The sequence below is a fragment of the Halichoeres trimaculatus genome, unplaced genomic scaffold, assembly GCF_033239565.1.
Source record: "Halichoeres trimaculatus isolate MK-OKI-2021-1 unplaced genomic scaffold, fHalTri1.1 fHalTri1_scaffold_11, whole genome shotgun sequence".
Classification (NCBI taxonomy): Eukaryota; Metazoa; Chordata; class Actinopteri; order Labriformes; family Labridae; genus Halichoeres; species Halichoeres trimaculatus.
Window position 1 is genome coordinate 35,593,962 of NW_027437189.1, and position 128,534 is coordinate 35,722,495.

General features: G+C 43.7%; 2 protein-coding genes across 2 annotated transcripts; both read right to left on the reverse strand.

Annotated features, from left to right (window-relative positions):
• Window positions 1-25,713: 25,713 nt before the first annotated feature.
• On the reverse strand, window positions 25,714-39,687 carry lrrc38a (leucine rich repeat containing 38a). The gene is made up of 2 exons (XM_074681908.1): window positions 38,635-39,687; window positions 25,714-27,214 (listed from the first exon to the last, which is right to left on the reverse strand). Exons 1-2 carry the CDS (start codon window positions 39,260-39,262, stop codon window positions 26,967-26,969), a joined length of 876 nt encoding a protein of 291 aa, XP_074538009.1. The 5' UTR covers window positions 39,263-39,687; the 3' UTR covers window positions 25,714-26,966.
• A 16,131-nt stretch (window positions 39,688-55,818) lies between these two features.
• LOC141799081 (ephrin type-B receptor 2-like) lies at window positions 55,819-116,892 on the reverse strand. The gene is made up of 16 exons (XM_074681161.1): window positions 116,452-116,892; window positions 82,507-82,571; window positions 77,730-78,414; window positions 62,391-62,546; window positions 60,205-60,540; window positions 59,955-60,079; window positions 59,524-59,686; window positions 59,326-59,434; window positions 59,166-59,236; window positions 58,790-58,912; window positions 58,430-58,677; window positions 57,662-57,877; window positions 57,371-57,520; window positions 56,691-56,884; window positions 56,460-56,615; window positions 55,819-56,372 (listed from the first exon to the last, which is right to left on the reverse strand). Exons 1-16 carry the CDS (start codon window positions 116,537-116,539, stop codon window positions 56,264-56,266), a joined length of 2,994 nt encoding a protein of 997 aa, XP_074537262.1. The 5' UTR covers window positions 116,540-116,892; the 3' UTR covers window positions 55,819-56,263.
• Between the last annotated feature and the right edge of the window lie 11,642 nt (window positions 116,893-128,534).

Genomic DNA, 128,534 nt, shown 5'->3' on the forward strand with positions numbered 1-128,534 from the left:
TTTTTTGTACCATCCAACAGAGGACAGGAAAAAAAGGGATCACAAACACATCATAAACAGAAGGAAGAGCAAGTCTTTCCTCCATAAGGTGGTGCTGTTTACCCAGTCTTAATTAAATCAACAGCGCTGTAAAGGTTCTTTGGGATAAATATATAAAGGTAAAATATCCATACAGAAGATTTCTCCCCATCTCGCGGACTCAAGACTTGACCATAGGATGGATAGCTGAGAGGTATCCCAAATGTATAGTGGTTCATTTTATTTATTCTCATATTCCCATCATAACCTACAAAGGTGCAGGGATCACACGGAAAATCAGATCCAAAGTTGTGTTTAATATTTAAAGATAAAATAACCTTTCATGAGCAAACAGAGTATAGGAATGCTTTGTTCACACTGGGACACTCAGTGCTTCATGTGACGTTAGCTGCTGTGGACTGTTGATGAGTGTCAAAGGTGTCTGCAGCTACTGACAAGTCGGAGTGGCTGCAGAAGTTTTATAAATATACAAGCTCTTGTTTTATGTCCTATTTATGGACATGTTTCTGAAAACATTGAAGAACACAAAGACAGAGAAAATCACAGTCCACTGAACAAGAACTGAACAGCCCCTTTTTTTAGCTCAGTATCTCTGTGTACAGGTGTTCGATCTGTTGATCAGGGCTGTCAGCAGTGATGGACAGGGCTCATCAGAGGAAAGGGTATCTGTGATGAAAACACAAGCTCAGGTTTATTCAGGCTAGAGTTTGAATAAGTGTTGAGACAATCTGCCAAAGAAGTGGTGTTGTTTCCTCCCTTTTTGTGTAGGATGGGAGAGAAAAAAGATCAGTAAGAGCAGCAGGAGAGGCAGCTCTGAGAGCTTCCCACACTGCAAATAAAGAGAAAACACACACAAGACCAGTCAGAAGATGACTTTAAAACAGAATACTTTCATTTTCTGCATCACTAAGAAATTACAAAAAAATAAAGAAATAAATCCCTCAGTGGAAGCATTTCAGTAAATCAGCTCTGTGTGAAGTATTTTCTAATATTAGCCTATCTACATGACAGCCTAATGGCTCCTTCCCAGGATCCATTAGTCCTCTGCAGTGCTTACATCTGTTCCCTAAAAACACTGTTCCAAAGCTGAATTTATAACAAATGACTCTGCAGTATTTCAGTGTTCCCAAAAGCAGGAACAACATTAATCCTTGTCGGGCACAAAGAGTAATCTCCCTGCTGCTGTACATTACCTTAGCCTCTCTACCATCATTAGAAAAGTATTGAGTGAATATCAGTCATAAGCTTTCTTTATTAAGCTGTTTAATGTATTAAATGTTTCTCATTAATTGCTGTTTATCAGTATATTAAAATGGATATGTGCACTGAGGCAGGAGGCGTTTATTGGAGCTCTCTGACTGCTGAATGAACAAAACCCCCTTATATCCATAACCCATTTATGCCCACTTTTTTTTCAGAGTTGTAGGGCATACTGTTTTATCAGTTGAGTCCCTCTGAATCATGTTATGTAGGTTTTTTTTGTTTTGTTTTTTTTTGTTTTTTTTCATTTTGTACTTTGTTTTGAGGAAAATAGGATTTTTATGACTGGTAACAACTGTTACCAGTGGTCACACAGCTTGTCACTATGTCACCTAATAATTATACAGAAATAAAACAATTATATAGTTTTCCATTTTTCCTTAAGTTCTCAACGAGCCATGTGCCCACCGGCAACTTTTGTTGCCACTCACAGAAATAAGCCTATGAACAAAAAAAAATCATCTTTTTTATGAACCAAAATCCTTGTCTAAGTTGTCTACTAGCATATAATGGGAAAAAGTTACATTAGTAACGTTGAGATTTTTTATTGTGAGTAGAAAATGACAGTGATACACTTCGGCAACAGTTGTTGCTGGTGGGGCAAAATGGGATAATGTTGGCTTCTTATGCTAGTGTCAAAGTCCTTTAAGCAGTTTTATGTACTTTACTTTATGACGTCAGTTGGAGAGTGCGCTTGGTCGGTGATCAGAAGGTTGCAGGTTCAAGCCCAGCTCTGGGTGATGCATGGCAATGTGTCCTTTGGCAAGACACTAACCCCAAGTTGCTCCCACTGCTGCGTCAGTGGTGTGTGGATGGGCATGAAAGGGTGTGAATGTGTTAGACATACCAATGGACATACTGATAGTAAAACTATCAGTCACTATGTCATCAGTGAGTGAATGTGGGCGTGAATGGATGTGGATGGGTGCGTGTGACCTGCGGTGTAAAGCAGCCTTGAGTAATCCATGTCTAGAAAAGCGCTATATAAGCTCAAGTCCATTTACCATTTACGTCTTAAGTAAAGAAAATACTTAACTTAGTTTATTTACACTCCACAAAAATATAAACACAACGCTTTTATTTTTGCTCCCATTTTTCATGAGATGGACTTAAAGATCTAAAATTAATTTCAGATACACAATATTACTATTTCTCTCAAACATTTTTCACAAATCAGTCTAAATGTGTGATAGTGAGCACTTCTGCTTTGCTGAGATAATCCATCCCACCTCACAGGTGTGCCACATCAAGATGCTGATCTGACATCATGATTAGTGCACAGGTGTGCCTTAGACTGTTCACAACAATAGGCCACTCTGAAATGTGCAGGGTTTTTTTGCTTTACTGGGGGTCTGGGGACTCAGACCCAGTCAGTATCTGGTGTGACCACCATTTGCCTCATGCAGTGCAACATATCTTCTTCGCATAGAGTTTATCAGATTGTCAATTGTGGCCTGTGGAATGTTGGTCCACTCCTCTTCAATGGCCGTGCAAAGTTCTGGATATTAGTGAGAACTGGTACACGCTGTCGTATACGCCGGTCAAGCACATCCCAAACATGCTCAATGGGTGACATGTCCGGTGAGTATGCTGGCCATGCAAGAACTGGGACATTTTCAGCTTCCAAGACTTGTGTACAGATCCTTGCAACATGGGGCCATGCATTATCTTGCTGAAACATGAGGTGATGTTCATGGATGTATGGCACAACAATGGGCCCCAGGATCTCATCACGGTGTCTCTGTGCATTCAAAATGCCATCAATAAAATGCACCTGTGTTCTTCGTCCATAACAGATGCCTGCCCATGCCATAACCCCACCACCACCATGGGCCACTTGATCCACAACATTGACATCAGCAAAGTGCTCACCCACACAACGCCACACACACTGTCTGCCATCTGCCCTGAACAATGTAAACTGAGATTCATTCATGAAGAGAAGGCCTCTCCAACGTGCCAGACGCCATCGAATATGAGCATTTTCCCACTCGAGTCTGTTAGGGAGACGATCTGGAGTCAGGTTAAGACCCCGATGAGGACGACGAGCATGCAGTTGAGCTTCCCTGAGACAGTTTCTGACAGCTTGGGCAGAAATTCTGTGGTTATGCAAACCAATTGTTTCAGCAGCTGTCTGAGTGGCTGGTCTCAGATGATCTTGGAGGTGAACCTGCTGGATGTGGAGGTCCTGGGCTGGTGTGGTAACACGTGGTCTGCAGTTGTGAGGCCGGTTGGATGCACTGCCATATTCTCTGAAATGCCTTTGGAGGCGGCTTCTGGTGGAGAAATGAACATTCAATACACGAGCAACAGATCTGGTTGACACTCCTGCTGTCAGCATGCCAATTGCACGCTCCCTCAATGCTTGCGACATCTGTGGCATTTTGCTGTGAGACAAAACTGCACATTTCAGGGTGGCCTTTTATTGTGGACAGTCTAAGACACACCTGTGCACTAATCATGGTGTCTGATCAGCATCTTGATGTGGCACACCTGTGAGGTGGGATGGATTATCTCAGCAAAGCAGAAGTGCTCACTATCACTATTTAGACAGATTTGTGAGCAATGTTTGAGAGAAATGGTAATATTGTTTATCAGGAATGAATTTTAGATCTTCGAGTCCATCTCATGAAAAATGGGAGCAAAAACAAAAGTGTTGCGTTTAGATTTTTGTTGGTGGAAGGAGCACCAGGCTGCTTTTCCCTTGCTAACTAACTTAGCCAGAAATATCCTTTGCATCCCAGGTACAGGTGTAGCTGCAGAGAGGGTGTTCTCCACTGCTGGAGATATAGTAACCGCTCAGAGAAGTGCCCTGAAACCTGAGCACGTTGACCAGCTGCTGTTTCTGCACAAAAATCTGTAAACATGCTGAGCCCAATCTACCAGCACAAGCATTTGAAGTTTGTCGAAGCTGTCTTATGATAACTATTGTCATTATTTTAAACCTGATGGACACTCACAAAAAATAGATCTGGACCTAAGGTCAAGTGAAACCAGGATAGTATTTTTGCAGTAAAAACTTAAAAGCAAAGGGACAGCAGAATGGGCTCATTTAAGTTTAGAAATAGCTCTTGGACATATTTTTATTTTGTTTCAAGGAATTTCTAGGCTTTTGTTGTTTGGTTATATTGTTGCATCTACACAAAGAAGTTTGGAATGCAAGCTGCCATAAAGGCTACTAATTTATTTGTAGTTTATAACTATTTTGTACATTGTGATATATTTTATTTTTAAAACAGAGCTGATAAGTCAAATGTGCAGTGTTGCATTTCAAGTAAAAACTTTTTTTTTTTTCATAAAAAAGCAGGAGAGAAACATAGGTTATTTTTAAGTTTTAAAATGATACCTTATTTTATTTGCATCTAAAAGCTCTGTGAGAATATTATAGTTTACTTCTATGATCATAGAAAGCCTGAATGGAAGTGTTTTAGGTTGTAGATTTCTTTACACTATGTCTTTGCTGTTTGCTGTTTTTAATAATAAAGAACAGCAGTTGAAGTGAATTCTTTCTAAGAGATGGTCCTTATCCAAATCCAACATATATCACAATACGTATCATATCGTATTGTGGCCTCTGTATCGTGATACTTATCGTATAGTGGGGGTGAGGGAAATACCCAGCACTAGTTTAAGTATCTCAACATGCTACCTTCAGATTTTAAGTAAATCAGTTCTCAGTACTTCAGACAGAATTTGGTGGGTACCTACAAAAGTACCCAATTCAGTGCCCATCCCTGACCTCTTGTAGTTTACTTGCATGCATGTTCATGTGTCATCTTGTCATTGGCGACTCAAGGACTCAGGATTTGAGGACTCAGCTGCAACCCTTTCTTTAAACGACACTGTGTTCTTTGCAGTGGAACTGGATGTGAGCCACTGATGTTACTCAGTGGATGATGTCCACATGATCCACTCCTTCCTCCCTGGTAGTTAGCACTCTTCATGCATCTGAGTTTCTAACCTTGCCCACAGCCGACACAAAGAAAGAGCTCAATAGGAACACCACCCACGCACACCCAGCAGTAGTCCTGGCAGATGTGAGGCGTGCTCCACACTACTGCTGACACTGATAAACCCCAGAGCCCATTGGCTGGCTCTCGTGTCGCCTCCCTTAATCCAGGGCAGCCAGGCCCACAGTGGAGTGGGGCCATCTGTTCCACCTCACAGATCCACTATCAGGCTTCTGCATCTGCATGAGGAGTCACATCATCACACACACACACACACACACACACACACACACACACACACACACACACACACACACACACACACACACACACACACACACACACACACACACACACACACACACACACAGATCAGTATTTGGACTGATTCCAGTGACTCTAATGTTGAATCATGGACATATTTGGTCAGTGGCGTGCACAAACTTTTAAAGGGCAGGGGAAGAAAGTAAAAGAAAAGCACCTTCAGCATGCATTAAAAAAAACAAGGGGTCGCTTTATCACATTTTAACCAGCCAAGGGGGCTGTGAGTGTTTTTCCAACCAAAGAGGGCAGTGTTTTTTTGCCAAACAGGAGGGCACTTTAGCGCTCCGTTTAGCTTCCAAGAGGGCACCATAGCAAACAACTGGGCCACAAGGGGGCGACAGCCCCTTCTGTCCTACCTCTGCACACCTCTGCACTTGGTGATACACAGTCTTGTACTGATGAATAATTTGTGCAGGGTCTCAAATCAAATGTACTCTTTCTTACACATTCTTCAGGAAAATGTGTCAGTGATTTATTTATTTCAGCTACAAGAGGAGACTCATCTCCTAAAGAGACCCCACAGGTTTGTACTCAAAGCAATGACATTTTACAAAAAGTGTTTGAAAACTATTCATCAGTTGTTTTACAGCAGCTGGTGAAACTGTTGCCTCACTAAGTGAGTGTGGTTGCTTCCTCCTCTGAGTGGACCTCTCCCATTAATTAGTGACCATGTTGATCCCACAAGTCCCACCCCTTCTTGGTTTTGATTAGTTGTAATAATAATAATAATAATACATTTTATTTAGAAAGTGTGTTTCAAGATCTCAAAGACACTTTACAACTGTTAAAATCAATACAAGCAAGGCACAAAAGTCAAACAGAACAAACAAAACAAAACAAAACAAAACAAAACAACAGAGCAATCACAAATTAAAAGCTAATTTAAAAAGGTGAGTTTTTAACAGAGATTTGAATGAAGAGAAGTCAGAGCAGTTTTGGATATGCGTGGGGAGTGACTTCCAGAGAGTGGGGGCAGCTATGGAAAATGCTCTGTCCCCCCAAGTACAGTGCTTGGATCTGTGAGGGGGAGACAGGAGGTTGGTGTGTGAGGAGCGGAGGTTATGGGAGGGAATGTGATGGTGGAGGTCAGTGAGGTAGGAAGGGGCCTGGTGGTGGAGGGCTGTATGGGCGAGGAGGAGAATTTTAAACTTTATTCGGAAAGGGACGGGAAGCCAATGGAGATGTTGGAGGACGAGGGTGATGTGGTCACGGGAGCGGGTGCAGGTGAGGAGGCGTGCAGCAGAGTTTTGAATGTACTGCAGTTTAGGGAGGACTTTGGATGTTGTACCATAAAGGATGCCGTTACAGTAGTCTAAGCGTGATGTGATGAATGCATGAATACGTTTTTCAGCAGCAGTAAAGGAGAGAAATGGACAGAGGCAGGCTATGTTTCTGAGATGAAAAAAGGCCGTTTTAGTGAGCTGAGTGATGTGATGGTGAAAAGAAAGGTTTCTGTCAAAAATGGCTCCAAGGTTACAGATGTGAGGTGAGGGAGATAGAAGGGAGTTGTTGAAAGTGAGACTGAAGTCCTGGATGGGGTTAGTGAGGGACTTAGAGCCAATGATTATGAGTTCAGATTTGTTGTAGTTAAGTGATAGGAAGTTGTGATTCATCCAAGTATTTATGTCAGTGAAGCAGTTTATGATTGAGGAGTGTGTGTATGGGGTTATGGCTTTGGTGAAAATATTGAGCTGAATGTCATCTGCATAACAATGAAAGTGAAGACCATGATGGCGGATAATGTCACCAAGGGGGCGCCGATATATGATGAAAAGAAGGGGACCAAGCACCGAACCTTGGGGGATGCCTTGAGTCAGAGGAGCAGTGTGAGAGGAGCAGTTGTTTATGTAAATGAACTGTTGACGGTCAGTGAGGTAAGATTTCAGCCTGAATCTAGGTTTCATAGTACAAGAAGAAAATCCATGAGGTTGATATAATGCTGCTGTTGCTGAATTAAACAGCTTCAACTACAGCTGCTGCCTTCCGTTCTTATATGCACCAACACTACAGAGACAGTTTTAGTCTTGATGGGGGCTAACTGATAGAGACAATGGGAGAGAGTATTGTTGTAGTGGAGTAAGAGTTCTGACAGACAGTCAGACAGGGACATTGGGGAGGTAGTGGTGATACTGGTGATTGAGGCGGAGAGAGCTGGGAGGGAGACTGATTTGGTATTTATGGAGGAGATATTGTGTTTTTGTTTAGGGGCAGAAAGAGGGATATCAATGTCCATGGTCACAGCCAGATGATCAGAGATGTTGAGGTTATGACTTTCCAGGTGATGAATCTGAAGACCAGTGGAGCAGACCAAGTCCAGAGTGTGTCCGTGGTTGTGGGTGGGAAAGTTAACGAGCTGGGTGAAGTTGAAGCAGTGAAGCAGGTCCATGAATTTGTTTGCAGATTTGATTGAGTGATGGATCAGGGCAATGATTGGGGAAGTGAAACCTGTGCAAAAAATGCTTAGTGAGATTGAGATGGTACCGGTGTGTGTGGCTGCTTGTCTGTCTCTGCTACATTTGTTTGTGTATTTGATGTACCTGACTTTGATCTTTCAAGAAAATGAGTCTCTGCTGGTTTATGATCGCCAGACTCCCCTGAATCTCCAACATTCTTGCCATCATCCGGTCCTGTTTGGTAATTATGGACATCAATCTACCACCGCTTCTGTCAGAAATCCCAACTCATCTGTAGCAGGTTCCTGTGGGACCCACACAGCAAAGGCACCGTGGCAAGCAAAGTGGTTGGGTGGCCAAACTTAAGGTTGCTTTGATGCATAATGCCTCCTGGCCATTGCATGGATATGGTTTGTCTCGTCGTTTCTTGGATCCAGTTGATGTCTGTGTAGCAGGATGAGTCCTGCAGCCCTTAACCATTCTGTACTGCTGGCCTAGCGCCACCTGGGGGCAGTGTATAAAAGGGAGGCAGAGGCTATTCTGCTCCCTCTTGCTCTCCGGTAGGCGGACCTTCTTTCTCTTTCCGCTCGCCTCGTCCTTGCCATCACCGTTCCAGGTATGTTAGCAGCCAGGGTAGTTTTTATGCGAATTGACAGTCAGCATGCTCCATTGTTAGTATTCTCTGCCGTTTCAGCTGTGAGCCTTAGGAGCAGGAAGCGTGCCTCTCCCTCAATAGCACAGTGATTGCCTGATCGGTAGGTATGGATGGCGTCAGATTCATTAATAACTGCAACATCAGCTCTCGCTAACACAGCCTTTTTGTATTTGTTAGGCACCTAACAACTAGAGTGTGCTCTGTGGGCGGGATAACTGAAACTTAATGCTGTTTTGCTCCACTGCTGTTTTGCTTGACTGCTGTCTGCCTCTACGTCGTGCTGCTTCACCGCTGTCTTTACATAGCTGTTAGCGCCACACTGATATGTGCTAACGCTGCCTCTTTGCTGGCCACTGCTTCACTGATTGTCAGCCATTCTGCCTGCCTGCCTGCCTGCATGCCTGCCTGCCTGCCTGCCTGTCTGCATGCCTAACTGCCTGCCTGTCTGCATGCCTGCCTGCCTGCCTGTCTGCATGCATGCCTGCCTTCCACACTTTTGCCTGTCTGCATGCCTGCCTGCCTGCCTGCCTGTCTGCATGCCTGCCTGCCTGCCTGCCTGCCTGCCTGTCTGCCTGCCTGCCTGTCTGCCTGCCTGCCTGTCTGCATGCCTGCCTGCCTTCCACACTTTTGCCTGAGCCCTGTTTGTGAGCGCGGCTTTGGTTCTGGGTGGGCATCTTGACTGCTAGGTGGCTAACGCGGCCTGGCCTGCATCTCTGCTCACTCTGCTTGCCTGCAGAGTGACCCTGTTGTTACTAGCTGAGGGCTAGCAGGTCCCCTCACAGGCAGAAGGACTTCGGATATTGCTGCTTTCTCTGCAGCAGTGCTGCTAGAACTGTTTTACCCTTTCTTTTTTTTAGTTGGGGAATGAATGGACTTGGGGGTTCATTTCTTTGCCTGGATTATGTTTTCGTTGTTGTTTTTGTTGGAATTGATTTTTCCTTTGTTCAGATTTGCTTACAGTTGGCAGAGTTATTTTGACTTCCTTTATTTTGTTTCTGCCATTAGTATTGTTTTTGTTATTTGTTATTTGTTTTTGCATTTCTTTTGGTTATCTGATTAACCCTTTGAATGAGTTGTTGAAGTTACTTATTTGGTTTAATTATTTAAAGTTATTTTGGGCAGCTTTGGTATTATTTTCATTGATAACTCATTTATCTTTATTTGTTTGCTGCCAATTAAATTGGTTGGTTACTTGTGATTTAGTTATTTACTTTCAATTTCATTAAAACTGTTTTCCTTCTCTTCTTTTTCAGTGGCTGAATCTGGTGGTGGTGTTGGAGATCGGTGGTGGTTCCCTCTTTATCCGGCTGTGCGTGTGCCTTATTTGAGTTAATTCACAGAGTGTATGTAGGTTCTTCACGTGTGCCTGGGGTGTTTTCAATTTGATTTTCTTCACTGGGATCCCTCTCCTTGACCTGTATCACCAGCCTCAGCCACATGCCCTTTATCCCCCATTTTATGAATGGTTGTTTCCCTTTTCTTGTTTTTTATTTTTAAGGAAAATTTTAAGAATTACTAATAAAATAATTGTTTTAATGTGAACTTTGGTCCCCGGCTCCTCTGTAGCTTTCAATTTAAGTTAGAATTCCCTGGGTAAAATTCCCAGGGTGGCGTTGCCTTCTCTCGTGCTGCTACATTTGCTTGGTGCCTTTGGTTGGCTTTGATGATGAGACCCAGCAGTCTGCTCATCCGTGTCAACCTCAGCTTACCCCGCTCCAGGAAAATCTTGGGAACCTTTGGCTGCTGCGCCGGTCTTCTTGACTGAAGGAAGCCCATGTTAAAGCTCCAGCTCTTGCCAGAGTTGGTCTGGTGAATGCCCGATTGCTGTCAAATAAGACTTTTATTCTCAGGGATTTTGTGTCTGCCTCTTATTGTAAAATTGCATTCAGAGCGGGCTATTTAAACAGTTCTAGCCCAGCCTCCTTCCTGCTTCCTCTGATGGCATTTTGCAGTCAAGCTCCGGCATGAAGAAAGATCACTCTTACTCGTACCTACCTTGCTGCTTCAGATGTTTTCGCCCCTCGTCCAGGATGGAGACCCGTGGCACCGGTATTATGGTAGAGCCTCAGCAAATCTCTGAATCAGAGGAAGCCATTACTGAAGAGAGGAATCCTTCTCTCCGTCCTAGCTCCCGCCTGACCGCATCCTGTCTCTGCTCCCCAGAAGGCTTCAGCAAACGTAAACCTGCTCCCAGGACTCTGTAGGTGCTCTGACTCCAACCGCTGCCCTGCTGGCCAAAAAAGTCAGACCCCCGACCTCAGCAATCGCACCCACAGCTCCGGTAACAGCGCCATCTTGGAAACGTTGTACTTTATACAGTCATCCCTCTCCACCATGAACTCAGGAATCCAGACATTAGAGGCTACTGCCGCTTCATCCTCCAGCTCTGCTTTCCAGTCCAACGTGTTTACATTCCGGGACCCTATGCCCATTCTTCGATGCAGGCCAGTAACATCATTTCAACGCCCCCCAACAGCATTAAAAAACCTGCACAGCACCCTTGGTAATGCAGTCCCAATCTCAACTGGTGTTCCATGCTTCCTCCCTCCTGCTACTGCCATCTCTGGCAATTTGTTAAGCCAGAGCCTCACAGGTAATGATGTCGATCTAGTCAAAATCCTGCTCTGCTCAGATGCCAGTGATAAGCGTGTGGTAGATGTGGCAATGTGTTAATGTTAGGGGATAGTGACCCCAGACTTTCAAAGACTCTAACTTCAGCTGTATTTATTGTTGTTTTTGGAGTGTTCAGAGATGTAATCTGCAGAGTCTATTCACAACATTTCCTTCTTTAGTGCATAGTATTCCCAGTGCTTGTGCATTTCTGGCTCTGTTTTGAGTCCCAAAAATGCAGCTGTCCTCCACCTGCCTCCTAGCAGGTGTCCGGTTTTGCCTGCATGGCTCAAACCTGTCCACCTACAGCTTATCAGAAAATCCTTCCATTAAGCTTCTCCTAAACAGCTTTAAAAGAAAAACCACAAGGCAATGACATTTGACTCCCTTTCAGTCCTCCACTTTTGCACAAATTAATCTCTTACTTAAGGAATTGGTACTTGGATTCATATACAGACTCACTGTTAGGAACTGTCTTCCTCACTGCTTTTATGGGTTCTTAAGGTGCAGAGAATTCACTACATGATAATCTTGGATCCTTCTCAGACCTCACCATAAATGATGTAGTAGTCCACAGTCATTACTTTTCTGTTTTCTTGAAACATTCCAAAACTGATATATATGGGGGGGGCATCAGTCATAATTCACAAATTTATTTATGCCCACTGTCTTCTATGGACCACAATCTGAGGAGCCCTGCCCAAGCCAGTCCTCAGGAGCTGCTGTTCGTCATGGACAGTGTTGGGAAAGTTACTTTTAATAAGTAACTAGTTATAGTTAGTGCTGAAAAAATGTAATTAGTTACTTTACTAGTTCCTAAATTATAAAAGTAACTAATAACTAGTTACTTTACTTTACTTAAAAAACGTTGGTGGCTCAAGTAACAGAAAGGTCAACTGTATCATTATAGCTACTATTTTTATGACATGTAGTGGAACATTAGAACACAACAAATATGTTAAGAAATATTGACAGGAATATTTATTTTTGTTAACCAGAATTGCTCTCATTTGGCTGTGTAACAGTGACTGGTTTCGTTGTCGTGTGTTTCGTGGTCAGGTGCTGTAAAAGATTAGCATTGCTGGATTTCAACGTGGATAAAGGTTTCTGCCCTGGTCAGAGTTTACATTTCACAACAATGTTTTTGTCGTCTGCCTTTACCTCCACAAATTCAAAATAATGGTTGTACTTCCATCCTGCAAAGCTGGCACCACTGCCTTCTATTGTAGATGGTTGTGAGGTACTCGTCTGCTGCTCATCTTGTCGTGTTTGTTTACTGTGGGTGCTTCTCAAAGCTCCAAAGTTCCATCCTCGCCTCCTCCACTCGCCTCCTCCACTTGCGTCTTAGTCCCGCCCACCAGAGATGCATGCCAGAGACGCGAGGAAACGAAGAGAGGAGACGAGGAGGTTCATTTTATGAGCATTGAGATGTCCTCTCCTCCAGAGCGTCACATGAAGCGACGTCTTTTAGTGATGATGGCGTCACAGCTGGATAAACCGGTCTGAACGCACGGGGGAAACTAAATTAAGGAAAATAATGTAAACAACAGGGCGCTCGACCACGGAAAATTCATATTCACTTTTAGATCAGTTTAACATGAATATGTTCATGAATGAAAAAGAAAAATGTCACGTTTTCCCAGGCCCAGATTGATAGTTTTTAATTCTTATATTGGGGCCACTTTGTGTTCATAAATAATGTGTTTATTCTGCTGTAAGCACTGCTTAGCGCACTGGTGGGACAGGAGGAGAGAGAAGCGGAGCTGTCTGCAGTGGTGCCTTTCATCCATTACGCGCACGCAGAGGGACAGAGGAGAAACTGTTGCTGTATCAGCCAATAATGGCATGATCTCACACCCATCACTGATAAAACAACAGTTTGCTCCTGTATGAAAATGGCGTGGTTATGTGTTATTTTTAAAGGCATTATTGAACTGGCTCGAGTGGGCCAGAGGAGCGCGCAGTCAGCTGACCCGGAGCCTTTCAGTTTCACTTTAAGCCTAAATTTGTTGTCTGTTGTCTGGTCTCTGGGGCTCTTTCTAACTGTCTATTGTCATCCTCAGTGAGAATGAATGTCGTAATCATCCAGATAAATATCAAACATGTTTGAAAATTATCGGGGTGGCTCTGACGAGTCTGTGAGACGATCGTGAAGCTAAAGATTCATCTGTCAACCGCTCACACTGGAAGATAATCTTTGCCAAACATCGGGGCCGATTTTAGTCCCCGACTAGATTCCTTCCCTGATTGTTGGGAGGACTGAATCTGGGTTAAATTGGGGCGAGAATCCTGTAGTGTGAGCCAGGCTTTACACTAAAACAGCCTATCTTGCTCCATGGAGCTCAGGTTTCACACATGTGGACAGCTGACGCTTTAGCCGGCTCTGATACGTCACAAGGGGGCGTGACTGTCAGTGAAAAGACTTCCGCGAAGCCAGCACTTGTGTTTCCTCGATTATGCCTCCTCCAGCTCAGTCTCCTCTCTCCTCTCTCCTCTGAGCACATTTGGCGCTTTGGAATGTCCTCCAATATGGCTGCTCACCAAGTACTTCCGGTGTCGCGGAGGAGAGAGGAGATAGGAGACTGCATTTTGGCACATTGGGAAGCACCCTGTGTGTGTGCGCACTTGATCCCACTCATGTCTGTGGGTGGATCCGAATAGTCCTTCCTAAGTCCTTTCCTATCCACTTTACCTTAACCCCGATAGAAAACATCACAGGGTCAAGGGAAGGAGGGGAAAAGATGAGAGGAAAGGAGAACTGCGGCCAAAGAGGAATTCGACTGCACTTTCACTTTGATGTCACATTTATGTGACGACAATTACTTGTGACGTAGGTGAGCCACGACGAACTACAATGTTCTGAAAATGAACTACAAGAAGCGCATTTATGTCACTTATCTCTTATCTCACAGGGTCATTTCGATACTGGTTAACATTAACAATCCATGATCAGAGGATTTACCTGTGATGGTGTTCTGTCTGTGGTCATACAGTGTGTGTTTCCTGCTCACAGCTGCGAGGTTCGTGAGAGCATCTATAAATGTTGACAGTCTGAAGCCTGATAAGACAAGAGGACTGTCTTTGATAATACATCAGACTGTCAGAAACACTATACCCCCTGTTTCATTCACATATCATTATGAACATTGTTTGAATTTATTATATTTGAATATTGTAAGAGTCCTCATTTGCCCTTCTATTATTGATGTTAATTAACGTTATTACTTCTATCACTAGTGATTCATCGTTTCAGTTCAGAATCAACCAAACGTTTCGGGTTATAAACCTTTTTGACTTTCATACAATGTGAACACAATAAACACGTTCAGGCAGACACATGATGGTAAATGTTGGAAAAGCAACAGTGCTCAAATAATTTCTGTCCCTTCTCCACCGTAAGTTTCCGTAAATTTTTGACAGGAGCCGTATTTATACACGTCACGTGCCGCAAGGCATTATGGGATGTTTCTTCATCTTTCCTTTTGAAAAGGATGGTCCGGTGTTTCCCAAGCTAAAGGAGATATTAAAGGAAGCAACAACCCTCCTTTCCTTAACTTTTGGAGAATTCGAACAGCACTTATCATGGCCGACGCTTAAATGCTTCCGGGTCATTTCTTCAGTTAGGAAGGTTCCTTATCAAAAAAGGACTATTCAGATGCACCCCCTGTGTGTGCAGCAGCATGGGCCCGCCCAACTCTGTTTCTGATTGGCTTACCGTCAGCAGTTCCCCTGTGTTAACCAATCATCACTATCACTCGCTTTCTCAGCAGCAAGATTCATGTTAGTGTGAGAGCTCACTGCTCCTCGTCCATGCATTTGTAAGAGGAGGAGGAGGAACGGGGAGTGCTTCATTATAACGCGACTAACGCAACTAACGCACCTATTTAATTCAAAAGAACTATACCAGCACTACAGAATGACAAAAGTAACGCGTTACGTTAGAAGTTACAGAGAAAAGTAGTTTCGTTAGGTAATGTAACAAAAAATAATGGTTACTTCCCAACACTGGTCATGGAGGGGGGAGAGCCCCTGTCACGAGCCTGGTTCACCTCATGTCTTTGCCAACTCTGCTGTCTCCCTCCAAAACCCTACACGCCTCATTCGTTCCGCATAGGAGCAGCAACAACAGCGGATCAGGTTGCTCTGTCGTCCACCCTAAAGCTATGGACAGATGGTCTTCCTCAGCTTTTGAACAAGAGTCTGGGATCGCTGGTGTGGTCGTTTTGGGGGTTTCATTTTTGGTGCTGCACTCCCTGCTTATGCCAATCATGATGGCTCGTGATGGGCAGTAAGGTGTGTTCTTCGTGCCTCAGACTTTCCACGCAAGTGCGTGGAAGAGCAGGAAGTCCCATAATTTAAATGTTATTTGCGCCCTGGCAGTAATCCTAGATGCTCAAAAAGCCATTACCTTTCATTGTCATTTTACTTGTTAGAATTTTCAGTCATTTGTAAGAATAGAATAGAATAAAATAGAAGAGAAAATACTTTATTTATACCCTAGGAGAAATTCAGGAGTCACAGCAGCAATCAAGAAAACAAAAGTAAGAAAGTGTATAGAAAGTGCAACAAGGTCCATAAGAAAATAGATGACAACATCCCGTCCACCACTCTCCAGCCCAGCCAGTCTCCACCTCCACAGGGTCCAGGACTGAGCCTCCCCAGCAGTCTGTTCAGTCTCTGTGTCCTGGATCCTGTCTGCTCACAGCAGGTGAAGCTCCTCCAATGTGGCGCCGGCGTCCGATGTCAGCTCCATTAGCCACGTCCCTGAACAGCACAATGCCACTCTGCCCTCCGGCAGCCCCTCTGCCGCTGGGCTAGCATGGTTAGCTCGTCCATCCCACTGGAGATAGATCCCACATTTCCAACACCGAGGGATGGAAGGACAGGTCCACGTCATCACCTCCCAGCTCACACCTGAGAACCAGCACAAGTATACAAGTATGATTGGTTATGAGTATTTCTTTATACATCGGGCTAAAGGGTAATGTTAGGCTTATTCCCTATTTAGGTCTATATGATAATAAATGATAATCATAAAAACAAAAATAATGATAATAATAATTTCAATCCTAGATAGCTTTCTAGCATCTCTTGTTACAGAGAGTCTAGAATTGCTGGTGTGTTCGTTTTGGGATACCGCCAAATAAAACTGTGCAAGTTAATAAAGATTATTTTGACAAAGTGGTCCTGACTGAAATAGCCATGTGTTCAAACCTGATAAGCCACTGGTGAACGACTTTTTAAGCCTCATTGACTCTTTTAACCTGGTGGAGTCTGTGCCTGGTCCTACACATATGCATGGACACACACTGGACCTGGTTCTCTCATACAGTCTGCCCGTCACAGACTTGAGAGTGTATGATTCTGGACTTTCAGATCTTGGGCTCTAATTTCGCACAAGCCTGGAGCACACCGCACAGTGTTTATTTCGTGGGGCGCACAGCCGTGCACTGCCAATTTGCCAATTTGGTAGACTGTCTGTGCAGAGATGGGTGTGACGGCGTGCCAGGGGGAGGTGTCAGCAGATTCGTGTTGGCGCAGTGACAATTTTGTGCCAAAAACAGTGCAGAAAGTGCGCTGAATGCTCACCAGCTCCAACCTGGTCTATCCTCGGTGCAAAGCGGAGCGCACCCTCCACAGCTGTAATTTGGTGACAGGCGCACATGTGAACACATGTCATCAAAGCCTCAGAGGCAGGTTTCTAGAGCGTCAGGCACATTGTAATGCAATAAACAATCACAGCAATCACTATTTGATGTAACCGTCTGAAACAGCATATACATTTTTATCTATATTAACTGTCCCGTCACATCTGATGTCAGATTAAAGCCGTTTAATTGAAGTCAGCTGGAGCAGTGATGCAAACTAACGACTTCACATCTCTCAGCCAACCACAAACAGCCACATCATCCCAGTCTGAGTATGTTCGGCTTCTCTTATCTCATGAAATTCAAAAGAAAAAGACTGCTTGCTGAATAACGGTAAGACAATCAGATTTGTATTAAGGATTTACCTGTGATTGCCAGTATATCTCTGGATTGATCTTTATTCTGAACATGATCTGAATAGATGGAGTACATTATTGTAAGGAGGAGGAGGAGGAGGAGGAGGTACCGGGAGAGGATATATCACCAAAGGTTCTGCTATTTGGTGATGACAGACCAGGAATGCAGGGGGATCACAAGCATGATAAATCTATTTTCCCACTTGAGTGTTTAAATTTAACTGTCCCTTCATTTCACTCCAATTCATGACACAGGAACAGATTACATCTGTCCCGCGAGGTGGTCGACATGGTGACGCGCATCGTGGCCTCGGACGTGCGCCTAGATGGCCCCTGTGCTCTCCCAGTTGCTGTGAAGGTGACAGCGGCTCTGACCTTTTTCGCCACCAGTGGGATCAGTCAGACCGCTGGTCCTTGGTCTTAGTGGCCATCTGTTACGGGCGGGGGGGTCAGATGTCACATGTGCGAGGAGCCAATCTACTGCAATTGTCACTGCGCCTCGCCCGCAGTGCATTTAAAGGCTAGGAGATCATTTGATTGGTGAGGACAGCTCTCAGCAGCACTCGGAAGTGCTCCTTTGCCCCTCTCTGCGCCTTGAGTGCGACTCTCTTGGCACTACAGGAACTTGACAAAGAAGTACTTAGCTCCTGGTTTGAGTCCACTTGCTAAACTACACTGGACCCAGGCAGTCAAGGCTAAACCTGAGCCCTGGTTTAATGACAGGACTCATGTTGTCAGGAGGAAATGTCGCCAAGCTGAAAGGAGGCGGAAGAAGGACAAACTGCATGTGTCATATCAAATGATGAAAGACTGCTGGCATTAGTATCAAAACACAGTTAGCTACACATTAGCTACACTCATTTAAAGACAGAAATGGCCCACTGGAAGTGTTTCAATCAGGTTTTAAAGCCCTCCATAGAATGGAGTCAGCTTCAATAAAGCCCTGTTTCCACCAAGCGGTTCAGTTTGGTTCGTCTTGCCATGGCACACATTTAACGGAGTTTCCACTGACTGATCCAAGGACAGATCCTAAGTAACCGAGATGAGCTGTCCCACTTTTTGTCACCCTTCCGTAGGGTGCCAGACTAAACCGATACAATCTCGGAAGGTGGAGCTACAACACTGCTGAGTGAATAATATTTGTCACTAAACAAGTATTTTAAATCAACTAAAATTGTGAAATGGAGGGGATAAATATCTAAGCGCTATCTCAGTACTTTTACTTTGATTGAAAATAACATTAATCAATATTAAATATTGTTTACCATCTCAACCCATTAAATACTCATATCTTCATGAAAAGAATCCCTTGCTTCACTCGCCACATCTCCTCCTCGGCTGACACCGACAGCATGGCTGCTACTGACAGCAGTGTCTAGCTCCAGCCGTTGCTGAGAATCCCCACTTGGTGTCACCGTGAAAAAGGTTGATACCTTTGGAAGTTTTGATAAAAACTGTTTGTTTTCTTCTCCTCTTCTCCGCTCCACTGGGATAACTCTGCTTCATTTTTCTCACTCCTTACCCACTCTCTCAGAACCGCGCTAAGAGTTTGTTTTGCTGCCATCTTCCTGAATCAAGCCTGCGCGTGCACAGTAACATGGAATAGTCTATTGCGCGAGAAGGGGGGGGGGGGGTTATGATAGTGATAGATCAACCATTTTTATTTATTTTTGAGCATGCAAACTAAGACTAAAACAATAGTAATTGCTTCAAAGAAAAACAGCTTTCAGTTTACCAGTTATCAGCTTTCTTGAGACATATGGGGGCGCCTGGAAATCTTGGGGCCCAAGGCAATTGCCTGTGTTTGCCTAATGGTAAGTCCGCCCATGTCCTTCTCTCAGATGGAGGCATGTGAAGAGGTTTTCGGTCTGATTAATGATAGTTCTGTCTTTTTCAAGAGGATTAACAGACACCAGATTAATACTGTACATACTCTGTAAAGCCACAGGTCATATGTCTAATCCTTATCTTGTCCTGCCAAATACTCAATGTACAACATCTGCAACAAGTGTTAAGTTTTAATGACAGTCAACTAAGCAGTGGACAGTGAACAGTACGAAGGGGACAGTGAGCAGTGCACAAAAAGCAGCGAGCAGTAAGCAGTGAACAGTGATAAGTGAATAGAACACAGGGGACAGTGAGCCATACAGAGGGGACAGTGAGCAGTACACGAGGACCGTGTGAAGTGAGCATTGAGCAGTAGGCAGTGAGCAGTAAACACCAACAGTAAACAGGAAGGGCTCTAATTTCGTGGCGCAGCGCAGTGAGCGCAAGCCTGGTGCACCCTGCGCAGTGCTAATTTCATGCGGCGCACCACCCTGCGCTGCCAATTTGACAAGACCGTCTGTGCAGAGATGGGTGTGACTGCACGCCAGGGGGAGTTGACGGTGCACCAGGGGGAGGTGTCAGCAGATTCATGTGGGCGCAGTGACAATTTAGTGCCAAAAAAGTGCACTGAAAGCTCGCCAGCTCCAACCTGGTCTATTCTCGGCGCAAAGCGGAGCGCACCCTCCACCCTCAAAGAAAAGAGGGAGAGAAAAGACGAAGAAAAAGAGACAAAATAAATGTTTGTCACTCAGGATTTACCCGTGATTTCCCATATTTCTCTGTTTTAGTCTTTATTTTTAACCTGATCTAAAAAGATGGAGTACATTATTGTAAGGAGGATGAGGGGGAGACACCGGGAGAGTATACAGTATATCACCAAAGGTTCTGCTATTTGGCGATGACAAACCAGGAGTGCAGGTGGATCAAAAGTATTCTGAATGGATAAGCCAGCTGTGTAACTGTCTCTTCATTTTTACTCATATTAATGATAAAGGAACAGATCAAATCTGTCCCGGGAGCTGGCCCACACGGTGACGCGCTTCATTTCCTCCCATGTGCCCTGCTATCCATTCTCTTGCTGCAGGAACAGCAGCTCTGACCGTCTCCACCAAAGATATATATAAAGGCCTTTATATATATCTATGGTCTCCGCTACCAGCACTGTTTCCGCGGTGCTGGGGATCACTCAGACCAATCAGACGCTGCCCCTCGGCCGCAGGGCATTAAAAGGTGAGGAGAGGCGCTCATTTGATTGGTGAAAACAGCGCTCGGCTGTGTTAAACCCACTCACGGCTTTTCTCCTCCCTCTCTACCATTTGCGCGGAGGGAGGCGTGGACGCACAGCTCTGTGCTCCTCTGCGCCTTGACTGCAGGAAACTTGCAAAGTGCGCCGGTCACGCCCTGTCCGCACGGCAAAGGCGCGGGGCAGGTGCGCCTGTGCCTGCGCCTGGTCTACGAAGTTAGAGCCTGAAGTAGTGAATTGTAAACAATGGGCAGTAAACAGTGGACAGGGGGCAGTAAGATATGAACATTGGACAGTGAATAGTTGATAGTAACAGTAAACAGCAAGCAACAGACAGTGGGCAGTGAACGGTCAACAGTAGACAGTAGACAGTGAACCACCAACAGTAAGCAGTGAACAGAACACATGGAACAGAGGACAGTGCAAAGTGAAGAGTTACCAGTCAACAGTAAACAGTGAACATGGGACAGTGCATTGTGAACAGTGGGCAGTGGGCAGTGACAGGGAGCAGTAAACAGAGGATAGTGGCAGTCAGCAGTAAACTGTTAACAGTGGACAGTGAACGGGAGGCAGTCAACAAAAATAGTATGCAGTCAACAAGAAGCAGCGGACATTTAACAGCAAGCAGTGAACAGTGAACAGAGAACAGAAAGCAGGGAACAGTGCACAGTGAACAGTGGGCAGTCAACAAAAACAATTAACAATAAGCAGTGGACAGTAAGCAGTGAGCAGTGGACGTGGAAAAAAAATAGTGAGCAGTGAAAAATAAGCAGTGAACTTTGGACAATGCACAGTGAACAGTGAGCACTGTTCCCAGTGATGGACTTGGTTTAGTACCTCCTAAACAATGGTCTTCCTTGAGCCTGATAGTGTGCATGTGTCTCTGTCAGCTCCCAGTGTTCAAGTTCAAAGAGTGACCCTGTAAACTGGAGACCTTCAGCTGAACATGTCAGTGGAGAAACAGCTGTTCAAACACATAAGAACTCCTGGGGAAGTCATCCTAGTTTAGGTTGAAGTATGTGCCAAAATCTCCTCATCAGATCAGGACTTAATGATGATCTAAAGCTGCTTGAGAAGGATACATCCCACTCAAGTCATCAGTTAACAGGGTCGCTCTTTAAACCAGAACACTGGTCGATATCTACCGTAGTATCTTTTCGGCTGTGAGATTCCCAATCTCTACTTTTCCTCTGCTGTTGTCACAGCTGCTCTGCAAAACCTGTTAAACTGTCAACCCCACCAACACTTGGGCATCGTCCTGCAGGCTCTGCAGGGGGTTTGAGATATTATTTCATCACTTCTCCATTCCTGCTTGTTCGAATTAAACCGTGAGGAGTGATGAGGTTGGAACAAAGATGCTGCACTGAAAATTTCAAATGATACTTCAAGGAGCAGATTTATCAGACAGAAAAAATAGACCCAAAAAATCCACATTTCAAAGCAAAATAACTTTATTACATAATTTTTGTTCTGCTGCGTCACCCACACCTCTTGTTCCAAAGTCCTGACAATCCTGGTTCATCCTTAGTAAGCATAACACATGAAGCCCTTTCAAATGGAGATTACAAACCCAGTTGGCAGCCCAGTAATTGCGCACTCGGACACAGAGAGGCCGGGTGTCTCTGCCTGCCTTGCATTCATCGATCAGCACCGATACTTCAGCGTACCACTGCTGTTCATTCCCTGCTTGTTTTAGGAGAAGCATTTTCTGACAGCCTTTCAAGAGAAAAGACCATACATATTTGCATTGAGAGAAAGCAACACAGAGGTGAGACTGGGCGCTCAAATCAGGTTAAAAACACAGCAAAGTCCACAACAAGAAACTGAGACTGCAAAAATAGTCCTTTGGTGAACAGAGAAATTAATACACCAACAGAAATACATACTCTGATGAGTCAGCTGGTGACAAATACACAGACTTTGGACTTTCCGATGCGTCAAATTGGAACAAAACATTATCATTTCAAAGAAAAAAAACATAATAAATATTAACACCCATGCAGATATTTCAGAAATGAGATAATAATACTGACTGACACTGACACCCTCCACTGTTTGATTTTACACTTTGGAGCAAATGAATTCCACCCATCTGATAAACAACTCAGAAGACTCAACACAACTTGAAGTTAGGGGTGGACTGGTGTACAGTGGACCAGACTTTTCATGATACCAACAACTGATCACTGGAAAAATGCACAAAATAAAAAGTGATAAAAAATTTCCTGTCAAAATTGGTTGTTTACAAACTCCTGCACTTTTGAAGCAGCTTCTCAAATGTTTAAACAAAACTGAAACTTTCGATCATATGGAGGAGTTTACCAGTTACAGTTTCCATTACGGTACAAAGTCCTCTGATGTTTAGCCAATCAGATTGTATTGTGGGTGGGACTTCATGTTAGACAGCAGAGCCAGAGGAAAGACCTGATCTGCCATCACTAAAACAAACCCTAATACAGATAAACTGATAAATAAAAATGACAGGTCAAAAATAACTGTCTTCACCAAAAACAAATCAGAGCACTCCTCCATATAACCTCCATGGAAATTACTCAGATTATCTGAAGATACATGAAGCTTGTGACAGCTTGAGTTTTTACCATTTAATGAGACCTTAGAGTAACTCTGCACTTCACCTGATGACCTCATAAGGTCATAAGCTGAGAGGGAAATGTCTGTTTCTTTCTGAAGACAACATAAAGTGGGTTTGTATAATCTGAAGGCACTTCAGGATCTGGCTGTTGGCTATGATGGCAGTTTCTTTGCTACAGTTGATGGTGTATCTACACCCAGTGGAAGAAACTCACCCGTCTATTAGTTCATACTGAAGCTGTGTTTGTAGCATCAGTTCATTATGCATACTCTAAGTGAAACCATTTGATTCCATCTAACCAGAAAACTAACATGGATGAGAACTCAAAATCTGTACTTTTGGGATCTATGTGGCTCAAATAAGAGAATTCATTATATGGCTTGATGTTTGAGACACACAGCTCTGTACTTTATCAACAATCTGGCTCTTAGTTTGCTGGTTTGGGCTAGCACCTAGCTCGAAATAAAGGTCTGGGTCTGTAATCACAAAGCTTTTTATGTGTCGTTTCCACTGACTAAAATCGGGACAGGTACCCTTCTGTTGGGGTGCCGGAAATACTGGTCTGAGCCCAGAAGGTGGAGCTACAGTTGTTCTGATTGTTGCGGACTATTATGTTGTGCTTGTGCTGCTCAATCTGCTGTATCTGCTGACTGTCTTTAACAAAATGAGCATCTGTTGCTCCACTTCTGCTCTTAGCATTCACCAATGCACCAGATGACCCAACTGTACTTCAGTGGAGATCTACCAAAAGTTGCTCCTGGACAAGACAGTTATAGCACCACCTACAGGCCTTGTCAGTCCCTCAGCGTTTCAGTGTGAATGCAGATTTTTTTCAGTGCGTTTTAGTGTTTTCAGATGAAATGTTTTTGTGTGAACAGGGCCTGAGCTTCAGAGTGATTCAGGAAGAATCTGAGAGCAGCTCTGAGCAAGGACGGGACAGAAACTGTGATCTCAGTGAGGAGGTGTGGTTGACCCCAATGGTAGGTATGGCACAGTCTCCTAAAAGCAGTGATTGGTTAGCACAAAGAGGGAAGAAAAAAGAAAAAAAGCTCTGTGCTCCAAGTACTAATCTGGAGTAACAGGTCGTATAACTTAGACTGTTTTCAGTGATGGGGACATTAGTTTTATACCATGATGATAAAACTCAGCTAAATTAAATGAATCATGACTCATCTTCAAAATGTTGAACGCCAATTATATTGATTAGTTTATTGTGTTTACTATCCATGCTGCTCATGTTACTACTTCGTGTATTTGATTTTAATGGTGGTCGCAGACTCAGCTGTCAGCACTTCCTGTGATTGCTAGTGTCCTTTTAAAAAATGGTTTGATTTTTCGGAACGACCAAAACAACGAACCAGACGGATCAAAAGAGAACCAGAAAGCCCAACTGGACACAGAGCAGAGCCCGCTGTTGGACCAGCTCCTGGAGGAGAATCAAGGAGGATTCAGGGGAAAACTGGATGCTGGGATCATGGCTCAAGAGGAGGGAGACTTAGGAGCTCATTGCCTAACAAATCACTGTGTCCTTCCCTGAAGAGACACGTGTGGGAAGCCCTGGTACAAGCAAGTCCCAAGAGATCAACGTCCACTTTCAGGCTTCTTAAAATACTCCTCTTAACAGTTTTGTGAATAAATCTCATCTTATAGAGGGAAAATTCTTGGAAAAATCTTAGAAACTGAGGAGTTCTATGATTTTCCTAAGAATGACATTACTGAGAGCTAGTCTTAACCTCAGGGTGCTCTGTGAATACGGGTCCTGCAGTGTAAGATTTGGGGGTTAAGTTGAGTTCTTGGCATAAAAAAAAGAGTATAATACGGTTTGTGTTCATTAAGAATGAGCCCTTTGTATACATCAGGTCAGTCTGAATCATCACATTGTAAAATGTCCCAGAATGGACAGTGCAAACATTGGCTAATGCAACCAATGCAGTGTCACCTAAATGCTCAGAAGAGAGAGGAAAGATGGTTAGTTGGTGCTGTCTTTAACCTTTGGCAGAGGTTTTTATTCTCTGGCTGTGACTGAAAACTTCTACATTTTCTGCTTCAGTCCTCACACTGCAAGCCATTTTCACAAAGACATGTTCCCACTTTGGTGAGAGGGAAGTTGATTGGCTTAGATACACCTTCACCTCATCCAACAACTTTGGGTCTAAGTGGAACCAGCCAACACACCCAGATAAAGCTAGTTTCCTCCCCACTTTCTATTGAGGCTAGATACTGGGTCACCCGGATGGGTCAATAGTGAGCCTCTGACCTGGTGCACTTGGGTCTGTTGTGTGGGAAGCTATCCGGTATCCATTTTACCAGGCTCTTTTCAGGCTCTACCCAGGTGAGCCTGAAAACCAGCCCACTTTTAGGTTCAACCTAACCCAGATAAGCTCCCCCCTCTGCCCTACTTGGACTTGCTAGCTGGGTGCTGTGAGCCAGAACACCCAGTATCAGTGTTGGACTGTACTAATGCTCTTATGTCTGAAATGGAGCAAATCCCTACAGCTAGATTCCAAAATAATAATCCCCTTTGTCAGATATAGTATTTTAATCTGTCCACGCGGCTTCAGGCACTCTGAGAGCCTTTGACAGGACACAGGAACGTGTTGTTTGTGGACAGGAGAAGTCTACAGGTACTGAATTACATAAACTCTCTGTAGAAGTTTTCCTGCAGGTGAAAGCCACATCAGGTCCATTTCAGGTGGTCAAAACAGCCCTTGCTCAGATTAGCTGACTGTCCTCTATAGGTTACTGTTGAACTAACCCCCCCCCCCAGAACAAACAGAGACAGACTGTTGGGAGCTGGACACTAATGTCATCAAAGGTACAGTTTGCTGAATGATGAGGGAAGCTTCAAATGATCCCCTGCTACCATTGGCTGTACTGGGTTCATTTAATTGCTTTGAATGCTGCAGTGGAAAACAGCAGGTCTCTGATTCCCCTCCGCTCAGTAGTCATGACTCCAGAAGTCAAATCTGAGGAGATCCACCAACATCTGAGCACGAGCAATGCGATGAACCATCAATCATCAAATGCATTCTCCAATAGTAATCTGCAAGTGATCACATCTCACTCCAGCCGTGTGCAAAGTCACTCCATTCACTTTGTTTGCAAAAAGCCACAATGAGAGTAAAAAAAATGTTTGCTGCAGAATGACTGTATGGATGTTCAGAAAACCTGTTTGCAAACCTGTTTAGTCCTACAAACGACCAAGAGGCTGTTGAGCAAGGCACTTTACCACCAGCAGTACAGTAGGACCCTCTGGGGTCTGTCATAGTCTAACCTGTGAAAATGTAGAGAACCCAACACTTGACTCAAACTGTATTCTTGTAAAAGTATTGGGGGAATGTATAACTTGTCAGTCAATCACTGGTCTTCTCTTTTGTTGACGAGGAATTTCATCATCAAACAGCTTGTAGTAGAATTTTATCTTTATACCCTTAGACAACCTCTGTAAGGTTTTCTGTTGGCCAACTATTAGCTTTTTTACAACTTCACTGATTCATTATTGGTGTTTCACGTCATGGCAGGACTTTTTGATTGTCTAATATGACACAGTGAGATCTGAGAACACCCAGTGCTTTCATCATGGTTATGTTATTCTCATATGTTCAGGCCTGGGATTGTCTCTAGAGGACAAATCTTCCACTTAATGACTGTGGGTCTACTTCCCACAAAGACTGGGGTCTTAAAATTCCAACATCAATGATTGGTTTCCCTTATTCCAACATTACTTTGTCCTTTTCTCTCCATCTCAAATCCATCTACAGATCTCAGGGCTGATGAAAGTGACTGTATACATTACAATAAATGGTGTAATTGCTACAGCTCCCCGGTTGCTTACAGTCCCGACGTCCCACAGGCAAGCATTTCTACTCTGAGCAGTGTACAGTTATAGAAGTTGCTACATTCAGTAAAACCAAAACCTGTTCACAGTGATTCAGGCCCATACAAAGTTTCCCGAACCAGCCTTGAGACCTCCTGGGACTCATGTTACTGAGCCCTCTTGGATACAAACAGAACTTTTTGTATGCCACTCAAGCTTTAATGTAATCCATGTGCACTCCTTGGCCTCCTTCAGTCATTCCCTTCTTCCTCATCTCCTTTGCTGCCCTTGCTGAGGCGCTGGAAGCAGTGGACCGTGGAAGCCAGGAAGAAGCTGGCCATGATGGCTGCTACAGAGACAGAGATGCCAGAGAAGATGACGATGAGGTAGTCAGTGAGAGTGAGGGTGCCGCGGCACTCCCTGAAACTTTCTTCAGAGAGTAAACTGAGCGGGACCTGACGTCCATCCAGAGGCAGGGAGCACTCGATCCCCTCCATACCTGCAGGAGAGAGAAGCAGCTGGTGAAGCAACATACTGACATCAAGGTAGATTCCTCTTCTTTTTTCTTTTTTCTTTTTAAAGAGAAGACCTTTGATACACATGACAGCCATCTCTTCCTCCACTGATGCAACTTCACACATTCTGGTGCAATTTTTCCACAATATTTCCCCTACCAATTACCTATTAAATGTCTGTTGTTTTTAGAAATTAAATTAAGAGTAAATCTGGTTATTCATTCCATTTTATTATCAATTCTCACAGTTTCACAGTAAACATAATGTTGCTGTATTGTGCCTTTGCAACAGAACTTTGATTTACAAACTGTATACTGAGGCACTGGGCATTAGAAGATTTTGGAAATGCTAAACTTTCCAATGAGCCATGTGATATCAATCTCAACTACCTGTCTTGTGGATATTAGACTAGGAGTGATGTGAGAAAGGCTTGGGATGACGTGGATATCAGACTGGGGATGATGTGGATGAGACTAGGAGTTATGTGGATCAGACTGGGAGTTATTTGGATCAGACTGGGAGTAATGTGGATCAGACTGGGAGTGATGTGGTAATCAGACTTGGATTGATTTGTATCAGCTTTGGGGTGATGTGGATCAGACAGCACCAACTAACCATCTTGCTGAGTCATGTTATCAGCACATCAAATGCATAGGTAGTATAGCAGCCTAATAATGATGAAGGCTACATTAGAAATGGGCCTCTTCCCTAAAACATGACTGAGCAGTTTGACAGTTCAGAAACTGTCTGATGTGTGTTCAGACCTGGAGCCTTTTTTTTTTTTTTTAATGGACGGTGTCAGGGAGAGGAATTAAGTCACAAGGAAGAAAAATTGAGTTAAAAGACCTTAAGTATGTTTACAACTACAAATGAACTTCTTTCTGTCAATTCTTGTTTTTATCATTTTACAATTCCAACCCTCATCTTCTATCTTGACTTATTTAATCCAGTTTTCATTAGTTTAGTTTTTCCTAATTTTGGTTTACTTTTGAAACTGACGGTCCATTAGAGCCTACAACAAATCACAGTGAGACATGAGAATTTTAACCATTTGATTCTTAATGATTTTTTCTTTTTCCTTTGGTTCTAAATGAACTGAAAAGCATTAACAGGAAAACTGTCAAAGCGCCTTCCCAGCCTGGTTCACACACAGTCTAGACGTGGAGGGTTGACTATCTCCTATTTAGTTTTAGATTTAGATTTAGATTTATTGGTCCCCAGAGGGGAAATTCATTTCTACTGACTGAACATTACAGACTAACAACAACAACAACAACAAACATTGCACCTCAAACAGACAACACCAGACATTACAACAACAACAAACATTGAGCTGCGGACAGGTCAGCGGGGCCTGTTGTTCAAGGCAGCTATGGCTGAGGGGATCAGGCTTTTCCCCAGGCGAGCCCTTCTGAACTTGATAGTTCTGTACCTGCGCCCTGAGGGTAGTGGGATAATGTATTGGTTCAGTGGGTGGGTGATATCCTGTACTATGGTGTTTGCTAACCGAGTGATGGACCTGTTATTTAATTCTGTGAGGTTGGGAATGGGTAGACCAATGATTTTCGCTGCTGTTTTTGTTATGCCTGTGAGTTTGGCCCGGTTGGTGACAGAGAGCATGGTGTAGATCAGGTGGAGCAGTACAGGAGGATGGGCTGGATGATACTTTGATAGAGTAACAGCAGCTCTCAGTCAGCTCTCTGACTGAGAGCTGAGAGGGACAGCTGTGTGAAGACTGGGCTGCCCGAGAGTGCTTAGAGGCACGTCAGAGTCTCCCAAAGTCTACAGTAATGCCAGAAAAATGTTTTTGTTTTTTTTTGTGAGGGGGATGTAACACCCCCAATTGTATCGTGGCAGTGCCCATGCTTCCATTGCTTCAGTAGGCTTTAATGACCTTAGCATCCGATTAACGCCGTGTCTGAGTGACGTCTCATCCTCCCTCGGAGGTAGAAACAGGAAACAGAGGCAGAATGGCTGGTGGCACAGCAGCAAACCAATATGATGCTCTCACAGAGTTAAATGTGCCAGAACAAAGACTGTGAGGGCGGATGTTTGTGCCGGGTTGAACTGTGACTCAGCTGTGGAGTTTTAACATAAACAAAATTATTAGAAGACTTCAGTTCTTGCAGGAGCCCCCTGTGGATATTAACTCTGTTAAAGTTCCCAGATGTAAAAGAATTTAACAGTTTCACAAAACTGTGCGTTCGTTATCCTTCAGAAGGTTTCAGTGATAACAGATTAAAGCCTGGACACATACCTCACTTCAGAGTGAGTTTTTATCCACAGCTCTGAGTGTTTGAGTAGCTGCAGCGTTATAAACGGATGACGGATCAAATCCTGCATTCAGGTCCAAGAAACAAGCTCAGCTCATACAGGCAGACCCTAATTTCTTGTTCATTTACTTCAGGGCAAAGACTAATCTACATCACCTCCACTCTGAAACACATAACTCCAAGTCTGATCCACATCACTACAAGTCTGATCCACATCGATCCCCAGTCTGATATCCACGTCATTCCCAGGCCTTTCTCACATCGCTCCTAGTCTGATATCCACATCACTCCCAGTCTTATCCCCATCACTCCCAGTCTGATCCCCATCACCCCCAGTCTGATATCCACATCACTACCAGTGTGAGATCTACATCACCCACAGTCGAAAACACATCACTACAAATCTTATCCCTATCATTCCCAGTCCAATATCCACATCACTCCCAGTCTGATATCCACATCACTTCTGGTGTGTAACACATCACTCCCTGTCTGATCCAGATCGCTCCCTGTCTGATACATATATCTCCTAGTCTGTTCCACATCAATCCCAGTCTGATCAACATCCCTCCCAGTCTGATCCACATCACCCCAGTCTGATTTCCACATCACTCCCAGTCTGTAACACATCATTCCCTGTCTGATCCCCATCACTTCCAGTCTGATATCTACATCACCCCAAGTCTGATCCTTGTCACCCCATGTCTGATACAAATCATTTCCAGTCTGTGACATATCACTCCTAGTCTGATCCACATTACTCCCAGTCTGATACACATCCTCCCCTGTGTGAGATGCACATCATCCCCAGGCCTGTATCCACATCGCTCCTTGTCTTATATTCACAACACCCCCAGTCTGAAATCCACATCACAGCCAGTCTGATCCCCATCACTCCAAGTCTGATCTCTATCACTCCCAGTCTGATACCCATCACCCCCAGTTTAATCCCCATTCTCCTAATCTGATCCCCATCACCACCGTCTGATCCACATCACTCCCAGCCTGTTACACAACATTCCCAGTCTAATCCCCATCACTACCAGTCTGATCCACATCACTCCCATTTTGAAATCCACATCATCCCCAGTCTGTTACACACCACTCTCAGTCTGATCCCCATCACTTTCAGTCTGATCCACATCACCACAAGTCTGAAACAAATCAATCCCAGTCTGATATCCACATCATCCCCAGTCTGATCCCCATTACTCCCAGTATGATTCACATCACTACCAGTCTAATATCCACATCACCCCCAGTCTGCTCTCCATCACTCCCAGTCTGGTACACATCAACGCCAGTTTGATCCCCATTACTCCCAAGTCTGAACCACATCACTCCCAGTCTGATACGCATAACCCCTAGTCTGTTCCCTATCACTCCCAGTCTGATACACATCACCCCCAGTCTGTTCCCTATCACTCCCAGTCTGTCACACATCACTGCCAGTTTGATCCCCATCACTCCCAGTCTGAACCACATCACTCACAGTCTGACACACATGACCCCCAGTCTGTTCCCTATCACTCACTGTCTCATACACATCACCCCCAGTCTGATTTTCATCACTTCCAGTCTGATTTTCATCCTGACTTAAAGTCTCTTCTTTGTGCTTAGACTGACAATTCCAGTCTGGTCCAAACTGGGTGTTACAGTGGTAGATGTTCCTCTCCCTTAGAGCTCTCTCTCTCTCTCTCTCTCTCCTACACACACACACACACACACACACACACACACACACATACACACACACACACACACACACACACACACACACACACACACACACACACACACACACACACACACACACACACACACACACACACACACACACACACACACACACACACACAGGGACTCTCTCTCACACACAGCAGTGTATTGCTCTAGATGACACACTCCTGGAGTTGAGGTGTCATTTCAGTGTCAGGATCATTGATCATCCAGCAGGACGACTCTGACAGCTGCACATGGGCATGAAGACACGCACACGCCTCTGTGCTGTATGAGGGACTGCACATGCCTGAGGAGGACACATGTACATGGGACATATGGGAAACATGAGTTCACCTGACCTGATGTTGTTCTGTATTTGTTAGGCTCATTGAACCTTGTTATTAGACTTCATCAGCTCTGAAACTGGACAGAATGAATGTTTCTGTGCCTCCAGCTGCAGACAGCAGCTCCTCTGTGTCATCATACAGTTCATTACAGTTGCTAGGCGCCACCCTGTTGGTTGTGGCTGCCTGTTGCAGCAGCTCTGTCTTCTTTGTCCATTTTTTTGTAATTTGTTCATCTTTGTATTTGGAGTGGATCATTACTTTGTATGGCTCATTTGTTGGTCATGGACACCAAACTGGTTTTGTCTTCAGTGATATTTTTACTATTTATGCTCCTGTGTTTGTCTGGGGATCCTACAAGTAACCATGGCTACATTGTTTACATTTCAAATTAGCTGTTAGCAGCCTGTAGCATGTCAATGCTAACTAATGCAAGGCCTGATGTCTTCCCACAAGGTGAGGAGAAGGAGATGAGGACGACGTGCTGGTTCTCAGGTGTGAGCTAAAAAGTGACGACATGGACCTGTCCTTCCATCCATTGTTATTGGTAACGTAAGATCTATCTCCAATAAGATGGACAAGCTAGCCGTGCCAATCCAGCAACAGAGGGAATACCAGAAGGCAGAGTAGAGTATTCACAGACATGGCTAACGGAGCTAACACAGGACACCAACGCTACTTTGAAAAAGCTTCACCTGCTGTGGGCAGACAGGATCCAGGAGACAGAGACTGAACAGACTGCTGGGGAGGCTCAGTCCTGGACCCTGTGGAGGTGGAGACTGGCTGACTGGACAATGATGGACAAGCTGTCAGCATCTGTTTTCTTATGGACCTTTCTGCACTTTCTATACACTTTCTTAGTTTGGTTTTCTTGATTGCTGCTGTGACTCCTCCTGAATTCCCCCTCAGGGGTAAAAAAAAAAAAAAAAAAAGTATTTTCTATTCTATTCTATTCTATTCTATTCTATTCTATTCTATTCTACTCTATTCTATTCTATTCTATTCTATTCTCCTGGAAGAGCAGGCCTTATCACTGCACACGGTGACTGAGGGAGAGGTTTTAAAATTAATTACACTAACTTACAAATCTCATCTCTAGATGTAAAGCTCTGGCTGTCAGCTCTGTTTCTTGTATTACTTTGCACTTGACATTTCCAGAAGCCTTTTGGCAAAAGTTGCTGCTTGGCTTTCTTTGACCTCTGAGCCTGCATGCTACTTTTCCATTTTTTCCTGCATCCTGTATGTACTCTGTTACCTCTAAAGCTCCTGTTTTGAAGTTTTTAAGCGGGTATGAAATAAACTTTATCATGACATGATGGGAATGTGAACACTCCCAACAGATAGGTTTTAGACCAATCGGACTGAACAAAAGATCTGACTTCATCATGAAAGACCAACATGTTTTCCTTTGTCTTCATTTTTATTTTATCTGAGGGGATCAGCAGAGCAGAGGGAGCTATTCTTTGGTTGGCTTCTCAGAGGAGCTTTAAGTTCTCAGTAAGTTATCCCACACAACAAAATACACATACACATGCAAAAACAAAAACAACTGCACAAGTCTGAGATACATGATGTTTGTTTCACATCTATGCTCCAATGTAGGATCAAACAATACAGCATGGTATACACTGTAGTGTGTTTGCTACCTGGATCATCGAAACATGCTGAAAATATGGATATTTATGTTAAAGGGGACATATCATGCTTGTTTCTCCTTTTCATGTCAGTCTAGGATGCCTGTAAAGCATTTCTGCCCTCAGTACAAGTCATTTAGTTCCTTCATTTCCCCACAATAGCGTTCTCAATATCCTCAGTTTAGGCCATTCTGAAGATCTCGTTGAAACGCTCCGTTTGGAGAATGACCTCCAGTAACCTCGCAACGTCACAGCCCTTTGTGCTCTGATTGGTCAGTTCTATCAGAGGGGCGGAGGGGGTAGAGCCAGGGGGCGGTTTTTGCAGCATGGCAGTATTTACAAAATCGCCATATTGGATGGGGCAGAACAAGTGACTTTGCTGTTTGCCAAAACTTCACCGTAAGGCATTGATAGCACTAATAAAATGGCAGAGTGTGGCAGTTCCTCACTATGTTATTACCGCAGCATTATTGTGGTCCAGGTTCACAGTACATGTCAGAACAAGCATGCAAATATCACAGTCTCACAAGTATTAAGACGTCTGCTAAAACTACAGTGTATAAACTGCTAATTCACTATGTAAAGCTGAGCTGCTCAGCAGAGCAGAGTCCCTGCATCCAGCTCTCAGTCAGTCGGCTCTTGGTGGGTGTATCCCTCGGTGGCGGTTGTGTGACTAACTGACATCACAGAGGAGGAGCTGCTTTATCAGATTACTCCAATAAAAAGAAAGGATCCTTGTGTCGTCACGGAGGTCGAAATCTCGCGGCCAAATGGCAATGACCTATTTTCAGAGGCATTAAATCTTGTTCTAGGATATCAGAAAAAATACAATATCTAATTTTTTGAAAATTCTGGGGGTGTAAGGTCTTGTTTTCAACTTTATTATATTATTTGTAAGTATTAAATCAGGGATCAGCATGATATGTCCCCTTTAAAAACAGAACTCTGCTTAACCCAGTCAGCAGGCATCAGATCTGCCACAGAAGACGCTCTGTCTCTGTTGAATATGTTCCTGCTGTTATTAACAACAGCCTGTGTAGGTTTTACTGTTCAGCTCACAGAGCAGCCAGGCTCACTGAGCTCAACATCCACTCTGCAGGCTGAGAGCACCATGACCATTTAAACCCCAGGAATAAACATGATCACCCCCTGATGTGAATTTACTCTCCTCTATGTAAGACTACATTACAGCACCCTGCTAATGCTTTACCACCAGAGGAGAGACAGAGAGCGCTGCTTTCTGCGTGCTAACACCTTGTGCAGAGACCCTCCAACATTTCATCCTGACTCCTCTGAAGCTCTGCTGTTGCCAGGAGTCACCACACATCATTGTCAAGCATCTGTGTGTGTGTGTGTGTGTGTGTGTGTGTGTGTGTGTGTGTGTGTGTGTGTGTGTGTGTGTGTGTGTGTGTGTGTGTGTGTGTGTGTGTGTGTGTTTGTGAGTCACTGTACGACCAGAAGGGGTTTTCCACATGAAAAGGGACTTGGTGACCTCATTGCTTGGTGATATTCCAGTCACGTGGAGCTACAACAGGCAGCCAGACTCACACATGCTCACACTGACAGGCAGGAGAGGAGCAGACAGGCGCGCGCACACACACACACACACACACACACACACACACACACACACACACACACACACACACACACACACACACACACACACACACACAAAGGGACTCTCTCTCACACACATACGCACACACACACTGGGACATGATGTGAAAACATCTACATAATGAAAGATGCAATCAGTGAAAATGTGCATCATCCTGTGAGAAGACAGGGACACGCAGAGACACACCCACAAGGACAGGAGAGCTCCCAGCTGCTGATTCATATGAACCCCATGTACACACCAACACAAAACACAGACCTGAGAGCTTAGAGCACACACAGAGCAGCTGGACACATGCAGAACCAGAGAGCAATGAAATACGAAAATGTGCATTCAGGGGAGCAAACATGCACATTATGCACACATGTTCTCACACATGTTCAGAGACTGATAATCTGACCCCTTTGTGGGGGGATTCTGGCTCGTCTCCATCAGGGACTTCTTTCTGAAGTCAAAGGCCCAGGCTGTGTTCCACATACCACATCTCTGAACATGACCATGAAACAGCTCCAGAACTACTGCATGCTCCAAAAGGACCTGGACTTCAGAGTCCCTTTTCTGCTACATGCAAGCCAAGAATCCCACCCAAAGTCAGCTGCTGCTTCCTCATCTCTCTTCATCCTCAGTAGATCATAATGCTTCACTAAGCTAACCCTGACCCTGACTCTAACCCTCCATGACTCTCTGTCTCTGTTGTTCCATTTGCTTCCTCCCAGGTTCATCTTTGAGCTCATGTGTCCCCCTTTGGACCTCCCTGGTTGTCTTTTGTCCAGCAGTGGCACTTATGATCTGATCCAGGTCTGTTTGGCTCCAGTCTGGCCCATCTTCAGAGTTTTCATTAGATTTTCTCAAACAAGCTTTGGCTGTTTGATTTCTTGTTGCTGAAGGTTTGATTTTTGTGTTGGATTTCAAAGATGCTTCAGGTGTTTCCACACTTCTTTTGCCTTCCTCGCTGAAACATGACAGTCTCAAAAACTACTACAGGCCAAACTTTTAGCACCAGGGACCCAGTCCACCTGAGCTGTTACTCTCAGTATTTCATGGGTAGATCATAGCTGATGAGATACTGAGATTTGTTGCTAAGCTCCATAATGTTGCCCTAACGTTAGCTAGAGCTAGCTCAAACATAAACCCTGCATGCTGCGCGAAGCCTCCTGCAAAAGGTTGGGTGAGCTTAGATAGCAGAGAGCAAGGACTACCAAAGACCAGCTGCTGAGCTACTTTTGCTGTCCGCAATTAGACGTTAAGTCCTCATATGGTCACTGATTGGTTAAAAAATCCATCTCCACTTTAAAAGAATTGTTCTGCAAACTAAGTATCAATGGTTTCCCCTAGGCATAGTTGTAAGTAATGGCTCCCTAAATGATCAATGGAAAAACATTTATTATGTCATCTAAATATGACACCTGTCCCATCCTCATGTCTCATCCTGCTGTCTCATCCTACTGTCCCATTCTGCAGTCTCTTCCTACTGTCCTATTCTGCTGTGTTTTTCTGCTGGTTCATCCTGCTGTCTCATCCTAGTGTCCCATTCTGTTGTCCCATCCATCCATCTCATCCTGCTGTACCATCTGGCTGTCTTTTTCTGCTGTCCTATCCTGCTGTCTCATCAAGTTGTCCTATCCTGCTGTCTCATCCTACCTCGTCATCCTGCTGTCTCATCAAGTTGTCCTATCCTGCTGTCTCATTCCGCTGTCTCATCCTGCCGTCTCATTCTGCTGTCTCTTTCAGCTGTCTCTTTCAGCTGTCTTTTCCTGCTGTCTTATCCTGCTGTCTTATTCCCCTGTCTCATCCTGCCGTCTCATTCTGCTGTCTCATTCTGCTGTCTCATTCTGCTGTCTCATTCTGCTGTCTTATCAAGCTGTCTCATCCTGCTGTCCCATCCTGCTGTCTCTTTCTGCTGTCTCTTTCTGCTGTCTTATCCTGCTGTCTCATTCTGCTGTCTCATTCTGCTGTCTCATTCTGCTGTCTTATCAAGCTGTCTCATCCTGCTGTCCCATCCTGCTGTCTCTTTCTGCTGTCTCTTTCTGCTGTCTTATCCTGCTGTCTTATCCTGCTGTCTTATTCCCCTGTCTCTTCCTGCCGTCTCATTCTGCTGTCTCATTCTGCTGTCTCATTCTGCTGTCTCATTCTGCTGTCTTATCAAGCTGTTCCATCCTGCTGTTCCATCCTGCTGTCTCTTTCTGCTGTCTCTTTCTGCCGTCTCTTCCAACTGTCTTTTCCTGCAGTCTTTTGCAATTTGGTTCAGTGTCTTGCTCAAAGACACTTGGGCATGTTGATTGAGAGCCTGTGCTCTGGCACTGAGCCACAGCTGCTGGTCCTCAGAGGGGGGAACATGAGCGGGCTGAGATCTGGAGTAAGCTGATGGTCTCTGCAGTCTGTGAGCCAGTATCAGTGTGTTTCTGTGAGGAGGGGTTAAACTGTCCTCCTGTGTGACACCTCTCTATGTTCAGCAGTCAACAATGTGCAGTTTTTCTGCAGCTGTGAAGCTATTTCCAGTAGGGTTTGCAATCCTACTAGATGTGCAGTAGTTATGCTCAGTGTGTGAAAACTTTGATAGCTGTGAGACCGTTGGTCACACTAGTGTGAAGGATACAGCTCCATTTCAGATGACAGACAAAAACAAGGAGAGGGACTGTGAGGAGAATCATTTCGATGTGGATCACAGTGCCGCTTTTTGGCTAGAGTCTCACACACACTGTCATGAAGATGTCAATCAAAACGTGTTTGTTTTGGAAATAAATGGAGATAAGATCTTCTTATTGATTCTACTTTTCTTTGTTCAATACAACTTTTCACCAGATACAATGCCATGGGGTAAGGTATTTATCAGTTAGGTAGAGCTACACTTTGAAACGTGACAACAAGCTAACTTTGTCAGTTTGTACTGTAGTTTAGTATCTGGCTATATTTAGCTCTCCTCACAGCCCGGTGCTCTGAGACGTGTCTGTAACGTGTAACGTTAGTGAATCCTGGTTCTGTCCTACCAGAGATCATCTACCAACTCCAACCTCACCAAGCAGAGCTAACGTAACCTGGCTCTTTATTTTATTGATAGACTCTCAAGTTTGAACAGACCACTGCAGAATAACTGCTGACTGTGGGTTGGAGTCAACATTAGCACAAACTGATTAACCTGGTTTTTAGTATTTAGCTTGTGTTTTAACTTTTAGCCTGTGTTTTAGCTTTTGGCCTGTGTTCGAGCCTCTAGTCTGTCTTTTGGTCTTTAGCTCTTGTTTTAGCCTTTAACTCGTGCCCTATCACTCTCCTTGTTAGGTTTTCTTTTACCCTTTTTCTGAAAGTTAGGCTCTAGAAATAATTTATATTGCTGCTGATAATCTCACTTTAAAGTGTGGACTAGAATCAAGCATATATCTAGAAGGGAGACTTATTCAGGATCATTTGGAAACTCCTCACAGGGACTTTAAAAAAGGGGTTTGATACACCAGATTTCACCAGAGTTCGTTTGTGTTAAAGGAGGTGGAGTTCTAGTTGATTTAGTCTGTTTACTGAGTGAATCTGCTGCACTCTGCATTTGGAAATCATCTGTGTGTGTGTGTGTGTGTGTGTGTGTGTGTGTGTGTGTGTGTGTGTGTGTGTGTGTGTGTGTGTGTGTGTGTGTGTGTGTGTGTGTGTGTGTGTGTTTGCCTCAGCATACAAAGATGGAGACCAGCTCCAGTCACATGTTGTTTTGCTGTAAATTCAGCTTCTGGCTGAAGTGTTGAGATTAAAACTCACTTTGGGAATGATTCTCTGCTCTAGCGTTGGACATGGGCTGCATGTCGGAGCTCTAAGCCGCTTATATCTTACCCTTTGGGAGCTTGTGACGGTTCTCTGTCAGCCACACAAAGAGTTTGGCAAACTCGCAGTTACAGAGCCAGGGGTTCCCCTCCAGACGCAGCAGGCGCAGGGAAGGCAGTGACTCCAGGACGCTGACGTCTAGCTCTGTGAGACCATTCCTCTCCAGCTCCAGCTCCCTCAAGGAGGTCAGTCCTGTGAAGGCGTCCCTGTCCACCATGGTCAGGTAGGGGTTGTTCCCCAGACGCAGTTTGATCAGACTCCTGGACTCCCCAAACGTCCCAGAGGGGATTTCTGTCAGATTGTTGCTCCCAAGGTCCAGGAAGACCAACCTGGAAGACGTGGTCAGGGTCCCTGGTTCCAGCTGGGACAGGGTGTTATTCCTCAGGTCCAGGTAGACCAGATCACTGTAGAGGACCAGGAAGTCTGAGGGGATCCAGGGAATCCAGTTGTTGGGGAGCAGGAGGCGGCGGACATCCAAAGGGATGGAGTCCGGGACTCTGGTTAGACCTTTGCCAGTGCAATCCACGGTGTGGTGATCCGGACACAAACAGCTGGACGGGCAGTTGTTGGCTCGAGTCAGCAGAGTGGAGGAGATCAAGGCGAGGAGAGGCTGCAGCCAGTTAATGCATGGTAACATTGTCGAGGGGGTCTCAGCAGGGGGTGAGAGGGGAGGACGAGGAGAGATGAGAGGACGGGTTCAGACCTGAGGAAGGGAAGGGGAAGGAGAGGTCAGGCGATGGGGGTTCAGAGTGGATCAGGCATCCTCTCGCGCTCCCCGCACCTCAAAACCAGAACGACCTGAAGAGACATGGTGTCGCCAGGGAGCGTCGGTGTATCCAGCATATCGTGAAAGAAGCCGTCTGGATGAAAAAACAGCCTGCTGGCTTTGAGGGGAGAGTGGGGAGGAGCAAGAGAGACGGAGCGCTTGCAGAGAGCGAGGAGGGAAGGAAGCAGGGGGGATGTGAAGGGGGAGAGGATTAACACAGAGGTAAAGAGAAACAAACGAGCCAGAGGCGAGGGGGCGGGGTCTATGGGGTAAGCTAGTGGACATGTGTTAGCGTGGCTGAGTGTGTGCGTGCGTGTGTGTGAGAGAGAGAGAGAGAGAGGGGCAGGGAGAGCCCTCCATGCTTCATTACTCAGCTGCTGAGGTAACCACAGCTCCCGTCATCACTGGGATCAGTGGAGCAGAGCCGCGCTGAGAAATCCTGTGTGAGGGGTCTGCAGGAGCAGCTCCTCCATCACGCAGACACAGAGCAGACACAGAGGATGCCATCCACATCTCTGACTCACATGTGACGCCGAGAAGTACGCAGAGCAGCGTCACACGTCGTCCCCTGGAATCACTGTTGTTTACTCCTCTCCTCCACGCCTCCTCTCTTCCTTTTTCACCTCATCACTCTGCAGGGAACAGACAGAGGAGCCTCTGCACGACAACAGCTCAGATACCCAGTCTGTGTGTGTCACCGTCAACACTCCAAGGCAAGGTCCAGCAACAGGACTGCCAGACCTCCTCACATCCTCAGTTTCATTAGAATGTTTGAAAAGTATTTTCACATACTTTATTTGACATCAGTCTGAAAAACTTGACACACAGTGGTCAGAGAGATGAAAACATGAGCTGAAACTGGATGTCTGATGGTGCTGTTCTTTCACCTAAAGTGTTGCTTCACCCTAGGTTGTTCCTGTAAAGATGGGAGTGCTCAGGATGTTGGATCTGGAGGGAGTGAGGGTTTGGGAGGTGATACACTCTAACAGCTGGAAGGAGGATGTCTGTGGTTTAACAACCATTAAAGGGAACATATCATGGTGATGCCTGATTTAATACTTACATATAAAATAATAAATTTGAAAACAAGACCTTTCACCCCCTGAATTTTCAAAAAAATTAGATATTGTATTTTTTCTGATATCCTAGAACGAGATTTGAAGCCTCCGAAAATAGGTCACTGACATTTTGCCGCGAGATTTCGACCTCCGTGACGACACGAGGATCCTTTCTTTTGATTGGAGTAATCTGATAAAGCAGCTCCTCCTCTGTGATGTCAGTTAGTCACACAACCGCCACCGAGGGATACACCCACCAAGAGCCGACTGACTGAGAGCTGGATGCAGGGACTCTGCTCTGCTGAGCAGCTCGGCTTTACATAGTGAATTAGCAGTTTAAACACTGTAGTTTTAGCAGACGTCGTAATACTTGTGAGACTGTGATATTTGCATGCTTGTTCTGACATGCACTGTGAACCTGGACCACAATAATGCTGCAGTAATAACATAGTGAGGAACTGACGGTAGAGGTGATCTTTAGACTACACTTTCAGCATGATGGACAAAACAGACAGAGAAAAGTGAAGGAGCAGGATGGAGCCCTGTTATAGAAATAGTTTATTGGTGAAGTCTGCCTATATTTCCACGTATAAACTCTACATGTTACAGTACCGCTTTGACTCACCACACTGAAGCGTCCTGAGATGATCTGTATCCAGGTGGATTTTCTTCCTCCTGAGCTGCAGAACCGTCCAGTCTGACTCGGGGTCCAATACAAAAGGACGTATCCTACACTCTGCCATTTTATTAGTGCTATCAATGCCTTACGGTGAAGTTTTGGCAAACAGCAAACTCGCTCGGTCTGCTCCATCCAGTATGGCGGTTTTGTAAATACTGCCATGCTGCAAAAACCGCCCCCTGGCTCTACCCCCTCCACCCCTCTGATAGAACTGACCAATCAGAGCACAAAGGGCTGTGACGTTGCGAGGTTACTGGAGGTCATTCTGGAAACGGAGCGTTTCAACAAGATCTTCAGAATGGCCTAAAATGAGGATATTGAGAACACTATTGTGGGGCAATGAAGGAACTGAATGACATGTACTGAGGGCAGAAATGCTTTACAGGCATCCTAGTCTGGCATAGTGAAAAGGAGAAACATGCATGATATGTCCCCCTTTAAAGAAATTAAACATTTGATTGTCTCACAAAACAAGAGTCTGTTGGCCATGGAACCATGCACAAAGACACATGGATTCTAAATTTTTTGGTCACAGAAATGATCTGGGGGTCTGTTTGTCCAATGACTTGCACAGAAAACCAGGTTTATGGGTTCTGGTTGGACCAATCCAGTCTAAGAAGCACATACACTCCCCTGCTGGTCTCAGAGTCCACAACCCCAGACCCACACCACAGCCACAGACCAAGGAGTCCCCTGCATTGCAAACGATTTCTCTGTAAAGTAAAGATAAACTACAGGCAGCAGCCGGTCAGATCTGGTGGAATGTCAGACCACAAACAGATCTGAGGGGTTTATCTGCACAGTGTGCAGGTCCTGGTGCTGGCTCTAGTGGGTGGACTTGAGTTAAATCTAAAATCCAAAACTGGGTTCAAAACAGGTAGTTGTGAACCAGGCAGTCAGTTCCCCTCCTGTAAATGGATTTCCTCTAGACTGGACCCTGCCTAAGCCACCAGTCCAACCAACTTGATAACAACTCCAGGTCCTCCCACAGTCCAAAAACATGGTCATCAGGTTTATTGAACACTCTAAACTGTCCGTAGGAGTGAGTGTGTGCATGAATGGTTGTCTGTCTCTGTGTCAACCCTGTGATTGACTGACAACCAGTCCAGGGTGTACCCCACCTCTCGCCCAACGTCTGCTGGGATAGGCTCCAACCACCCATGACCCTGAACAGGATAAGCGGTTCAGAAAATGAATGAATGAATGAGGTAAAACTGCTCAATTTCTCGTGGTATTGATTTGAGGTCATATCCTGTAGATACACACAGCCGTGAACCTGCTGATAAACCTTTGACTAGTGCCTAGCCTGAACATAACTAAAAGTTTCTCAGCTACAACCAGAATGACACAATCTGGTTTAAATGAAATGTAAGAAGAGGAGCTGAAGAAATGAGGGTGTGTGCAGATGGACTGATGCATGGAGCTAAAGGTGCACCCAGGGACATCATGACTCCTCTCCTGCTGATACAACCTGTGATTCTCCTCTTCTAAGTTAAAAAATGCAATATAAATGTTTGAACTATTGTTCCTTCTCACGCTCCCAGAAACTCACTGAGCATCATGGGAATCTCTCCAGAGTTGACCCATAGCTGGAATAATCTTAAATCCCCAAATCTTCTGTTTGCAGCGATGTCGGATCAGCAAAAAAATGAATTATTACATAAACATCCCTCGAGTCTCAGCAAGTCGGCTCTGGTCTCTTTCATGCAGTGAAATAAAGTAGGTCAGAGTACGTGTCACAGCAGAATGAGGAGGAGAGCTCAGCCAGAACAGAGTGAAACCAAACTGACCCACAGCCCAGACACACCAAGGATGGAGCAAGAACACCCCACTGAGCTGGGAGTCTGGGTTAGAGACGGACTGCTCCTTTAAAACTGGACTAATGAATTAAAGCAGGGGTTTTTAAAGAGCCGACTCAGAGCAAGGGTCAGCCCAGCTGGTGTGAAGATGTGACAGGTTCTGGAGCCAGACTGTGTTTGGACCGGGGGACCAGTGGTCAGACTTATCAGCTGAGTGAAAACTGGGTTTGAAAAATGCTTCAGGAGGTAACAGGAAGTGACTGTTAACAAGAAAAAGGACTCAATGAGCAGCATGTATGCACCTCCTGTTATTAAAGGACAGCGCTCTGACAGAGGGTGGGGACAAACTGTGCTGGAGACACATTTGGAGCCTGTGCTTGAAACATGAAACATGCAGCTTAACTTCCTGTGTTCCTGTCTAACTTAGCATAGGGTCAGAGCTCAGAGAATACACTTTTAGAGGAGACATGAAATCAGCTCTTCAGTCTTTAGGAGACTTCTGTTGGACATGGCATTTGTTTTGTTTGAGGATGATTCTGTTTCGTTGGGATGTCTCTAATCGGTTTTATGACCTCATGAGGAGACAGTAACTCGAGGTGTCCTGGTGTCCCTGACCCACCTCACACCTGCTGAGACCAGAAAGAGACCGAGGCCAGCAGCAGAGTGACTCACATACCTGGTGTGAGGCCGGCTAATTATAGGTGAGGGTTGTATAAAGATGGGGGGGAGTTATGGTTTAAGAGGTGTGAGACAGAGGAGACCGGGCTCCTGTTGGACCAGGAGTCACATGGGTTACATGTCTTGGTTTGATCATGGGGACACTGGGCTTTCTGCTGTTTGGATCTCATTTCACCTTCAGTAAACTCCACCAACAGCTGCACTCAGAAAGATTAAATTAAAGATGGACTTTCTTCACCTCGGCATGGACCAAACAAATTTGTCCTCTTCATCCAGCTCCACGTCCTGAAACCTGCTCAGAGAAACCTGGCTCACCTCAGTTTCTCCGACACGTCCCTGTCATATACCTGATATACCTGTAGACGTCAGGACAGGAGGGAACACAGGGTCCAGTCAGCCTGATGGCTCAAACCTCTCCACAATGCCAGGAAACCAGAGACATGGAAAGAAGCACAGAGAGGCGTCCGTCTGAGTTTTCTGCAGCTGAGAAAGAATATCCTGCAGTGATCTCTTCAGAAACTTCTTCATCATTAGTGCTGTAACCAGAAATCAAACAAAGAAAGATCTGAGTCCAAAAACCAGACAAGGATCCAGAGGACACACTGCAGAGCTTTGGGACGAAGGAAAAAGTTTCATTGCAGACTGAGGAAGTACATAGACTGTTTTTCCTGGGTTGCCCACACGGGGCAGGCTGGAAACGCTCAGAAAGCCTCATTATGACTGAATCACATCAGATTTGTCTCCACTCTGACAGCTTTCAGTTAACGTCAGTGTGTTCACTCACGCTGTGTTCCTGTGGTGTCAGAGCCACAGACTGTACAAAACAAAACAGCTCCCCCTGGTGGCTGGCTGCAGTATAGGTCAAAAACTCTGTCTCCCCTGTCGCCCCAGATGAGCTGGGGCTTTCAGATCAGATGGAACAGGAGGTCTAATATGAAAACAACATGTGGACATCTGGTGGACTTTCTGAATTATATACAGTGTGTGGTTTCAGATGGTATTTCACTTTAAATCAAAGATAAACCAGTATCACTCAGCACATACTCATGTCCTTTCTTTACTGTCACTCTGGGTCATGTCCAGCAAAACAACAGACAGCGCTGTAGATAAAAACCTGCAACATCTGGGGTCTGGTCTGGTTTTTAGCTGCAGGGCTGATGACGGCTTTGTGCTGAAACAGTTTGTGTCTGTGTGAAGAATAATTTGACCCTTGTACAGTTTATGTATTCAGTATGATCATTTAACCTCCTAACCTTTTCATGTATTTGACTGAATGTAAACCCTTTTCTAATCCTGTCATGTAATCATGCTTGTAATTATTATCTACTGACAGTCTGCATGTTATCCAGCTTTAAAAAATTTAGAGCTGAGTTTTAAAAAGGAGGCAGCTCCTCTTTGCTTTTTCAAATAAATGAAACCTCAACCAAAATGACCCAAAACTACACTGCAAAGAATTGAAATCTTATTGATGTCAGGAGTCCGGAGGGGACAAATCAAAAGAGGAGGACCCAAATTCAGATTAAAATAAAACTTTATTTTTCTAACTCCAAAAATCAAACTTAACCAAAAACTTGAACAAAAGAAACAAAACCAAAAAACACAAGGAAACTCACTAGAGGCACGGGAGACACACGAGGCATGAAGTCACAGTGACAGCAAACAGCAGACAATGAACCCACACGAAGCACACGGAACACATAGACAGGGTAATTAACCACAGGTGCAGAACAAGACACAGGTGAAACACATGAGGGGCAATTAACCACAAGAGATACACAAGGAGAACCAAATCAACACAGAGAAACTCAAGGCAGAGACTAAATACACTAAAGACACTGAAACACTAGAAATAATCACAAAAAGACAAACACATGACAAGAAACAAATCAAAACCACAAGAAGCATGAACTAAAGACAACAACAAGAGACAAAGACAACAATCCACAAGAATAACTACGATTAACACAGGTGACACAGAAACACAGGACAAGAACAGAATTACAAGGAAACACAAGAGGGCAGAAACACAAGAAAACCCAGAAACCCAGAAACCAAAAACCCAAACCATGACAATTGAGTGTTTTTGTCTTATTTTCAGTAGAAAATAACTTTTTGGACCTAAAATGAGCGACATTCACCTGACCAGTCCAGAAAAGAAATGTCTCATTTCAAGTTATTTAAAGACAAAAATGAGGTCTGAATTGCTTGTAACAAGTTAAAAAAATCTCCCAATGGAACAAGAGGAAAGTTACTTGTATTGAGACATTATTCTAGTTTCGAGCAAAATTTCCAGCAATATTTTCTTGTTCCATTGGTATCCATGTGGCTTCTATCGAGTATAACAAGACAATGTGACTTACATGAGACAAAAACACTTGATAAGATTTCAGCTTTTTGCCGGTGTTAATACAAAGAGTTGAATCCAGGCTGAATGTTCTTCAAAAAGCATGGCAGGTGAGAGGAGAAACAGGTCCATAAGAACAACTGGCCTCCCTGGTCCTGGCCCTTCAGACCTCTGTACAGGCCAGCACACAGAGAGTCCCTCTGATGCTCCATCATCAGGAGCAGCAAAGTAATCCCTTTTCTTTGACCTGTGGTGGAGGAAAAATCCTTTTGTATTCTCCTCACATTCCTCCAGTCTTCTCCTTTTCCCCAAACATTTCTCCTCCTCCCTTAGGTCTCCTGAAGCCCTGCCCCCTCTGCACACCGACCTCCTTACCTGTTGGAGCCTCCCAGATTCAGCTGGTCGACATAAAAGAAAAACAAAAACAAACAAAAACCACTGATAGAGGAAAGGGAAGGGGGGAAAGGGACGTGGTTGAATCTGGCAAAGATTCTGGCTGTTTTCCAAATGGCCCACTACACTAGCAGTGCCTACTATTTTGGCCGATCTTGATATGTAGTAGTCAGTATGCGAAAACTTGCAACATTTGCAGTATACCAAAAATCCCTGGATGTCCTAATGATCCAGGAAAATTTCTCAGTATGCAACAGACCAGTCTACCTGGCATACTGTTTCCCACAATGCACAGCGGTAATGCTGTTTGTCAATCAAGGTGGCAGGTTCCGGTGAATTACCACCATCTACTGGAATGAGTCAGCACAATAACTGCAACACAACACGAACACAATCCATGAGATGGAAGTGAAGTGATGAGAAAACATCAGTAAATCTTGTCACTTCTAAATGTAAAAGAGTTCTTTACTTCTACAAATTCATTAAAGCCCATATCAACCAATACTTACCTTTTTTTTTTTTTTTTTTTTTTTTTTTTTACCATATGTGGATTATATGGAAGTGCTTTTTCCATCAGCTGTAAAAATAAACAGACAATCCTTCCAGATTTTTCTAAATAAACAATATAACTTTTGATGCAAGATTAAAAAACAAATGTGATTTTTCTGCTGTGATATGATTAACAAAACAACTAAAATGGCACAACCTACCCAAAGTTTGTGTTGTACATTTTTAATAAAGGATAAAAAAAGAAAAAAAGAAAAAGAAAACAGCCTTCCATTTTATTATTTCAATGACCATGTGTAGTGTCCCACATTGACCCTGGGCCAGTGTCACATGTAGCCCTCCTGACCACAGGATCCAGGAGCTTTTGAGAGGCTTGACCTCCCTCTTGTGTCCAAAACTTGTACTACAACAAATAGGGTTTGCTGAAAAACTGACATTCAATATTTGAGGTGTTCATAGTTCTGTAGGAAAAGAAGAGAATTTATCACCTGTTCTTCAGGTCAGATGTAATAAAGTCATCGATCAAAGCAAGCTCAGGTGATGTCCAGAACAATGAAAGGCCGCGTTCACAGCAGGTTTAGTTTTTTTTATTGAAGACAGTCGCTACAAAACAGAGTTTGTGGTGTTTTCTTCTTTACTTTTCTTTTTTTCATTTGTACAAAATAAAACAAGAACAGTATTACAAATAATTCGGATTAATACATCAAGTTCACCATCAAATATACATTTATACAGAAAAACTCCACCTTAGAAAAACAGAAAGAGCTCACAGTGGTCGGGCTGAGGAGAGAGGCGTGTTAGGCTGTGAGGACAGACCCTACAGAGTAGGGGTCAGACTCTGACCCTGCGGGGTCGGACTTTGACCCCTGCAGAGTTGGACTCTGACTCCTGCAGAGTCGGACTCTGACCCTGCGAGGTTGGACTCTGACTTTGCATGGTCAGACTCAGACCCCTGCAGAGTTGGACTCTGACCCTGTGGGGTTGGACTCGGACCCTGCAGTCGGACTCTGACCCCTGTGTCTAAAGAGGGGTTCAGGAAGGACCTTGAAAAGGTCAGCTGGTCACAGTGTAGAAACGTGTCAGGGTCACTAATCAGAACGAGGATGTGAGGGAGGAGGAGCAGGGAGCTGAAGTGTTGCATTCTGGGAAAAAGCTGTCACTTTTTCTTTTAGAGGGATCTGAACAGAAACACAAACTCCTCCATCACACGCACACACACACACACACACACACACACACACACACACACACACACACACACACACACACACACACACACACACACACACACACACACACACACACACACAGAGCTGTCATCTGTTTGTGCTCAAGGTTCTGTTTTTGAGCACGTCTTTCTCAAGGTCACAATAACAGATTTGATTTGTTCAATCTGATTTTTCTGACATGGCCTGATTTATGACTCAGTCCAGCGAAGATTAAAGCTGCTGAGAACTCTGCCAATGGGTGAGTAAATCTTAGATTTAGTTTGAGCAGTGTGAGGATTCAACATTTAAAGTCTGGAGGAACTTTTTCAACTCTGCAGATTCACTTTCCTCTGAAGAGAAAGAAACTAGAGAATCTCTGACTCAGCTAATCTCTGGATGCTTTCTCTGGGCATGAACCACAGGAGCCCTGAAAGGCAGGTGGAAAAATCTGATCATCACTTTTCTTAATTTAATCTCAAACGTCTCCTTTTGACTGTTTTAGGTTCAGCTCAGGTCTTTCCTCTAAAAAGAGGTAAATAAACTGTTAAACATACAATTTGTGTCATTTTTTTTAGAGCTCGTGGGAAAGGCTGGACATTTGAAAATTAAAATGTTTGTTGTTGTAGTCCCTGTGCTCACCACAGGTGGCAGATGTGCCTCAGATTTTGCAGACTCAAAGCTGTGGTATTTAAGCACAGTTTTTACAGACCTTCAGTGTGGAGCACATGGAGCAGCATAGCATGCTGTATGGTGGCTTGTTGTGGCAAAAATGAGAATTACAAAAATAACTGTTTTGTTCTGTTGAATAAAAGTCAAAACCTCCATCCAGAAGAGAAACACTTCAGCCTGATGTGAGTCCTGGAGCTACATGAGGAGGAGCCACACACACACACACACACACACACACACACACACACACACACACACACACACACACACACACACACACACACACACACACACACACAGACTTAAAAACAGGATTTAATGTTCAGACTGTACAAAAAGGGGTGCGGTCTGGGTCAGGGACAGATGAGACAACAGGGGTTCGTGATGTGTCATACCTCAGCTCAAAGCTCACACGATAATTAAATTCCGAAATTAAGATTTTTTATTTTCTCAAACTTATACCAGTTGTCTGGATCGGTTTGAATTCACGGGGGGTTTATCTGGGATGACGTGAGGAACAACAAAGAGAGGGAGTCTTTTCTATTTGTTTTGTTTCGTTTTTTATCTGAAAATAAAGTCAGAAACTTAAGAACAGGACTCAAACATAAAGTGTTGAGCTGAAAATTCCAGGATAAAGTTTCTTAAGTGAGACTGAATGCTCAAACTTTCTGTTCTGCTTCACTTAATCGTTCCTGTAATACTCAAAGTTCAGCTCTGTATTAGGCCTCCAGATGTTGGCCTGAAAATGCAAAATGATAAATGTGACTCCTGTTTCTTAAAACAACTGTTCTCACACTTTGCACCAGTACTGGGTTTATTTTTTCAGTCTTTCGACTGGAGTTTTCAGACGTCAAACTCTGTCTTTTGAAACAGAGTTGAGTAAGAAGAGGGATTTTATTCAAGAACGTTTGTGAGACAGTATCTGGAGCGGTTCTCTGTTTTTAACAATTTAGAAAGACAAGATTTACCTTATAAAAGAGATTAAAAATTGGACACGTGTTCGTTTCAAAGCAGCGACTTACAGTGAACCTGAAGCCTGAACCCACTGTGTCCAAACCTCCTGGTGTGCACACCATGCATATGTACAGCAGCGTGCAGTGTCTGTGTGCAGCTGTAACACTTTAGGATCATTGTAACAATAATGCCACACACAGTATGACAGGTTAGTGCAGACCAGTGTTAAACATCTGAATGAACATTTATGAAACACCAAACAAAGCTGGAGGAGCCACAAAATGAGACGTGGAAGCACCCGTTAAAACCGTGGTCATCAAAAATAAACCAGTCATGTGACAGAAAGCGGTCAGAGTCTCAGGCAGTCCACTTCAGTCCTCTTCAAAAAACTGTTTTTAGGACAGGATGAAACCTGTTAACAGCCTGGAACAGACCTGTGTTAGCGTCTGTAGCTCAGTTTGAGCTGTAGCTGTGTAGCTTTGTCGCTGTGACGCTGTGTAGCTGTGTAGCTGGGAGTGTGGCTGGCCGGGTTTCCTCCTGTGGCTGTTTGCCAAGCAGCACCAGACTCCACCTCTGCTGGTTTTTAGAGGAGTTTGATCCTTCTGTGAGCTTCACAACAAAAACCCACCAGAGGACATGACTGACACCATGCTTTAAACCATCTGTGGGGTGAATCTGTGCTTTGTGCTGGTGGAGTTAAAGGAGGTGGTTCAATACATCATAAAAATAAAGAACAGAAAGAAAAAAACACAGATACTACAAAAAAAATGTGGAGATAATCCACTTTTCTGCACTGTGATATATGAATTCTTACCATAACTGCATCAAGTTTATCAAAACTTTTATCAAAATTCACATTTGTATAAGGAGGTGGTGTTTTCTGTGAAGGTCCCTTAAAAAACTCAGCTTTCTGAAACTCTGTATCCCAACAGGTCGGGTCACTTTAAGGTCAGTGCTAATGTATGATGCTGCATGCTGCAAAGAGTCCGGACTCCTCCCACACAAAGTGAAGCCAAAACATTAACTGGCTGCAGTACAGCTCATAAATCCTGCTGCCTCTACATCAAAGAGGGGTATTGTCTAGTCTTTGTTCTGTCCCTTTGGTGCCCCTGTAGTATCTTGACATGATTAATGGCTCAGTAAAACCTCTAAGTTTCTCTCTGCTGTTTTAGAAACTCTAATTTCAGCCTCTGTCTGAAACACTTTGTGTAAGCTGCTGTCTCTTTAAGGCTCCCCACTCCACAAACCCTGTTCACTATGATTGGCCAGCCCCCTGGAGGACTGTCAGGGGTAGGTGTAGATCCTATGTAGATCTAGTAAAGATCCTATGTAGATTTGTAGATCTGGTTAGGATCTAGTGGAGATTCAGAAGAGATCTGAAGTAGATTTGATGTAGATCTGTTGTCGACCTGGTGTAGATCAGGTAAAGATCTGATGTAGATTTGATGTAGATCTGGTGCAGACCTGGTGTAGATCTGGTGTATATCTGGTGTAAATCTGGTGTATATCTGGTTTACATCTGATGTAGATCTGGTGTAAATGTTGGTGTAAAATGGGTGTCGATCGGTGTTGATTTGGTGTAGATCTGATGTAGATCTGATGTAGACATGGTGTAGATTTGGTGGAGATCTGTATTACTTTTGGAAGGGAGTGTTTTGAGCATTTTACGGACAGATTCAGAGATCTTGAGGTTTTATCTCTTGAAATCCATGTTTTTAACTGATGTGATGTTGATTGGCTAATCTCTTCTTTGGGTCAAACTTTGGATCCTAATGCTAAAGATGTCAAGGAGCAGGTTTTAGGAGGTATTTTGGCTTCACTTTTCCACAACAGGAGAAGGTGAGGCATGTGGTCCATCTTAAAATCCCAGAGTCAGGTGCGGATCTTGTTTTATGGATGTAAAACAGATTTTAGAAACCGTGCTGAGTTTTCTGAAACATGTTTGACTGAGCTGTGAGGGATTGGGGAGGGGGTGTCCTTCAACCATGTCTGAAATAAATCAACACAAATAACTGGATTGAAACAAAGACTGTAGGTTCTCAGGGGGGTCAGCAGACTAAGTGGATCAGTCAGTACAGTGTATCCTGATATGTACAACATGAGTGACTTTATAGTGAAACACTGACTCTCTGCATATCAGTTTGTGAAATAGCAGCACAGAGAAAGCTCTGATTGTTGTTTCTGAACCCAAACCCTAGGCCACACCTTGCAGGAACTCTGCACAGCTTCACAGTAAGAAGGACGGTGAGATCACAGTGAGAGACAGACAGGAAGTGGTCCAGTCAACACGTACACTGGTCCATGTGGCTGGAGTGGGTAAAAGGTTCAAATATCACTTTGTTGGCAAGAAGAGGTGAGTAAAAAAAGTCCTTTGAGATGACCAGCTCACACAGGGTTCATCAAGGAGGCTGTTTAGAGAGTCTGAGGGAGGACAGAAGTGCCATGGAGCACTGTGGAGAGCCGTGAAGAGCAGTGGGGCACTGTGGAGCACCGTGGAGCACAGTGGAGCACCGTGGAGCACTGTGGAGCACCGTGGAGCACTGTGGAGCACCGTGGAGCACTGTGGAGCACGGTGGAACACCGGGGAGCACCGGGGAGCACCAGGGAGCTTGGATTCCCCTCAGATGTCCATTCAGCATCAGAACAGGGTCTGCAGCTTCTGACAGCACAGGTACTGAGGAGGGTGTTGACCTTTAGAAAGGCCCTTTAAAGGGCAAACCTCCACATGTCATTTCAGTCTCCTGCTCAATAATCACAGACAGCAAAACCTGACAAAGCAGCGCCTCAGAAACAGTTATGAAACGTTAACCCAAGTCAAACTGAGCTCAGCTAGAAAACCAAATGTGCTGGAGCAAACAGTGCACACATCACTCTGGGTTTTTCCTTAAAAGGGGGAAGATCTGTTCCTTTTTCTGAACCTCAGAAACTGGATCAGGTACTTTTAATACAAACTGCAGACCCTCTTCAGAGAGCACAGACTGCTGCAGCCAGGTCGGTTTAGCCTGTTTAGGATCATGGGTGGCTGGAGCCTATCCCAGCTGTCATTGGGTGAGAGGCAGGGTGCACACTGGACTGGTCACCAGCCAACCCCAGGTTATGTACTGTTATCTTCTGTTTTTATGTTGTCTTTTAGTGTCATGTTATTATTATGTTGTCATGTTGTGTCATGTTGTGTCATGCTGTGGCATATTAAGTCATGTTGTGTCATGCCATGTTCTGCCTTGTATCATGCCGCTCTGTGGTGATACAAAATGGCCTTTTGTATCATGTGGTATCATCTCATGTCATATAGTATCACACCCTGTCATATCCTATAGTTTCCTGTTGTGTCACATCAACCTATCATGTCTCGCGGTATTGCTTTGTATTATGTGGCATGGCATCATGCAGTTTCTAGTCATTGCGTATCGTTTTGTGTGGTGCTGCCTCTTGTCATATCACATCCCACTGTGCCAAATTGTGTTGTATCCTGTTGTGCCATATCTCAGTCACTCCTCTTGTGTCATACTGTGTTATTTCCTGTTGTATTGGACAGCGTCATGTTGAGCTGTGACATCTGTTGATGCATCCCATCGTATCCATAGACTGTATAAAAAAAATGAATGTCATCTTGCTCGGCTCAAAGTGAGGTCACCACAAAAACTGCCCCCCCTGGTGGCTGGCTGCAGTATAGGTCAAAAACTCTGTCTCCCCAGTCATCCCAGATTGGCTGTATTCAAACTTTAAAAAAATAAATACATCTGTACGATGTGGTGGTATGAAGATATTATTGGGCTCCTCTTTTTCAGAAAAGTTTCTTTTTCATTAGTTATTACAGGTTAAAAATGAGGTTTGACCTCACATTTAACCACGATTGACAACTTGTGTAGTTTTTTAAAATTTTTTTCTAATATTTTTGTCACTAAATCAGATTCTCCCAGAGTCCCTCTTGGTCTCTTATAGCTGATAAATGTAAATGTACAATGGTAAGGTAGAGCTACTCTGTCCATTCTATATACTGTTTATGGTTGTATCACATCATACCGTGTTGAGCTGTGACATCATTTGTTGTGTCATATTGCGATGTGCCTGGTTGTACCATGCTGTTCTGTGTGAAGCTGTGACGTCTTGTTGTGTCCTAACGTGTCATTTTGTATCGTGTTGTGTCTTTTTGTGTTGTCATGTTGTGTGGTGTTGTGTCACGTGGTGTTGCACTATACCTCTTTATATATATATATATATATATATATATATATATATATATATATATATATATATATATATATATATATATATATATATATACAGTGAAGGAAATAAGTATTTGACCCCCTGCTGATTTTGAAAGTTTTCATACTAAGAAATAAATGAAGAGTGTCTGATTTTTATGGCAGCTTTATTTGAACAGTGTTAGAAAGAATACCGAGGAAAAAATCGAGAAAATTACATGATATGAAAAATAAAAATCAATTTGCATTTCATTGAGGGAAATAAGTATTTGATCCCCTACCAACCATGAGCAATGTTGGCTCCCACAGACCAGTGACATACTCCTAATCTCAGTGAAGTCATTACCTTCATGAGAGACACCTGTCCCAAATTGTCACCTGTATAAAAAGCCACCTGCCCACAGACTTAGAGACACTCCAACATCTCCACCATGGGCAAGACCAAAGAGCTGTCTAAAGATGTCAGGGACAAAATCGTTGACCTACACAAGGCTGGCATGGGCTACAAAACCATCAGTAAGAAGCTGAATGAGAAGGTGACAACTGTTGGTGCTATTATTCGGAAGTGGAAGAATTACAACATGACTGTCAATCGACCTAGGTCCGGGGCTCCATGCAAGATATCACCTCGTGGGGTCTCACTGATCATGAGAAAGGTTAGAGATCAGCCTAGAACTACACGGGAGGAGCTGGCTAATGAGCTCAAGGCAGCTGGGACCACAGTCAGCAAGAAAACCATTGGTAATACACTGAGACGCAATGGATTAAAATCCTGCAGTGAGCGCAAGGTCCCTCTGCTCAAGAAGGCTCACAACCAGGCCTGCCTCAAGTTTCCCAGTGAACATATTTATGACTCTAAGAGAGACTGGGAGAAGTGCTGTGGTCAGATGAGACCAAAATCGAGCTCTTTGGCCTCAACTCAACTCGGCGTGTTTGGAGGAAGAGAAATGCTGAATATGACCCCAAGAACACCATCCCCACTGTCAAGCATGGCGGTGGAAGCATTTTGTTTTGGGGGTGTTTCTCTTCTAAGGGGACGGGTCGACTTCACCGCACCGACGGGAAGATGTCTTGAGTGACAACCTCCTTGCCTCTGCCAGGACACTAAAAATGGGTCGTGGATGGGTCTTCCAGCACGACAACAACCCAAAACATACAGCCAAGGAAACAAAGGAGTGGCTCCATAAGAAGCACATCAAGGTCATGGAATGGCCTAGCCAGTCTCCTGACCTTAATCCCATAAAAAAATCTATGGACAAAGCTGAAGATTCCAGTTTCCAAATGCCAGCCTCAAAACCTCCAGGATTTGGAGATGATCTGCAGAGAGGGGTGGGCTAAAAGTACTCCAGATGTGTGTGCCAACCAAGTAAGCAACTACAAGAAACATCTGATTGCTGTGCTTGCCAACAAGGGTTTTGCCACCAAGTATTAAGTCATGTTTTGCTAGGGGGTTGAATACTTATTTCCCTCAATGAAATGCAAATTAATTTTTAATTTTCATTTCATGTAATTTTCTCTATTTTTTTTCTTGATATCCTTCTAACACTGTTAAAATAAAGCTGCTATAAAAATCAGACACTCTTCATTTATTTCTTAGTATGAAAACTTTCAAAATCAGCGGGGGGTCAAATACTTATTTCCTCCACTGTATATATATATATATATATATATATATATATATATATATATATATATATATATATATATATATATATATATATATATATATATATATATATATATATATATATGTATATATCTGTCTCTTCTTTGTTTGAAGTGATGGAGGCTCCAGCACAGTGCCCTGCTGTCTCCTGCTCAGATCTGTGACAGACCCACACCTCTATGTTGTTTTGGGTAAGACCTGAGCATCAGAAAGCAACAAAAAGTTGTTCTCATAAATGAATAATCGTTTAAACTGTAGGCTAATACTGGATCTTTCTTTACAGGAAACACTCTGATGAATTCTCCTGAGCTGGTTTTTTATTGCCATGACCATCCTAGCTCAGGGCTTTAAAGGAGAAGGCTGATTGAGGAAGAGTATATTCTGTATCCTGTCTCAGCTAGGAGCTGATGTGGGAAAGGAGGAGGAGGTCAGGGACTACAAACAAAGACATCTGGCTGAGGATGTATGGACCAGCAGTTTGAGGATCAGGTTCACCTCTGTTACCTGGACAGCTTTTAGAGACCAACCCAGCACCTGTGCTGTGCTGCAGACGGATGGAACCTTCTGGAGAGGGTTTACAGGGAGGGCAGCCAAGGTCTCACTGTAGTCTAAGTCTGTGTGGAGGTCCTCAGCCCTCCTCAGAGGCTCCAGGAGGATTGTGACTCCTTCTTTCCCCTGCGGTGAACAGAGCTGGTTTGTGCCCCTGGTATCAAACCTCCACTGAAGTGATCTGGTTCATCTGGGCCCTCATGGACTGGATGCTGTTGAGGATCTTCTTCTGGTGGCCTGCCAGAGTCACTCCCACCCTGAGAATGTCCCTGAGGAGAAAACTGCCTGTCAGAAACAGTTACACAAAAAAACCCCCCTCTGCTATGAGTTTGGACTATCAAAGCGGTCTAACATACTCCATGGTCATCTGAGACACCACGTCAAAGCTGGTGAAGCCTTCGTTGGTGAAGTTCTCCTTGTACTGTCCCATCTTGATGGCCTCCAGCCACTCGTCCACTGTGCTGAAGGAGGAGAAGTCTGGAGTGCTGCGATCCAGCAGAGGTAGGTGGACGCTGGTGGACAGAGAGAGGAGCAGGTCAGCTGTGTTTGATGATACCTGAGGGCTTTAAGGGGTCCTGAGGTCCTACCTGGATGACAGCGGGGTCATGGCCTTGAGCGTGTTGGGGTTGCGGATCATCTTGTCCAGGGTGCTGACGATCTGGCTGAATTTAGGCCGGTTGTTGCGGTCTTTCTGCCAGCAGTCCAACATGAGCTGGTGCAGGGCACTGGGACAGTCCATGGGGGGCGGTAACCTGTAGTCCTGCTCTATGGCGTTTATGACCTACAGGAGACAAATGGTTTAAGCCTGAAAACGGGGACAAAGCTTTTAAACACACCAAGCTGCACAAAACAACAAGAAATAGTACTAAAGAAGAGACGCTAAAAACTGTTTGGCATCTGAGATGAACTTCACTCGTTTCCCAGCTGATGATTCACATGACCTACAGTAAAAATATCCTTTTCTAGCCACAGGTGCAGTCTCCCAGTTCAGCCTCCGTTAGCTCTGGTCTGTTTGAGGCTCTCCAAAGCTCCTGAAAAGCCCTCTTTCCTCTGATGCATGTCGTTTTGAAGACCTGCCACGGGCAGCAGCATCTTCCCTGAGTCTGTCCTCAGCTGTCCTGTCTCATAACCATGAGCACTGATTCAAAATGAGACTGATTGTGATTTAAAGAGAGCATCATAACTAATGCATGCTCATACTTGCAGGCAGCGTGAGACCTTTGGGATGAACAGAAACATAACACCTGCTCTGTAGGGCTTCACTCACATCCTGGTTGCTCATGTCCCAGTATGGCCGCTCTCCATATGACATCACCTCCCACATGACAATACCATAGCTCCAGCAGTCACTAGAGGAGGTGAACTTCCTGTACTGGATGGCCTCTGGAGCCGTCCACCTGATGGGGATCTTCCCTCCCTGGAAGAGAAACCAGTGCAGAGATCAACAAGCATCTCTGACACCTCTTCAAAAACACACACTCCCTTACACACACTTTCAGCAGGCTCCTAAAAGTTAAGTGAGGGACTTTGGTACCTGCAGTCCTGACTGAGGACTCACCAGGGCGCTGGTGTACGTGGGGTCTGAAGTGTCCTCCTCCAGGAATCGTGACAGACCGAAGTCGGACACTTTGCACACCAGGTTGCTGTTGACCAGGATGTTCCTGGCTGCCAGGTCCCGGTGGACGTAGTTCATGTCACACAGGTACTTTATACCTGCTGCTATGCCACGTAACATCCCCACCAGCTGGATCACCGTGAACTGCCCGTCATTTTGCTGCAAGATGGGGAAAAAAACATGACTGTTTTTGGATGAGAAAAGATAAGTTTTGCAAATCTTCATCGTCTCATGTCCTTAAACGTCACCTTCTGTCTGAAGTATTCAGCCTCATACGTCTGAACAGATCTTTGTATTTACATCTACAGGTGACAGTTAAAACAAACATTTGAATTCTTCTTCCATGTCAACACCTCCAGGGTTTTTCTTCCATCTTGCCCTGAAGTCTTTCCGTACAAGAACAAACCAACAGGAGGACGAATCAGAAGCAACCCATGCTGCTCTGAAAGCTATAGCAAACATTACAGAAGCTTCTCATGTGGAGAAGGTCAAACTTTGTTTTATCAGAGAAGAAGAAGTTCAGAGCATCTGTTTCAGCTGATGATGTTCACCACCATGGACAGGGACAAGAAGTCCATTTAAGCTATATCAGGAAGTCAACCATGGGAGGATTCAAAGAAACAAAAATGGAAATTTGTGGATAAAACTGAGAATTTTAAAAGTTTAGAAGAACGTTCAGGACAACCACTGATCCATGTGAGAGTCTGTTACCCTGAGGAAGGAGTCCAGGGACCCGTTCTCCATGAACTCAGTGATAATCATCACCGGGCTGCTCTTCGTCACCACGCCCTCCAGATGGATGATGTTAGGGTGGTCAAACTGACCCATGATGGACGCTTCGCTCAGGAAGTCCCGCCGCTGGCGTTCAGTGTAGCCTGCTTTGAGAGTCTTAATGGCCACCAGGATCTCTCTCTTCCCAGGCTGCCGCAGGTTTCCGCTGCACACCTCTCCAAACTCTCCTGAAAAACAGCCATCCTGGTGTGTTCAGACTCAAGGACTACCATCTTTATTTTCCAATTTGATACCATCATGTTTTTAAATTACTTCCTTTATCTCAAAGTTTCCCTTTACCTGCGCCAATGACCTGTTCAATCTTGACACAGGATATGTCGATCTCCTTGGCAAACTCTCTGACGGCTTCATTGGGGTCTTCGTAAGTAAAGGGGTCAATGTAGATCTTCATCCCTGGGGACACTTCAACAAAGAGACAGAAGAGACAGCAACTGCTGGACCCACAAAGACTCAGAGGGAAGGCAACCGGAGAGAGCTCATAGGGTCACACCTCTTGAGGTCATACCTCATGAGGTCAGAGCTCATTGGGTCAGACCTTAAGGGGTCAGACCTCATGGGGACAGACGTCAGACAGCAGACTTTACAGGCTCAGACATCATAGGGTAATAGGGTAAAACCTGATGGGTTCAAACCTCATTGGTCAGACCATACTTACTGTGTCCGCTGGTGTAGTGCTGCTGCAGTTTGTCGGTGTACTCTGACTCTGTCCTGTCTGAGCTCCTCCTGCTGCTGACGAACACAGAGTACCTTAGTCTGCTGAAGGGGACCATGAGGTTCTGCTAAAACCTGTTCTTACTGATCATACATGGGCTCACCTTCGACAGACAATGATGAAGACAGTGATGGCGATGATGAAGACGACCCCAGCAGCAGCTGAACCAATGATGAGAGGCAGCTTCTCCTGGAGACTGGAGTTATACTCCTCTGCAGGTCACAGGAGGACAAAGAGAGCCATAAACACCTTATAGGTTCAGAGACCAGCCCAGGGATGAGGTCCTGTGGGTGACTCCTACCTTCAGTCATGGTTTGGAAGTACATTTTCCCACTGACACGTCCAAATCCAGCCACAGTCCGGGCTCGGACCTGAAAGACGTAGATGGTTCCAGGCTTTAGGCCTCGGATGATGGCAGTGTTGGTCTGACTCCTCGTGAGTGATGAATTCCACTCGGCCTGGTTCTGACACACGTCAGCAGAAACAGAAGAGGGAAGAAAAGTCAGTTCAAAGATCCTCAATCACTCAGACCCTGAAAACCCAAATCTGAAACCAACACTCAACCAAGGACTTTGAAGCTCTTGAAGGGGTCCATATTTCCATGGCCCATGTGTGACCACAAACTTTACCCACTCTCGGGTGGCTTTAGGATCAGGACTCAGACCTGACTCTCTGAGGTAACTCCTAAAAGTCACAGCAGAGACTCTGGTCCTCATCGTCAGGCTCTCGTACCTTTTCATAATACTGCAGCTCGTAGTCAAGAATGACACCGTTGGGCTGGTCGGGCTGAGACCAGGACAGAGTGATGCTGCTGGTGCTCCTGCTCACCTGGTGAATGATGGAAACGGCTGACGGGGCTGAAACAGAACAGAAAGTAAGGTCAGTGACTGGGGACTCAGGGTTGGAAACAAAGAAGAGTCAGGTCTGAAAGGAGCAGACGGCCTCTTCGTCCGTCACACAGATCACCTGCTCTTAGTCTTACCAGCCTGGTTGGTTGTGATGTTGACGGAGGCATACTGTGGAGAGTAAGGACTCTGGTCCGACACTCCGTTGACAGCCTGTATCTCGAAGGTGTACTGAGTGTGAGCCAGCAGGTCGCTGATGTAGACCTGGCTGTCGGTCAGTCCTAGCTGACGTGGGACAAACTGCACGTTGTCTCCGCAGCGGGTGCAGCCTCCTCGCCCACTCCCACAGCTCTTACAGATGATGTTGTAGACCACATCGTCTCGACCCCCAGTCTCCTGCGGTGGACTCCACTCCAGCCTCAGAGAGGTCTCGTTCACGATGGAGATGACATTCTGTGGCGCTGACGGGACGGCTGGAGAAGAGGGAACAGAGATGGCTTCAGTCTTTATCACGGTCACCTTTACTTCCTGCCAAACTGTGTTAAATACATCCCATAATATGACACAAAACCCGAGGCCCTGGCTAGAACAAGAGTCAGCAGCTCAGAGCCTGAGTCTGTTTCACTGGTCTGATCTGGATCCCGTCAAACCTCTGAAGGAAACCAGGAAGACTTTCACCCCTGGAAGTGCAAAAGCTGCAGTTCCTACAGTGACCACTTGAAGCAGCCTCTTTATTTATAACATGTACGTTTTGAAGATGAAGGTAGCTTTGTAATTAGAGACACAGCTGACATTAACCGTTTCCAGTCTGCCTGTCCCCTTTGCAGAGCCAGCCACCATACAATCCATCTGTTCAGGCAGACAGAACCAGGTTGACGTGAGCATGAAGGCAGCCTACAGTTCAGTCACAGACAGTTTTTAGTAATATCATATATTACTATACAACTATAGTGCTGCAACACGGGATCCTCTCATTAATGCACTCCTGAAAACCTCTAAAGCACCTGATTGTCTCATCAGAGGCTGAGGGGTGTGGTCTAAGAAGGAACCTGCTGTAGTCACTCTGTGGGGTGAAATCAAGCCCTTTAGGTTCACATGCAGCACCCCCTGGGGCTTCCAGGAGTTCACTTCATGTGTGAGCTCAGCTGCAGATTGTTGCAAGCCTCACTGCTCCAAACACCTCATGTCAGGTCTTTGAGAGCTCACCTGGGCCCACCTTTAACCAACAAGGATCTGTTTTTGTTTTTGACCAAAATTTAAAAAGATGCTGTTCAGTTTTGTATTTATGTAACTTCATTTCTGACTCTTCAGAAACCAAAACCAGACCCTTCTTAGGATCTTTCGAGCCCTTAACCTGATATTTTCTGAATTCTTAATAAAAGATCAGAAGGTCGTACTGGACAGTTATTACAGCTTAAAGCAGCAAAAACGAACTAACAGTAAAGACGACAAGCTCATTTTATTGTCATTATCTACTGATAATTGCTCCTGTCCTTATTAAGACCGACTTGACAACTCTACACGCGAACTTTCATGATTACAGTTGAAAATATGCTTTAATATATTTCAGGTGCTTTACAAATTTTGACCTTCTTTTTATAACTTTGTCTTTTTTATTTGAAGCAGTCTTTCCTTTAAATGATGTTTGTATTTTATGTGTTTTATTAACCTTGTCAATGATAATCTGTATGCCTGTGTGAAGCTCTTCGAGTGGCCTTGTTGCTGAAATATGTGATATAGACAAATGTGTGCTGTATCCATAAGACAGAGTCTGTACTCTGGTATCAGGCTTATGTGTAGATTACTCCATAAATCCAATCTGTAATCTGGGTCTAAATCTAAAGAATGAGAACTGCTACTCAGACTGGTCTGGTCAGGACTGGGGGTTAAAACACAACAACTTCATCAGTTATACAGCAGATATAATAATGAATGTTTCACTGATGTAAAGAAAAACAATTATTGAAGTGTATTGTTTGTCATTGTCTCCTAAATGTGAGATTTCACTCCTTGTTAGGGTGTTTTGGATCATAAGTTTTGGGTTTTGGATCACAAGTTTTAGATTTTGGACTGTTGTCAATGACATTTTTAGAGATGTTGCTTCTGTTTGTTGTTTGCTTCAAGGTTTGGCTGGAAAGCTTCTATGTGTCCTTCTGGAGACATGTTTCCTGGATGGTCACAGACCCCACCCACTCTGTGTAAAGAATAACTGAATAACGGGGAGCCCCCGCAGAGGAGGAGTGATCATGTTGAAAAATTGAAGCTCCTCTCTCTGCAGGGACTAGGCTGTTCATGCGTGCTCTGGCGGCGTGTTTCGACGTACTGGTGCAGGGCATCTGTGGAGGGTCGGAGTCTGTGCGGTAGTACCCGTTGCGGCACACACAGTTTGTTGCTCCCTCGTTGGTGGTTCTGCTGTTGATGGGGCACTGCAGACATGTGTGGTCTCCCTGTGCAGCTTTGAAGAAGCCTGATGCACATGCTGTGAGAGGGAAACACAGAAACAGGAGAGAAAGGACAAAATGAGCGAGGAGTGTACTCACACACACACTCCACTGATCTCTCACATTATTACCCATACTGGTCAGATCCTAGAACACTGTGTCCAAGCTTTTCCCTCTCACATTTTCCCCACTGAGCATGTTTATTCATGACGTCTGCATTTCACAAAGGTCATCTGATTGAAGTGACATGCACTGGGACTCCTTCAGATCCTCTCAGATCTGCTGTCCACGGGCTCAGGAAACATGTGGGAGCATGTGGAGCGGAGGAGACGCGCTGAGATTACTCATGACAAGATGGAAATAAAAGGAAAACTGAATGTTTCATCACCGAGTCAGGATTATTCCTCTCTCTATGACTTTACCATGGCAAATGCTCACTTTGAGCAGAGAGAAACTCTTAAATAAAACGGTTTGAGAAACATCTGTTAGAGAGAAATCTGTGCTCCTCAGCTCAGTGTGGCTTTCACTGAGAGAAATGAGATTTGGTCAGATTAAAATTAGACAAACACGCTCAGGGAGACTTGAGTCTAATCCTGCAGTACTCTCTTTTGTCTGATCATGTATTTCATTATTCAATGCCCATTCATCTTTAATGTGTCAGTGTCTTTGCTGTCTGCTCTCAGGAAGCTCTTTCACAGCCGACTGATTCTAAAAAGGTTTCTTCATTTACAGAGTCAGGCTGATCTTTCACCTGGAGCAGGAAGCTGTCAGACAATGTTTACCAGGTTTTATTTCTGTTTCAGACTGATTTGAAGGGTGATTGGAACTTAGAGTTTTTAAAACCTGTCATTTTCAAATGATGAACAACCCTCACCAAGACAAACCATAAAGGCTGTTTGTTTTTTTTTTGCAAACAAAACTTCACAGCCAGAATCTATCCATCCATTACGTGGCGCTAACTCTATTAACACAGTGTGATCATCACCCAAACAGTTGACCTCCCAGATTAACCCCTCACCCACAACACCATCCGTCCAATCAGATGAAGCCTCAGCTAGCCGCCAGCTACGCTCAGATAAACAAAGGTCACAGGTATGGCAAGGTCATGTGGAATGATCCCAGAAAGAGACAGGAGCCGTGATCAGGAGGAGCCCTGCACACCGTGAACACCCATACCTCACTGTGGGACATCAGATCTATTCAGCTAGAGTCTCTTTGTATTGATATCAGTTTATTTCCAATACATGCTCATTGATGTACCACTCCACGCAAATCACTGACTGTTACCACTGACCATTACACAGTGTTTGTTTTATCTGTGTTTATTTCTCAAGTCATACGATCTAGAGGACATTTTGAACGTTAAAGTGTCTCAAACAAATGTGATATCTTTAACGCTTCATATCTTTCATGCTCTCGAAAATAAAAGCAAGGATCTATCGATGGACTCACAGTATTCATTCGAGCGTCATCTTATTTATAAGCCACGTCAGCTAGCGGTACCACCTGGGATCAATACAAGTTATATTAAAATGTTTATAGGGTCACTATGAGTTCAAAAAATGTGATAGCCTTCACAGCTAAATAGCTTTGCTATTTTTGTCTTTTGCAGATTTATGAAATTTCACCAACTTGCTTATTAGTGTGATTTCCTATCACCATGTTCCCTGTACATATCAGGCACCATCACACACCAAAATCAGACAAATCAATAGAAATACTTCTGGCAGATCATTTTAGCAGTTTTCTTTATATGAACTACACAGGCCCAGGCCCAGAGGTCTTTGGGCTTCTGTGCCAGCCTAATACTGGAGTAATGGTGTACCAACTACAACACATATGACATCGTTCACACATGCTATGGTTTCCTCAAGTTATCTGGTGTAAACAGTACAAACAAATGTACGGTATGCAACTATTATTCTGTTTGTCGTATACACAAGATTCATTTCAGCTCACAAAACTGCATCCCTATGTAACTGCTTATGGAAGTTTGTCTGTGCAACCGTAACCCTCTGGCAGATTTACTGAAACATTAAAGTGATACTCCGCGATGGAACAACTTGGGTACTATCACAAGGTTTAGGGCAGAAATGACCCCTACAGCAGTGTTTTTGTGCAGCAGAAGCCCAGGGCGCTCGCACCAAACACCCCCTCCCTGCTCCTCTGCCGGTTTCCTCTGCACTCAGACGAGGCCATATTTTACTTGACCAAAAACACAAATAAACGGACTCCCACCAAAAAAATCTGATATCAGTCTGTATTCACGCTTTATTTAGAGAATTTTCAGCGCGTTACTTTCACACAAAAACAACACTAAATAAGGCTGTAGTTCTCATCGTGTCGTAAACGGCGCTACCTCCCCTGCAGAGCCACAGCTGGCTACGAGACGCTCGCCGCTCAGTGTATCAATCCGTGCGAGCGGCGTGCCAGGTATAAACAAACGCAGGTAGTCTGCCAGGACGAAGAGACACGATGAGAACTAGAGCCTTATTTAGTGTTGTTTTTGTGTGAAAGTAACGCGCTGAAAATTCTCTAAATAAAGCGTGAATGCAGACTGATATCAGATTTTTTTGGTGGGAGTCCGTTTATTTGTGTTTTTGGTCAAATAAAATATGGCCCCGTCTGAGTGCAGAGGAAACTGGGAGAGGAGCAGGGAGGGGGTGTTTGGTGCGAGCGCTCTGGGCTTCTGCTGCACAAAAACACTGCTGTAGGGGTCATTTCTGCCCTAAACCTTGTGATAGGACCCAACTTGTTCCATCTGGAGTATTACTTAAAGTGTGAAAAGTTAGTAACATGTGACCACCTGCAAACTACCGGCATGCAGCTTCCTCAGCAATGGCTTGAGGTGCACAGACATGAGTCAGCTCTGAATATGAGAAAACCAAGCACTTGATCCAGGCGCCAGAGAGGCAGTAGAATTGAGGAATTCTGGGGACGACCATGACCATTGGCTTCATGGTGAAAACTGAGCAGTTGTGATGCATCATGTTCATGTAAAAATAGAAACTAGAGACATACAGCAAGCCAAAAAATATAAGAATTATTCACCTAGTGTGGTACAAAACAGAAGTTTTAGCGTCTGGACTCAAGGACTGTGACTGATTGAGATGCTTTTTAATTTCATTTTCACGATTTTTGGGCTAAAGCGTGTTTTATCAACTAATGGGTCAACAGTTGTAAAAAATGACATTTCTTCTTCTGCAGTTGTTCAGATAAAATCTGAAAAGGACAGTCACATCACAGCATCCTGCAGCAACTGCAGTGTGTGTGTGTGTGTGTGTGTGTGTGTGTGTGTGTGTGTGTGTGTGTGTGTGTGTGTGTGTTTCTTTAAATGCGTCTGCTGTCATTAGCATCAGTTGTGGATATTAATGCCTTTTGTAGCACAGATTTTGAAGTCTGAATGTCGATTTAGAAAATTCAGGGCATGAAGAAATGATTCACGCATTCATTCATTCATTTATTTATTTTTGCAGCCTCAAACTTTTGAGGTCAGTGCTCTTTGTTTTCTATGAATAACATTTTTCTAACCCCCACCTCTGAAATGTAATTCCTCAAATACATACACACACACACACACACACACACACACACACACACACACACACACACACACGCACATGTACACACACACAGACACACAGACACACACACACACACACACACACACACACACACACACACACACACACACACACACACACACACACACACACACACACACACACACACACACACAAACACAAACACACTGAGCTGACTGAGCCTTTTATGCTAACGCCTGACATAATGTCACACTGAGGGCACAGAGCAGAGAAGAAACCAGGATGAAGGGCTGGCTCTCTCTTTACTTTCAGTACCGTTAAAGAACTACAGAACCCATCTGACACCAGAAACTCTCATTCCTCCCAATCATTAGAAATAAAAGATTAATTCATTGTGAGGGAAGGTTAGACTGAAGTTTTTGAAGACACAAAGGCCTCACTCTACCCGACTCATTTAGCTACTATGCTTGAGTCACCTTTTCACCAGGTCTCATTAGCCACGGTTGCATGAGGAGTTTTTCGTCTTTCCGAATGGAATCTTTCCCAATTACTTTTCCGAAAACAGTAGTATACATGGAAAGGAATATTCCAATCTCTGGTCTACATGCGCCGCTGTAATCAAACAGAGTAGTCAATAGGGCATGCACAGAAAAACGTAAACATCACAAGATTTATCAAGCTGGAGGACGATAGTTTGTTTATCACGGTGTTTCAATACTCCGTATTGCGAGTTTGTCATCCATCCAGTCTTGAAATTATGTTCATATTTTTCAAAGTTTGGATCAAAAACAAAGTTTCCGAATCAGTCCAGTGCTGACGGCTCGCCACTATTTTTAAAGTTGAGGAACGTCTCTAGCTGCGTCTTACGTCATATCTGAGCATGCGCTGAAAGAACGTACCCTGACAACTTTCTGTTAGAGTGGATACATGATACCTCAATCGGTTTGGGGAAAGGAATATTCCATCCCTGTGAAACCATTTAAATGTCCGTTCGGATTGGCACTTTTCTTTTGGAATGAGGTGAATACAAGGGTTAAATTCTTTCTGTTTGAGCAAATAAACCAAATGCAAGTGGAATATTTGGGTCCATGTAAACGTGGCTATAGTTTGGCCCTGAGAAGTTACCAGCTGCCTAGATCACACGGTCGTTCTCTCAGGGTACACACTGATCATCATTAGATGACGTTACTGCACATTGAGAGTGTAGGTTTACACTTCATCTGACTGTGTTACAGGGGCGGAGAGGCATCCAAGATCCTGGGGACAAGTCAAAAAGAACATGAATCTGTAACAAGTGAGTGTTCTGCTTTCTCAAGTTACACATTTAGAAGTACCAATGCTGTATGTTCAGACGTACGTGTGTAGATTCTTAAACCCCAGATACCAGATACCAGATTGTCACTAGATCCACATCAGACCTACAGGAAACCTACATTAGATTTGCATCAGAGCTACACCACACCAGATCTACACTGCAAATAAAAAAATCTGCCTTTTTTTACGGTAAAAAAACCCGCAGCTGTGGTTTCCAGAGAAATACCGTAAAAAAATATGGTAAAAATGATAACAGCTTTACAGAAGAACCTGTCAAATTTACAGTTTTAAACGATTGGTATTTACAAACAGTTAAATTCTGAACCATTTAAAGCAACAGCTATTCTTTGCTGAATTAGCATGACCACAATGCTATTTCCAGTATTTCTTTCAGTTACACTGACATGCATCCTATTCAGTTTCACTGAAAAAAAACAAAACAAATAAACAACATTGTTTAACTGTGAATTCTTCATTATAAGACCTTAAAGTTTGATCCAAAGTCACTTCAAATGTAGTGTATTTTTTCTATAGTACTGTCATAGTTTTACAGTGAAAGCAGCACCTTAACACTGCACAGGAAATACCCCGGTGTTAAACTTCCAGCCTTAGGCCAGGTCAGAGTAAAGTGTTTGATTCTTGACTGAAATGATACAGGGAACATTTATTTATTGATTTATTTTTAAACAATTCCATAAGATGTAATGTCAAGGGACAGATACTGTCATTAAAATACTTCTGAAACAGAAAGAAGTCCATAAATGCTGTTCCCCTACCCAGTCGTGGTTGCAATGTTTGTTCTGTTGCTAAAATAAACTGTTCTTTGATCTGCACTGTTAACCCAGAGTTGTTTGCAATCACGTCTTCCAAGTAAGGTTGAATAAGAAACAAAAGTTTTTTGGGGATTAATTTAACTATTTGGGCTCCAATTTCGTAGACCAGGCACAAGCGCAGGCGCACCTGCCCTGCGCCGGCCTTCCCAGCGCGGACAGGCCGTGACTAGCGCACTTTGCAAATTTCCTGCAGTGCCAAGAGAGGCCCAGTCAAGGGGCAAAGGAGCGCAGGGGAGCGCGTCCACGCCTCCCTCCGTGCAAATGGCAGAGAGGGAGGAGAAAAGCCGTGAGTGGGTTTAACACAGCCGAGCGCTGTTTTCACCAATCAAATCAGCGCCTCTCCTCGCCTTTAAATGCCCTGCAGCCGAGGCGCAGCGTCTGATTGGTCTGACTGATCCCCAGCACCACGGAAACAGTGTGCTGAAAAGATCCGGTAGCGGAGACGGTCAGAGCTGCTGTCCCTGAAGCAGGAGAATGGACAGCGGGGCACATTGGAGGACACAAAGCGCGTCACCGTGTGGGCCAGCTCCCGGGACAGATGTTATCTGTTCCTTTGTCATTAATAGGAGTACAAAATGAAGAGACAGTTACACAGCTGGCTTATGCATTCAGAATACTTTTGATCCACCTGCACTCCTGGTTTATCATCACCAAATAGCAGAACCTTTGGTGATACACTGTATACTCTCCCAGTGTCTCCACCTCATCCTCCTTACAATAATGTACTCCATCTTTTTAGATCAGGTTAAAAATAAAGACTAAAACAGAGAAATATGGGAAATCACGGGTAAATCCTGAGTGACATACATTTATTTTGTCTCTTTTTTCTTCATCTTTTCTCTCCCTCTTTTCTTTGAATTAAATGAAATGAGAGAAGCCAGATATATACTCAGTATCAGATGTTAAGGCTGCTTATTGTTTAATTGTAGGATGTGCATCAAACTTCCAGCTGCCGTCAGGTTAACTTTCCATTATGACAAACGGCTTTAATCTGACATCAGATGTGACGGGACAGTTAATATAGATATAAATGTATATGCTGGTTCAGACGATTGCTGTGATTGTTTATTTCATTAAAATGTGCCTGACACTCTGGAAACCTGCCTCTGAGGCTTTGTTGACATGTGCGCACATGTGCGCCTGTCACCAAATTACAGCTGCGGAGGGTCTGCTCCACTTTGCTCCGAGGATAGACCAGGTTGGAGCTGGCGAGCTTTCAGTGCACTTTTTTGGCACGAAATTGTCACTTCGCCAACATGCTGACACCGTATTTTTCACGGTATTTCTGTGGTAACCACTGCTGCCATTTTTTTCCTGGAAAAAAACCCAAACATTTTTTCTCTTTTTTTTTTTTTTTTTTTTTTTTTACAGTGAACACCAGATTTATACAAGAGCTACAACAGGCCAACACCAGATCTTCACCACATGTTGGATGGAGAGGCGGGCCCCAAACACCAAGGTCTTTTTGTAGCTCTGACAGAGACAGCAGGGGGGAAGCCGTGGATCTTGTCCTCTGTACAAGGAACACTTTGATTAAGAGAAATGTGATAAATCTGAATTATTTAAGTCTGCTCTTAAAACATTTTGCAGAATCCATCTCAGGGTTTCTGTGTCTCTGACCTTTTCAGCCTTCTTAGAACTTTAATCTTTTGTTTCACTTTATCTCAGTTACAGTCTGACTCCATGTCATGTTATGAGACTCTGACTGATCCTTCTGAGGGCGTGGAGGGATGCTTCTATTTGACACCTTTGGTACCATGTCACAGCTCGCTGGATAAGCAATCCAACAATAGAACTCCAACAGCGGACCTACCAACACATAACATGTAACATATCATAACTGAGTATATGGAGTTTCTTTGTCAACACAGACATATATATGAACGTTAAATCACGTAAAGCATGGTGTATGAAGGCACTACATTTTGAATAGATTTGATGTAGTGTTCTTTAAAAGCATAAACTGTTTGGTTTTCATATCTGAGAGCTAAAGAAGTCAAGGTAAATCTTGAAACTGTGGAACTAGTCTTTTAGGGTCCTGGTTTCATGTAGGTCACGGTCACATCTAATTTTCCGCCCTCTGCTCAGGGTCATCAGTAAAACTCACTCTGCGGTACATCTTGGTACGTCAGTCCGTTATGACGATAGTGGTTTAATTGGGTGAGCATACAGGGACTGTCAGGACACATCAGCATCCAGCCCACCTCTGGAAGACTGAGCTCAGACCAGAGAGTGCCCGTGTTCACGTGTGAGCCTGCAGGGGTGACTTCAGAGCAGTTATCATTAAAGTGACAGTCCTTAGGGCCTTGTGACCAATCAGAGCTGACTGATGACAGGCTGGAACATGTACTACTTTAATTTTTTACAATAACACACTTCCTGAAAAGTGTGGGGAGTGTGTGCAGCCTCACTGTCAGATTTAGCACTCCATTTGTGGCGTCAGGAAGCACAAGTCACATGACCGCGTTTCTCTGTCAGCAGAACATCAGCGTTACGCAGCAGCTCAGATCCTCAGTCAGACTTCACTTTCTTACTTTTTAATGCACTCTAAACAATGTTTAATCTTAATGTGTGGTGTCTGGGCTTTAAAAACAGATCAACAATATTAATTACTGTGTAACCTGTATGCATCTTTAGTCCAAGGTATGACACAGTACGATTCAAAAGCAGAAAGATAAGATAAACAATAAAAGAGGATCATAAAATGAAAAGTAACACTGAACGGGATTATATGATGGGATATGCAATAAGACACATTATGATACATTATTTTACAAATATATGGAAATGATTTAAAAAAACAAACAAAAAAAAACACAATAAATTGGGATACCTTACATCAGGTTCCCCAAATGCCAGAGATTGCCATGTGAATACACTCCCTGCCAAAATACACCAGATGTGTCCCTGGTCTGGCTCTGCTACGTCACGTCACAGCACTACCGTGGATAGGTTTCTATTTGTGTCAGCATGTCAAAACACACTGGGTCCACTCCGCTGAGGTCCCTTATGAAAGGGTTAGGTTAGGTTTCAATATAACAAAATATAATACAAGATACTATATAATATTATATCTTATTACATTACATGCTTACATTAGCGATGACAATGCAATATGTTACATTATAACAACACTAATTGGACATGATAGATTACATTAGGTTTAGATTCCATACTTAACTGATATAATAAAACACATTAGGTCACACGTTTTTGTTTGTTATCATCTACCGGCCTCCCTCTCTTCGATTTTACAGAGTTTCTTTTCAACATCGTTCTTCTTTCGGATTTTCATTTACGATCCATCTCAAAAATAAAACAAATTCTCACCCCTCCAGACCTCCTAAAAGTCACCCATTCATTCATTTTCTCCAGGCTTGACTATTGCAACTCCCTCCTCCCTGGTATCAATAAAAAATCTCTCCATCGCCTCCAACTGGTCCAGAATGCAGCAGCTAGGCTTTTAACTGGTTTTAACAGACGGCATCACATCACTCCAGTTTTAGCCACCCTTCACTGGCTTCCTGTGAGTTTTAGAATTGATTTTAAGATTTTATTGATTACTTTTAAAGCAATCATGGGGCTGGGCCCCAGTTATTTATCTGAGCTTTTAGTCCCCTATGTGCCAGCCCGCAGCCTTAGATCCTCTGGTGAAGGCCTGCTGGTCGTTCCAAAGTCGAGACTCAAAACTAAGGGTGATCGAGCTTTCACCATCCGAGCTCCTCGACTTTGGAACGACCTGCCGGAGGAGATAAGGCATGCGGAGTCTGTTGCTTCTTCTAAGTTCCTTTTAAAGACTCACTTTTACAGACTTGCTTTTATGTGATGCTGTCTATTACTGTCTTTTACCATCTTTTAATGTCTTTTATCTCTATCTTATTTATTTATTCATTTATTTATTTGTATTTATTTATTTATTATTTATTTTTATTTTTTTTACTCCTTTTGGTTAATTTATTAATACTATTATGTGTTTTTATTTATTTATTTATTTTTATTTATTTAATTGTGTTTCCTATTCTTGCTGATTTTATGTTTTTATGTTTGGTCCTCATGGTCTCTCTTTTTAGACTGCATGGTTCTTGTATTGTCTGGGTTTCTATTAAGTACTATAATTTATGGAAAGGACCGTTCCACCCCATGTCCTTTTACACTGCACTGTTAGTCTTATTTGAAACTGTGCTCTTTGTTTTTATTTTATTGTGCTCATTGTTTGTTTGATTGTGTTTTATTTGTGCTGAATGCTTGTAAAGCACTTTGAAACTTTGTTTTAAAAAGTGCTATACAAATAATAAAACTATTATTATTGTTATTATTATTAAAATCATCATCGTTGGTGACTTTACTATTCATGTGGATGTCATTGATGATAGGCTTTGTATTGCCTTCATGTCGTTACTGGATTCTTTTGGTTTCACACAGTCTGTGAACCATCCTACTCATCGCTTTAACCACACCTTGGATCTTGTTCTTGCCTATGGCGTGGAACCTGTCAACTTGGCTGTCTTACCGCAGAATCCTCTTCTGTCGGATCATTTCTTCATTACTTTTGAATTCTTGCTGTAGGATTTCTCAACTGGGAACATAATCATCTTGTCCAGGAACTTGTCTGACAGAGCCGTAGACATTTTCAAGGAAGCTATTCCTGCTGCCTTGAATTCTTGCTCTACTTTTGCAGAGAGCTCTTGTGCTCCCTCTCAGCTTGATCAACTTGTTGCGGATACCACAGGTCCTCTTCAAGTCGTCCTTGGTTCAATTGCTCCGCTCAGACAGAGGACTCTCAGACGACATTGTTCCGCTCCGTGGTACAACGCTCAAACTCGTGAGCTCAAACAAAAATCAAGGAAATTAGAAAGAATATGGTGTTTGACTAAAACAAACAAATCCTGCTCGCATTGGAAAAATAGCCTAAATGAATATAGGAAGGCTTTGCAGCTTGTGCGTCCAACTTACTACTCGACTCTTAAAGAAGAGAATAAAAACAATCCTTGATTCCTTTTCAGCACTGTAGCCAGGCTGACAAACAGTCATAGCTCTACTGAGCCATGCATTCCTCTCTCGCTTAGCAGTGAGGACTGTATGAGCTTTTTTAACGATAAAATATTAGAGATATAATTAGTAACGTGTTACGTGGTAGAACCTTCAACCGATGGCGAAATTGCGGAAACGTCACTTAGAGCTAATATACTCCTGGACTGCTTCTCACCTGTGGACCTGTCAGAACTGGATTCAACTGTCTCTTCAGCCAAACCATCGACTTTTCTTCTGGATCCCATCCCAGCTTGGCTGCTGAAGGAAGTCTTTCCCTTGGTCGGATCTTCTTTACTAAGGATGATTAATGCGTCTTTACTGTTGGGCTACGTGCCCCAACTTTTTAAAGTTGCTGTTATTAAGCCTCTTCTTAAAAAGCCTACACTTGATTCAGGCTCTTTGGTCAACTACAGACCGATATCTAACCTCTCTTTCATTTCAAAGATCTTGAAGAAAGTTATTGTGAATCAGCTCTGTGATTTTCTTCATAGCAACAGTCTTTTTGAGGTCTTTCAGTCTGGGTTCAGAGCTCACCACAGCACTGAGACTGCGCTGCTGAAAGTAACCAACGATCTACTTTTGGCTTTGGACAGTGGTCTTCTTTCTGTGCTTGTCTTACTTGATCTTACTGCCACTTTCAACACTACTGATCATTGCATTCTTCTGCTGAGATTAGAGGGTCTTCTTGGTATCTCAGGAACTGCTTTAGCTTGGCTTAAATCATATCTTTTGGATCCACATCAGTTTTTTCACGTGAACAACGCATCTTCTTCACACACCAGGGTGCAATATGGAGTTCCACAGGGTTCAGTGCTCGGACCGATTCTTTTCATCTTGTATATGCTTCCTCTTGGCACTATATTGAGGAAACACTCCATAAACTTTCACTGCTATGCAGATGACACTCAGCTTTACTTGTCAATGAAGCCTGAAGAAACCAAGCGCCTATCTTAACTTGAAGCACGCCTCAAACACATAAGGTCCTGGATGAGCAGAAACTTCTTACTGCTGAACTCAGAGAAGACTGAAGTCATTGTTCTTGGACCTAAACATCTCAGAGAAGCTTTCTTGAACAACATCGCCGCCTCTGACGACATCAGCTTGGCTTCCAGCACCACTGTCAGGAACCTGGGAGTTCTTTTGGATCAGGACCTGTCCTTTAACTCTCACATCCAACAGGTCTCAAAGACGGCATTTTTTCATCTTCATAATATCAAGAGAATTAGACACATCCTGTCTCGATGCTGAGAAACTAGTCCATGCTTTCGTTTCTTCTAGGCTGGACTATTGTAACTCTCTTTTATCCGGCTGTCCTAATAAGTCTATTAGGACTCTTCAGCTGGTTCAGAATGCTGCCGCTCGGGTACTGACTTGGACTGGGAGGAGAGAGCACATCTCTCCAGTGTTGGTGTCTCTACACTGGCAACCTATAAAATCTAGGATAGTAGGGCTGAACAATTTAATGTTTTCAGATCGAAATCGCAATTTTAGACAATGCAATTTTGAGATCGCCAAAGCAACAATTTTTTGCAGCGCTCCTGACTGACTCAGGATCTGTTGTGTCAAGTATGATACACATTCTGTTTTACAAATTTGTAGAAAATCTATATGTTAAAAGTGCTGGTAAGCAGGTCAACAACACAAAGCCTCTGTTTAGGAGTAGAAGTTGATGAAAACAGATTATTTATTATCATCACTATTGATGATAAAAAAATTGTGAATTGCAATATCTGCTAGAAAAATTAGATCTTTTCCTAAAATCGCTCAGCCCTACATGCGAATATCCCAAAGCTTGATTTGAAGAAAATTGTGAATCGAATTGAAATCACAATATCTGCCAGAAAAATCGCAATTCAATCTTTTCTTCAAATTGTTCAGCCCTATAGGATAGAGTTTAAAATTCTTCTTTTGACTTACAAAGCGCTTAATGGCATTGGGCCATCGTATCTTAAAGACCTAATCGTTCCGTATGGGGAGGCTCTGAGTTTGTCTTGTAGGTTCCTGGGGAAAGGGAAGTTTTTCTTTGCCGTTGTAACTTGCTAAATGCTGCAAAGTCCTGTACTCATGGTGGATTAAGATAAGATCAGACTCCTTATCTTGTCTTGATGCTGGGTTTCTGCTAATAAAATTTTATTAACATTTATGGGTCTAGACCAGTAAATGTTTTTGTAAAGTGTCTTGAGATAACGTTTGTTATGATTTGGCGCTATATAAATAAAGATTGATTGATTGATTGACTATGTTCATCCAACAGGACACCTTCTTTAAAAGTGACTGACAGGACACAAACTGCTTTCCTGAAAACTTAAAGGTCCCATATTCTGCTCCTTTTCTGCAGTTTAATATGGATCATTGATGTCTTCATGAAATTGTAGTAACATGTTTTGGTCCAAAAAGCCAATAAATCAAGCACAGCAGCATTGTTTCCAGGCTCTCATAGCCCCTCTGTTCAGAACGCTCTGATTTAGTGGGCGTGGCCTTCATATGTAAATGAGCCACCGCTGATACCGCCCCACTCTTCTGCATCACTGAGAGCAGCAAGCTCTGAGTGCACAATGTTTAGAAAACAGCGAAGCTCATTTACCGTAGCACTACAGGCTAAAACAACTGGCTAACCGCAGCTAGAGTGCATCCCTCCGGCATCCCTCCGGCATCCTGGTAGACCAATCAGGTCAGACTTGCTCCTGAAAAAAGGGACTCGCTGACGTCGACAAACCCCGGGAATTCCAAACAACTCGTTTCAGGTCAGGATTTTACATTTACAAGCACTTCTAAGTACAGGTTTTGTCATTAAATGTCACATTTTGTGGGCTGGGAGGAAACCCAAAGACCCACAAATTTCACTAAAAAACTTAAAGTGATTTTTGCACAATATGGGACCTTTAAAAACACTTGACAGTGTGTGCAAGACAGATAAAGCTTTGAAATACAAAAAGAAGGACAAGGTCACGTGTTGTCAGCTCCTTTTAAAGGCTGTTTTGAGTTGGTTTCTAAGAAAAAGGAGAGGTAGAAGTGTAGAGATGTGTAGAGGGAGTAACAAACATTTCTGTCCCTCAAGGTTCGCTTTGTTTACAGTCTGCTATGCCTGCATACAGTTAGATATGACACAGTTAGACATGAAAGAGCTTTATATGATACAGTGAGATATGAAACAGTTAGATCTGATAGATATGAAACAGCTAGATATATTACAGTAAGATATGAAACAGTTAGATCTGATCGTTAGAAATGAAACAATCAAATATGATATGGTGTGAGAGGTTAGAGGAAATGTAGCATACAGAGAGCACGCCTGTAAACACTGACTATGCAAGCAGTGACTGAGCCACATCTCGATGGACACGTCCACAAAGCTTAATCCCACAATGCACTGCATGATAATTCTGCTGTTGGGGTTTGAGGGAGAAAGAAAATCCTTGGACCTTCATCTGTGGAGGGCAAAGCTGTGTTTTGTTTCATGCTGTGTGTTAAAGAGGATCCTGTCACTTGTGAAGTCCCTCTCAGTCCAGACACAGTATAGGACCTTGATCAGGATTAATGATATGGATCAGATTGAGGACTTTAATACCAGGAGAACTGCACATCTGCCGGGTCCTCACGAAAAGGTCTGACAGGGCCTTGCATCAAGTGAATCTGAGTCTGAATGTAAAGGATCCAAACCCAACGGTTTTATTTCATCTGTTTAGACCCTCACTCCCTTAAGTATGACCTTCAGACTGCAAAAACCAAACCAGTTCTACAGCTCTACCACAAAGCATGTCACAGAAAGAGCAGCTCAGACTCAGCAAGACCCCAAAGCTTTGTTGTGGCCCTCACTGATAGATAATGCACCATTAAGAACTGTTAATCTGCTCTGTTTAGAGCAGAGGGAAAGGTTAAACAGGGCAGGCTTTGACCCAAGAGACCAGGACTGACCCCCCCCCCCCCCATTGAAAAAAAGAAGACAACAAAGACAACATTTCAGCTGGCTGTGCCTTAAGAAGGTTTCTCTGTCAGTTGGACTCAATAGGCCCACACCAGTTTACTGAGTGAAGATCAAGTGATGGAGGATGAGGAAGACGATGGAGAGTCAGACAGCTACGAAAAGAAGCTCAGAGATTTACAAACTGCTCTTCATTCATGAAGAAAGAGAAAAGCTGCTGCAGGTCTCAAAGCTGAGATCAGAGGAAAGATGGAGGACACACTCGAGTCAGAGTTTCACTCACCTGTGATGGACGGACTTCATGAGTCCACCCAGACTAACTGCTTCTTTACGGAAATGAGGAGGACACCCGTCACACCCAAAGACTGACGCAATCTTGAGGTGATCAGGCTGTGATCCTCCACTCCTCCCTCAGCAGTGTTTACACTCTCTGGAGGTTAGCTGTGGTGTTTTCAGCCAATAGAACCAGGCCTCCTGCCTCCATCACTGGGAGGTAAGCAGCTGATCTGACTCCACAAATCTGCTGTGATGGGATGAAGACAGGTGAACAGACACACACTGCAGACTGCTCCTTACCTCTGCAGACCGTCCCATTCTCCACCGCCTCAAACCCGGCTTTGCACATACAGCGCCCAATGGGAACCATCCACTCCCCATCCCCGTTACAGTACAGCTTTATGGGAACATCCACCTCCTCCCCGTTGGGAACACAAATTCCTCTGGCAGCCACCAGAGAGGTACTCTCCGCTCCAGAGAGAGTCTCAGGAAACACGGCTCCGTTCTGGATCACTTTGGGACACTTCCTATAGAACACTCGAACAGCAATGAGTGACATGCAGGCGCCATAATCCTGGAAGGCCAGGTAGAAGCCGTTCCGAGAAACTGGCCCAAAACTGCGGACTTCACTGTTGATCTTCATGATCCTCCCGCCCAGATCAACCTGAGAGAAGCTCTCATCAGCAGCTATTGTGTCCACTTTCACCCAGGGGTTCTCCATCCAGGATGGAGACGTTTTTGTGGCTGTGTCCAAGTCAGACTCATAGTAGTACAAGTTGAAAGTCTCTTTGCAGGAGCCGGGGACGTTGGGTATAGAGCTGCAGTCCCGCACGGAGAACTTCATCTGGACATGGATGCGCTGAGCCCCACGGCGGCGGATGTATTTGGTGCGGACCCAGTTGTTCTGGCTGCTGTCGAAGACATTGCAGACCTGGTATGTTCGGATGGTGTTCATGTTTTCATCGTAGCCGCTGACTTCCTCCCACTACAAGACGGAGAGCAAACAAAGCAGACACTGTCAAACTCAACAAAGCTGCAAATAAAGAGACAGCATCACACAATGATGGACAGAGACCAGATTACTGGAAGTACACAAAAAAACTGGCTCCTGATTGGTCAGAAGAACTACAGTCATTAATTCTCTACAACCCAAGCAACACCAAAGACCATCTGACCCAACATGTCATTAAATCAATCCATGAGCCTGCCTGTTGACACTGTGCTAAAAAGGCTAGCGTCTGTCTCAGGCAGGCCTCAGGGAAATAATGATCGCACAGAAGTGAGAGCAGCCTGAGGAGCTAACGACACTTCTTCTCTAACATCATCTAAAACATTAAAGTTTGATGTGGAGTAACTGCGCAGGCTATTTTTGTTGAACGTTGATTGAAATGTTCAACTTAATTCATTCATTCCACGAGGAGATTGAATGAAACTGTGGTCATGAAGGCGTAACTGACTGTGTAGCTGCATGAATAACTCACTGTTAAATCCATAAAACCACCTGGACATTAGAAAGCTGTGTATGTATTCAGATGGTAGATGGGTAATAAGTGACAAAGCCCTCCTCTGGGGGGGGGTGAAAGACATGCCCAGTCGGTGTAACTGATAAATTTAAGCTGGTATGAACAATGTTTTTCATACACTGGAAAAAAATGAAATCTTAGTGATTTTGTTTTGTTTTCCATAGAAAATGTCTTTTTAGTCTTTCAGTTTTTCTCAGCTGCTTTGGTTCATTTCTCAGATCAGGATTGAAATTCTCAAAACTACTTGTTCAATCTTCACTTCATTGTGTCACTTGTGCTCATCAAGAAAAGCAGCTTATCATTTCTTTGAACAAGTTGCAAATGCTTTGGGACGTCGATGATTCTGTACAATTCTCTGCTGTTTCCTACATTATCAACTGCTTTTGTCATATTGATCAAAATGGATTATCATGGGTCTCTGTTGAATAGTCTCACCCCCCACAACATTTGGTCATAAGTTCATCACATAAGTCTTTATATGCAAAAAGGTTCAACAAGTTATCATAACAGGCTCTAATTTCATGGCGCAGCGCAGGGGGCGCAAGCCTGGCACACCCTACGCAGTGTAAATTTTGTGCGGTGCACCGCTGTGCTTTGCCAATTTGACAATTTGGTAGATCGTCTGCGCAGAGATGGATGTGACAGCGCGCCAGGGGGGAGGTGTCGGCAGTGACAATTTCGTGCCAAAAACAGTGCAGAAAGTGCACTGAAAGCTCACCAGATCCAACCTGGTCTATTCTCGGCACAAAGCAGAGGGCACCCTCCGCAGCTGTAATTTGGTGTCAGGCTCACATGTGCGCACATGTCAACAAAGCCTCAGAGGCAGGTTTACAGAGAGTCAGGCACATTTTAATGCAATAAACAATCACAGCAATCACTATTTAATGTAACTGTCTGAACCAGCATATACATTTATATCTATATTAACTGTCCGTCACATCTGATGTCAGATTGAAGCCGTTTGTCATAATGGAAAGTTAACCTGACGGCAGCTGGAAGTTTGATGCACATCTTACAATTAAACAATAAACAGTCTTAACATCTGATACTGAGTATATATCTGGTTCTCTAATTTCATTTAATTCAAAGAAAAGAGGGAGAGAAAAGACCAAGAAAAAAAGAGACAAAATAAATGTATGTCACTCAGGATTTACCTGTGATTTCCCATATTTCTCTGTTTTAGTCTTTATTTTTAACGTGATCTAAAAAGATGGAGTACATTATTGTAAGGAGGATGAGGTGGAGACACTGGGAGAGTATACAGTATATCACCAAAGGTTCTGCTATTTGGCGATGACAAACCAGGAGTGCAGGTGGATCAAAAGTATTCTGAATGGATAAGCCAGCTGTGTAACTGTCTCTTCATTTTGTACTCCTATTAATGACAAAGGAACAGATCAAATCTGTCGCGGGAGCTGGCCCACACGGTGACGCGCTTCGTGTCCTCTGATGCGCCCCACTGTCCATTCTCCTGCTGCAGGGACAGCGGCTCTGACCGTCAGCATACCTTCCGCGGTGGCAGGGATCAGTCAGACCAATCAGACGCTGCACCTCAGCCGCAGGGCATTCAAAGGTGAGGAGAGGCGCTCATTTGATTGGTGAAAACAGCGCTCGGCTGTGTTAAACCCACTCGCAGCTTTTCTCCTCCCTCTCTGCCCATTTGCGCGAAGGGAGGCGTGGACACACTCCTCTGTGCCTTGACTGTGCCTCTCTTGGCACTGCAGGAAAGGCCAGCGCAGGGCAGGTGCGCCTGCGCTTGCGCCTGGTCTACAAAATTAGAGCCCATGGATTCGTCATTCTGATGCACTGACATGTTCAGTGACACAGAAATTTACTTTGAGAGATGAACTAAGGATTTTGAGAAAGAGACTGGCTTAAGCAGGCACTCCATGTTGTTTTGCTATTTGTGCAAACTGTTTTGAAAAATGCACTTTCTGTTTTGCAAATGGCGAGGAGGATTCAAGAAATGTTCCAAAGTGACTGAGAATAACTGTTAGCAAATTTTTGAGGCAATTTTTCTCGTTCCATTGGCAGATTTTTTTTTAACTTATTGCAGCAATTCACACCTCATTTTTGTCTTTAAATAACTAAAGACGGGACATTTTTTCTGGGCTGACCAGATGAATGTGGCTCATATCAAGTATAACAAGATGTTTTTTCCTTAAAATAGGACAAAAACACTTTGTAAGATTTTAGTTTTTTTGCAGTGTAAAAAATGAGATATTGCATAAAAAGTTAAATTGTATTTTACTTCCAACTTGGCTGAAATGTATTTTTTTTTATTTTACAAAAATATTGATATTCAGCATTAAAATATCATTATTGTTATGGAGGTCAAAGTATTACGGTATATAACCATAATGACATTTTGTTTACACCTCTAATAGTCACTTAAGAAGGACTGGTTACTGAGGAGAGACAGCATTTCTCCCTGGCAGTCCCTCATACCTGCTCAGTCAGAACAGTCAGTCTCTGATCCAGTCTGAAACACACTGTGTTAATAGAAAATAACTACTGGACAGGAGAGAAATGTTTTCATTGGGGCAGTGTGATGGATGAGTGCACAAAATGAGCATCAAACAGCAGAAACTGGGAAGATTTTCAGAAGGTTGAGGGTTCCATCCCAGCTCCTATAGTCACATGCCTAAGTGCCCTTGAGCAAGACACTGAACACCGAGTGCTCCCACTGCTGGTCAGTGGTGTGTGTATGGGTCTGAATGGGTCAGATAAAACTGATGGTTGCTAGTAGTAGTTCTGTAGTATGTGTTTAAACAGAGTGAGTGAGTTCCTGTGTGTCTGAGCTCTCTAATGTGAGTCCTGTCTGCTCTAACTGAACAAACAGACAGCAGACATTAATGAATGCATAAGGAACATAAGGCTGGAGCTTGCAGCACATTTTTCCTCACAAACTGCTTGAGAGGTTTCACTCGGCCTTAACATTCCTCTAAAGCTTCCCGTGTTTCTCAGTCAGCTGATCAGAGATCAGCAGCACGCAGATGTGAGTAAGTGAAGTGTTGGAGGATGTGAACTGTGCAGCTGATTTCCAGGTGGGGACTGTCTGCTGCAGCTACATGGATCTGTGAGCTGCTCTGAGGGTCGTGCATATCTGAACATGGATTATTCATGCCTGTGCTCCGTACAGAACATACAGAACATGAACACACAGTTGTCTGGCTGCAGCTTCCTGCACTGACTCAGATCTCTATGACTGAGTCACAGCAACAAAATGAACATTCACCTCCAAATGATATGCATACTCTGAGTGCAGAGGCTCCCATGGAAAGAAAGCATCAGTGGATAGTTATATGCACTCACACACTGCTAGCTGTGCCACTGGGAGCTGGAGCAGTCTGGGGTTCAGGGTCTTTCACATCAACACTTCTGTGACTGCAGGAAGCTGAGCTACTGTCTCGCAGGAGATTCATGTTTCCATAACTGATGTGTCCAAAGGCCTTCAAAGATCAAACTTAAGAACACACAACAAGAAGACTCTCCTGCATGTTTGCACACAGTGTTTGGTGTCTGTTTTTTTTTTTTTTTTTTTTTTAACTCACCCCCTGTGATGGGTTGATGGTCCAGCCCAGTTCTGCAGTTGCTGTGGTTGAATCCATCAGAACTTCTGCAGAGACACAAAAAAGAAAATACTTTTTACTGTCAGATAATTTTACATGACTTCATGTAATAAATACATAAGGACAAAGACACATTAAGAGTCAACATCCAAAGTAACATTTTCAGCTGAAACCCACAGAAACGATGGAATGAGAGCTGACTCAGGCTTTAAACGTGCTGTTTAAAGTCAGGGCTGCCCTCACTGATATCACACTACATCATTTCACTGTCATCAAGTCTCTAAACTCATGGTTCAGAGAAGAACCAGGGAGGAGAGACCTGTGTGTCCCTGGATCAGGTACCCCCCCCAAGCAGTCTGTGGACCTTGCCTACACCTCAACACATGACCACATTTTAACCACTGTCAGACTCATCACATCCTGTCACCCCTTCAGATTCTCACATAGGACCATCATTGCCAAAGTCCTCCAAGCCGTCAGTCCTCCCCCAGTCTACCACAACCTGCCAGCCGGTCTGCCCTCTGCCAGGATCCAGCTCTCTAATAAACCTCATTAAATCCACCATTCAGTGGGCGTCTCTGCTTTTGGATCGCTTTAAATTCAATCTAATCTCAACAAATTAGTATCAAAAAAGTTGTTTTGCTGTTGGCAGAGATTGTCTGGACCCAGACTCATATTCTAGCTCAGAAAGCCTGATACTGAAGTGTGTTGCAGTTGGTTTAACTGTGTTTGAAAAGGAGAGAGCAGCTTTGGAGTCTTCTCGTGTTTTCTGGATGCATGTATCTAAAGTTTACCTCAAACTAAACCTTTGGCTCACAGAATCACTCCCCTCTCACCCTTCTTTGTGGGTAGATAAACCTCAAGCTAGAGCATCTGTTACTCCAACTTTCTGCCTTAGACTGTATTTTATCACCAGTTCCAGTCTCCACTGACATGGCCCTTTAAATTTTTTACACAGAGCTAATTTTACTCTGAGGCTGGATGTAGAGCAGAACACTAACAGCTTCTCTGCCCGCCTGGAGGCTCCTCGTGCTCTCTGAGCCTCTAAGTGAGGTTATAATCTCCATGCCATCCCCCCACCACCATGTCAGGTGAAACCACGCTGTGAGGACCCAGGATCCCACTCATAGTCAATTATTCATGTCATCCTGAGCGTCTGGAGCTGCTGCTGAGTAAAGCTCCTTCAGTCAGGGACGATGGTATGAAGGAGTTCCTCTCTGCTGCCCTCCATATAGACTGAAAATGACTCAGTTTGTTGATTTCTTCTTGATCTGCCTTCATGATCCACTCCCTCATACACAGAACTGTGCTCACCATCACATTCAGTTAGCCTGATTTATCAAGTCTCTGCACACAGAGGCCACGCTCCTGCAAACAGAGCTGAGGGAATTTACTGGAAAGGTTCAAACAGGAGGTTTCTGGTGTTTCTGGTGAAGGCAGCAAAGAAGGTGAAGCGTGTCCCCATATCTGACGGTAAATTATGGAGGACACTAACTCTGTGCTGAAGATCAGTGAAAGGCCTGAAATCTTAAAACAGAAACAGATTTGTATCTTTTTACCATCAGGCTGTTCATCCATTATCTGTTCAGTCAACAGTTAACTAAATCAGCAGCTTTGTCCTTCATGTGTTGATGATGTCTTAACATCAGTCTTCAGCTCAGGAACAGCACGCTCACCTTGAGGCTGCTTCAGAGCTATCATTAAACAGTTAGGGTAATCTACTCTGGAGCAGCTCATTAGCCATCTACCCTCACAGGAACCAGGAACAAAAGCACATCCTGAATCGAACACACATACAGTCTCTGTGATGCTGCTCGTATGTTTCTAAAGAGGTGTCATAGAGTCCAAGATGGAGGTCAACGTGTTAGGAGTGCTGGCTCTAGGTTGTTTCTCAGACAACACCCCCTCCTGTCAGTTCAATTTAGTCACTCCCAAATATGGATAACACCAAGATCAAAACCAAGACAGAGGACTTTTTGTTGCAAATAATGAACTACCATCAGTAAAAAACCTCTCTGTCAGTGCTACTTAATGACATCTTCATCTCATTTGCATGATTTGACAGGTGTATGTCTGTTAAAATCATTCCAACTGTCCTGACAGAGTTCTGTTCTCACTGATGGCAGTGATAGCCAACTAATCTAAGGAATGACTTTAAGGAACCTTTAAAACTCAACAACCACTAAAAACAGAGCTGTTATCAGCTGATGATGACAAGCTGCTGTAGATCAGCTGATGATGATCAGCTAATGATGATCAGCTAATGACGATCAGCTAATGACAATGATTAACTGATGATGATCAGCTGCTGTAGATCAGCTGATGATGATCAGCTAATGATGATCAGCTAATGACGATCAGCTAATGACAATGATTAACTGATGATGATCAGCTGCTGTAGATCAGCTGATAATGATCAGCTAATGATGATCAGCTAATAATGATCAGCTAATGACGATGATTAGCTGATGATGATCGGCTGCTGTTGATCAGCTGATGATGATCAGCTGCTGTATCAGCTGCTGTAGATCAGCTGCTGTAGATCAGCTGAAAATGATTAGCTGATGATGATCAGCTGCTGTAGATCAGCTGATAATGATCAGCTAATGATGATCAGCTAATGATGATCAGCTAATAATGATCAGCTAATGATCAACTGCTGTAGATCAGCTGATAATGATCAGCTAATGATGATCAGCTAATGATGATCAGCTAATAATGATCAGCTAATGATGATCAACTGCTGTAGATTAGCTGATAATGATAAGCTGATGATGGTCAGCTGCTGTTGACCTGCTGTTGCCTTAGATATTCTTCTTCTCCTTTTAAAATGGATAGTACTGCCATCTGACAATGTTTTTTTCTGCTTTGACATGTGTACATGCATGTACAGGGGCCCTAACAGTGATTCTTTAGGGTTTTTAAATCAGCTTCAGATGGACACAAAGCAATGCAGTTCACTCCTGCAGCAGCTTATTGTATCCAACAAAAAGTTTCCACTGATCCAGACCTGGCAGAAGGTGCAGTTCACGTATGATTTAGAGAAGATCAGCTTAAAAAAAAGATCACCATTCAAAACAGCAGAGGCCAAGAAGCTAGAATCCCACATTTCCCATGGTGCTTAACAAAAACTTGTGAGCTACCTTGGGCTTATTAATGCCACATGTATAGATGGAGGAAAGTCTTCTGCATTGACACTCTGTTCATGTTTTTCTGGGAACCAACAGATATGCACTGAATGGTGCAGTTCTATTGGAAACCACAGGGGCAGTATGGAGCTGTGTAGCCAGTATTTTAGGCCAGAAAAGCAGAATACAATAAAGAAAGACTTTTTAGAAAAGCATTTAAGGAGGGATTCTTCAAGCTAAAGATAATAATTACAGCATAATTAGCTCATGTTGAATTTCTGACACACTGAAGTCCTCTTCATATAGAGCCAACAGAGCCTGGACACTATCAGCGTCATATGGACCGCTTCAGATGTCTATCATGTTAATGTTCCTGTTAAAAAGCACCTCTCTGTACAGTTCAAACTGGGGCAGACTCTGAGCACTCCTCAGCTCATTTTTTCCTCCTTTCCGACACATTTGGTGTGCATAATTGAGTGCAACACCATGAATGCCTGGAGGAGGAGCAGTCTGAAAGAGTCCCAAAAGCCACGTTTCCACCAAGCAGTACGGGTCGGTTCGTCTCGGTACGGTGCGCTTTAAGCGGCGTTTCCACCGACTCATCCCGGGACGGATCCCTAAAAACCGAGACGAGCCGTCCCACTTTTTTGGGACCCTTTCGTATGGGTGCCAGACTGAACCGATCCGCTCTCGGGAGGTGGAGCAACACACTGCAGACCGTTGATTGGTCAAAAGAATCGTCACTCACCCCGACAGCGGCTGCATTTCTCCTGGGGGCTCACAGACTTCTCTGAAACGAAGCTTGGTTGCACTTTGTAACAGAGAGTTACATGGAAATCATAGAGAGGACGAAATGCTGCATGTCTTCCATCCGTGCTCTTTGTTTACTGTGTCGCGTTTTCTTCTTTGTTGGATTTAATCGCGGGGTAAGCTGCTACGGCGTCGCGCTATTGTTTACCAGCTGTGGCTTCCGGCATGGGGCTTACACGCCGCCCACCACGAGAGGGAACAGTTTGCTGTGGAAACGCAAACAGGATGAGCCCAAACCGTCCCAAACCGTACTGAACCGACCCGTACTGCTTGGTGGAAACGCAGCTAAAATTACCCTCATTTAACCTCATAGAGAGTCCAGAGACACATGTTAAAGACAGGAGGCCTGGAGGCTGTCCTCTTCCAGCCTATGATCAGAGCCGCTGAGTGGTTTATTTAAGCTTCTGATGATCTGAGAGACTGCTGATCTGATTCCCTGTGCGCACCTGGAGGAAGATGTTAGGACGCAAAGTCTCTGAACTCCTTCGTGTGCAGCACAAAGCCTTCAGCAGATCAGGAGAGTCCTGAACAGGATGTTCTTTTACAGAGTAGCATGATCTTTATTTTAGTTCTTATGGAAATGTGGAGAATATTTTTCCACTTTTCTATATCTTTAAATTTCTAATTTCATATTCTTATAGTTAGTCTATTTTTATTGTTATTGCATTATTGCACTTTGTCTGTGAGCTGCTGTGGCAAAAAAAAAATACCCCCACGGGGGATCAATAAAAGAACATTTTATTCTTTTCTACAGCCAGCTTCATGTGTCTGTCTTGACCCCACGCTGCAGATACAGCTCCACAGACTTCTACCTCACCCTGCAGTACTCCTTCAAAATGCATCAGGGCAGAGTGGTCTGAATTTGAGCATGGTATGTTATCTTGAAGCATGCATGTGCTCTCTATCAGACAGCTGTCAACAACAAGAAAACAGAGAGAAGACACCACAGGTGGTATAATGATGTTATGTTTTGGAGGAGGTGCAGCGTGCAGCTGTCTGGATGGCTGCATACAGCATTTAACTTACTTTTTCTGCTGAGCTGTGACCATACAGCCTCAGCTAGCCTTCATTTCTTAATTTTGATCCACACCCTACACCGTCCTCCTGCAGTGTCTGACTCAAACAGCTCTATCAGAATCTGTTAAACAACCTGCAGACGACCGTTTATCTGCAGCAATTAAAGTGTGGGGAAAAAAAACAAGTATGATGCTGCACCGATCCAGGCTGGAGCATGCAAACATGACAGGGCTGTTACAGATGAAAGTCCAGACTAACACTGGAGCTTCTTAGACCCTCATCAGTCTCGTGTTGGTTTTGAGAGTCACTCTGAAACGCCAGCATCCACTGTTGCATCTAAATGGCCCATTTTTCCGGCTGCTCACTTCCTGTTAGTATCAGCAGCGATTAATGAGGAGCTGGGAGGGAGCGGCGAGCCAGGTGTCAGAGCCGCCGCTAAACAGGAATAAAGAGGCCATGAGCGCTGACCCGCAACCAATTCCCACAGACTCAGCCAAGAAGGAACAAGGAGGGACAGAAAAGAGAGCAGATCTGAATGTGTCTCTGTGCTGCAGTGGCCATACAGAGGACTCATCTCTCTCATTAAAGCTTGGTTTACAGTGAGGGAGAGCTCATTAACCCTCCACACTCCACATACTGAGACCAAAACAGCACACAGGCACTTGGAGATGGACCAGTCCACACGGGAGGAGGAGGAGGAGGAGGAGCCAGGAACAAATATTTACCCCAGGTGATGAGGACTTCCTGGTCCATCCAACCCTAAAAAAGTCTACATGAAGGTGATTAGATTGATCAGGGAGCTTTTTGATGAAGAAGCTTCAGTTACTGTATGTTTGACTTCTACGTGAAGTTTAAGCCTGTTCTGTTCCAAAAGCCTTAAGCCCAGTTTCTATTAAGCAGTCCAGTATGGATCAGTACAGTTTGGAATGGATCTGTTCAGTAAACCCCAATCCTGTTTATGTTTCCACAACCAACTGTGCCCTTGTTGGTAGGCAGCACGTAAGCTGGATGCTGATAGCCATGTCAGCTATAAAATAGCGTGATACCATAGCAGTGCGATAAATCCATCGAAAAAAGAATGACACAGTAAATAAAGAGCAACAATGGAGGACATCCAGCAATTTGTCTTCTTTGTGATTGGCCTGTGGCTCTTTGTTACATAGAACAATCAAGGTTTGTTTTTAGAGAAGGCTGTGAGCCGTCAGAAATACAACTGCCGCTGTCACACAGGAAGTGATGATTCTTTACACCAGCCAACAGACTTCAGGGTTTCTAGCCCCACCCTCTGGGATCAGATCAGTGTGTCTGACACCCCAACAGAAGGGTACTAAAAGTTGCATGGTACGGGTTGGTGATTGGGAAATCTGTCCTGTGATAAGTGAAGGGAAACGCCATTAAAAGTGTGACATGCCGAGACGAACCAAACTGAACTGCTCAGTGGTTAGGGACCTGTCACGGTTCTACTCAAAGGAAACACCACAAAATGCATGCTGTACCAAGACAACCTAAAGTAAGCAGGACCACCACCTTCAAAATACCCTGACTGAGTTTACGTCTGCTCCAGGTTTTGATTACACTTCCTACCCTATTACTTGGCCCCTGAGGCTGAGAACCAGACTATGGGGGAAGGTGAGCAGGAGGAACATCCCTTCACAAGCGTTTTTGTCAAGCTATGTCCAAGACATCTAAGAGAGATCTCACCTTTACTCCCAGAACTGCCCCTGACCATGCCAGCTTTCAGAGCCCGTCACACCAACACGAGGGTCAGGCTGAGCCGGACACAGAGCAGAGAGAAAGCAGCACAGTGAGGCAAACAGATAAAGACCTGCACAGTCACAAGGTTAAAGAATAGGAACAATACAAGATCAAGGTCTAAATCTAAAATCTAGATCTAAAAATTGACACATCCAGGCCCAGACTGGCTATCGGGAGAGGCGGGACTTTGGCTGTGGCCTACCTTCGTATTGGCCACGGACAGGCCGGCCATGGACAGGCCGGCCACGGACAGGCCGGCCACGGACAGGCCGGCCACTGTTTATGGCAGCCGTGGGGGGTGTCTATCAACATGTCCAGTTGTAGTGGGCCGGGACGAGTCAATGTCCCAGGCTGTTTTTCAGTCCCAGGCGGGCACTGGACACATCTACACTAGCAATATGGAACAACAGGATCCAGATACCAGGGTTTGGAGTGATCAGAATCAGGGATTCCACACAGCAGGGAACCACTGTGGTGCACCTTCTTTTTTCACCAGATTGCCGCTGATTAAGACAGACTTATCTTTTTGAAATTACTATTCCTCGGTCCTATGGGGTCGATCAAATAAACATCTGAAGCTTTTGCTTAAATAAGTCAGACAGCTTCGTATTTGGATACAATCTTACAGCTGATTATTTAGCCAGTGCAGATTTTAGATGTTTAAGAAACAGGGTCTCATCATGGAAAAGTTCATTCTGTCTCTTAAAGCTGTGAGTACAGCAGCATTAAGCTCTGATCTCTTTTCGTGAGTTGCTGTTGTGTAGCATGTGGAACATGTGCAGTAAATTTCAGATGAAGTATTAAAGATTTATAATCTGGATTAGCACGTCATACACAGTTTACATGTTGTTGGACTGGTGTGTTTTTTATCACTGAAACAGAGGGAGGAACATGAGCAGCACTGCACCCTAACCCAATCCAAACCCCACTGTCCATCTTGGAAAACAGGCTTCATGGAGAACATACAGCATTTACATGTGATGATCCGTGTTTATCAGACATCTCTGAGACATCAGTGCAATAGCAACATCTTTCTACAGGCTGTAGAGTGTGCTCACATGTATACCAGTACAACAGCATTTCACAGAGACCAGTTAGACCAGTTGGCAAGAGACCAGTTAAAGGGAGTCCAGTTAAACAAAGACCGTTAGACAGACCAGTTAGAGAGACAGGTAAGAGAAAGACCAGATAGAGAGGCACCAGTGAGAGGCTAAGTCAGATAAAACAAAAATACAGAGCAATCATTCAGAGCAATCAGATAAAGCAGTCAAAAGGGCTGTCAACAGAGCAGTCAGATAGAGCAGTCATATAGAGCAGTCAGAGATAGCAGTCAGACAGAGCAGTCAGATAGAGCAGTCATAAAGGGCAGTCAGAGATAGCAGTCAGACAGAGCAGTCAGATAGAGCAGTCATAAAGGGCAGTTATAAAGAGAGGTCATACAAAGCAGTCATGAAGAGCAGTCATAGAGAGCATTCAGATGGAGCATTCAGAAAGAGTAGTCAGATAGAGAAATCATACAGAGCAGTCATACAGAGCATTCAGATAAAGCAGTTATACAGAGCAGTCAGACAGAGCAGTCATACAGAGCAGTCACACAGAGAAGTGTTACAGAGCAGTCAGAAAGGGCTGTCACACAGAGCAGTCAGATAGAGCAGTCACACAGAGCAGTCAGATAGAGCAGTCACACAAAGCTGTCATAAAGAGCAGTCACACAGAGCAGTCAGATAGAGCAGTTCGACAGAGCAGTCATACAGGGCAGTCAGTTTGAGCAGTCATAAAGGGCAGTTATAAAGAGAGGTCATACAAAGCAGTCAAAAGGGGAATCATACAGAGCATTCAGATGGAGCATTCAGAATGAGCAGTCATAAAGAGCATTCATACAGAGCAGTCATACAAGTCATTCAGATAGAGCAGTTATACAGAGCAGTCAGACAGAGCAGTCATTCAGAGCAGTCACACCAAGCAGTGTTACAGAGCAGTCAGATAGAGTAGTCATACAGAGCATTCAGCTAGAGCAGTTATACAGAGCAGTCAGACAGAGCAGTCATACAGAGCAGTCACACCGAGCAGTGATACAGGGCAGACAGATAGAGCAGTTATACAGAGCAAGAAGACAGAGCAGTTATACAGAACAGACAGATAGAGGAGGCAGATAGAGCAATCATACAGAGCACTCAGAGTAGTTAGATAAGGCATTCAGAAAGAGCAGTCAGATAGACAATTCAGACAGAGCAGCCAGATAGAGCACTCAGGCAGAGCAGTGTTACAGAGCAGTCAGATAAAGCAGTCAGATAGAGCAGTCACATAAAGTGGTCATACAAAGCAGTCATAAAAAGCAGTCATACAGAGCATTAAGATGGAGCAGTCAGATGGAGCAGTCACACGAGCAGTGTTACTGAGCAGTCAGATAGAGCAGTCATACAGAGCAGTGATACAGAGCAGTCAGATAGAGCAGTCACATAGAGTAGGCAGATAGAGCAGTCATACAGAGCAGTCAGACAGCATAGTGAGTTATAGCATTTACATAGAGCAGTCATACAGAGCAGTCAGATAGAGCAGTCGCACAGAGCAGTTAGATAGAGCAGTCACACAGAGCAGTCAGACAGAGTTGTGAGTTAGAGCATAAGATAGAGCAGTCATACAGAGCAGTCCGATAGAGCAGTCAGAAAGAGCATTCAGATAGAGCAGTTATACAGAGCAGTCAGATAGAGCAGTCATACAGAGCAGTCACATAGAGCAATTGTACAGAGCACTCAGAGTAGTTAGATAAGGCACTGTGATGGAGCAGACAGAAAGAGCTGTCAAATAGACCATTCAGATAGAGCAGCCAGATAGAGCAGTCAGATGGAGCAGTGTCACAGAACAGTCAGATAGAGCAGTCAGATAGAGCAGTCATAAAAAGGGGTCGTACAAAGCAGTCTTAAAAAAGCAGTCATACATAGCATTCAGATCGAGCAGTCAGATAGAACAGTGATACAGAGCGGTAAAACAGAGCATTCAGATAGAGCAGTTTTACAGCGCAGTCATACAGAGCAGTGTAACAGAGCAGTGTAACAGAGCAGTGTAACAGAGCAGTGTAACAGAGCAGTCAGATAGAGCAGTCATAAAGAGCAGTTATACAGAGCAGTCAGACAGAGCGGTCAGACAAGGTAGGCAGAGAGAGCAGTCAGACAGAGCAGTCAGATAGAGCAGTCACACAGAGCAGTTATACAGAGCAGTCAGGCAGCGTAGTGAGTTATAGCATTTACATAGAGCAGTTATACAGAGCAGTCACACAGAGCAGTCATGCAGAGTAGTGAGTTATAGCATTAGATAGAGCAGTCATCCAGAGCAGTCAGATAGAGCAGTCAGATAGAGCATTCAGATAGAGCAGTTATACAGAGCAGTCAGATAGAGCAGTCATACAGAGCAGTCAGACAAAGTAGTTAGATAAAACATTTAGATAGAGCAGTCAGTTAGAGCAGTCAGTTAGAGCAGTCAGATAGAGCATTCAGACAGAGCATTCAGATAGAGCAGTTATACAGAATAGTCAGATAGAGCAGTCATACAGAGCAGTCAGAGTAGTCAGATAAAGCATTTAGATAGAGCAGTCACACAGAGCATTCAGATAGAGCAGTTACACAGAGCATTCAGATAGAGCAGTCAGATAGAGCATTCAGATAGAGCAGTTATATAGAGCAGTCAGATTGGGCAATCAGATAGAGCATTCAGATAGAACAGTCATAAAGAGTAGTCAGAAAGAGCAGACATACAGAGCAGTCAGTTAGAGCACTCATGCAGAGCAGTCATACAGAGCAGTCAGATAGAACATTTAGAGCCTTAATCTAGAGGAACCAATTAAACTGAAATGAAGTGTGTTGCAGAGGGGAATCTGAAATGCAGCAGGGCTGGCTTTGGCTGGAACTGCTGTTGCTGGGAGCTGGAGCACAGAAATGGGGGCAGCGTGGGCTGGTGAGGGCAGGGATGCATTTCTTTATGTTGCCCTGCTTTCGTGACTAGACATTTGTCATAGTAGCTCCTTACTTCCTGCAGAAAGTGAACAACTTACAGGTTACAACTTTGCACTGGGAGTTGCATGAAGGAGCCGCTGCATCTGAAGCCTGCCCACGTCCTGCTGGAAACAGAGCTGCACTCACTGACTCTGACACCACATATTACGTTTTATGAATTATTTTCATTAAAGGGCTGGATTAATATTTCAGTGCCGGATGTTTTCCCATAATACTTTGCAGCACTCATTCTCTCTGTGTCAATAATGCCCCCCCCCCTCCACTTGCTCCATCTGTCCCAGTGTTCCTGCAGTACACACATATATATAAATATATATATAGACAGAGAGAGCGAGCTCTTGTCCTGCCTTTCTCTGCATGATTCAATGAAAAGTAGGGCAAAGAGGAGGAGAGAGTGGGCCAAGTCCAGCACACATAATCCTGGCAGGCTGCGCCGCACTATGTGCGCTGCGCTCTGTGTGCCACGCTCTGTACGCCGTGCTGGATTAAACCCACACGGACACATCAGCAGAATGTACTTTATTTAACGTCAAAGCACTGCCCGCCACGCAGCTTTCAGCACCAGTTTTATGATCTGGAGCTGTTGACATAATTATTCTAATTAGTTTTTTTGTATTAGTCATTGATATAATCTCCTAATTTTACCTCTCATTCTTTTAAACCTCCTTAATTAGCCCGTCAGTCCAGGAATCCCAGTAGGTCTTGAATTTGTGCCACATATGCAGGGATAGGTACCAAATTTAGTACTTTTAAATCAAAAGGTACCATGTTTGGGTAACTAAACGCATCCTTGTGACTGAGAGTGAGAGCAGAAGAGTAGGTGATTTTCCATGCTGGATGTGAACACAGCATTACAAGGTTATAAATTAAAGAATGGATGTGTTAAATTAAGAAACTTTGAGGTTTTATGCTTTTTAAATAAATATTTATAGCCACATAAACACATAAAAGTACCATAAAATTGTTGAGTATGTTGAGTAATACCCATTGCCAGGTACCGGGCATCGGTACCATATTGTTTCAAATGTGAAAGGTACCCATCCCTACCCATGTGTTGACGTTCCCATATCTAGCTCTGGAGATCAGTTGATCAGGAGTTCAAACCAAAACGCTGATTTAATTCCCCAAAGGAGCCTTTCATCTACACGTTTAACTTTAAACGTCAGAGAAAAAATGTTTGTCTGTCACAGAAGGTGATTGCTGAAGGAAATACTGCTACATCTGTCACTAGCGTTGATTTCTTCTGGAATGCCTCTCTCTGACAGCATGCTGTGTGAGCTTAAGATCATCTTATCATATTTTCTGCAGGAATCAGGAGCAGAAGTCTTTGTTGACCAGCTCAATCCAGAACTTTCTTTACCTCCTGTTTCTTGTTGCAGCTGCTGAGTCTTTCTCAATTCTTTTTTTTTCTTGTATTAGGGCCACAAACACCATGGCTTCACCTGGATGTGATTATTTTAGGTGCTGCTGGTGTATCTGGTGCAGGTGAGGCAGGCTGTGATTGGCTTACAGTTGTCACTTGATGGATGTGACCTGTGCACGATGGGCTGCTGTGGATGTTAGACGTGCTCTTGGTCCATATACTGAATGTAACTATTACTCTGCAGCAGGAGAAGAAGCCACAGTGTGGCTCTAACATTGGACTGCTGCGCTGAATGTCACAGCTGATGATTAAAAATGAGACAATCATTGAGTCTTCTCTTCAAATTCTTGCACATTCTCATCTCACTCCCACGACAACAAAGATTTGACCTGGAAGATTTGCAGCTTTAGTTAAAATCACTGACTTCAAAAGTCTGAGGATGGAGCGGCATATCATTTTCCATGACTTGTTGTCATATTTCCTTTACCTGCAGCTTCCCAGTCACATTTTTGGCATGCATCACCCTTTGCAGGGATCACTCTGTGCAGAGATCACCCTGTGTAAAGATCACTCTGGGCAGAGATAACTTGTGTAGAGATTATTCTGTGCAGAAGTAACCTGCGCAGAGATTACCCTGTGAAAACAGATGAAAGAAAAGTTTGTTTTTTTTCCACTAACAGCTGATAGACAAAGGAGACTCAACTAACCTTTAGCCATTACATTTCTGAATTTGGTCATGCCGACAACATTGTTGCACCTGTATTTTAATGCAGGATGATGCATGGTGAAAAGCTCCTTGTTATTGGAGTTAAAGAGCAGTGGAAGAAGGAGGGACTGAAAATGTAAAAGCAGACACCTGCAGACAGGTTTGAGGCAAACACGCTCTGAGAGCTTCATTTCTGCTTTAAGCTTCTTTTTTTGGAACAAAAAGCTCCCTGGCTCTGCCAGCAACTCAGACAGAGACGAGGAAAGAGAAAGGAGGTGTGGAGAGATGCTCAGAACAACTCTTTCTTTCTTCCTGACAGCCCTCCAAACAGGACTTTTACATAATCTGCAGTTAAAGAGTTAGGTGACTATCTGAGGATGAATGAGCTGAGGATGTCAAATCTTTAAACTAACACAGCATCCAGATTTCTGTGCTCTGAGTTTCTGACTTGAGGACACAGACTGACCCTGGACAAGAAGCCACTGAGATGCAGAAACACACGGCGACTGCCTGTGACTGAGCGCCTGCCTCCAGCATCCCCCAGGTAATACACAGAGCCTCTGTGCTCATAAGGCACTCTCCTCTGAGCTCTGGTGACAGGCTGCTGCTGGGACCTGCTATCAGACACTTTTAAAGGTTATCAGAAAAGAATCAGTTACTTCAGTTTGACAGTCGAGCTCTTTCTTTCCATCGTGTTTCACTTTTTAAGCATCCTGAAAATCAGACGCCTGAGGCTGCGTGATCCCCTGTGTTTCTGAAAGGGTTGGGGGGCTCAGCTGCCGTCAGCTCTATCACATCAAATCCCAGAAATCCCGGGGTTTGCCCATCTCAGCTCCAGGTCCTCTGAAGTTGATGTAGCTGAAAAACATGAATGCTTCAGAGGGAGGGATTACTCCACTCACAGCAGCTTTCGAGGATGTCAGAGTGTGATCTCTGACACACTGCCCAGGGAACTTGTTCCAACTATCTGTGTCAATCCCCCGGAGTCGTCTTCATGATTCACACTCCAAAAAATTCACCATTTTTGATGAACTGTTCCTTTCCCCTCAGGTTCCTGCTCTGATTGAAATGAGACGTTACAGCTTCTGCCTGCTCGAGGAATACTGAGCCCTGCCTTCAGGAAACCTGTGAGCGCTGGGTCAGCCTCATGTGGGCCAGGGAGAGGGGCATCTCATGGCCTGGACCTGCAGGGCTGCAGGCAGACAAGGGTTCTCCACTTTGTGCTTCATGAAAACAATCAGCAGGCTTTGAGGGGTAAACCAGAGGTAATGAAACCGTTAAAGTTGTTTTTTTCAAGCATGGACAGGAAGTGGTTAGACCAGGGGTCTTCAACCTGCGGCTCTGGAGCCTCATGTGGCTCTTTGACTCCTTTGCAGTGGCTCCTTGTAGCTTTAAAGAATTTTATTGATAGAGAATTTTTTTTGTAATTTTTCTTACAAATGTATTAATAAAGGACACAGACACTAAAAATAATCACAGTTTAACATTTTGTTGTACTACATATGTATAACCTCTTGCAATAAAGCTTTTACAATTTTTAGATTTTTTGATGTGATTTTTTGAATTTCATTTTATTTTTTACATTTTTTCAAATTAAAAAAAAGGGAGATTATGCAATTTTTTGATTTTTTTTTATTTGAATCCCATTTTTTAAACTTATTTTGCATTTTTAGATTTAATTTTTTTTTTACAATTTTTTAGAATTTTTTTTACAACTTTTTTGAAAGTCAAGCAAAATTTTGAAAGTTAAGCAAAATTTAGGTTCAGCATTTTTTTTTTTTAAATTTCAACATTTTTGCATGTATTTTTGTACATTCTCTAACAATTTTTCAAATGTTTAGATAATTATGTACTAGATTTTTCTTTGTCTAGAATTTAATACACTGTTTTTATCCTTATTGTGAAGATGAAGTATATTTTGCGGCTCTCAAATGTTTATCATCTTGGTGAGCTTTGGGAAAATGGCTCTTTTGAAAGTAAAGGTTGCAGACCCCTGGGTTAGACCTTGGGAAAGGATTCTAACGATGCAGTCCAGCTTCACTGAGTGCAGCAGGACTGGATCTGATTATGATGTTCATGCCCCGTCAAGCTTCAGTCTGGATAAACTCGTCCTGATGTGCACAGAGCTGTCTGAAGCTGTTCCTTCTGTCTCTGTTGTAAACAAACAGCCTGGAGCTCATCCCCACACTGCGTGACACACACTCCATCCCCTGACTCTCTGGGGTCTCTGACTCTGGATGTCTGCTACTACTCACAGTAATTCAACTTTAATCAAACCGGTGACAGAGCACATTCTGTTCCTTCATTCTGCTTCTCTCCTTAGTAAAGCTGGACATTGAGGAGGACGCTTCTCTTGCAGGAGGATGATGCATGAGCGCTGAAAGTGAATCTGACCCTGTTTGGAGTGCATCACCGGCAGCAGCAGCAGCAGCAGCAGCTTTTCTCCTGTTCATGATCACTTATTTAAATCAAAGTGGGAAACACTCTTTTTTTAAGACTGACAGAGCACGTGCCAAAGCCAGTCATATGTGCAGGGGGCGTCGCATAGAGCAGAAGTACATAGAAAGCATAATTCCACCTTCACCTGGTAGAAATGACTGATCAAAGGTTTGCATGGATATTAATCTGAATGATCAAATGAAATCCAGCTGGATCCATCTGTCCCTGCTGAGGGGTTTACATGATACAGCTTTATTCTGTGGTGCATGGAAAGATGTCAGAGGGAAGTCGTGTTAATCAAACAGTTTTTGTCCTGCAGCTCATTTTTTGAAATGTGACAGCTGCAGTATGGAACCCCAAAAGATTAATAGTTAAATAAATAAAAACATCATTTTGAAATAAATACCATTTTGATAAATAAGTAGTTAGGGTTAGGGTAAGTAACTGACAAATATGTACTTTGGTTTTGTTTCTTCATAATTATTATTATTATATTATATTTTATTCTTTTATAAATGGCTGAGGGGTGTGTATGAGCACAAACAGGGTTGTGATGGAGTGTGGTTTAAAGAGGAGCTGAAACTCTCCTTCCTTACATTTAAGAGGCTGTTAGAACTACCTAACTGAAGTGGATCACAGCGCAACCTTTTAACCCCAGTCCCTCGCACACTGTGATGAGGACCTGACTCTTAAAAAGCTTGAACAAACCCTCGGCCATCTGATTAAGACACAACGACTCTTCCACTGAGCCCAACCACCCCAGTGTTTTAGCCTTTAGCTCATTTTTTAGCCTTAAGCTCATGTTTAAGCCTTTAGCTCATGTTTAAGCCTTCAGCATGTGTTTTAGCCTTTAGCTAATTTTAAATCCTTTGGGACCTGTTTTTACCTTAAGCCTGAGTTTTGGCTTTAGCTCATATTTCAGCCTTTGGCACCTATTTCAGCCTTTAGCTCATGTTTTGGCCTTTAGCTTGTGTTTCAGCCTTTAGCCTGTGTGTAAGACTTTAGCCTTTGTTTTAGCTTTTAACCTTGTTTCAGCCTTTAGCCTGCATGTGAGCCTTAAGCTAATGTTTTAGCCTCTGGCACTTGGTCTACCTTCAGTCTGTGTTTCAGCCTTTAGCCTGTGTGTTAGACTTTAGCTCATGTTTTAACCTTTGGCACATGCTTAAGCCTTTAGCTTGTGTTTCAGCCTTTAGCATGTGTTTAGCCTTTTGCCTTTGTTTTAGCCTTTAACTTAAGTTTTAGTCTTTAGCTCATGTTTTAGCCTTTAGCTTGTGTTTAAGGCTTAAGCTCCTGTTTTAGCCTCTGGCACTTGGTCTGCCTTCAGTCTGTGTTTTAGCCTTTAGCTCAAGTTTTGGCCTTTGGCACCTGTTTTAGCTTTTAGCCTGTGTTTTATACCTTTGCTTATGCTTTAGCTTTTGGCCCCTGTTTAAGCCTTTAACAAGTGTTTTAGCCTCTGGCATGTTTTAGCCTTTAGCTCATGTTTTATGTTCAAGCTCCTGTTTTAGCGTTTGGCACTTGTTTCAGCCTTTAGCCTGTGTTTTAGCCTTTCACTCATGTTTTAGCTTTTGGCACCTGTTTTAGTCTATAGTCTTTGTTTTAGTATTTAGCTTCTGTTTTAGCCTTTAGCCCATGCTCTGTCTCCTGTTTAGCTTTCTTCTGCTCTTCTGTCCTTTTTCTGTCTGAACGTCAGGCTCCAGTATCCACCATCACTACAAAAGTAATCACAGAAATCATTTCATCAATCAAAAAATCAACAAATCAATCAACACAGATCTCTCTTCTCTCTAATAAACTTTATCAGTCGGCGTGATGTTGTTTTTGAGACGTTGACGTGATGTAAATCAATCTGGTCCTGTTTAGCTGTTTAAGGCAGCCTCTACAGCTCTTCACAGTGAATTCTTCCAGCAGTAATATCCTTGTCTGTAAATATTGAATGTAAAGTAGCCTCGTCGTCCTCCTCTGAGGTCTGGTTTGTTTAAAAATATCAGACTGTTTTTATCCTCCCCTGACAGAGCAGATGGAAGAGGGCTCGGTGAGGAAGGTATAGCAGTGATAGGAGTGATGAGAGCTCACTGCTCCCTCCTCCCTACATTAGAACAGATACATAGCGTCTGTGCCTGGGGCTGCCTGCTGGCCTGGATGCAATCAACTGCTCCACAGATTGAAGCTGCATACATCACATTCACAGACAAGCACGGCAGAGGAGTTAATACACAGAAGAGAAAGGAGGCAACCTGAGACTCTCCATGCAGTCATGAAGTTCTCCGCTCGGCCTATCACCTAAAAAAAACTTTTCTCAATCTGTCCAAAACTACCTCCTGTGGTTGCCGTCCCAACATGAGTCTGAAGTTCAGCCAGCTCTTCTCCTGCAGTGACCATGTGTAAGGAGTTCACTCTCACACACTGAGCTGTTGGATTCTCAGTTCATTCAGTCAGTGACTGGTCTCTGCAGTGACTGTTTCTCTTTTACAAAACTCACTTCCAATCCAGGTCACTGGGACTGAGGGCGTCATTAATACAGCGTGGATTGATTACACCAATTCACCCACCAACCAATCCATGGATCCATGGATCAATCACTGTGAGTTTGTGGCTCCAGAGTCTGGCCGGGTGCACTGGGGGCTAGCACCGATTCGCGTGGGTGGTGGGTGGTGGGTGGTGGCCTGGGCCGGGTCCATCCTCCTGGGTACCTAGCCAAGCGCTCCCTCCTCAGGGGTGGGTGGCCCTTGGGCACGGGGGACCCAGGGTCCTACCCCCTGCACTTGATGCTTCTAGCTGGGCCTGTGGGCCTGAGTCCCTTGCCTCCTTGGGGCCCTCACTCTGTAGTGTCAGGGGCCTGCCTCTAGCCTTCCCGGGCACCCTCTCCTTGCCTCCTCCTAGGTTGGCGTGCTGCTGTCTCCGTGGTGGTCTGTCTGGGCTCTGTGCTCTGTTGAAGCTGCTAGATGCCCAGGGATGAGGGCCATCTCAGTGCGTGTTTGGCCTCTGGGAGCAGCGGGGCCACATCTGCATGATCACACCTTGGCATGATCACCTGACCTAAATCAAACCCAATATTCTGTGCTGTCACCTCCACCCCTATATGTGTAGGTGAGTATATGCTTCTGTGTATATTTTTATATACGTTTTTTTCTACAATGGTCGTTGATGTGTTCACTGTTACTCATGATTTCTCCAGTTCATCTTTCCACAGGTGCTTCTTGTGATTATGATGTCAAAGACCTCAGGATACTGTCTCTTTTCAGGCTCAGCAGCTGGTTTTTGTTTCTCCTGTCTGTAGTCATTTGTGGTTGCTCTCTACTGTTGTTTTGTTGTCTCTCTCTCCCCCTCTGTCTAGTCTCTTCTCTACACTATTTCCCTTTAGCACTGTTTCTTTCCTGATATCACCTTGTTCTGGTTAAGCAGTAGTCTTCAAACTTGGCAATATACGGGAGGGAAACTATATATATATATATATATATATATATATATATATATATATATATATATATGTATGTATGTATACAAATATCAAAAACACTAATAAAGAGTATAAGTTTAAAACTCAAAGGGAGCTTTATACACTACAATACGGCAGCCAGACCATCATTCTGTTGTCGTGATGCTGAACAGGACAAGGTAGAAAAAAAAAAAAATTACTGAGCAGAACCTGAATGCATCATAATACAATTCAATGCAGCCTTTGAGTGGGTGCATACTGGAGCACTGTCCGACAATATGGGTGAAACACACAGTTACTGCAGTAACTGCAGCATATGAAATAGTAGTAATTAGGAACTGGCGACTTTTTTTTTTTTTAATTGAACTGACGACTTGTCCAGAGTGTAGCGCGACCAGATGACAGCTAACGTGGGCTCCAGCCTGCACCCCTTTAAAGGTAAGCTAATGTTGCAGACATTAAACGAATGAACAAGTAGGCAGTGTTTCAGTCGCCATCAGTAGTGTTACTCTCACCATTCTTAGGAAAAAAGCTTTTCATGTCCTGGGCCCCTGCTCTGCTGCTTCTACTCATGGACTCCTTTTCAAGTCTTTTTTTAGTGTCCACACTTGTGTTTTTTGGGGGCCATCCTAGCCCTGCTGGAGTTTGCTCGTGCTCACTAACTTTCGCTGAGGAAGAACAAATCTTGGTGTGGACCAAACCATTTTTTAAGAAGAGGCAAAGGGGGTTACTGAAATTATTAAGATTAGGAAATTGTATGCCTTGTGGCTTTGTTTTAATTTGGATTCATTCATATGAATATATAATATTACAGTGTATGTATGATAATTTTGTCATAGAAGCTACTGGGGGCTGTGTGTGGGCCCTTATAATTGTCATCACCTTTACCCCCTATACGACTGCGCTGGCTGCGAATGAGGGCTGTCTCTGTGTTGGGATAGGAGAGGGGCTCACACACGCTGACCATTGAGGAGATCAATACATGCCTCACGTCAGACTCCAAACTCCAGAAAAGTTGCAAGACTTGTCGTCTTTAAACCTCACTAGAGAGGGTCTGAAAAATCGTTCTAAATGTAGTGATAAAGTTTCTAACTTGACAGTCACGTTTTTATCCTCAGCTCACACTGAATCCAAAGTGCTCCCAGACAGCAGAACAACACAACACTACAGGTACACCCTCTAACTCATGTAAACAACACACATGCCTCCCCACAAGTGTTCCACTGAATCCTTGGCCTCACGTTGCACATGTGTATGATCCGAGCTACAAACTCACTTCAAACTGAGCTGTAAATCTAAAAAAAAAAAAGAAAAACACGAACAAGAATTGTTCGAAGCAGAAGCGCCCCCAACCGAGTGAGCGAAACCGAACAGTTCAGGGTTTTTTCACAAACCGTTCCATCCTTAACCTTTGACCTTTGACCTTGTGGTGTTATATCGAGTAAAAAGTTGTCTTAAACAAGGAAAAGTAGAGTTAAAAAGAAGATCTGATAATTGTTCATTTCCAAAACAAACACACATCTTGTTCAGAGTCACGTCTTTACCACAGTGTGTGGTGGATCATCCTCACAGCCTCTCTAAGGTGAAACAAATGTGACGAAGAGCTACACAACCACACAGAAACTGCACGTTGCTGATTTATCTTCTTTCTCTCTGAGACCACCAAAACTGACTGAGACAGCCGAGACTTGTAAAAAATGTCTTCTGGAGGTTTAGTGGAAAAACCATCTTTTGTTTTCTATTTTCTTCTTCCCTGAAAATAAAGCAGTAACTCCAATATTTCTCCCATCACTGTGTCTGATTGCTGGCTAACAGCTGCTGCTAACAGTAGCTGCTAACAGTAGCTGCTGATGGAGCAGATGTCACATGGACTAAATCACTGAGATCTCCTGAGGAAAGACAACATGCTCCAGTGGATTAATGCTAAACTCAAAGTTATGCTTGGCTGCCTTCACAGTCTAAGTGTCTTGTTGGGGAGGATGCACTCAAGCACTGGAGCCTTTTACCTTTGGGGGATGTAATGTCTGCCAGAAGGACGTGGTGTGACTCAAGTTAGCTAGTTTGTGATTCTTCTGTGTGGTTTCATAAACTCATTCAACAAATGTGCAGCAGGAGGAAATCTGACTCTGAAAATGAAGACTTTATCACCTGAGAACGAATACCTGCTCTGCAGAAAGATAACCAGGCGGCTGTTACTGAGGCTCACCACTTTAAATTCACTCAACACACCACCAAACTAAAGCATCTCCAGCTTTTAGCTTCTCTGACAGCGTCACTGTGATCGCTGGGATCACTACAAAACCACTGCACAGACAGGCGAGCACCATCCTCATAGGGGAAGGATTTAATTAGAAGTAATTGAAGCAAAGAGAGCAGACAACCCTGCAAATATTGATAACAGCTGTCACATTTTGAAATAAATGTTCCAATAGGTTGCAATGTGCCTTAAAAAGGCAAGGCAGCAGTTAAGTTTAGCAGTCATCCTTCCATCAAGCACTATCATAAAGATGGTCCTCTTGTGATAGATTTATGCACTGGTAGCTCCACAGAGTATTCAGACAGAGGGGGCTGCCACGGTAGACGTAGCTTATGTGAGCCAGTGCTTCTGAGAAACAATAGATGAACAACTACTGAATCACAAGAAACAGCTGTGAAAAAAGTGTTAAACGACAGCTTCCATTTTTATAAATTTAACTTAAGAATCAAATGAACGCTGACAAGTACGAAAGTCTGCTGATGTCACGTCTGCTCCCACAGCTCCCACCTCTCTTCCCTGATTGGGTCGGTTAGAATTTAGCTGAGTGAAATTGTTGGTCATTGGAGCCTGACAAGATGGACCTGCAGGAGTTCAGAAACTGAATCAGGCAGGTCTGTCTGCTCTGCAAGGTTATGCTGGAGCAGGAACGAGCCAGACAGGACCCGAGTGGATCCTGCTCGAGTTGACACATTGACTTGAATAGAAACCTGATCTGATCTGATCTCCACTCATAATGGACTGGAGCCGGACTGGAGCCGGACCGGAGACACACCTGGTTTGTTTTGACCTTTAGGCAGGCTGTCCAGCTGCAGGGAGCTGGTGGAAAAGTGTAGGCTTGTCCGTCACTGGCTTAGGCTCGGGTGAGGGAGCAGGACGTGTGTGACACACATCGTGTGACTCAGAATGACTCGTCTTGTCTTTACAACAAACCCTAACCTCTATCACCTTCCTTGCTAATGATCCTCTGTCTGACCATGTTGTCTTTACTGGCCTCTGAAGAGGCCTCTGAAGAGGCCAGTAAAGACGTAAAATGTTTGAATGTTCCTGTGCTTGGCTTTCTGTCCTGCTCAATCTGCTAACTGTGCTAACTGATACATCGAGCTCTGGCACCCTAAGAGCTCCGACCTAACAGGTCTGAGATAGCTGACTAGAACTAATACTCAGCAGCTCCTATGCTGGGACAGAGAGGAGACGGACCAAACTGGATCTGAATCTAGCTGGAACCAGTCAGATGTGTTGAGGGTAAGGTACTTGCTAACCAGTGCAAAAAACAATAACAGCAGAGTTTCACAGACCTAACAAGCTGAAGCACAGACCATGAGAAGCTCAGTCAGTCAGTGTTGTGTGTGTGATGTGTACTATCCTCACTGATTCACTTTGGCCACGATAACTGACAGTGAGACAGCGCAGGCCGAAGGGGTCTGACCGACCCAGAAGCTAGCATGACTGGGGACAGGAGTGAGTGTAAAGTTAAGAAGAAGCTGTGGTGAACACAATCTAAGCTGCACAAACACAACGAGCTGTCCGACCCTCAAATCATTCCCAGCTGCTCTGGAGTCCAAGTGATGACCCACAGACTCAATGTTGCTACAGAGGTTGAGGACTTCTGTTAAGACAGACACTGAAATCCAAAATGAGAGCGTAATCCTGTAGACTGGCCACATTTTCTGGACTCTCTGCTCTCTCAGTCTGCCTCTCTGTCAGGCTAACACACTTTCTGTTACCAGCTCAAATTCCCCTCCTCTGTGCAGCCACCAAAGGCCAGTGGAGATCTGGGTCAGGAGCTGTTTTAGTGCTCCATGTTTTGTCACTGTGTTCCCAGAGGCTAAAGAGCACTGTGCTGATTCCAACGCTGAATATTGATTGACTTAGATAACCCACAAACACAGAGAAATGTCAGCGAAGGGCGCCAGGCCAGCCTGGCTTCTCTCCAGGAATGATCAAAGAGAGATGCCATTAAGGGAGGAAGACAGCTGCTGGGTGAAATACGCTCATCTCACTGCTTAAAAGTAAAAAAAACATGTTTGGTGTGATGGACCACAGAGCCAGTGATACCAGGTGAAACCCAGATCCTGTTTACACAATGTTTCATTGAAAACGCTAAACAGCAGCAAGCAAAAAAAATCTGTGTTTACACGGAAATGCTGAGGGGCTAAAAAAAAAAACGCTGCAGTAATCATGCCAGGCTTGTAGTTGGCGCTATAACTGTCTTGTCCCAAAGTGGCTTTTGGTAGACCTCCACTGAAGTGGAGTTGTGCTGTTCATCTGGTGTGTTGATAAATACTAAGAGCAGAAGTGGAGCAACAGATGCTCATTTTGTTGAAAGACAGTCAGCAGATCCAGCAGATTGAGCAGCACAAGCTGAACACAGTAGACCACAACGATTGTAGTTCCAGTACTGTTGTACTGTTGTATGGGCTTGCGAGAAGCTGAGCATGATGTAAGCATTTCCACTGAAAACGCCAGCTCATTGTTTACACTGCAATGGTGTTGGCAGCGTTTTAGAAAAGTTCCACTCAGGCCATTTTCAAAAGTTTTTCAGGTTGTCTAAGGGCGCAGTCAAACTAGCCATCCAAACTGTGCCATGCTTAAGCACAATTGCCCCCCCCCAGTGCTAATCCCCAGCTGGAGAGTAAGGCCAGCGGTCACAATACCCCTATATAAACCAGACTTTAGCAGGTATCACACACGCGCACAGCCCGCCTCCCGTATTGTGAAGCATCTGTTTACATGAAGCACGATCTCATCAGAGTCAGCACAATGAGACACAGAGAGCACTGCTACAACTTGAGAGACTCTTTGACTTATGGTAACTCATTTTGGCCCCACCCAGCCACCACCGCTTTGTTTAAATCACACGTTTAGATCACACGCGCTGTCCGCGTACTTGTGCTCCTGCATGGAGTAAACCGTGCCGAAGCCCACCTCTCTGAAGCCTGCCAAAGCAGAGAAGTGAAACATGCACAAGCACAGCACGGTTGGGGTCACACTGGCCATTTGAAACGTGCTTTTCAGTTGCCGCCCCCTCTCTCTGGAACTCACTCCCTCAAAACATCCGCAACTCCACTGACCTCACCATCTTCAAATCCAGTTTAAAAACACACCTCTTCCGCACTGCTTTCAACCAGTAATCCACAGTCCCTCCTCAACGCTCTATGTTTTTACCTTTGCACTGTAACCTTCCGTTTTTATCTGTTTTCTGTTGTTCACCTGTCTTTTATCTGCACTTTTAACTTTTTATGTAAAGCGACTTTGAGTTTTGTTGAAAAGCGCTCTATAAATAAAATTTATTATTATTATTATTATTATTATTTAGGGCTAAAGCGTGCTGAAGCATGGCACAGTTTGCTAGTGTGACCACATCCTAAAACACCACTTCCATGTAAACGTGAGGCAGAAATACAACAAAACTTTTGTGTTTCACCCTGAAACCGTTGCCGTGTAAACGGCCACCAGACTGTCACATACTACCACCTTCAGCTCACTGTGGAACCAAAGATTGATCCATTATCAGGATGTTTGTAGACTCAGCCTGCAGCTCTACAATAATACAACACAGAGATGCAACAAAGGAAGAGCAGCCTAATGTGATAACCTGGAGAACTGAGACTGTCATCACAACAGGCTCCACAATAAAACCCTGATACATTATTCAGCCTGTAATATCGCTCCAGGAGGATTTCCCCTCAGCTCCATGTTCTCCATCTCATCACACCACCTCCCGTCGAGAGGGAAATAATTATCAGTCAGCTGCAGCTCTGTTTCTCTGCCCCACGACACAGTGTGAAGTGCAGTATCAGCACCGACTGGTAAAAGACAATTACGCACGGCACACCTCCAGCTGAGAGGCGGCAAGGAGGCGTGATGAGGACGGCTCCCATAGCATGTGCGGCCCTCTGCTGAGAAGCAGCCCCAGCAGGTAAAAATAGACGCTGTGTGTGAATGAATGGAGGGGAAAGCCTGGCAGAGAGAGGCCGGGATGACGGGATGAGCTGTGACGTGACTGGAGCTGTTGTCTCAGAGAGGAGTTATATGAAAGAGCAAAGAAGAAGAAAGAAGAGGGGTCGTGTTCTTCACTCTAACGCTGAAGATACTAGCAGTTAGCATTAACATAGAGGATTTAGGAGTTTCCCATGAGCTTTCTTTATTCCTGAAGTCTGAACAGCATCATAATACACTGAAATCTGTTGATAATGAAGAAATACTTCACCATAGGCCACACAAATCCCTCTCTTCATGCACAGCTGTGTACCCTCCCCACCTCTTGTTCCTGACTGAACTGCTTAAAACTTTTGAACCATACAGATCAGAAGTCTGTTTGTTAGAGCAGTCTAAAGATGTATCTATATTTCATTATCAATCTGCACGTCACTGCTGTTCAGACAACATGACTTACTCTGTGAACATGGCTGCTCCTCCATCCAAAACTTTGCCAGTTTGAAAATTCTTTTATGTGAGGAAATCAGGACATTTATTTAAAACATTTATATTCAACATTTAGATAAAATCTTCAACATTTAAATATAACATTTGACAAATATATTTCACAAATATTTCTCTAAATCTGCATAAAAAGTGATGTTTAAAGCTAAATGTGGAGAAATAATGTTATTTGTTGTGTGTGCAACTTTACAGTTAGCACCCCATAGTCAAAAAACTGGCACGGACCGTACCAACCCGCTGGAACAGCATACTGTATATGATGCGCTCTCCCATCAAACAAAAGCAAGCCATTGAAGTTTATGGGACAGAAAACAAGCTCCCCGACAGCCTTAGTGTGAACCAGCCCAGCATCAGCCGCCTGAACAGAATGTTTGCTGAAATTGCAGAGGGCTGTGCATCATCATCATCGTCATGGAGGATCAGGAAAGGTGCTCCCATGAACACTGCTGCAGTACAGCCGGAGACAGACCTTGCAGAACACTTACTTTAACGTGAAGCCAATCCACACAAGTAGTAGGAGGAAAGATTTTCCTCTCTGGCCAAGTTAGCAAGAAAATACCTCTCACTACCATGCAGCAGTTTAGACAATGAACGGAGACGGTTTTCATAGCCTATTTTTACCACTGCACCAGGTCTCCGGTTTAAACTGGTAATTTGTTGAAATACACTTAAAAAATAAAACACACACACACACACACACACACACACACACACACACACACACACACACACACATAAATGTACATTACACACTTACCCAGGCAGAAGAAAAAGTGTCATGATCGACGACTTGTCATTCGAATACATTCTCAACAGTTTGGTTACTTTTCACTGTGTTTGTGTTAATGGTTTACCTGACCTCAAATGACTGAATTAACAAAAGTATCAATATTTTGGTTTGAGAATAGATTTTAGAGCACAGAGAGCTGGCATCGAACCCACATTTGAAACCTTTCTATCCATGATACATCACATCAGGTGCACCAGGCTTTTTGCAGAGACGGTGAAAATCATCAGCAGCACCAGCTTTAAGAGCCAAACTTGAAATAAATCTAAGTGATGAGATGTCAGTTAACAGGAGGGCTGTGCTACAGGCCTGTTCTCTCTCTGACCAGCTGCAGAGCATGAGCCTGGAGCAGCAGACAGCAGCTCTATCAGATAGAGTCTGTTTCTTGCACTCGGCTCAGTCAAAATGGTAAAGACTTTGGCCGGGATGAATTTTCAGACCAAGGACATGAGCTGGGCCGCACATTTTTAGCATCAAAGTTAAGCTGCTGTGGCCTTCTCCTGAGCTTTGCAAGTCTGCCTCATTGTATTTATTGTAGAACAGTCAGACTGTGAATTTTATCGTCTGTCTCACGAGATCCTTCTGGAAACTTAGTCTGAAACATGCCATGCTTTTCAGCGTGGTGTCTTCAGACATTGTAATCTTTCAGCACTGCTACACTCGTTTCAGAGCAAACTAATTGGTTTGGTTTTTGGAGTTGGTGGTAAAATAAATAAATGAATAAATACTTTACAGTCCACACGGGATTAAACTGATGATTTTCCGCGCTAGTGTAGGACTGCTGATGTGAACTTTTTGAATGCACCCGCTTAATGACACAATGCATTGTGGGTTAGTTGCTAGGTTACGATAGGTGTTGTAGCCAATATTTGTTATAATGTTGAAATTTTTGTAAGAGCTTGTCAGTGTTGGTAAAAAATGTTTCTGACCCACATCCCAATCACTTGGCAGCTGCTTTGAGGCTGGATGTGGCCCGTGGCCACTGATTGAATAGCCCCGTCTTAAAGTATCTTATACAAAGACATTTTCTGGACTCTTTAGGTGAATGTGGCTCAGATCAGGTCTAGAAGAACAATTCCACTAAGAAATAAGACAAAAACACCTGCTTAGAGTTAAAGAGCAGGAACTTGTGCAGCCAATGCGAATATCCTGAGCTGATACACAGCTGGACTGGAGCTGGCCTTCCTCCCCTGTGACGTCTTTATTAAAGGCAGGGGCGTAACTACAATTAGGCAAACACAGGCAGTTGCCTGGGGCCCCAAGATTCCCAGGGGCCCCCAAAGCATCTCTTAAAAACTGATTTATGAAGTTCTCTTCAATTGAAAGCATTTCTTTTTTCTAAATCTTACTTCACATGCTTCAAAATACATCAAAAGGCTTAATCTTTAATGATGGTTTTAGGTGCTCCCCCTCCCTTCTTATTCAATGGGCTATTCCATGTTACAACATGTCTTTTCCCCATTTTTTTCTTATTTTCAACCAAGTGGGAAATAAAAACAATGTTGCTCTGAGATCTGAGATAAACATATAAGACTTTTAGGATTTTAAGGACTTTATCTAGCCCAGGAAACAGGATCATTTTCTCTAAATCAAACTTTTTGAGTTGGTGATAAACATTTTTGTACAAAATCTCTTTTTTGGAAACATAACTCACTGGACAGGGGGTCAAATAAAAATACATTCACTTTAAAATAATAGTACCAAAAAGTATGGTAACTGTAAATATCACCTCTTTCAGTAGATTTTTTTTCCAGTTTTATGTTGTGCTTGATATTTACATATTTTTTCTTTACTAAATTATTTTTTTCAATATTTACCTATTGTAATGTTTTTCACTTCATACTTTCTTGTTTGTTACTGTTACTCTGTAAATTCCCCACTGTGGGACAAATAAGCTGTCAATTGACCATAAAAGATTTCAAATCCAGGACAAAGTGAACAAAATTATAGATTCACTTTTTTCTAAATCAAACTAAAGAACAGAACTTGAGGAAATGCATTTAGTTGTGTTAAGTTAGCATGTACAAGATTAGCACTGTCTCATGCCTTGATTCTGGGAAAGAGACAATGGACCCAGGGAAGGCCAGTCAAGCTCTGAGGAAGATGACTTACAAGGACATGGAGGGCCCCATTGACTGGGTTTGCCTTGGGCCCCCAAACGACTAAATACGCCCCTGATTGAAGGTGAAGCTGAACAGGGGCGTGAATATCTCACTTTGGAACTGGAAGATGAAACAGAGCTCAGGAAGGGGTCAGAGTCTGACACCTACAGCCAACCAAAAACATAATCCAATCTGGCCTGAGTCCTCACACTTCTTTATCTCTGTTTATCTTATCAAAAAGAGCACAAATGAAACACAGCATGATGCTGATCCACCCTGGGTCAGCTCAGTGAACATGGAGGGAGGAGGATCCTGGAGAAGGGACTGTTTCTGCAGTCAGACGGGGTCTTTGGTGTCCCCTGTCAGATGGGGCCTCTGTGTCCTGTGCTTTATGAGTGTTCATGTGTTTTCTGAGGGTCGGTTCGAGGAGGATTGTAACACCATCAGGATTTCCACTCCCTGTTTAATCCAGCAGCAAGGATCTCATCTCATCCACACAGCACAGCATCAGAGAGGTCAGACGCTGGTGTTGGTGATCTGTCTCACAGCCTCAGGTCAGGTGGGTGCAGGCTGGTCCTCGTCTTCCACATCAAACCACTAAACTGGTACTTTTCTTCATGATGGAAAGATAAGACTGAAGAATGGCCCATGACCCATCTCTGCAGCCAGACCCAGAGCTCAAGCAGGAAACCAGCATACAGGCTGAGGCGCAGCTAGGATGAACAGTTAGAGGCGCTTTTAACCACACCAACACTGAGAGCATTTCTGGCAATGACGCTCATGTGCAGCGAAGGACTGAGAAATGTTCCCACCCTCCAGCGTCATAGTCAGCCAAGCAGACGTCCTGTGACGGAGGCAGGAACACAATCAGGCTCCAAGCTGCAGCGGGGGGCTGCAAACAGCTTCAGACCAGAGCCTGATTAAAGCAGTCAGGACTATAAACAGCTGTGTGCGATGGATCTTTCTCTCACACACATTGGTTTCAAAGTCTCTGAAAATGTCTAATGTGTCAGAGTAAGGAGAGAAGAAGAGTTCAGGTTGGTTTATGTACTCCTTATCGTCTCCCTCTCTGACACACACACACACATGTTCATTGATCTGAAACAGGGTTAATGTATGTCACTGACAGAGCAACCCATGAACAGAACATCTAACAATAAAGCTCTGATGGATTTTTTCCACGCTGCTCCACATCAAGTAATGTGCAACAATTTACAATTCAAAACATACAACACAATTCACAAAACATCAATCTATAGTGAAACTCAGCCAGCTGCATTCATGGCCCAGTCTACCCCAGTCTACGACTGAAACCAGAGAAGAAATGCAGCATAATCACAGCATGAGTCCAGGCTGGAAATAAGAGCCACCAAACATGTGTCACGCTGCAAATGCCTCAAAACGCTGTTTCATTAAGAAGTCTCTTTGAAAGGCCAAAAAAAGGCTGATGTCAGGCACATAGTGTTTGAGTAGAAGAAAGATTATTCCTGTCCAGTTTAAAGGGAATTACACATGACTCACAAACAAAGAGACGTTCTTTAGGAGGATACCTTCACGCAGCATCATTCAGCTGAACATGAGGAGCAGTCTGCCAAGGAGCAGGGGGTTGAGCAGACACAAAGAGCTGCACAGCTAAAGAAAAAGCTTTCAACACAACAACATGTATTCCAGAGAGACAGAAAGGAGGCAACTCAAAGAACAGGTGCAGACTTAGTGGTCTTCAAGCCATACTGAGGGTTTCAAACTACCACCCACCTCAGAGCAGATGAGGCCCAGCTGTCTGAGGTAGGGATGGGTACCTTTCACATTTGAAACAATACGTTACCGATGCCCGGTACCTGGAAATCGATACTGGTACGCAACGGTACCATTTTTAGGTACTTTTGTGTGTCAATGTGGTAAAAAATATCAATTTATTTAATAATAAAATATCAGTTTGTTTAATTCAACATATTTATTCTTCAATATATAAACTTGCAATGCTGTGTTCATGTCCAGTGTGGAAAATCACCTACCCGTCCATTCCTTCAAAGTCACAAGGATGCATATAGGTACCTAAACATGGTACCTTTTGACTTTACATGAATCGGTACCCGGTACTTTTGTCAGAATTCAGTTGGTACCTTCAAAAGTACCTGATTCGGTACCCATTCCTAGTCTGAGGAGCAGCTATCAGGTGTCCGGCAGCATTCAGCAAGAAAGACAGTTCTAACTGTAAAACAATTTGTGTGGAGGAGAACAGCTGTTCAACAGTTAAACCTTTTTCTTTTCATTTTTCAGCCCTCGGGTAGAGTTTCAGACCTGAGGCAAAGAGTGAAATACTATAAGGTAATAAATCCTGAGAGTAACTGTTGAGCAGCAAACTGGCAGGGCAAAGATAACAGCACCAGTAAGAGCTACACATCTGAATAACAACTGCACATTGCTGAACATGGTGGAGCTTCTTCTTTCAGGGACACAGACGTCAACCTTTTTCCTCCCAAGCAGAGTGCATCCTACATCCTGGGGCCTGGTGTAGTCCAGATTCCTCAGCCCTCTTTGTGTCTTTTTAGATCCAGCTGCTCACACAGCCACTGCTGTGAAGTAAAACACACTGAACCTGCTAGAAGGAGACCTGGCTTTAAAGGTTTGTTTCAGATGAAGCCAGAGCTCCCTATCCACTTCTCTCTGATAGACTGTGCTGATCAAGAGATGGTAACAAAGAAAGAGCTTTTAGAATTAATCAGTGACTCAGAGGGGATGTATTTATATATACAGGTGGTGTGTAAAATAATGTAGATTATGTTGGTTGATGTGCACCCTTTAAAATTTGCTAATCATTGGTGTTGTTACACTGAAATAAACTGATTCATTGGGTGAAAAAATGTTGCAACGCCCCTTTACCTTTGAGTCCCAAAAAGGCTTTTAGGTAATGCATTGTGCTTACAGTTAGAAGGATTTAGAATAATCCCCCTAATATTCCAGTCTAATCCTGAGACTGACCCAAAAGCACAGGGACACCAGCCCTGCTGTGTGCTACTGAAAATATCCACCACCACCTCCACCACCATCTTCATCATCAGCATCATCAGTGTCATCATTATCATCATTATCATCATCCACAGCCTCGTTATTATCATCACCATCAATCAATTATTCAGTCTTTATTTGTATAGCACCAAATCATAACAAACGTTATCGCAGGGCACTTTCCAAAAACATTCACAGGTCTAGACCCATTAATGTTAATACAGTTTAATTAACAGAAGCACAACATCAAGACCAGATAAGGAGTCTGATCTCATCTTAATCCACCATGAGTACAGAGCTCTGCAGCATATTGCAAGTTGCAATGGCAAGGAAAAGCTTCCCTTTAACAGGCAGAAACCTCATCAATAATCATCATTATCATCACCATCATCATCATCATCATCATCATCATCGTCATCACCATCATCATCACAATCGCACCACTGCCATCTTCATCATCATCCTTATTTTCATCATCATTATCACCATTATCATCACAAACAACATCGTCATCCCCATCATCACCATCATCATCATCATCATCACAATCGCACCACTGCCATCTTCATCATCATAATCACCATCATCATCATCAATATTGTCATCCCCATCATTAGCATCATCATCTTCATCATCATCACCATCATCATCACTTTACCACCATTGTCATCTCCATACTGTAGGGTATGGTTGCTGTGCTGTCAGGAAACGCTCTGAGCCATCAAGACTCCTGGTCTTTGAGCATCAGTCTAAACATTCAGGAGAATAAGCTGAAGCTGGAGAGAATCAGAGCATCCTGCTCATCTGTAAGACAGCAACATGCTCAGACACATTTAAACTGCAGAAGCTCCAGCATGTCTGCCCAGACTTCAGACCCTGGCTCAGGACCCGTGTTTGAACATCCTTAAACAGAAAAGAAGAGCTTTAACTCAGTGTTGATGGACTCAGGCCTTATACCTCATGCCCCAAAAATAATGATGTATGTAAATCCTGCTGTATCTCTATAGTCGGCACACAGGCACAAAACACTTGAAGACTTCTGTGTTTTCACAATCTATAAAGTAGAGTCAGATTTTCTCCCTGACTTTTTCCTGCTGGCAGCAGCCAATGACACTCAGTGCTGAACAGAAAGTTGGAACAGGATGGAGGCTGAAGGAGAAAAGCTTTGTGAAGATGTCTGCACACAGCGTGCTTTTGATGTCACGCCCTGCCTCCCAACACCCGTCTCCTCCTCTAATCTCTGACAGGGCAGACGTCACGCTGTGGGGGACATGTGTGAACAAGCAACTTTTGGTCATTTCAGAGCAACCTCCTGAGGTTCCTCTGTTAAAGGCCAAAACAGCATGGCTCCTGTTTGTCCCAGTGCTATCTCACTGAGCAGTCTCTTTGGTTTCATTTTCTGCTCATAGTTGATCAAACACTGCACGTCTGTGTGATGTATCTCTGCAGCAAAACCTTGACATACCAAAGTAAAAGTTAACCAATGACCAGAAAACACTCGGAAACAGAAACAAAATGAAAGGTGCCTGCACCAAACCCTGGTATATACAGTAAGTTGGGGGTCAGACAGTGTGCTGGAAGTTTGCATGTTTTTTGGCTTACCGTTCTACATCTCACTGATCTCTTAAAATAAATGTGTGAAGTATTTCTCAACAAATAAAAAATGCTGTGTTTTTTGCAAATAAAGCCATCACTTGCCTGCTGAGCATTTTAAACACTATATTTTAACATAAGTCCGGTTTTTATCAAGGCAGTTAGCCAATCAAAGGTCAGGACTTAGAAGCAGCTGCTAAAAGGGTTTCATTGGCTTTCAAGGGGGGCCAACCACCTCTGGCCACCCTTTGGACAGGCTTCTAGACATGTCTAAACTCAAATTTCATATTGCCAATAGTTTCATTAAAAAAAACAACAAGAAAGTGTTTTCTCTACATGGAACTCATCCAGACATGCTCCTACTCTGAGAGCCAACAGTGGGGATGAAGATACAGATGCTGGGTTCTGCTGAGCTGCAGCATCAGTCTGCACCGGCTGACCCTCAGCAGGTCACTGAGGCTGACAGGAAGCCTCCAAAGCCTCTGGTGATTTTCTTTTTTAAGACACTGCACAACAACAACAACTTGTATGAGCAGCTGAGTGAATGCAAAGTGTAGAAGGATAACTTCAGAAAAATTCTGATAAATATCCAGAATGCTGAGTGCCATTTTGCCTGCACAGTCCTCCTGGAACATCAGTCTGAAATGCAGGCTTTGGAAGCAGCTTTTTACTGTCTGCATCCTCAGTAAAGTGCACCTCTTGTATATGAGGCCATGCACACATGTTGCAGAGGCTCAGTTTGCATCCTGATCACCAGCAGTATCCCTGCGTTACGCACAGGTCTAATAAAAATGATGGAAAGTGCCAATAACAGCGCGTCAGTCTCTCCAGATCAAAAAAAACACAGACAGGGTCTCAAACTGGTTCCTGTAGCCTGCTAACATGTCTGCAGCCTCTCACAGCACAGCGGGCTTCAGCTGAGCTACATGGAAACACTTTTTCAGTGTTCCCTCTCCGTGCCTCAGACCCGGACTCTGACTGTGTCTGCATTAATGATGGAGCTGAGCTGTCTGCGCGCCGCTCCGTCTGCACTCATCCATCCACTCACACCGAGAGTTCAGCTGTGGCTTACCTTCCACAGCCCACACCGCCGGCACCATCCACAGCACCATCCACGGCAGGTGAAAGATCTCCATGATCACAGCGTCTCCCGGCTTCATCACGTAGCCTTCCAGCAGCAGCAGGCCATTGACTGTGCACTCATTCAGAACTGCAGAGCATCATCCTCCTCATCCTCCTCATCACTAGCAGCAACAGCAGCACAGAGGGGATAAAGCCGAGAAGCTGCTGCTCAGGCCAGTTTGGGCGAAACCAAGAGGAAGGGGGCGGAAAAACAGCGGAAAACCAACCGACATCCCGCTGCAAGCAGGGACAGATCCTGATCCTGATCCTGGTCCTGATCCTGACGAGAGGATGAGAGAATTAATGTGAGGAGAAGTTAAAGAGCTGTGCTCAGTTCAGAGGGTTTCTGCTCCTGACTTATCCTTGTCCACTGTTTTATACTCTGACACCGTTTCATGGTGACATGCGCGCTCCCAGCGCTAGAGGCAGTGTCACTACACTGTTATCACGAGATTTCATTAGAATTTAAAATAAAACAATAAAATCCAAATATCAACTTCCAATTTGAAGCATCGGTCACGTGATGAGCACACTGGGAAAATATTACTGTTTTGTTTCATACCTGCAGAAAAAAAGTTTACTTTGAATATTTTCATCATGTACTCTAAAGAAGAAAAATTCAAATTTTCTTGTTTATAAATTCATCAATAAATTTTAAACATTCACAATACGTTTCCTTTTAGTCTATTAAAACACTTTATTATATCTAATAGACATCTCAGGTGTATTTTTATTATTTTTTTGAATCAGTGCACATACTTTTCCAGTGCTCCTCCCATGGTCTGCTGTTATTTGTTTTTTTCTTTATCTGTTGTTGATTGTGGAGTGGGGAGTCTTAGAGAGAAAGCAGCGGAAACAAAGTGTCTCAGACAGAGGCTGAAAGAAGGGTTAACAAAACAGCAGAGAGGGTGACATAGAGATTATTATGAGCTGTAAATCATGTTAAGATACTGCAGAAACTGGATACTGGCACCTTTTTAAATCAGTTTACAGCTGCACTATGGACCGCACAGTTGCACTTTCCTACCTTCAAATGTAAATATCCCAGTATGCTGTAAATATTCCTGATGCACATTTTATCACAGCCCTTTTTTTACACCTACATCTTTTTTATTTATCTTTTTTTTTTTTATTGTGTCATGTTTATATGTCATGTTTGTGTCTACCTCTTGTGCTAGAGAAAACAACTGCCAGAGTCAAATTCCTTGTATGTGTTGCATACTTGGCAATAAAACACGATTCTGATTCTGATTCTGATTCTGAAACACCAGAGGGACAGAATAAAGACTATAAGAAGCACCATACACTGCAAAGTGTAATTTGTTGACTTTACTTGAAAAACTTGGGAAACCGATTGCCTCAAAATTTCCAAGTGAAGAAGATCATTAATCTGAAGTTGTTAAAGCTGAAAAGAACTGTGCTCAGACGATTCATGTCATGTCATGTCGAGTGTAGTTAAAATGAATCATTTGTGAGGTTGACTGTAAGGTGCACTGTAAAAAAATATATCTTGCTGTTTTTGTAAAAAGACAGCCACTGTGGTTTCCAGAGAAATACCATAAAAAATGTGGTAACAATGTTAACAGCTTTACAGAAGAGCCTGTCAATTTTAGTTTAAAACCTTTGTTATTTACATACAAATTACATTTTAAACCATCAAAAGCAACAGCTATTTTTGCTGATTTAGCATGACCACAATGCTATTTCCACGATTACAGTTAGACTGACATGCATCCTATTTGTTCATCCTCGTTGCTAGGTGCTGCCCAAGTAGCTGCCTGTTGCAGCTGCCTCCTGCAGCAGCTCTCTCTTCTTTGTCTGTTTCTTGCAATTTTTTCGTCTCTTTTTCCTCATCTTTGTATTTGGAGTGGATCATTACTTTGTATGATTCATTGTTGGTCATGGACACCAAACTTTTTGTGGCTTCAGTGATATTTTTACTACTTTTCTCCTGTGTTTGTCTGGAGATCCTACATGTAACCATGGCTGCATTGTTTACATGTGAAATTAGCTGTTAGCAGCCTGTAGCAAGTCAATGCTAACTCGTGTAAGGCTTGATGATTTCCCTCAAGGTGAAGAGGAGGAGGTGGTGAGGACGACGTGCTGGTTCTCAGGTGTGAGCTGGAAGGTGACGACGTGGACCTGTCCTTCCATCCATCGTTGTTGGGAACGTGGGATCTGTCTCTGGTGGGATGGACGAGCTAGCCGTGCTTGCCCAGCGGCAGAGGGGCTGCCAGAGGGCAGAGTGGCATCGTGCTGTTCACGGACGTGGCTGACGGAGCTGACATCGGACGCCGGTGCTACATTGGAGGAGCTTCACCTGCTGTGAGCAGACAGGATCCAGGAGACAGAGACTGAACAGACTGCTGGGGAGGCTCAGTCCTGGACCCTGTGGAGGTGGAGACTGGCTGGACTGCACAATGATGGACAAACTGTCATCATCTATTTTCTTGTGGACCTTTTTGCACTTTCTATACACTTTCTTACTTTTGTTTTCTTAAATGCTGCTGTGACTCCTGAATTTCCCCTCAGGGATAAATAAAGTATTTCTATTCTATTCTATTTATTTATTTATTTATTTATTGGTTATTAAAGAGGGCACAGCACATATTAATGAACATTTTTTTTACAAATGTAAATATGCCAGATTATAGCCTTCGGCTAATTTCCATCTGCAGACCCCCTGGCAGGTTGATGGTAACAACACAAACAAGACACTGCAAACTAAATACAGAAGACAAGTAGACAGAACAGTAGACAAGTATAAAAAGAAACAGAAACATCCATGTTGCACAACCTCACATCCCACAGAGCCCACTGCACTGCACTATTCTATTCTATTCTATTCTATTCTATTCTATTCTATTCTATTCTATTCTATTCTATTCAGTTTCACTGAGAAATAGCAAATAAACAAGACTGTTAACCTGTTGGGGACTGCTATGGACAAAGTGGAAACTCTTGTATCTTTCAAGTCATATTTTCTGACTGAAATCTTCTCCAGCTTTTCTTTAATGCTGATGTTTTTAAGGAGAGGCTTAAACTCACCTTTTTAGCTATGCTTTTTACCAACTTACTTGACTGCCTCTCTGCATATTTAGTAAGGTTTTAAATGATAACTTCTAAAAATTGCCTTTATAAACTGTTTCATTGGCTTTAATTTTTATTTTCCCTAGGTTTTTATGATTATTTTAATGAATTTTTATTTGTTTACTGATTAAATTGCTTTTTTTCTTCTCTTACATGCCATAGAGCTTAATTACCTACTCATTTTACTTTACCTTTTAACTGTTTTAGTCCAGCAGGTTTTATTTATTCCTTCTTATTATTTTTACTTCCAGTCTTTCCCAAAGGTAGCTCTTTCCTTTTTCCTCTTTCCGCTCCTACCTGTCTTTGTGTGAATGTGGGTTCCCACCATCTATGCTAAAAAATGCACTATGAATAAAGTTGAATTTGAGTCTGATTTTAAATTTGAATTTTATTACAGTTTTTCTCGGTTGTTTACACACATTTTCTGAAAGGATGCCTCATATTCTCAGAACTCTACACACAAATCAAAAAATCACCCACACATTTCTCAAAACCCCTCATTTCTCCTGCAAAATGAAACTTTACTTCCAAAACAGTCTTTATTCTTCTCAAAATGGTGTTTTGTCTCCAAATGACACACACAAACCACTATATGAATAAACAATTATATGAACCAGTTGAACACTGATGTGCTCAGTGTAAAACACTGTGATTACATAATATTCATCATGACTCAGGCCTTTTTGTGTTCAGTGTGACACTTCTCGCAATATATTTTAGATTTTTTTTTTTTGACTCAGATCACAAAATGGCTGATGATGTTCCTTCCCCTTCTACGTCTTTTTGTGAGGTTGAATCCAACCTCATCAATAAAGACAAACTGGTGCTCCACTGCAGCCACCTCTAGCTCAAGGACTCTCTGAAACACACAGGATAATATCAGAAATAGACATGGAGTGGTCACTATGTGAAATACATTCATTATGATTCCAATACTAAAACATGTATAATATTACAGTTTTTCTCGGTTGTTTACACACAATTTTTGGTGCCTGAGACACAATGACCACAACATATAACCAATGCACCAACTCCATGAACCAAGTCTGCTAAACTGTAAGCACAATTCCTGCTTTACACTCAGACTTATTCGTATTATGCACACTGACTCATCACATGGGTAAACACCTGTCACACATTTTTACAATTAGCAATCAGAGCTTTAGCATAAAAGGGCAACAGATGAGTTTCTCTGTTTTGGAACAATGGACTCCAACATTGAAATCAGAGGGAGAGCCAGAGGTGTGAGAATGAGAGGAGGAGGACGTGGAGGATGAGGACGGGGACGATGAAGGATGAGGGCCATAATCTCTGATGAGATAGAATAGAATAGAATAGAAATAGAATAGAAAATACTTTATTTATCCCCGAGGGGAAATTCAGGAGTCACCGCAGCATTTAAGAAAACAAAAGTAAGAAAGAGTATAGAAAGTGCAAAAAAGTCCATAAGAAATTAGATGACGACATCCCGTCCACCACTAGTCCACCACTCTCCAGCCCAGCCAGTCTCCACCTCCACAGGGTCCAGGACTGAGCCTCCCCAGCAGTCTGTTCAGTCTCTGTCTCCTGGATCCTGTCTGCTCACAGCAGGTGAAGCTCCTCCGATGTGTCGCGGCGTCCAATGTCAGCTCCGTCAGCCACGTCCGTGAACAGCACGATACCGCTGGGTTAGCACAGCTAGCTCGTCCATCCCCCGGAGCGAGATCCCACGTTCCCAACAACAATGGATGGAAGGACAGGTCCACGTCGTCACCTCCCAGCTCACATCCGAGAACCAGCACGTCGTCCTCACCTCCTCCTCCTCAGCTCGAGGGAAATCATCAAGCCCTACACTAGTTAGCATTGACATGCTACAGGCTGCTAACAGCTAATTTCGCATGTAAACAATGCAGCCATGGTTACATGTAGGATCTCGAGACAAACACAGGAGAAAAGTAGTAAAAAAAATATCGCCGAAGCCACAAAAAGTTTGGTGTCCGTGACCGACAATGAACCATACAAAGTGATGATCCACTCCAAATACAAAGATTACGAAAAAGAGACGAAGAAATTACAAGAAACGGACAAAGACGAGAGAGCTGCTGCAACAGGCAGCTACTTGGGTAGCGCCTAGCAACGAAAAAAAAAAAAAAAAAAAAAAAAAAAAAAAGAGATCAGGGCCACTTTGGTTGACCATGTGGTAAACCATGGTCTAACAATGAGGGAGGCTGGGCAAAGGGTGCAGCCAAATTTGAGAAGATACACAGTAGCATCCATCATCCGGACTTTGCAAAATGAAAATAGGTAAGAAATCTAGTCTTACTAGTTTTAGGAAATTGTTGTACTGCAGTTCAACACAGCACTTAATGAGTACAGTATTACAGTATTGTCAGTGGACTGTTCTGAAGGACTGTAAAAAAGTAAAGTGTTTATTTGTGTTTTGTGTTTATTCGAGAAATGTATTCCTTCCTTTTTATCCCTTCACAATATTTACAATAATTCACTCTCTGTATTGCAGAGCTGAAAGACGACCATCAAGAGGTCTTGTGAAGAAATTCTCTGAAGATGAATCAAGTCTCCAGAGTTTCGTTTGAATGCAATTCAGACAGAGTCAAAGAACTGTGATATAACTATGTGCAAGTAAGTCCTCTACAATCCTGTAACTGATGCATACCCTGAAAACTGTAAATATTATACATGTTTTAGTATTGGAATCATAATGAATGTATTTCACATAGTGACCACTCCATGTCTATTTCTGATATTATCCTGTGTGTTTCAGAGAGTCCTTGAGCTAGAGGTGGCTGCAGTGGAGCACCAGTTTGTCTTTATTGATGAGGTTGGATTCAACCTCACAAAAAGACGTAGAAGGGGAAGGAACATCATCAGCCATTTTGTGTTCTGAGTCAAAAAAAACAAAAAAACAAAAAACAATTCTAAAATATTTTGCGAGAAGTGTCACACTGAACACAAAAAGGCCTGAGTCATGATGAATATTTTGTTATCACAGTGTTTTACTCTGAGCACATCAGTGTTCAACTGGTTCATATAAATGTTTGTCCATATAGTGGTTTGTGTGTGTCATTTGGAGACAAAACACCATTTTGAGAAGAATAAACACTGTTTTGGATGTTAAGTTTCATTTTGCAGGAGAATTGAGGGGTTTTGAGAAATGTGTGAGTGATTTTTTGATTTGTGTGTAGAGTTCTGAGAATATGAGGCATCCTTTCAGAAAATGTGTGTAAACAACCGAGAAAAACTGTAACAGTTTTCAGGGTATGCATCAGTTACAGGATTTACTTGCACATAGTTATATCACAGTTCTTTGACTCTGTCTGAATTGCGTTCAAATGGAACTCTGTGGACTTGATTCATCTTCAGAGAATTTCTTCGCAAGACACGGTCCAGAGTGGATAAACTTATTCTATCAACATTTGGAAAAATGTCATTGTTTTCTAGTACTTTTCTTTGGATTTATCGTAATGTAATGACATTATTCTCTAGGACCATGTTCCAAGTTTGATTTTCCTGTTCAGGAGACAGTAGACGCTCCAGACCTCCTTTTGATGGTTGTCTTTCAGCTCTGCAATACAGAGAGTGAAATATTGTAAATATTGTGAAGGGATAAAAAGGAAGGAATACATTTCTTAAATAAAAACTTTACTTTTTTACAGTCCTTCAGAACAGTCCACTAACAATACTGTAATACTGTACTCATTGAGTACTGTGTTGAATTGCAGTACAACAATTTCCTAAAACTAGTAAGACTAAATTTCTTATTCTCATTTTTTGGAAAGTTCGAAAGATGGATGCTACTGTGTATCTGCTCACATTTGGCTGCACCCTTTGCTCAGCCTCCCTCATTGTTAGACCATGGTTTACCACATGGTCAACCAAAGTGGCCCCGATCTCGTCAGAGATTATGGCCCTCATCCTTCATCGTCCCCGTCCTCGTCCTCCTCGTCCTCCTCATCCTCCACGTCCTCCTCCTCTCATTCTCACACCTCTGGCTCTCCCTCTGATTTCAATGTTGCAGTCCATTGTTCCAAAACAGAGAAACTCACCTGTTGCCCTTTTATGCTAAAGCTCTGATTGCTAGTTGTAAAAATGTGTGACAGGTGTTTACCCATGTGATGAGTCAGTGTGCATAATAGGAATATTCATTTTACTGTTTTGAGTGGCATTGTGTTCTTTGTGAAAACAAGAAGTTTACTTCATGAAAATTGTGCCAAAACTCAGAGAATTGTGTGTAGTGTTTTGAAAAAAGTGTGTTGTAGATCTGCAGTCTGAGTGTAAAGCAGGAATTGTGCTTGTAGTTTAGCAGACTTGGTTCATGGAGTTGGTGCATTGGTGATATGTTGTGGTCATTGTGTCTCAGGCACCAAAAATTGTGTGTAAACAATCGAGAAAAACTGTAAGGTGGTGAGGGGTAACGGCAGGAAAACTCCATCAGGCTGTTCTTTTCAAAGTTCTTTCAGAGTGCTGTGAATGATCTCATGTGACACCCGTTTTCCAAGTGGAAGTCTTAACATAAAGGGGAAAGGAAGAGGAAAGGAAGAGGAAGTGAGAGAGGAGAGGAGAGGAGAGGAGAGGAGAGGAGAGGAGAGGAGAGGAGAGGAGAGGAGAGGAGAGGAGAGGAGAGGAGAGGAGAGGAGAGGAGAGGAGAGGAGAGGAGAGGAGAGGAGAGGAGAGGAGAGGAAAAGGTGTGTTTGCTGAGTTCAGGTGAGCTCTGCTGTGTTCAGATGTGTCTGCTGAGTTCAGGTGTGTCTGCTTAGTCCAGGTGTGTCTGCTGAGGTTAAGGTGTGTGTTTGTGTTGGTTTGTGCTGAGAGCTGAGAGGAGTTTGTTCCTTGGCTGCTTTGCTGTCATATCCTCAGTGATCCTGCAGCTGACGACTCTGAGCTATTTCATAACAGGGACTGAAGGGAGGAGAGAGAAAGAGGGAGGGATCTCAGTGAGGAAATAGAGCAGAAGAATATGGGCCTGACAAAAAGGAATCCAGCCTGCCTCCAGATGAGTGAGGACTGCACAACAACAGATTAGAGGAGCCCAGGGCCTGTTCCCATGGAAACCTTTGCCCAGGGAGACGGCGATGAGAGCATGGCAGATTGTAGGTCAGACGCGCCATCAGCGATCCAATCACATGTAATCTGTGTTGACTTGTGGGTCAGAGATTGAGCAGTAAAGCTGGTGCCTCTCTGTGGCTACTTGCTCTGTTGGGGGCTCTAGCTCACAGAGTGGGGGCGAGCCGGTCTAATTCCTGGAAGACTGCGGGGAGGGCTTAGTGTAAATGCTGGAAAAACACAGTTTTCAATTTTTAAATTTAAGGTTTTTCGTTATTTCAAGATTTTTCTGTCTTTGTTCAGAGAGGACAGGATGAAGCAGCAAACAGGAGTGTGGAGGGACGGGCATGAAGGAGGAGGCCACGGGTCTGAGGGCTTTCAGCTTTTCACATGTGGGGTAGAACTGAACTGCTACGGGTCACAAATGGACATTTTAACACATCCCAAAATTTTAAGACAAGCCCCACCCCCAATGAGATGAGTGGCCAATCAGGGCTTATGAAGGCTGATCAGATTTCAACAGGCCCCTGGTTGAGAGGTGACATCAGTAACAGAGAGTCAGCTGACCTCACCCATCAAGTCAACACATTGGCAGTTTTTAAACCGCCAACTACACTAGCAGTGCCTACTATATTGGCCAAAATATAGTATGTAGTAGGCAGTATGCGAAAACGTGCAAATTCTGCAGTTTGCCAAAAATCCCCGGATGTCCTACTGATCCAGAAAAAATTCTTAGCATGCAACGGACCAGTCTACCTGGCATACTGTTTCCCCCAATGCACAGCGCTAACACTGTTTGTCAATGTCAGTCGCAGGTTTTGGTGAATTACCGCCATCTACTGGAATGAGTAGGCATTACAACTACATTTCAACAACATTAACATTAGATGGTCCATGAGATAGAAGTGAAGTGATGCAAAAGAAACGCAAGTAAATCTTGTCACGTCCAGTTAAAAAAGATGTTTACTTCTACTGATTCATTAAAGCCCATATAAACCAATAATTCATCCATATAAACCATACCTGGAAATCTGCTATGATATGATGATCAAAATAACTAAATGCCAAGAGCTGCCCAAAGTTTGTGTTGTACATTCATAATTAAGGGAAAATAAAATCCATCAGCTGTAGCTCCATTTCCCGAAACTGAAAACCAGAGTAGTGTACTGCAAAACAGAGCCAACAGAACAGTCAGACTGCGTACTACATGCTAAAACAGTAGGCAGTATGTAGCACCTACTACATACAACATTCACATGAAGTATGTAGTAGACAGTTTGGAAAACAGCCACTGTCCCCAACTTAAACAACAAACTGCAGGCATGGACTGAACCATGTGTACCTAACAGGAGGGGGGTTCTGTTTCAGACTGAGCTGATATGCTGTCACATTTCTCACTGAAAGTGTTTCACAAAATAGAAAGAAACATCAGATTAATAATCCTGTTGATCTAAGGGATTGAGTGATATCCCTCCTCAGAAATCACTATGTGTGTCCAACACACAGATCAATACCACAAACAACTAATGACCCTCAGGGGGCTTCTCAGTCTATAGGTCACATGACCACACCAATAAATAGACTTCATTTGTCCAGGGACCAACACACAAGTGGTCCATATGTGCAAATGAACCAATGCAAAAAATGTCACATGACCTCCTGTGCATTGTGGGTAACTTTGAGGCTTCGGTTTGTTTTATGAGCAGTGTGTGTGTGTGTGCGTGTGTGTGTGTGTGTGTGTGTGTGTGTGTGTGTGTGTGTGTGTGTGTGTGTGTGTGTGTGTGTGTGTGTGTGTGAGGACACTACAAAAAGATGCACTGGGGTCTGTCTCCATGATTTTCCTCCACTGTGTTGTACTGAAGATTATACAGGAAATTTCAAACATTTTATGAGGTAATTATCTATGCTCACATCTTTAAGGATTTTTTTTTGAAGAATTTTACAAAGAACACACACATATTTGCTTTGCAATTAATTAATTAATTAATTAATTGAGAAGAGGAAGGCGTTTATTTGGCAGGGTGTAATATCATCTCTGACCACTATGGTGCGCACTCCACTTGGTGAACATCTCCTGAGTGTGCCCATTTCTTTATTTTGTAGTTAATGTCAAAGAATAATGCTGCAAAATCTTCTTCTTCGTCTGCTGAAAGTGTTGCCCAGAGTGTAACAGAATCTCTCTGTGGCTGACTGACAGGAGACCTGTCCTGGGTGCTCCCCATCTCACACCTTATAACAGCTGGGATGAACTGGGGTCCTTTGTGAACAGGAAGTGATGTAGATATGGGATGAAAGGATGGACTGTAAACCATCTTACTAAAAAGAAAATCTGTGGATTCTGAATCTGTCATCTTTCTACATCAGTAAAACCAAACCCTCCATCCTTTATCTGTTAAGAGCTGGCCTCAGTCCGGTCAATCCGGTCTGTGAGGGCCTGAGGGCCTCCCTCTGTAGCCCCTGCACTTCCTCCTCAGTAAACCCCTTAGTTTCCACCAGCTTCGAGCAGCTCCACGGCTATTTCTGGTCCGTGGAGACTGACAATAGTTAGTGGCTGAGGGGTTAAATGGTCTGCCAGCACAATGAGAGGCTGTGTGACGTAACAGGAACATAGTTTTAAAGCCCACAGTGACTCCTGGTGGCCTCACAGGGAACCACATGTTTATAAAGCAAGTGAGAGTGTGAAGTGTGCAGCTGTGGACCGTACATCATGAACTGACACACAGAGTTCAGTCAGTCACATCTGCTTCCTGATCATGGTCCAGTTTGATCTAGTTTGATCCAGGACCAGGATTGGGGATCAGGGTCTGTAGCTTCCATGATCTAATGTTTCAACTCCAAAAACCTCAGACAACATGTAGATCAACCACAGAGCTGCAACTCAGAGATACAGAAAACTCCTTCTGAACATATCTCTTTGCCTGATGGGACCTTTATGATAATCTTCTAGATAACTCTGCACTGTGTGCTCTGACTGCAGGGTACATCCAAAAACACACCCTGTCAGAGTGTGTTACCTGTTCTTTGTCTGATAAAGGCACCAAAGCTGCAGCATTGTCTGCAAGAAGTCTGATAAAAAACAACAACACCCAAATGGGTTTAATCTGAGCCACACCCCCCTAAGGAGTCCAGGACATGTCCTATTTCAAGATTTCACAAGATAGAGCACGCCTGAGTCACTCCAAAAAAAGAAAAAATGATTCTTCAATATTTGTATTTAAGAGACTGACAATTATTTTTTTTAACCCATTTGCATATTCTTTTACTGACTTCAAACAACTGAGGCTTTGTTTTCATCTTCACATATTTTGAAATAGGTCATTTTTCTGGAAAAAATATGTTCTCAACACAAACATTAGCTTGGACCTTAGTTCCTGCAGTGTGCAGAGGTGTGAAGCTCCATCTTGTGCTGCTTAAAGCCCTGTTTCTGCTTTGTTGTTGCACAAAGAGCTAAGCTGCAAACTGAAGGCCATGATTCTGTCTCTTAATGACTCTGGGAGATTGATTTTTACTGAAGAAGCACAAAAACTCAAAGTTGCAGGTCATACACTCAGGGAACAAAAGTGGGACACAGCTGATTTTGTGGACTGTAAAGCATAAAGAGAGTCAAACTGGCTTTGGATTTCCTTCATTCAGGCTTTAATAACTTTTCTGTTTGCTCACTGTTGCTCAGCTTCTTCCTCTTCCTGTCACATTGAAGTCTTTACACCATCCTCTTCTGCCTCAGACCTCTGCTCCCTCATATCTGGTGAACATTCATTAATTTTCCATGATACTTAACCTCTGATACGCTGATGAAGAGCATCCAGCGGTGGATCAGTGGTGCGTGTGTGGCATTAACCCTGCAGGATGTGAGATGATTTGATTGCAGAGGATGAGTGCTGAGCAGGTCTCCCTACCAGCCTC

Coding starts and splice junctions, on each gene's coding strand:
- lrrc38a (XM_074681908.1), bottom strand. CDS start 39,262: ATGTTACCATGCATTAACTGGCTGCAGCCTCTCCTCGCCTTGATCTCC. Junction 27,215..38,634: donor CCGTCACAAGCTCCCAAAGG/GTAAGATATAAG, acceptor TCTCTCCTGCAG/GTATGGAGGGGATCGAGTGC.
- LOC141799081 (XM_074681161.1), bottom strand. CDS start 116,539: ATGAAGCCGGGAGACGCTGTGATCATGGAGATCTTTCACCTGCCGTGG. Junction 78,415..82,506: donor CCATCAACCCATCACAGGGG/GTGAGTTAAAAA, acceptor TCCGTCTTGTAG/TGGGAGGAAGTCAGCGGCTA. Junction 56,373..56,459: donor GTGTCTCAGATGACCATGGA/GTATGTTAGACC, acceptor TTTTCTCCTCAG/GGACATTCTCAGGGTGGGAG.